This window comes from Pyrus communis, chromosome 10, assembly GCF_041283825.1.
Source record: "Pyrus communis isolate YQ-2024b chromosome 10, ASM4128382v1, whole genome shotgun sequence".
Lineage (NCBI taxonomy): Eukaryota > Viridiplantae > Streptophyta > Magnoliopsida > Rosales > Rosaceae > Pyrus > Pyrus communis.
Window position 1 is genome coordinate 12,536,875 of NC_142574.1, and position 144,179 is coordinate 12,681,053.

At 38.4% G+C, this 144,179-nt stretch overlaps 4 protein-coding genes and 2 non-coding genes across 12 annotated transcripts; 4 read left to right on the forward strand and 2 right to left on the reverse strand.

Moving 5' to 3' along the window:
- The first annotated feature begins 21,436 nt into the window (after window positions 1-21,436).
- LOC148693534 (uncharacterized) lies at window positions 21,437-89,694 on the forward strand. Its single transcript, XM_088678042.1, has 3 exons — window positions 21,437-21,481; window positions 38,849-41,237; window positions 89,639-89,694. Exons 1-3 carry the CDS (start codon window positions 21,437-21,439, stop codon window positions 89,692-89,694), a joined length of 2,490 nt encoding a protein of 829 aa, XP_088534168.1.
- Window positions 89,695-91,449: 1,755 nt separating this feature from the next.
- LOC137729108 (wax ester synthase/diacylglycerol acyltransferase 5) lies at window positions 91,450-99,327 on the forward strand. 6 transcript variants are annotated; one of them, XM_068467938.2, is made up of 6 exons: window positions 91,450-92,383; window positions 96,270-96,342; window positions 96,462-96,529; window positions 98,286-98,498; window positions 98,660-98,797; window positions 98,953-99,327. In XM_068467938.2, exons 1-6 carry the CDS (start codon window positions 91,625-91,627, stop codon window positions 99,100-99,102), a joined length of 1,401 nt encoding a protein of 466 aa, XP_068324039.1. In that variant the 5' UTR covers window positions 91,450-91,624; the 3' UTR covers window positions 99,103-99,327. The 6 variants fall into 6 exon arrangements, with proteins under 6 accessions (XP_068324039.1, XP_088534541.1, XP_088534540.1 ...); XM_088678414.1 differs by having other exon boundaries at window positions 91,469-92,383; window positions 96,270-96,316; window positions 96,406-96,529; XM_068467937.2 differs by having other exon boundaries at window positions 91,471-92,383; window positions 96,444-96,529.
- A 12,523-nt stretch (window positions 99,328-111,850) lies between these two features.
- On the reverse strand, window positions 111,851-111,934 carry TRNAI-UAU (transfer RNA isoleucine (anticodon UAU)). The gene is given in 2 exon segments: window positions 111,851-111,885; window positions 111,897-111,934. It is a non-coding gene; the product is annotated as a tRNA-Ile (tRNA).
- Window positions 111,935-112,762: 828 nt separating this feature from the next.
- On the forward strand, window positions 112,763-118,172 carry LOC137729194 (putative E3 ubiquitin ligase SUD1). 2 transcript variants are annotated; one of them, XM_088677829.1, is made up of 10 exons: window positions 112,859-113,039; window positions 113,073-113,288; window positions 114,046-114,735; window positions 115,015-115,782; window positions 115,872-116,083; window positions 116,177-116,539; window positions 116,830-116,990; window positions 117,067-117,230; window positions 117,322-117,468; window positions 117,586-118,172. In XM_088677829.1, the coding sequence occupies exons 1-10, from the start codon at window positions 113,010-113,012 to the stop codon at window positions 118,090-118,092; spliced, it is 3,258 nt and encodes a 1,085-aa protein (XP_088533955.1). In that variant the 5' UTR covers window positions 112,859-113,009; the 3' UTR covers window positions 118,093-118,172. The 2 variants fall into 2 exon arrangements, with proteins under 2 accessions (XP_068324151.1, XP_088533955.1); XM_068468050.2 differs by having other exon boundaries at window positions 112,763-113,288.
- A 439-nt stretch (window positions 118,173-118,611) lies between these two features.
- On the reverse strand, window positions 118,612-125,266 carry LOC137729195 (polyadenylate-binding protein 8). Its single transcript, XM_068468051.2, has 10 exons — window positions 125,139-125,266; window positions 124,197-125,064; window positions 121,538-121,656; window positions 120,764-121,420; window positions 120,563-120,640; window positions 120,183-120,272; window positions 119,842-119,970; window positions 119,543-119,716; window positions 119,249-119,464; window positions 118,612-119,139 (listed from the first exon to the last, which is right to left on the reverse strand). The coding sequence occupies exons 2-10, from the start codon at window positions 124,453-124,455 to the stop codon at window positions 118,894-118,896; spliced, it is 1,968 nt and encodes a 655-aa protein (XP_068324152.2). The 5' UTR covers window positions 124,456-125,064; window positions 125,139-125,266; the 3' UTR covers window positions 118,612-118,893.
- A 16,671-nt stretch (window positions 125,267-141,937) lies between these two features.
- LOC137730379 (small nucleolar RNA R71) lies at window positions 141,938-142,048 on the forward strand. The gene has a single exon (XR_011068139.1). It is a non-coding gene; the product is annotated as a small nucleolar RNA R71 (small nucleolar RNA).
- Window positions 142,049-144,179: the final 2,131 nt, after the last annotated feature.

Sequence of the window (144,179 nt, forward strand, 5' to 3'; positions counted from 1 at the left end):
AATGGGTTTGTTGCTTGGTGTTTGTAACTGAAAATGTGTATGGAAGAGTGAATGAATTGTGGAAGAATGGATGCTTATTTATAGGTGAAATGGGGGAACATGGCAGCTAGGAGGGAATGTGGCTGCATGTTTGAATGATTAAAGGATGCATGTGGGTTGAAATGAAAGGGAAATGCATGTGCAAAGCTGGAAATGCATGTGAAGATGTTGGAAATGGAATGAAACTCACGACAATAGTGTAATGGTGCTGAAAATGCATGTTTGTGCGTGTGATTTGAAGTGATTATTGTTTGGAAATGAATGTGAAGGCATGTGAAAGCTGGAAATGCATGTTAAGATGTTGGAAATGGAATGAAACTCACGGCAATAGTGTAATGGTGCATGTGTTGGCTGTTTTGTTTGTTGGTTAAAGCTTGTGTTTGCATGTGAATGTTGTTTGTGTGAAGTGTGTGTGAATGCATGTGGATTAAAGAGTGAATGCATGTGTTGAATGATTTCTTGGTGAGGGAATGCATGTGCAAATGCTTGTGGAATGTGGCTGAAAATGAAAGGAGGAGTGCAATGGAATGTGCACGGCAATAATGTGTGTTTGTGCATGTGGATGAATGTGCATGTGTTTTAGGTTGTAATGTGTAGATAATTATGAGTATGATAAATGATAAGTGTATGATATGTTGAGTGATATGTTGAGTGGTAAGTGAATGATATGTTGAGTGATAAATGAATGATATGTTGAGTGATAAGATAAGTGGTTATTGATATGTAGATGAATGAATGATATGATAAGTAATAAATGAATGATAAGTGGTTATTGATATGTAGATGAATGAATGATATGATAAGTAATAAATGAATGATATGTGGTGATGATAAGATAAGTGTATGATATGATAAGTGGTGAATGAAGGAGTGGAATGTTGGAATGTTATGCACGACTAAGGATATAGGAAAGGTTTAAATATCCTAAAACTAAAGGGAACAAGGTTCCAACACTTTGGTCTTCAATTAGGTTTTCAATTTCGTCCAACACTTTGGCTCCAAGCATAAGCTATCCATCCTTAGCCCAAAAGTGCTCCAAAAGTCTCCAAAATGCATCTTTTTGCTCCTTTAGCCCTTTCGGCCTACAAACACACGAAAATAGCTTAAAGTACTAAAATAACTAAAGAAACATAACGTAAATGCACGAGAACAAGCCATTTAAGTCGCATGAATATGCTCCTATCAGTCTTTGGGGAAAACAAACTTACAAAGCCAACAAGCTAAGAAAGTGGCTAGGTAAGATTCTTCCAAGTGCTCAAGCACTACGCCAAGATCCTTAAATGCTCTCAACTCAGTAGGAATATGGCGCCCAGCTGGACCAATAACACCTAATGGATCCAAGTCTTCCTTTAGCTTGGTTGTCTTATTGCAACCACTTTTCTTTGAAGGCCTCTTGTACTTTATGGCATCCCAGTACCAAAATCGGATCCATGAAGAAATCTTTATGCTTGATATGCCCAAAACAAAATGCGATAACTTGTAAGCAATCATTGGCTGTTGCGATGAGAAAACTCCTCCTATCTTGTGAAGATCCTAAAGTGAAATCGACATCTCCCCTTCAGCTATGTGAAGTGTGTTAGTTGCTAAACACCAATGCTTGAAGAACTCACAAAGGATAAAAGGATGGCGATCGTAGCTAAACAAAGATTTGTACACAGCGTGATAAAGGGCCACGTTGGTAAGCACATCTTTGGATCGGCTTAAGACATCTTCAAGCCACTCCCAGTAAAACTAAACATAGGCAGCTTCTCCAGTAGTCGACAAGGCATTACTTCAAGTCATAGCTTTGCTACAGATAAGATCACCAAGAAGCTCAAACAAAGCTGGTGAGTTATCACGAACATAATGCAAGGGTTCAAAACAAGAACCTTCGACGTACATGCCTTCTTCTTCGTAGTTGATTGACTAAAGTCCGTCACCTCCCAAAACACTTCAGAAGACCATGACTTAATGTGCATTGAGGTGTCTTTTATAGGAAGAACAAGCGTCGTAAGTCCAATCAATGACGCACAAAGCTTCAACGTCGTCCCCCCTATCTCGCGAATCACCTTCCTTTACAAGAATAGTGATGGTATTGTTCTTGAAACACTTGAAAAATACCATAGCTGTAACAAATAAAACAAAGCAACATAAGCAAGAGTAGGACACGGTAAGAAAAGAAAAGACATACAAGACTAACCTCGTGGGAATCAAATGATGATGTTGATGAAGTCGTAGCAATGAAAGAAATCAGCCACAAAGCTTGATCGAGCACAACAAAGTGAGTAGCTCCAAGCAGCAGCAAGGAGCAGGCCAACATCACCACCAAGGAAAGTTGACCAAAAGGCATTACACAGTGTAAAAACGATGTAGTCTTTTGCACAACTCCACACGGTAAAAGTGACGCATTACAACAAGCTCCAAGTAGTAACTACAGGGCACATCAATGGCAAGAGGCAGGACTACGTCACTGATGCGTGATTTATACGCACACAAATTAAACCCTCTTTTTATCAATTGTAGTATATGTATAAGTAGGGATCGTTCTGGACCGGGGATTAGGAGGGATTGTTAATCACTTGGATTTGACTAAAAAACGTAAAATAAAGTTTAAAACACTATACTAGACTCAAAGAATGCAAAACTAAACTTTAAATCACTAAGACAAACCAAAGACTCAAAATGCTTTAAAACATAAACTAAATTGAACAATAAGGAAAAAGGGGGGAAGAGTTTTGATTTGACGAAAATTGAAATAACAAAACAAGTTAATAAACTAAGCAGAATGTAAATGTGAATATGGATGATGGAATAAATGGAATGAAGGCTAGCTAAGGGGTTCTTCTCCACACATGTTATACTTGCATACAAGATTGATTCTCAGTTGGTCTTTCGATAAATTATGAAACTCAATGCTCCAAGTTAATTAGGTCCGCTTAAATTAACTTTCAGATTTCCCTAAATTCATTGGATTGAATGGAATACGCATTACAACCAAATTATTCTTAATCAAAGTCCCTAACTATGGAATACGCATGATAGAGACATTCAACAAAGATCATTAAGTTCAATGAAAATTAGAAGTGTTGACGAGGCATTCGTTACTATGGAATACGCATGAAACTTATGCCAAGAATTCGTTTAACGCGATTGTTTATAAGCAACCTCCACTACTTGTGAATATAAGTTCATAACGATTAGATGAAACTCACTTATATTCTAGCGTCATATTCATGCATGAAAATTAAGCTTGCAATCTCAATGAACATACATAAATAAGTTATCAATCAAACAGTTAAATGAATTGAATCCACAACTTATGAAATTCCAACCAAAAGTAATCAATTCATATTGCAAATATAAACATAGTTTCGAATCACCCCCTAGCTAAAGGGGGATTAGTTCCTCATTACTTTGAAATCAAAGAAACACCTAAACATTCCAACAACTCAAACTTGAATTGTATGAACGTTTAGGCACTCTTCTCTTCCATTCCTCATACGTACAAAACAAAGAGAATTGAATTTAAACTTTGAAATCAAAGAAACACCTAAACATTCCAACAACTCAAACTTGAATTGTATGAACGTTTAGGCCCTCTTATCTTCCTCGTTGTTGTAGCACAAGGTCTAAGGTGAGGTTTGGGGAATTATGGAAATGGATGAGGAATGGTGGAAATGGAAAGATGGTTTTTGGATTATAAGGGGAGAGATGGGAAGCTCACGGCTAGGGAAGGGAGAATGTGTTTGTAATGTGTTGTGTATGAAATGAGATGTCAATTGAATGAATGAATGCAAGGGTATTTATAGGAGTAGTGGAGGGAACATATGGCTATGTCATTTGTAGGTGAAGTAGGTGGATGTTGTAGGTGAAGTAGGTGGATGTTGTAGGTGAAGTGGATGTTGTAGGTGAAGTAGGTGGATGTTGTAGGTGAAGTAGGTGGATGTTGTAGGTGAAGTGGGTGGATGTTGTAGGTGAAGTAGGTGGATGTTGTAGGTGAAGTGGATGTTGTAGGTGAAGTAGGTGGATGTTATGTTAAGTGATAAGTGATAAGTGATATGATATGTGGTTATGATATGATAAGTGGTTAAGTGGTGATGATAAGTGATAAGTGATTAAGTGATATGATATGTGGTGATGATAAGTGATAAGTGCATGTGGGTTAACTAATGAAGGAAATGCATGTGCAATGACAATGTGTTAGAATGGATGTGTGTTATGCATGGCATGATTGGGATTAGGAAAGGTTTAAATGTCCTAAAACTAAAGAGAACAAGGTTCCAACACTTTGGCTCCAATTAGGTCTTCAATTTCGTCCAACACTTTGGCTTCAAGCATAAGCTATCCGTCCTTAGCCCAAAAGTGCTCCAAAAGTCTCCAAAATGCATCTTTTTGCTCCTTTAGCCCTTTGGACCTACAAACACACGAAAATAGCTTAAAGTACTAAAATAACTAAAGAAACATAACGTAAATGTACGAGAACAAGCCATTTAAGTCGCATAAATATGCTCCTATCAAATACCCCCACACTTAGCTTTTGCTAGTCCTCGAGCAAAACAGAAAAACAAAACAAAAAGAACAAAACACAACCTACACCTTCCAACAATCGTATCAGGGACTTCCAATGCATATGACAAGTTAAAAATCATTATTCTCACAGATTTGAGCCATCTTTACACTTAAGTACATTCTTAATCATAGTCACCACATACTAGTTCACAATTAAGCAATTAAAACACATTTCAAATGTAGTAACATGCCTTTAGAGAATTCCCTCAATTTCTTACTAGATGTACTCTCGTTTTTCACACAGATTTTCTGACTACACACCCTACACTAGGTATATGTGAGAAGATTGATGTAAACATGTAGATGAACACTCACATATGTTATAATAAGGAAAGCATTTTCTGGAGTTAATAAGCATGTTTAGATATGATCTCATGAATGGAATGCTACTACTTAGACGCGAGAACCAGTGACACCATAAGTTTATACCAAGTTCAAACTCCACAATTGAAATACATAACACTCAATATAGAAGTCAAAGGGTAGTAACGGGGCTAGGGTATTGGCTAACAATGAAAGGTGAAGGATAAACAAACATTCTTAAAGCAATAGTGAGCAAAGTATTGAATTAGACACTTAGAATTCCCTTAAGAACGCAGAAGTCAACTTTGAACACCCAAGGGAAAATCACACAAAACTTAGGGCCATATTCAACTTTTTGGACCCTTTCTTCAACCATCAACGCTCGTGAGTTCATTCTTACTTATTTTCACTCCTCTTTTTTTTTTTTTTTCTTTTTTTTTTCTTCTTTTTCTTTTGAATCTCAAAACATACATATAAACGTAAGAACAAACTTTTACTCCCCCACACTCATTTTCTTGCATAATGTAACTCAAAAGGAATTCATTTAAGTCATGCTCACTAAACTTTAAGAACAAGGGTATAGGAAAGTCCTACTCTAAGCTAGGTAAGGGGTGATATGGGTAAACAAGGAATAAAGGCAAAACGAGGCTCAACGGGGTTAAAACTTACAACATATACGAAGTATGGGAAGTAAGGCTATTTGGCTATGATGGTGGTCACTACACAACTTCTTCTTGAATATGTGTTATGCAAATCAATAACATGCTTTGAATGAAATGGGCATGAGTTCTAGCATTTGGAACTATATGATGAAACGCCTTCTAAGTAGTAACCAAGCAAAGAATAATGAGATCATGCAACGACTTTAGAAAACAAGAAATCACAGATTATACTCTCCAAAGAACGTTATAGGCTCAAGTCTCTCAGGGTTGTAGCGTTTGTTTGAGTTCCTTCCTTCAAGCATGTTACAAAAACGAATTTTTCTTTTATGATTGCATGTGAAGTCATACATTATAACCATAACCAAGCATATACCAAGAGTAAATCAAACTTTTCTCTATGTTTATAACTCTTTCTAACCGTCATGCAATTATAAACCAAATCCTTATCATTGTGTTGGAAGGTACCCTAAGACACAAACACACAAAAACGACTCAAAACACTCTTTTTAGGGTTTTTAAAACAAGTTTTTCAAATTTTTATGTGATTTTCGGAGTTATAAAACAAAACACACTAAAACACTCTAAAACAACTTAAAAACACCTTAAAACAGCAAGGAACAACATTTGAAGTTATGGGTGATAAAATCCCACAAATTTGCATTAAATAAACTTAGTTACCCCCCCACACTTAAATCAAACATTGTCCTCAATGTTTTAAGCATATGGTTCACACAAAACATAAGTAAACACACAAAAAACATTTAAACATATTAAACATGGCATAATGTAATTAACAAAGAGAAGAGTTTAGGGACGCAAATCTGGTTATGGAGTGTAAATTCCCTCTTCTCCTTGGTGATTGCATTGAGGCTTTGATCTTTGTGATTCCACAGGCTTACTCTTGAACTGGTTTCTGCCCATCGTTGATTTTCCTTTGTGCTACTTCTTGAACTGGGCAGCAGGATGGTTCTTTTGGTTTCCCCCGAAGGTCTGCGCTTCCTCCTGTTATCTGTTTCTTTGTTCAATCTTTGCAGGAGTGGTCCCTTCTCTGGAAGTGTAACAACCGTTGAAGATGACTACTCGAGAGCAACGCTAGGTAAGCAATCAGGAATAGATTCCAGGCAGTTGGCTCCAGATCGGTAGACTGACTCCAAGTGCCGGGTGATTGCTTCTTTTACTTTGCCATGCAAGTAAGAACAAGGACAAAGAAAAAGACAGGGAAAGAGCATGATATGAGATATTTTTGCTTTTGACCTTGATGATATGAGATACCTTTGCTTTGAAGAAGCGGTGAATGAATCAGCACATGCTTCAATCCGCCGTTTCCTCCTGGGTCATATGTACTCCAGGCATCTGGTATCATCTTTGGGGAAGAAGAAAGAATTGAGTATTTCGAAAGGCTTTGCTGGGAGTGCGCCCTCAGAGGTGAGAGAGAGTTGGGCATTTTCTTTAGGTTTGCCCTGCCATAAAAGACGAAGGTTGACATATATAGAGATAATATCAAGTGGTGGTACTTTTTACCCTTGTCGACAAACGTTTTGATCTCGCAAATCCGGCTTTTTGAAATAGTGGCGCCTCTTCGATCTTTGAATACGCCTCTTCGATTTCTGAGCAGGCGCCCCTTCGATTTCTGAACGACGCCCCTTCGCTTTCTGAACGACACGTGGTAGTGCAGATGCGGCTCCTTTTGACAAAGCTGCACACGTCTTCTGAAAAGCAGAGAAAGCGTCGCCGAACTTTGCGCTTTGTCGGCTAAAGATGTGTAGTTGCGATGATGGCCTCCACGTGTTTTCAGCTTTGTCAGAAATCTTTTGACAAAGTTGAACGCGTCTTCTGAAAAGCAGAGAACGCGTCGCCTAAATTACGCCGGAAATTCCGGCTTTTCGAATTGGTGGACGCGTCGCCTTGGCTTCTTATAGAGCTATCGATCACCACAACAAACACACTCTGAAGAATTCCCATTCTTGAAAATCGACTCCGGCCCTTTGAGAATTAACTCCATCCACCCCATCTCTTTGAACACTTTTGAAAAATGGCAAACCCATCGAACCTTAGCTTAGAATTGAGTCTCAGCAGTGATACGGCCGCGCCGCGTCAAGGTAACGTATGGCGCCCTTCTTTCTTATCTTCTAACGGTCCTCTTTCAGGTGAAGACTCTGTGATGCAGGACGCCACAACAGCTACAATAGTAGCTAGGAACCTCCTTACTCCAAAAGATAGTAGGCTGCTGTCAGGACGGTCTGATGAGTTGGCCGTTCAAGAATCCCTCGCACTTAGTGTTCAGTGTGCGAGTTCTGTGTCCAACATGGGCCAACGCCTGCTTGCCCGCTCCCGTCAGGTGGAATCTTTGATGGCAGAGGTGGAAAGTCTCAAGCAGGAGATCAAACTGCTTAAGTACGAGAATAGAAGTTTGCACGTGCTTGCCAACAACTATTCGACGGGTATGAAGAGGAAGCTTGATGAGCTACAAGAATCCAATGGTCGGATGCAAAGTGACCGTCAAACTGACCGTCAAAGGCTTGCGGCTTACTTCCAGAGGCACATTTTTCCGGGCTCATCCAGCGTTTGGCCAAGTATTGAGGCCTCTTCTTTGATGCCTCCCGCTCCGATACCTTCCGCCCCGATGCCTTCCGCTCCGATGCCTTCCGCATCTATGCCTCCTGCTTCTAGAGTTTTGCCCAGTAGTGGGGCTTCAAGTAAACGCCCTTTGTGAAGCTCCATCATTCTGCCATTTTTTTTTTTTTTTTTTTTTTTTTTTTTTTTTTTTTTACATAAATAAAATAAAACGGCATGGAATTGGTCCTTGAATGGAAGGTGATACTTGAAGTGAACCGGCATTGGTTCAAATTCTAAAGTGGGTGCCTGGATCATTAACCACATGTTAGTATAAAAGAAAATTGAAATTCGGGGAGGCGGCTTACCTGTGTGCTCCAAAATGAACTCCAGAATAAACACCCCTTCGAAAGTTATGACTTGTCCCGTGTCATAAAATCCAACTTCCTTGGGAATTGTGGTTTCAAATATGTCCTCTTTGATGCCTTCTACATCTTCTCCAGCCACTACCTTCTCTTGAATCATTCTTCTTGGTGTACAAAGTCCTTTGAAGAATTCAACACCATCTAAAACTTGCTGTGTTGCACCAAGAATTTGAATAGCATTTTGCACCTTTGGGAAGGCTTCCACGATGTCCTTTTTACTCTCTTCTTGGTTGGGAATCAAAAACCTGCTAGGAAAAGGGACATTGGGTGGAATAACATCAGAATAACATGGAATTGGGACGTCCTTACTGGTGGTGGGTGGTTTAGAGGGCTTAGGGGGCTGCGGCAAGGGTTGTTCTACCCTTGCCGTGTGCATGTCTTCTTCCTCCTCCTCAATTAGCAGCTCTTCATCCACTTCTAGGCTATGTTTGGACATTTTTAGGTCAGCTCCAACCTCCATAGTACTTCCCAAAGTGATAGCATTATGGATTTCAAAATCTTCCTTCGAGTTTTCAATAGTTGAGTTGGAGAGTTCACTTTGCTCTTGAATTTGTTTCATGAACTCCATAATCTGCCCAAATTGCTCGTCCAATTTACCCAACTCCTTGGCTTGATTTTGTGACCCCTGCGCCAAAGAGGTTAGTAATTGAAAATTTTTATCATTATCCATGGACATACTTGAACTTGATTGGAATTGTTGTGGGGGAGGTTGTGGTGGCTGCATAGGTGTTGTATTGAACTCCTCATATGGTTGCCAATATGCTTCTTGTTGAGCCTCCTTGGCTTGATTTTGTGACCCCTGCGCCAAAGAATTTATTTCATTAAGAATTTGATTATAATCTATTGGCGAACTTGAATTTAATTGAGCATATTGCATATGAAGTTGTGGTGGCTGCATAGGTCTTGAATAGAACTCCTCATATGGTTGCCAATATGCTTCACGCTGAACTTGTTGATCTTCCCACCATATAGAGTTTGAATGATCCCTCCAATCTCTTTGTGGACATTGATTGGCTTGAAATCCTTGCCTATATGAAGCACCAAATGTAGGGACACTCTGCATTGTGGTCCTTTCGGCATACGGCGACAATTTAGAAGTAAGATTTGCCAATTGAGCTTGAATGCTAGCAAAATCCATATCTTACTTCTCTAGTACCTAAAATCAAAGAAAGAGAACTAAATCAAATATCAAAAGTAACAACAAACAAAGAAAACAACATTAAGTTAGAAACTAAAACGAAAACAACTAAACCAAAAAAAAAGAAAAGAACCAAGGGATTAGCAAAGTTGCTAATCCCCGGTAACGGCGCCAAAATTTTATGCGTGATTTATACGCACACAAATTAAACCCTCTTTTTATCAATTGTAGTATATGTATAAGTAGGGATCGTTCTGGACCGGGGATTAGGAGGGATTGTTAATCACTTGGATTTGACTAAAAAACGTAAAATAAAGTTTAAAACACTATACTAGACTCAAAGAATGCAAAACTAAACTTTAAATCACTAAGACAAACCAAAGACTCAAAATGCTTTAAAACATAAACTAAATTGAACAATAAGGAAAAAGGGGGGAAGAGTTTTGATTTGACGAAAATTGAAATAACAAAACAAGTTAATAAACTAAGCAGAATGTAAATGTGAATATGGATGATGGAATAAATGGAATGAAGGCTAGCTAAGGGGTTCTTCTCCACACATGTTATACTTGCATACAAGATTGATTCTCAGTTGGTCTTTCGATAAATTATGAAACTCAATGCTCCAAGTTAATTAGGTCCGCTTAAATTAACTTTCAGATTTCCCTAAATTCATTGGATTGAATGGAATACGCATTACAACCAAATTATTCTTAATCAAAGTCCCTAACTATGGAATACGCATGATAGAGACATTCAACAAAGATCATTAAGTTCAATGAAAATTAGAAGTGTTGACGAGGCATTCGTTACTATGGAATACGCATGAAACTTATGCCAAGAATTCGTTTAACGCGATTGTTTATAAGCAACCTCCACTACTTGTGAATATAAGTTCATAACGATTAGATGAAACTCACTTATATTCTAGCGTCATATTCATGCATGAAAATTAAGCTTGCAATCTCAATGAACATACATAAATAAGTTATCAATCAAACAGTTAAATGAATTGAATCCACAACTTATGAAATTCCAACCAAAAGTAATCAATTCATATTGCAAATATAAACATAGTTTCGAATCACCCCCTAGCTAAAGGGGGATTAGTTCCTCATTACTTTGAAATCAAAGAAACACCTAAACATTCCAACAACTCAAACTTGAATTGTATGAACGTTTAGGCACTCTTCTCTTCCATTCCTCATACGTACAATCCAAATGCTAGAACTCATGCCCATTTCATTCAAAGCATGTTATTGATTTGCATAACACATATTCAAGAAGAAGTTGTGTAGTGACCACCACCATAGCCAAATAGCCTTACTTCCCATACTTCGTATATGTTGTAAGTTTTAACCCCGTTGAGCCTTGTTTAGCTTTTATTCTTTGTTTACCCACATTTTCCTCACCTAGCCTAGTTTAGGACAATCCCCACCCTTGTTCTTAAAAGATAGTGAGCATGACTTAATTGAATTCCTTTTGAGTTACATTTTGAAAGAAAATAAGTGTGGGGGAGAGAATGTTTAAGTGTTTATGTTTTGAGATTCAAAAGAAAAGAAAAAGAAAAGAAAAAAAAAAAAAAAAAAAAAAAAAAAAAAAGAGAAAAGAAAAAAATGAAAGAATAAGTGATTGAAGAAAGGTTCCAAAACACCAATTCTGGGTGTAAATTGTCTAAATTCTCCCTTTTTGTTCAAAAGTTGAGTTTTCATTCAAAAGTGAATTCTAAGTTGATTCAAATGCTTTGCTCACTATTTCTTTAAAAACCTTTGTTTTCCATATCCCTTCTTTGTTATCCACATACCCCAAGCCCCGTTACAACCCTTGACTTCTATCTTGAGTGTTGTGTATTTCAATTTGTGGAGTTTGAACTTGGTATGAGCTTATGGTATCACTGGTTCTCGCGTCTAAATAGTAGCATTCCATTCATGAGATCATATCTAAACATGCTTATTAACTCCAGAAATTGCTTCCTTTGAAATACATATATGTGAGTGTTTGTTTTTATGATTACATCAATCTTCTCACATATAACTAGTTTAGGGTGTGTAGTCAGAAAATCTGTGTGAAAAACGAGAGCATATCTTGTAAGGATTTGAGCAAATTCTCTAAGGCATGTTACTACATTCAAAACATGGTTTTAAATGCTTAATTGTGAAATAGTATGTGGTGACTATGATTAAGAATGTATTCAAGTGTGAAGATGACTAAAATCTATGGGAATAATGATTTTTAACTTGTCTTGTGCATTGGAAATCCGTGAGACGATTGTTGGAAGGTGTAGGTTGTGTTTTGTTCGTTTTGTCTAGTTTCGTGTTCTTTTGTTTTGTTTTGCTCGAGGACTAGCAAAAGATAAGTGTGGGGGTATTTGATAGGAGCATATTCATGCGACTTAAATAGCTTGTTCTCGTGCATTTACGTTATGTTTCTTTAGTTATTTTAGTACTTTAAGCTATTTTCGTGTGTTTGTAGGTCCAAAGGGCTAAAGGAGCAAAAAGATGCATTTTGGAGACTTTTGGAGCACTTTTGGGCTAAGGACGGATAGCTTATGCTTGAAGCCAAAGTGTTGGACGAAATTGAAGACCTAATTAAAGACCAAAGTGTTGGAACCTTGTTCCCTTTAGTTTTAGGACATTTAAACCTTTCCTTTATCCTTAGCCGTGCATAACATTCCAACATTCCACACTATCACTTATCACACACCACATATCACTTATCACATATCACTTACCACTTATCATTCACCACATATCATTCACCACTTATCATATCATACATTCATTTATCACTTATCATAATCATTCACTTATCACTTAACATATCATACACTTATCACTTATCACTCATAATCATCTACACATTTAAACACATGTACTTCACCTACAACATCCACCCACTTCACCTACAACATCCACCTACTTCACCTACAACATCCACCCACTTCACCTACAACATCCACCTACTTCACCTACAACATCCACCTACTTCACCTACAACCTCCACTTACTTCACCAACCTCACACACTTACCTCCCCTACAAATCCAAACACCATCCTTCCATCTCCACAACTCCTCTTCCATTCCTCCACCACTCCCCAAACCATTCACACCATCAAACTATCCCTAGACCTTGTGCTACAACGAAGAGGAAGATAAGAGGGCCTAAACGTTCATACAATTCAAGTTTGAGTTGTTGGAATGTTTAGGTGTTTCTTTGATTTCAATGTTTAATTTCAATACTCTTTGTTTTGTACGAATGAGGAATAGAAGAGAAGAGTGCCTAAACGTTCATACAATTCAAGTTTGAGTTGTTGGAATGTTTAGGTGTTTCTTTGATTCTCTTTATTTTGTACGTATGAGGTACTAAACCCCCCTTGGCTAGGGGGGGATTTGAAATAAATGTTTATGCTTGCATTTTGATTTGATTACTTCTAATTGCGTTTCATAAGTTGTGGATTCAATTTGTTTAACCGTTTGATTGATAACTTATTTATGTATGTTTATTGAGAGTGCACGCTTAATTTTCATGCATGAATATGACGCTAGAATATAAGTAAGTTTCACCTAATCGTTATGAACTTATATTCACAAGTAGTGGAGGTTGCTTATAAACAATCGCGTTAAACGAATTCTTGGCATAAGTTTCATGCGTATTCCATAGTAACGAATGCCTCGTCAACACTTATAGTTTTCATAATGCTTAATGATCTTTGATTGTATCTTTATTGTGCTGTTCACGTAAAGGACTTTTGGAGAATGTTGTGAATTGCGTTGCGCTAACCCATCCAATTCATTAACTTAAGGAAAACTTGACGGTTAATTTAAGCGGACCTAATTAACCCGGGGTGATGAGTTTCATAATTTATTGAAATGCAATTGGAAATCTTTTTATTATGTAAGTGTAACATGTGTGGAGAAGAACCCCTTAGCTATTCTATCATCCATTCATTCCATTTCATCAATTTCGTTTTTATAATCTGTTTTAATTAGAATCTGTCCATTTAGTTTATTTTCGTCCAAACCTCAATCCCCATTTATTTTAAAGTGTTAGATTAGTTAGAAATATTTTTAGTTTGTGTTTATAAGTGTTTTGATTCAATTTGTTAAACAAATTCGTCCAAATTTGTGTTTGTGCTCAGATCTGCCCAGAAAGTGGTTTTTAGGCAGATTTGAGTGTGTTTGTGTTGTTTTGAATCTTTTGGTTTGTTTGAGTGTTTTAAGCATTTAATTTTGCATTCTTTGAGTCTAGTATAGTATTTTATATTGTGTTTTTACGTTTTTGAGTCAAATCCAAGTGATTAACAATCCCTCCTAATCCCCGGTCCAGAACGATCCCTACTTGCACCTATACTACAATTTGACGAAAAGAGGGTTTAATTTGTGTGCGTATAAATCTCGCATCAGAAGCTCACGGCTAGGGAAGGGAGAATGTGTTTGTAATGTGTTGTGTATGAAATGAGATGTCAATTGAATGAATGAATGCAAGGGTATTTATAGGAGTAGTGGAGGGAACATATGGCTATGTCATTTGTAGGTGAAGTAGGTGGATGTTGTAGGTGAAGTAGGTGGATGTTGTAGGTGAAGTGGATGTTGTAGGTGAAGTAGGTGGATGTTGTAGGTGAAGTAGGTGGATGTTGTAGGTGAAGTGGGTGGATGTTGTAGGTGAAGTAGGTGGATGTTGTAGGTGAAGTGGATGTTGTAGGTGAAGTAGGTGGATGTTATGTTAAGTGATAAGTGATAAGTGATATGATATGTGGTTATGATATGATAAGTGGTTAAGTGGTGATGATAAGTGATAAGTGATTAAGTGATATGATATGTGGTGATGATAAGTGATAAGTGCATGTGGGTTAACTAATGAAGGAAATGCATGTGCAATGACAATGTGTTAGAATGGATGTGTGTTATGCATGGCATGATTGGGATTAGGAAAGGTTTAAATGTCCTAAAACTAAAGAGAACAAGGTTCCAACACTTTGGCTCCAATTAGGTCTTCAATTTCGTCCAACACTTTGGCTTCAAGCATAAGCTATCCGTCCTTAGCCCAAAAGTGCTCCAAAAGTCTCCAAAATGCATCTTTTTGCTCCTTTAGCCCTTTGGACCTACAAACACACGAAAATAGCTTAAAGTACTAAAATAACTAAAGAAACATAACGTAAATGTACGAGAACAAGCCATTTAAGTCGCATAAATATGCTCCTATCAGTCACCCATCGAAGAAGGTCGTGACCAAAAGGCACTACCTCACACGGTAAAAGCAACGCATGGCAACATGCTCCAAGCAGTGGCAAGAGGCACGACTACGTCACCCCCTGAGGAAAGTCATGACCAAAACGCACTACCCCACACGGTAAAAGTGACGCACGGTAACAAGCTCTAAGAAGTAGCTATTGGGCATGGCAGCAGCAGCAAACCCACGGCAAAAGCTTCAAGGTAGTCCATGGCAAGCAATTGTGTGTACGAAAAAAACACACACTGAATGGTCCTATATATAGGGGTTAATTGCTTCCTAAGGCATACCCAAATAACAAAAGGAAAATAGGAAAAAACAAGGAGGTACATTCCCACCAAAAGAAGGAAGCAAATTCCAAGAAAAATGGCAAGTTTCAGCCAATCTATGCAGGCAGGACGTTTTTGGTAATAATTTAAATTTCCGAAAGCATTTTGATGCAATGCCAATTGCAGAAGGAAGCTAAGTGGCTGAGGATCATTGTATCCAAATTCCATAATTTTCACTAAAGCCAAACATTCTTATTTTCAAAATCATTCTCATAGAAGTCGCTTACTCGTTAGGATTGCGCAACTGTAGGAAAATGCAAAGTTGAAGGTTTTTCCCATTTTTCCTAGTGGCATGCGATATATGCTTGAAAAGATAAGAAACAAAGCTACGTTTCCCATATTTTTTCAGAATTTTGCAGAAGAGAGATCAACCTCAAAATGGACGTGCAAATCAGATGACATGTTTCCCAAAACAAAAAAGAAAAACAGGATACCACCTTGCCATGGGGAATCAAAAGGGGAATAAAAGTACTTCCCCCTTGCCGTAGAAAATCAAAACAAGGAAGAAAGACTCCTTCGTGGAAATCAAAACAAGAGAAAAAAAAACTCCTTCCCTGCCGTGGAATCAAAAGAAGAAAGGAAAAAATCCCTCCTTCATGCCATAGGAAATCAAAAAAAGAAACAAACAAAAAAAAAAAAAAAAAAAAAAAAAAGAAAGAAAGAAAAAATTCCCCCTTACCGTGGGAAAAGATAAAAAAAAAAGGAAAGTAAAAATGCACATCCTACTCATCCAAGGATAAGCATTAAATCTTCCCAAAACCTTGAAGGAAATCACCAAAGCTTTCCAACATTTTGAAGTAAGCCACCTTTGTTACCAAAATTGAAGAGGATTCCTATCGAAGGAAGGGAAAATGTTCATTTTTCTACAACCACAAGGAAAAATGTTTGTTGTCCTACAACCACAAGGATAGAAGTTTGTTTTCCTACAACCATAAGGAAAAGTTCAGAATGTGCCAAATGCATCTTGTAAAAAAATTATGGAAAATCACTATGCACAATAAGTACGTGCCGATTTATCCATTTTCACGTTTTCCTTCAAGATCAAGCCTCTACGGCCCTTAAAGAAAGAAGTTCATTTCATCAAGATCAAGCCTTTGTGGCCCTTGAAGAAAAGTTTTCATTTCTTTCAAGACCAAGCCTCGGCGGCCCTTGAAGAAATGTTCCGTTCAAGAAATATGCCTCACTGGCCCTTGGCGAAATTCACCACTTCAATTCAAGACCAAGCCTCTACATCCCTTGAAGAAATGCTTTGATCAAGAAACACGCCTCGATGGCCCTTGACGAAGTTCATCATCGCAATTCAAGAAATACACTTCCACGGCCCTTAAAGAAACAAACTAATTCAAGGTCAAGTCTCAACGACCCTTGAGTTAGAACATTCACATTGCAGGACTTCAAAACACGTTTCCTACATGTGACAAGCACATGACTACAACGCGCCTTGAAGTGCGGGCATTTGTAGACATGTAAATTTCGTTGCATATAAAACAATGTATCACAAAGCTCCACATGGCATATGACTCATCATAAATGGACAAGTCATCAATGACATGTGGCACAAATGAAGCAAGGGAAGTATAAAACATTCCCTAAATTTGGCTAAGAGAAGAAACATCCTTTAAATTTGGCAAAGAAGGTCCAAAATCGTTCAAAATCGGAAAGAAAAAAAAAAAGTTAAAGCATCTTCATAAAACAAGTAAGAATTGAAGATTGCTAACAAAATATGCAACAAGGTTCTTAAATTCGGCTAAAACAAGGAAAGTGGTTAAAATTAATATACAAAACATGCCTAAATTCTCTCATGGACAAATTAGGACACAAATCAAAGCCAAATTCTCCTAAAGGCAAGCCTTGAAAAGCCTATAAATACAAGGTGCTCCCACAAGCATTTAGGTGGAAAAAATGTCTATGCAAAAAAACCTCTACCAAACCTTTGAAGACTAATACGCTACCAAAGCTCTCTTCGAAGAACATTCAACCAAAGCCGAAGCTTTCTCTCGACCAAAGCTGAAGCACTTCCTTGAAGAATCAACAAGTGCTCGTGTCGATTCCTTCAAGACTTTGTTGCAAGCTTATAAACTTGTAGCAATGTTCGTCTCATGATCAAGTTGCCAAGACCCTTGAAGCAACGAAATCCCGCATCCACACTATCTTTGCCACACATTGAGGTGAAGACCATCCCCACGTTTGTTTCAAGCTCAAAACTTGAAGCAATCATTCATCGCAACCCTTAGATCAACAATCAACCATCTACGTTAAGTTTGAAGACTGAATCAGAGGAAAAGTTGTTAACAGAGATTGTAACCTACAAATTTAAATCAATACGAATCTACTTTGTACACGTGTTATCGTCTCATTCGATATAGAATTTTAGTGTTTATACCCGCAGACTCGCTTACTTCTGTAAGAAAGGCACTTGATTGTTGGTTCTATGGTTAATAGCTTTGCAAAGGCCCTAAGCCTAGATCGGCAGTCATATAGGTCATGCAAGGCCATCTACTTATTAAGATCTAGTGGACCACTGCTATGAAACATGCAACTACGAAGGTTATTCGACCATGCAAGTTAGAAGTTTCAAAAGATGCCTCAAGCAAGCAAAGAATCACACCTGACAACCCGAAGTTGGCACCTAAAGCAATGAAGTTGTGCTTGACTGCTTTGTTCAAAGCAGTTTACTCAATTGTTCATTCTCCGACTAAAGCTTGAAGCAAGGCAAAGAGACAAAGATGAAATAAAGCAAAGAAAAATAGTCTATTAAATTCTAGCTAATTGGTAAACTGGCACAATGGCCAACAAAGTTCAAGCAAAGGAAAAAGCAAACAGGAAAGGAAAATAAAGTAAATCCTAAAGTCTATCTAAAAAGACTACTCTTCATCAGCTTGGCCATCTTCAACAGCCACATCGCACCCAACAACATCAACCTCCTCCGCTTCATCTACAGCTTCCCCATTTTGAGCAGCATTGTCACTAACCACCCCTGCTTGGGCAGCATAACCTTCGGCCGCACCTACCTAGGCAGCCTGATCTTTAACAGCTCCACCTATGGTGCTCTTGAAGTAAAACTTAAGAAGATCTTCGAAAGAAATAACAAAAAGCTCGATGTCCTTATCAGAAAAGGTGTAGTCAGAATTTATGCCAAAGAAATTATTTATGTAGCCAAGCTTGTAGAAGTTAACTTGACCTTGGGCAAAGACAACCTCAAGACTGGACTTCTCACTTTTCAGTTGCTTATTCTCCTCAATTAGGTCAGTACGAGCATTATGCAACTCATCTAGTTCCTTCTTCAGGTTCTCGCTGGTGGTCAACACTTTTTTTAGCTCCATTTCCTTGGACTCAAGTCTACTGACGGCCTTCTTGAGTCAAACAATGTCATTATGCATGGCGAGTAACTTTACGTCTTTGGCATCATAGGCAAACTAAAATTCCAAAGTTGTACGCTCAAGATCCTGCACTAGCAACACTGAAGGATTATTTTGGAAGATGACATGTTCATTTAAGCAACATCATTAGCATGCAATTAATAAATTAAAGGCGGAATCATGCTAGCATGCACTTAAAAACAAAACATTACCCATGAATGTTCAAAGCCTAGTAAAATGGTGAACCAATAATCAACTCAAAACAAAGTGAGTTGAAATATATACCTTTGTAGATTCCTCTTTGTATTTAAACAAAGGCTAATCACCCAAAGAGAGGGCCTTCATTCCTTGCATCTTAGATCTATGGATTTGGATGGATGAAAAAGGTTTCTCCAAAGTTCCCAAAATTGAGAACCTCTAATGATTCATCACCAAGGCATAATGAAGAAGAAATGAGTGACCTTGGAGGAGTTTGATTGCTAGATGATCCCTCCAAGGTGGCCGAAATTTTAGAGAGAAAGGAGAGCTTGTGTTCTCATCCTTTCCCCAAAAACAACCCTTAATGAATTTTAGGCTATAAAGTCCTTTATATAGTCCCTTCAAATAAGTGACCTAATGGACCAAAAGCCCTATTCTTCTAACATGGCCGGCCTATAGGGTTTATTGGGCTTTCAAGCCCTTTGTTTATTCAAGTTGTCATACAACTTGAGTTAATGGGCTTGACATTCAAATCCCATTGGGCCTTGCGGCCCAAAACTAACCCGAGGTCTTTAACGAACTTATTCGTTTGATTAATTAACATATTAATTAATCCTAGCCTTAGATAAATAATTAAACCATTTAATTATTCTTACTCATCTCCGTTGTTTCTTCAAACTCTACCTTACTCGGTGAACGATCCATTAGGTTCCTTTTAGCGAGGCAGTGGGCGATTAAAACTCTTTCTAATCGATTGTGAATTGAAACTTACTTTCAATTCTCCCGTTAGTGATAATACACTTTTAGGGCTTCCACAAACCATGGTTGACGCCTAGCAGCATGTCATGGTTACCCAAGCTAATCAGAAGAGGTGGAGAACCTATTTAGTTTTAGGATTACAAATGCAATACGGTCTTTCTCTAATACAATACTCTTGACCACATTGTTTGGTTTGATAGTTTATTCATGTCTACTATCCAATGTGAGTCTTGTGCTTATATGATTACCTTGAATGTGATTTGGAACACATTCCTAAATCTCATTCATACTTTGGCCAAAGATTCTTAATCATATCATAGAGTATTCTCCCTCAAACAGTTTGAAGGTTAGAGATCCCTTGTTGCGCATTCACTTGCCTCCATGGCTAAGTGGCTTAACCCCAACGATGCCGTGGACACCCTCCTGATGGAGTGACTTTGACATAATCAAAGATTAAGGACCTAACCACAAGACAACTGTGATGCCTCAGGTCAAAAGACTAATTTGCATTATCCCAACCATGAGTTCTCATGTGACATAAATATGAGAACTCTTCGTTGATTGTGTTCAGTGAACTCATTCTCTATTGAGCACCTACGTACTTGTCTTGATGTCACACACACCAATGACTCGAGACTAGTCACTCTCCCTGAGAGAAGACATAGCACGTACTGATCTTAACGGACTGTCAATGCCCAATTGACAATCCTATGATCAGGAACGTTTAGGATGTGTTAACGAAAGAATGGTCTCATGAATCGAACTTCTTTAGATCGCATTCTTCCAATCACATATTCCTTGGACTTATCGTTTAAGCATATAACATTTATATGAGACGGCTCAAACAATAATCTTTGCCCTTTACATTTAAACTACATTAGTTTAACTTTGTGAAATGTCCGTAAAGTATCATCATATGATTGGTTTTAGGGCATATTTCCAACAAACACTTGGACTTCAATCTCATTCTTTGCAATGTCATACTTCCCCTGGATCGTGTCAACCTGAGCTTTCAAGTTAATGATCTCTTGGTGAACAATCTCAAGCTGCAGAGCAGTAGAGGCACAGACATCAAATCCCTTCAAAAAGGTAAGTTAAGACTCTAACTTCTTAATTTTATTAGCAGTCGAGCAAGCTTATGCTACCATGGCTACCGCTATCTCCCTAGCAGCCTTGGCGTCATCCTACTTCATACGCATATACTCAACTGCCAGGATCATAGATTTCTATATCACAGCAAACAGGGAACCCCTTCACGACTAAGCCTCATGCCTCGTGAAGAAACTGAAGTCGACAACCTTGTTCATGCCATCAACAAACTTGGCATATGTTTCCATGCCCTTAAGAAGATCAAGCTTCAGTAGTACATAGATCTCAGAAAACTCCCCCAAGGCTAGTTTGGTAGATTGATCGCAGTTGCTTATGTGGGAAGGTGCTTCATTCTCAACAGGAGGGGCAGGCCTTGACACCGTCTTGGCAGTGGAATCACCATCCTCGCTTTTTGCCACTACACGCTCGTCTGGAATCGGATCGAACTTGGGCATGGAAGGTTGTCTGGGAATAAACCCAGGCACAAGGTGCGTAATCTTGTTAGCAACTGTTCTAGTAACCCTTGAAGCAGCAAGCTTCACAAGCTCAGATCCAGTAGGCTCTTTCTTATTCCTGGAAGAACTTAAGTCAACCACAAGCCTCCCAACAGTGGACGAACGAGTAGCAGAAGAAGTCTTCAGCTTTTTCTCCACCGACGGCTCTCGAGCAGGCGATGAAGATTTCTTTCTCCCACCTTCACTTGCAACAAGCTCCACAGTGGAGATCAGACAAGCAAACACGTTACCTTTAATCCTCATAATCTTCTCCTATGGGGGCATCCCACATTTCTCCCTACAAAGAAGAATGAGCAGCCAACACCACTTGCGATATTCAGCAAAGATCCCCAAGGCAATGTGCACCTTCTTCATGTCTAGATAAGTCTTTAAAGTTGAACCGAACTCCAAATCTATATAAGCATAGGAGGACAATTAAAAGGCAACTGATAGGAGCATATTCATGCGACTTAAATGGCTTGTTCTCGTGCATTTACGTTATGTTTCTTTAGTTATTTTAGTACTTTAAGCTATTTTCGTGTGTTTATAGGTCCAAAGGGCTAAAGGAGCAAAAAGATGCATTTTGGAGACTTTTGGAGCACTTTTGGGCTAAGGATGGATAGCTTATGCTTGGAGCCAAAGTGTTGGACGAAATTGAAGACCTAATTGAAGACCAAAGTGTTGGAACCTTGTTCTCTTTAGTTTTAGGACATTTAAAACCTTTCCTAATCCCAATCATGCCATGCATAACACACATCCATTCTAACACATTGTCATTGCACATGCATTTCCTTCATTAGTTAATTCACATGCTCCATACTTATCATCACCACTCATTACTTATCACATATCATCACCATTTATCACTTATCATTCACCACTTATCATATCATACATTCATTTATCACTTATCATAATCATTCACTTATCACTTAACATATCATACACTTATCACTTATCACTCATAATCATCTACAACATCCACCTACTTCACCTACAACATCCACCTACTTCACCTACAACATCCACCTAATTCACCTACAACATCCACCTACTTCACCTACAACATCCACCTACTTCACCTACAAATGACATAGCCATATGTTCCCTCCACTACTCCTATAAATACCCTTGCATTCATTCATTCATGGACATCTCATTTTCATACACAACACATTACAAACACATTCTCCCTTCCCTAGCCGTGAGCTTCCCATCTCTCCCCTTATAATCCAAACACCATTTTTCCATTCCCCTTCCACTTCTACACCACTCCTCATCCATTTCCATAATCCCCCAAACCTCACCTTAGACCTTGTGCTACAACAAAGAGGAAGAGAAGAGGGCCTAAACGTTCATACAATTCAAGTTTGAGTTGTTGGAATGTTTAGGTGATTCTTTGATTTCAATGTTTCATTTTAATTCTCTTTGTTTTGTGCGTATGAGGAATGGAAGAGAAGAGTGCCTAAACGTTCATACAATTCAAGTTTGAGTTGTTGGAATGTTTAGGCGTTTCTTTGATTTCAAAGATATGAGGAAATAAAACCCACTTTAGCTAGGGGTGATTCGAAACTATGTTTATATTTGCAATATGAATTGATTAACTTTCGTTGGAATTTCATAAGTTGTTGATTCAATTTGTTTAACCATTTGATTGATAACTTATTTATGTATGTTTATTAAGAATGCGCGCTTAATTTTCATGCATGAATATGACGCTAGAATATAAGTGAATTTCACCTAATCATTATGAACTTATATTCACAAGTAGTGGAGGTTGCTTATAAACAATCGCGTTAAACGAATTCTTGGCATAAGTTTCATGCGTATTCCATAGTAACGAATGCCTCGTCAACACTTATAGTTTTCATGTTGCTTAATGATCTTTGATTGTATCTTTATTGTGTTGTTCACGTAAAGGACTTTTGGAGAATGTTGTGAATTGCGTTGCGCTAACCCATCCAATTCATTAACTTAAGGAAAACTTGACGGTTAATTTAAGCGGACCTAATTAACCCGGAGTGTTGAGTTTCATAATTTATCGAAAGACCAACTGAGAATCAATCTTGTATGCAAGTGTAACATGTGTGGAGAAGAACCCCTTGGCTATTCCATCATCCATATTTTCATCACATTTATATTTACGTTTTGCCTTTAATTACAATTTGTGCAATTTAGCTAATTTCGTCAAATCAAACCCCCCCCCCTTTACTTTCCTGTTCTTTAGTGCTTAGAATCTGTTTAGTTTATGTTTTAAAGTATTTTTTTTGTTTTTTTGGTTTGTCTTAGTGTTTTAAACTTTAATTTTGCATTCTTTGAGTCTAGTTTAGTGTTTTAAACTTTATTTTACGTTTTTGAGTCAGTTTCCAAGAGATTTGCAATCCCTCCTAATCCCCGGTCCAGAACGATCCCTACTTATACTTATACTACAAATCGACAAAAAGAGGGTTTAATTTGTGTGCGTATAAATCTCGCATCAAATTTTGGCGCCGTTGCCGGGGATTAGAAAATTTGCTAATCCCTTGGATTGTTTGTTTCTGTATTGTCTTTTAGATTTAGTTTTTTTTTATTTGTGTTTTGTTTGTTAAGAACAAGATGGCACTTAATAATGCTTCTCTTTTGTCACAACTCATGGAAAGGTCCCAAATGCAAAGAGTTGATATATTTAATCTTCAATCAAGGAATAACGTGTTTTCCAATACTTACAATTCGGATTGGAGTGATCATTCAAACTCTATGTGGTGGGAACCTCAAAATGCTCAACAAGGAGGATATTGGCAGCCACCACAACCTCATATTCAATATGCCCAACCAAATTTAAGTTCGTCAATAAATTATAACCAAAAGCTTGATGAATTAATTTGTTTGGTGCAGGGCTTACAAAATCAAGACAATGAGGCTCAACAAGAAGGATATTGGCAGCCGTATGAGGAGTTCTATTCAACGCCTATGCAGCCACCACAACCTGCCCAAAGTAATGTAGGTAATTCAAATGATAATGATACGAATTTTCAATTACTTACTACTCTGGAAAAGCAAATTGGGCAGATAGCGGAGTTCGAAGGACAATTTTGCGACCAAGGCGAACTCCCTAGTTCAACCATTGCAAATCAGAAGGGAGAATTTGAAACTGCCAAGGAAATCATGTTGAGAAGTGACAAGGAGGTTGGAACGGACCCTCAACCATCAAAATCAAATCACAAGGAAGAGGAATACACCCAACCCACGGAAAGGGTGGAAACACCTTTACCGGAGGCTCCTATTGCTTTTATGCCATCTAATACAGGTATGGTTGTTCCAAATTTCATTATTTTTAACCCTATTCCTTGCAGATTCATGACGTCCAAGGAAGAAGAAGGTGAAAAAAACATCTTGGAAGCCCTTCCAAAGGTGACAAGTAGGGAATGTCATGAATCCATCAAAGAGGACGTTCTTGAAACCACAAAATCCAAAGAAGTTAAATTTGATGACATTGGACAAGTAATAACCATCACTTGCAAACTGGCCAAGTCCAATATCCCTGAAACTTTCAAAGGAGTGGTATTTGTCATTGAGTTCTTGTCGGACAAAACAAGTAAGTATTTTTTTCCAAATTCCATTAGATTTTATACTAACTTGCTATTTTTTTTGAATCAGGCACCTACACTAGAATTCAAACCAATGCCGGTTCACTTCAAGTATCACCTTCCATTCAAGGACCAATTCCATGCCGTTTGATTTTATTTATGTTAATAAAAAAAAAATAAAAAAAAATAAAAAAAAATAAAAAAAAAGAAAAAGAAAAAAAAGAAAGATACTAAACATGGAGAAAGGTGGAGCTTCACAAAGGTTGTTTGCGTGAAGTCCCACTACGAGGCGCAGAAGCGGAAGGCGCAGAAGCGGGAGGCATCGAAGCGGAAGGCATCGGAGCGGGAGGCATCGGAGGTAGAGCATTCCAGGCCTCAATACTTGGCCAAGCGCTGGATGACCCAGGAAAAAGGTGCCTCTGGAGATAAGACGCAAGCCTTTGACGGTCACTGTGAATTCGACCCTCAGATTCTTGCAGCTCATCAAGCTTCCTCTTCATCCCCGACGAATAGTTATTTGCAAGCACATGCAAACTTCTATTCTCGTACTTAAGCTGCTGGATCTCTTGCTTAAGTCTTTCCACCTCTGCCATCAACGATTCCACCTGACGGGAGCGGGCAAGCAGGCGTAGGCCCATGTTGGACACAGAGCTCGCACACTGAACACTAAGTGCGAGGGACTCTTGAACGGCCAACTCATCGGACCGTCCTGACAGCAGCCTACTATCTTTTGGAGTGAGGAGGTTTTTAGCTACTATTGTAGCTGTTGTGGCGTCCTGCATCACAGAGTCTTCACCTGAAAGATGACCGTTAGAAGATAAAAAAGAAGGGCGCCATACATTACCTTGACGGGGCGCAACCGGATCGCTGCTGAGACTCAAATCTAAGCTAAGGTTCGATGAGTTTGCCATTTTTTTCAAAAGTGTTCAAAGAGAAGGGGTGGATGGAGTTAAAAATTTCACAAAGGGCCGGAGTCGAGTTTCAGGAATGGGAAATCTTCAGAGTGTGTATGTTGGCGGTGATCGATAGCTCTATAAAATGCCAAGGCGACGCGTCCACCGATTCAAAGAGCTGGATTTTCCGGCGTAAGTTAGGCGACGCTCCCTCGGCTTTTCAGAAAACGCGTTCAACTTTGTCAAAAGATTTCTGACAAAGCTGAAAACACGTGGAGGCCATCATCGCAACTACACGTCTTTAGCCGACAAGCGCAAAGTTCGGCGACGCTTTCTCTGCTTTTCAGAAAACGCGTGCAGCTTTGTCAAAAGGAGCCGCATCTGCACTACCACGTGTCGTTCAGAAAGAGAAGGGGCGTCGTTCAGAAATCGAAGGGGCGCCTGCTCAGAAATCGAAGAGGCGTATTCAAAGATCGAAGAGGCGCCACTATTTCAAAAAGCCGGAATTGCGGGATCAAAACGTTTGTCGACAAGGGTAAAAAGTACCACCACTTGATATTATCTCTATATATGTCGACCTTCGTCTTTTATGGCAGGGCAAACCTGAAGAAAATGCCCAACTCTCCCTCACCTCTGAGGGCGCACTCCCAGCAAAGCCTTTCAAAATACTCAATTCTTTCTTCTTCCCCAAAGATGATACCAGATGCCTGGAGTACATATGACCCAGGAGGAAACGGCGGATTGAACCATGTGCTGATTCATTCACCGCTTCTTCAAAGCAAAGGTATCTCATATCATCAAGGTCAAAAGCAAAAGTATCTCATATCATGCTCTTTCCCTGTCTTTTTCTTTGTCCTTGTTCTTACTCGCATGGCAAAGTAAAAGAAGCAATCAGCCGGCACTTGGAGTCAATCTTCCGATCTGGAGCCAACTGCCTGGAATCTATTCCTGATTGCTTACCTAGCGTTGCTCTCGAGTAGTCATCTTCAACGGTTGATACACTTCCGGAGAAGGGACCACTTCTACAAAGGGGAGCGAGTAAGGCAAGTGAAAATGATACATTGAAGCATGTGGAGACAAACATAGGCTGAGTTATCCTCCAACCCTTTTCAATACGAATTGGAAAGATTGAACAAAGAAACAGACCAAAAGGGTAAGCTCAGACCTTCGGGGGAGACCAAAAGAACCATCCTGCTGCCCAGTTCAAGAAGTAGCACAAAGGAAAATCAATGATGGGCGGAAACCAGTTCGAGAGTAAGCCTGTGGAATCATCAAGATCAAGCCTCAATGCAATCAACAAAGAGAAAAGGGAATTTACACTCCATAACCAGATTTGCGTCCCTAAACTCTTCTCTTTGTTAATTACATTCTGCCATGTTTAGTATGTTTAGTTGTTGTTTGTGTGTTTACTTATGTTTTGTGTGAATCTATGCTTAAAACATTGAGGACAATGTTTGATTTAAGTGTGGGGGGGGTAACTAAGTATGTTGATGCAAATTCGTTGAATTTTATCACCCATAACTTCAAGTGTTGTTCCTTGCTGTTTTAAATGTTTTTAAGGTGTTTTTAAACTGTTTTAGCGTATTTTGTTTTATAACTCCGAAAATCACATAAAAATTTGAAAAACATTTTTTTTGAAAAGCCTAAAAAGAGTGTTTTGAGTTGTTTTTGTGTCTTAGGGAACCTTCCAACGTTATGATGATGATTTGGTTTGTAATTGCATGACTGTTAAAAAGAGTTATGTACATAGAGAAAAGTTTGATTTACTCTTGGTTTATGCTTAGTTATGGTTATAATGTATGACTTCACATGCAATCATAAAAGAAAAATTCGTTTTTGTAACATGCTTGAAGGAAGGAACTCAAACAAACGCTACAACCCTGTGAGACTCGAGCCATTACCTTCTTTGGAGAGTTATTTTCTGTGATTCTTTGTTTTCTAAAGTTGTTGAATGATCTCATTATTCCTTGCTTGGTTGCTACTTAGAATGCAATTGTATCATGATAGAACTAAATGCTAGAACTTATATCCGTTTCATTCAAAGCATGATATTGAGTTGCATAACATATATCAAGATGAAGTTGTGTAGTTGCCACCATAGCCAAATAGCCTTACTTCCCATATTTCGTATATATTGTAAGTCTTAACACCGTTGAGCCTCGTTTAACCTATTTTCTTTGCTAACCATATCACCCCTTACCTAGCCTAGATTAGGACCATCCGTACCCTTGTTCTTAAAAGATAGTGAGCATGACTTAAATGAATTCCTTTTGAGTACATTTTGCAAGAAAATGAGTGTGGGGGAGTAAAAGTTTGTTCTTAAGTTTGTATGTTTTGAGAGTCAAAAGAAAAAAAAAAAAAAAAAAAATTGTGAAAAACATATGAAAAAGAAAAACAGAAAAGAAGAGAAAAGAAAGAAAGAAAAAAAAAAAAAAAAAAAAAAAGAGCTTGTTCCCCCTTGTTGTTCAAAAGTTGAGTTTTCATTCAAAAGTGAATTCTACGTTAATTCAAATGCTTTGCTCGCTATTTCTTTAAGAACCTTTGTTTTCCATATACCTTCTTTGTTAGCCAAACACCTTTAGCCCCGTTACACCCCTTTGACTTCTATCTTGATCGTTATGTGTTCAATAATGTGGAGTTTGAAATTGATATGAGCTTATGGAATCACTGGTTCTCATTCTAAGTAGTAGCATTCCATTCATGAGATCATATTCATGTCATTATCGTAAATCCAGAAAATGCTTTCCTTGTTATAACATATGTGAGTGTTCGTCTACATGTTTACATCAATCTTCTCACATATAACTAGTGTAGGGTGTGTAGTCAGAAAATCTGTGTGAAAAACGAGTGCATATCTTGTAAGGATTTGAGCAATTTCTCTAAGGCATGTTACTACATTCGAAATGTGTTTTAAATGCTTAATTGTGAACTAGTATGTGGTGACTATGATTAAGAATGTACTTAAGTGTAATGATGGCAAAAATCTGTGGGAATGATGATTTTTAACTTGTCATGTGCTTTGGAAATCCCTAAGACGGTTGTTGGAAGGTTTAGGTTGTGTTTTACTTGTTTTGTTTCGTTTGGTTTTGTTTTGTTTTTCTTTCTGTTTTGCTCGAGGACTAGCAAAAGATAAGTGTGGGGGTATTTGATAGGAGCATATTCATGCGACTTAAATGGCTTGTTCTCGTGCATTTACGTTATGTTTCTTTAGTTATTTTAGTACTTTAAGCTATTTTCGTGTGTTTATAGGTCCAAAGGGCTAAAGGAGCAAAAAGATGCATTTTGGAGACTTTTGGAGCACTTTTGGGCTAAGGATGGATAGCTTATGCTTGGAGCCAAAGTGTTGGACGAAATTGAAGACCTAATTGAAGACCAAAGTGTTGGAACCTTGTTCTCTTTAGTTTTAGGACATTTAAAACCTTTCCTAATCCCAATCATGCCATGCATAACACACATCCATTCTAACACATTGTCATTGCACATGCATTTCCTTCATTAGTTAATTCACATGCTCCATACTTATCATCACCACTCATTACTTATCACATATCATCACCACTTATCACTTATCATTCACCACTTATCATATCATACATTCATTTATCACTTATCATAATCATTCACTTATCACTTAACATATCATACACTTATCACTTATCACTCATAATCATCTACAACATCCACCTACTTCACCTACAACATCCACCTACTTCACCTACAACATCCACCTAATTCACCTACAACATCCACCTACTTCACCTACAACATCCACCTACTTCACCTACAAATGACATAGCCATATGTTCCCTCCACTACTCCTATAAATACCCTTGCATTCATTCATTCATGGACATCTCATTTTCATACACAACACATTACAAACACATTCTCCCTTCCCTAGCCGTGAGCTTCCCATCTCTCCCCTTATAATCCAAACACCATTTTTCCATTCCCCTTCCACTTCTACACCACTCCTCATCCATTTCCATAATCCCCCAAACCTCACCTTAGACCTTGTGCTACAACAAAGAGGAAGAGAAGAGGGCCTAAACGTTCATACAATTCAAGTTTGAGTTGTTGGAATGTTTAGGTGATTCTTTGATTTCAATGTTTCATTTTAATTCTCTTTGTTTTGTGCGTATGAGGAATGGAAGAGAAGAGTGCCTAAACGTTCATACAATTCAAGTTTGAGTTGTTGGAATGTTTAGGCGTTTCTTTGATTTCAAAGATATGAGGAAATAAAACCCCCTTTAGCTAGGGGGTGATTCGAAACTATGTTTATATTTGCAATATGAATTGATTAACTTTCGTTGGAATTTCATAAGTTGTTGATTCAATTTGTTTAACCATTTGATTGATAACTTATTTATGTATGTTTATTAAGAATGCGCGCTTAATTTTCATGCATGAATATGACGCTAGAATATAAGTGAATTTCACCTAATCATTATGAACTTATATTCACAAGTAGTGGAGGTTGCTTATAAACAATCGCGTTAAACGAATTCTTGGCATAAGTTTCATGCGTATTCCATAGTAACGAATGCCTCGTCAACACTTATAGTTTTCATGTTGCTTAATGATCTTTGATTGTATCTTTATTGTGCTGTTCACGTAAAGGACTTTTGGAGAATGTTGTGAATTGCGTTGCGTGATGCGAGATTTACTTGACACTCAAATTAAACCCTCGTTTGACAATTGTAGTAGAATGGATAAGTGAGGGATCGTTCTAGACCGGGGATTAGGAGGGAATGCAAATCTCTTGGAAACTGACTCAAAAACGTAAAATAAAGTTTAAAACACTAAACTAGACTCAAAGAATGCAAAATTAAAGTTTAAAACACTAAGACAAACCAAAAACTCAAAATGCTTTAAAAAACACAAACTAAAATGATTTCTAACTAAATTGACATTAAAGTAAAGGGGGATTTAAGTTTATACGAAATTAAATTAAATGAACAAATTAAAACAGAATGTAAATATGGAATTGATGAAATGGAATGAATGGATGATAGAATAGCTAAGGGGTTCATCTCCATACATGTTACACTTGCATAATAAAAAGATTTCCAATTGCATTTCAACAAATCATTAATTCTCAACGCCCCGGGTCAATTAGGTCCGCTTAAATTAACCGTCAAGTTTTCCTTAAGTTAATGAATTGGATGGGTTAGCGCAACGCAATTCACAACATTCTCCAAAAGTCCTTTACGTGAAAAGCACAATAAAGATACAATCAAAAATCATTAAGCATCATGAAAACTTTAAGTGTTGACGAGGCATTCGTTACTATGGAATACGCATGAAACTTATGCCAAGAATTCATTTAACGCGATTGTTTATAAGCAACCTCCACTACTTGTGAATATAAGTTCGTAACTATTAGGTGAAACTCACTTATATTCTAGCGTCATATTCATGCATGAAAATTAAGTGTACACTCTCAATAAACATACATAAATAAGTTATCAATCAAACGGTTAAACAAATTGAACCACAACTTATGAAACGCAATTAGAAGTAATCAAATCAAAATGCAAGCATAAACATTTATTTCGAATCACCCCCTAGCTAAAGGGGGTTTTAGTTCCTCATTACGTTGAAATCAAAGAAACACCTAAACATTCCAACAACTCAAACTTGAATTGTATGAACGTTTAGGCACTCTTCTCTTCCATTCCTTATACGTACAAAACAAAGAGAATTAAAATGAAACATTGAAATCAAAGAATCACCTAAACATTCCAACAACTCAAACTTGAATTGTATGAACGTTTAGGTCCTCTTCTCTTCCTCGTTGTTGTAGCACAAGGTCTAAGGTGAGGTTTGGGGGATTATGGAAATGTGGAATGGAGTGAGGAGTGATGGAAATGGAAAGATGGTTTTGGATTCTAAGGGGACTCACGGCAAAGAGAAGGAATGGAAGTGTTTGTGGTGTGTTGTGTATGAAATGAGATGATTTGAATGATGGGAATGCAAGGGTATTTATAGGAGGAGTGGAGATGTATATGGCTATTTGTTTAAGGTGTTTGTGTGGAGGAATGATGGAGAATTGCATGTGGAATGGCTGCAATGATGAAGAATGAAAGCTGGAAAATAAAAGGGAAAGCTGGAAATCTGAAAATGCAAATGGGAATCCTGAAATGCAAAGGTGGCCACGGTTTTGAGTGTGTTTTGTGTTGGAAATGCATGTGAATGCATGTGAATGTTGTTTGTGTGAAGTGTGTGTGGGTTAAAGAGTGAATGGTGGTGTAATGATGAAGTGTGATGGCTGAAAATGTCAAGGGAAATGCATGTGATTGCATGGCAAAGAATTTCAGGATGCATGTGTGTTGGTGTGTTATGTGATTGTTTTGTGGTTTAAGTGGCTTAATTAAAGAATGGGAGTGCATGTGGCTTAGGTGGTGTAATGATGAAGTGGGAATTGAAAGAATGTGGTTGGAAAGTGGAAGGGAAGGCACGGCACAAAGGGGGAAGTGTTGGAAATGCATGTGATGCATGCCAATGTTGTCTTTTGGTGCATGTGTGTGTTGAATGGTGTCCTTTAATTATGCACGGTTTAGGGTTGTTAAGGGGAGAGAAATGGGAGTGAATGTGGCTTAATGATGAAGGGGGAAAGCTTGGAAAGCATGTGGCAAGGTTGGTTGCATGATGATGATGCATGTGAGTTGAAATGCATATGTTTAAATGGTTGAAATGTGTAGATGATTATGAGTATGATAAGTGATAAGTGAATGATGTATTAAGTGATAAATGAATGATATGTGGTGAGTGATAAGTGAATGGAAGTGATAAGTGATAAGTGAATGGAAGTGATAAGTGATAAGTGAATGGAAGTGATAAGTGAATGGTTTGATAAGTGAATGATATGATAAGTGAATGCTTATAATAAGTGAATGATATGATAAGTGAATGATTTAAGTGTTTAAAATAGGGAACAAAGCCCTTCCTTGCCATGCAAGGAAGGGAGACACAAGGAAACACACGACAATGTCCTAAGGCTGCAAGGAATGTTGTTTTTGTGTTCTAAAATGCGTAGGAGTCTTCAATGATGCTTAAACATGAGGTCTTTTAGGATTTAACTTTCCTACTTCAAGTCTTTAATTTCGTCCATCCTCTTGGCTCCAAGCATATGATATCCATTCCAATCTCTAATTTGCTCCAAAAGGCTCCAAAAGGCATCCTTTTGCATACCTTGCCCTTAGAACCTGAAAACACACAAAAGAAGCATAAAGGACTAAAATAACTAGAGAAACATAACGTAAATGCACGAGAACAAGCCATTTAAGTCGCATGAATATGCTCCTATCAAATACCCCCACACTTATCTTTTGCTAGTCCTCGAGCAAAACAGAAAGAAAAACAAAACAAAACCAAACGAAACAAAACAAGTAAAACACAACCTAAACCTTTCAACAACCGTCTTAGGGATTTCCAAAGCACATGACAAGTTAAAAATCATCATTCCCACAGATTTTTGCCATCATTACACTTAAGTACATTCTTAATCATAGTCACCACATACTAGTTCACAATTAAGCATTTAAAACACATTTCGAATGTAGTAACATGCCTTAGAGAAATTGCTCAAATCCTTACAAGATATGCACTCGTTTTTCACAAGATTTTCTGACTACACACCCTACACTAGTTATATGTGAGAAGATTGATGTAAACATGTAGACGAACACTCACATATGTTATAACAAGGAAAGCATTTTCTGGATTTACGATAATGACATGAATATGATCTCATGAATGGAATGCTACTACTTAGAATGAGAACCAGTGATTCCATAAGCTCATATCAATTTCAAACTCCACATTATTGAACACATAACGATCAAGATAGAAGTCAAAGGGGTGTAACGGGGCTAAAGGTGTTTGGCTAACAAAGAAGGTATATGGAAAACAAAGGTTCTTAAAGAAATAGCGAGCAAAGCATTTGAATTAATGTAGAATTTACTTTTGAATGAAAACTCAACTTTTGAACAACAAGGGGGAACAAGCTCTTTTTTCTTTCTTTCTTTCTTTTCTTTTCTGTTTTTCTTTTTCATATGTTTTTCACAATTTTTTTCTTTTCTTTTGACTCTCAAAACATACATAAACGCTTAAGAACAAAACATTCTCCCCCACACTCATTTTCTTTCATAATGTACTCAAAAGGAATTCATTTAAGTCATGCTCACTATCATTTAAGAACAAGGGTGTGGACTGTCCTACACTAGGCTAGGTAAGGGGTGATGTGGTTAGCAAAGAAAATAGGCTAAACGAGGCTCAACGGGGTTAAAACTAATATATACGAAATATGGGAAGTAAGGCTATTTGGCTATGGTGGCAACTACACAACTTCATCTTGATATATGTTATGCAATTTCAATGTCATGCTTTGAATGAAACGGATATAAGTTCTAGCATTTAGTTCTATCATGATACAATTGCATTCTAAGTAGCAACCAAGCAAGGAATAATGAGATCATTCAACAACTTTAGAAAACAAAGAATCACAGAAAATAACTCTCCAAAGAAGGTAATGTCTCGAGTCTCACAGGGTTGTAGCGTTTGTTTGAGTTCCTTCCTTCAAGCATGTTACAAAAACGAATTTTTCTTTTATGATTGCATGTGAAGTCATACATTATAACCATAACCAAGCATATACCAAGAGTAAATCAAACTTTTCTCTATGTTTATAACTCTTTTTAACAATCATGCAATTACAAACCAAATCCTCATCATAACGTTGGAAGGTTCCCTAAGACACAAAAACAACTCAAAACACTCTTTTTAGGCTTTTCAAAAAAAATGTTTTTCAAATTTTTATGTGATTTTCGGAGTTATAAAACAAAACACGCTAAAACAGTTTAAAAACACCTTAAAAACATTTAAAACAGCAAGGAACAACACTTGAAGTTATGGGTGATAAAATTCAACGAATTTGCATCAACATACTTAGTTACCCCCCCCACACTTAAATCAAACATTGTCCTCAATGTTTTAAGCATAGATTCACACAAAGCATAAGTAAATACACAAAAATCACTTAAACATACTAAACATGGCAGAATTTAATTAACAAAGAGAAGAGTTTAGGGACGCAAATCTGGTTGTGGAATGTAAATTCCATCTTCTCCTTGGTGATTGCATTGATGCTTGATTTTGTTGATTCCACAGGCTTACTCTCGAACTGGTTTCCGCCCATCATTGATTTTCCTTTGTGCTACTGGGCTGGAGGATTCTTTTGGTCTTCCCCGAAGGTCTGAGCTTACCCCTTTGGTCTGTTTCTTTGTTCAATCTTTCCAATTCGTAATGAAAAGGGTTGGAGGATAACTCAGCCTATGTTTGTCTCCACATGCTTCAATGTATCATTTTCACTTGCCTTACTCGCTCCCCTTTGCAGAAGTGGTCCCTTCTCCGGAAGTGTATCAACCGTTGAAGATGACTACTCGAGAGCAACGCCAGGTAAGCAATCAGGAATAGATTCCAGGCAGTTGGCTCCAGAACGGAAGACTGACTCCAAGTGCCGGCTGATTGCTTCTTTTACTTTGCCATGCGAGTAAGAACAAGGACAAAGAAAAAGACAGGGAAAGAGCATGATATGAGATACTTTTGCTTTTGACCTTGATGATATGAGATACCTTTGCTTTTGAAGAAGTGGTGAATGAATCAGCACATGTATTTGTTGTGCTGTTTCCTCCTGGGTCATCTGTACTCCAGACATCTGGTATCATCTTTGGGGAAGAAGAAAGAATTGAGTATTTCGAAAGGCTTTGCTGGGAGTGCGCCCTCAAAGGTGAGGGAGAGTTGGGCATTTTCTTCAGGTTTGCCCTGCCATAAAATACGAAGGTCGACATATATAGAGATAATAGCAAGTGGTGGTACTTTTTACCTTTGTCGACAAACGTTTTGATCCCGCAACTCTGGCTTTTTGAAATAGTGGCGCCTCTTCGATCTTTGAATACGCCTCTTCGATTTCTGAGCAGGCGCCCCTTCGATTTCTGAACGACGCCCCTTCGCTTTCTGAACGACACGTGGTAGTGCAGATGCGGCTCCTTTTGACAAAGCTGTACGCGTTTTCTGAAAAGCTGATAGGAGCATATTTACGCACCTTAGTTTAGCTTGTTTTTGTGCATTTATAGTGTTTTTCCTTAGTAAAGTAGTCTTTTAAGCTAGTTCTATGTGTTTTCAGGTTTTAAGGGCAAAGTATGCAAAAGGATGCATTTTGGAGCCTTTTGGAGCAAATTAGAGCTTGGAATGGACATCATATGCTTGGAGCCAAGAGGATGGACGAAATTGAAGACTTGAAGATGATGATTCCTACTTGAGCAAGGGTTCCTAGTTGAAGTAGGAAAGTCCCTAATGGAAGATGGTTTCCTAGTTGAATTAGGATTCCTAGTTAAAATGGGTTTCCTAGTTGAATTAGGATTCCTAGAAGAACAAAGTTGCCTACTCAAACAAGGTTTCCTACTTGAAGTAGGAAAGGCAAAGTCCAAATGGTCTCAAGTGAAGCAACAAAGAAGTTTTCCAAGTCCAAGAAGGAAAAGGAGTCCAAGATGAAGAAGGAATGACAAAGACAAGGTTTCCTAATCCTAATAGGCAAAGTTTCCATGTGCAATGAGGAGTCCTTATCCATTTAGGGCATCTTATCCTTGTTCTAGAAACCTTATCCTTGTTCTAGAACCCTTATCCATCCTTGCCATGAGTTTTCCTACCATTGGAGGGTTTCTAGAAGCCCTAAATCTGCCCTATCCTTTAAGTGCCGCCCCAAATCCTTCTAGAAAGCTGATTTCCCTTGCCTTGCAAGGCATTCTAGAAGCCTTATCACCTTATCTCCTTACCTGCCGCACCTAGGAAGCATTATCCCTTTCTATTTCTGATTTCTAAGCCTATTTCCTTGTGGATTTGGGTTATTCAAGTCCATATCTGATTACCCTAGGGTTTTAAGTGCCTATATATACTCATATTAACCCCTAGATCAGATCACCACCCCTCATACACATTCATTAATTCCAGAAATTCGTCCAACCCTCTCCACACCCTTGCCACAGCCACCAAACACCTTTCTCCTTAGTTTTAAGCTTTGCCGCACCATCCCCTTCCCCTAAACACTACTACATCCCTCCATAACCATTCATCCATACACCTAAGGCCCTAAACCTGTCCCTAGACCCTTGCCGCACCAAGGAGGAGGAGAAGGAAGCTCGGAAGTTCATGCAATTCGAGTTCGCGTCACTGGAATTTCTAGGTGTTTCTTTTCCTTTGAATTCAATGTTTAATTTCAATTCTCTTTGTTTTGTGCGTATGAGGAACTAAACCCCCCCTTGGCTAGGGGGGGATTCGAAACCATGAACATACTTGCTATATGATTTGATTACTTCTAATTGCGTTTCATAAGTTGTGAATTCAATTTACTTATCTATGTAAATTACATTGATTTGTGTGTGTTGGTTGAGAGTGCACGCTTAATTATCATGCATAAATTGGATGCTAGGATATAAGGAAATTTCACCTAATCGTTATGGAATTATATTCACAAGTAGTAAAGGTTGATGATCTCAATCGCGTTAAGTAAATTCTTGGCACAAGTTTCATGCAATCATAGTAACAAGTGCTTCGTCAATGCTTATGGTTTTCATAGAACTTAATGATTCTTGCTTGTACCTCTATTATGCAATCATGTAGGGGACTTGTGGGGAATGTTTTGGGTTGTCGTATGCAATCATCCAATTCAATAACATTAGGAAAATCTGAAGGTTAATTTAAGCGAACCTAATTAACTTGGGGCGTTGAGAATTCATGGGTAATTGAAAAGCAATTGGAAATCGTTTTATATGCAAGTATAACATGTGTGGAGATGAACCCCTTAGCTAGCTTCCCATCCATTCAATTCCATCAAATTCGTTTTACAATCTGTTCTAATTTAAAAAGTTTGTTTTGTTTTTAAATTCGTCCAAAATCAATCCCCCTTTACTTTGTTGAGTCATAGTAGTTAGAAATCACTTTAGTTTGTGTTTTTAAGTGTCTTAGGTCAAAGTAAAACCAATTTTCGTCCAAAGTTGTGTCTAGTGTTCAAAACTGCCCAGATTGTGTTTTTAAGGCTGTTTTGAGTGTTTTGGTGCTGTTTTGAGTCTTTTGGTTTGTTTTGGTGTTTTAAAGTTTAGTTTTGCATTCTTTGAGTCTAGTATAGTGTTTTAAACTTGTTTTTACATATTTGAGTCAGTTTCCAAGTGATTAACAATCCCTCCTAATCCCCGGTCCAGAACGATCCCTACTTACATTCTTCACTACAATTGATAAAAGAGGGTTTAATTTGTGTGCGTATAAATCTCGCATCAAATTTTGGCGCCGTTGCCGGGGATTAGCAACTTTGCTAATCCCTTGGATTGTTATTTTCGTTTTTCTTATTAGATCAGATTCTTATGTTATTTTGTTTCTTGTTTTAGGTACTTGTTTATGACTCGGAGTTCTAATCCGGTTCACGAACATATTTTAGACTTTGACGACGATTTTGAGCGTGAGTTGAGACGTAAGAGGAAGAACCCGGAACCTAGTGAATCAAGTGCAAGTTCCGAGTCCGTTTCTGAATTTGAAGAAGAAGTGGAAGACATGGCAGTGGACAACCGAACAATCAAGGAGCTTTCCGCTTCGGGATTGGCCAATGCCGCACCCTTGTGCATCCAATACCCAAGGGCGGCTCAAGACAAGACTGCCGAGTTCGAATTGAAGTCAAGCCTATTACATCACATTCCGAAGTACCATGGGCTATCCATGGAAGATCCGAACAAGCATTTGAAGGAGTTTGAAGTCGTTTGCTCAAGCATGACTCCGGTGAACGTAGATGAGAGCATCTTGAAGATGAAGGCCTTTCCCTTTTCTCTCCAAGAGAAAGCGAAAGATTGGTTGTACGAATTGGCTCCCGGAACTGTCACATCATGGGAGAGCATGAAACGGGCTTTCTTGGAGAAGTTTTTCCCAACTTCTCGAGTCATCCTCCTACGAAAAAGGATAAGTGGAATTCAACAAGATGAAGGTGAGTCCTTTCCTACTTATTATGAACGTTTTAAATCTCTGGTTGCTTCATGTCCACAGCATCAAATGAAGGAGGAACTACTTCTACAATACTTTTACGAGGGACTTCTACCTATTGAACGTCAAATGCTAGATGCCTCAGCGGGTGGAGCCTTGGTGGACAAGACCCCCACGGCTGCAAAGACCTTGATTGCTAATCGAGCATTGAATGCTCAACAATACGAAGGCGTTGGACAGAGGAGTACCCCACGGCAACACCAAGTCAATGAGGTAAGTACCATAACCGAACTTCAAAATCAAATGGCTAACCTTACTACGTTGCTTTCTCAGGTGGTGGAAGGTCCAAAAGTCAAAACCGTAGCTTCTTGTGGCGTATGCTCCATGCAAGGACACCCTACGGACAAATGCCCACAATTGATCGAGAATGGAGGGTGGGAGACACTCAATGCCGTGGGATATGGCAACCAATACCAAACACGTGGTGATCCGTTTTCTAATACTTACAATCCCGGTTGGCGTGATCATCCGAATTTCAAATGGCGAGACCCCCAACAAGGTCAACAACAAAGCGGATTTAGGCAACAACCCCCGGGTTTCTATCAAAAGCCGTTGGCACCACCACAAGCCCAAGCACAACCTGCCCAAAGCAATGTAGGTAATTCAAGTGATAATGATAAGATTTTTCAATTACTCACTACTTTGACGCAGGAAGTCCAAACTCAAAACAAAGAGAGACAAATCCAAGACAAGAGGGTGGACAACTTGGAGAAGCAAGTGGGACAGATTGCCGAGTTCATGGGGCAATTTCGTGAGCAAGGAAGGTTGCCTAGCTCAACGGTGGTCAATCCGAAAGGTGGATTCGAATCTGCAAAAGCTATGCATTTGCGAAGTGGAAAGCAAGTCGGATCTGACCTCAACCCATCCAAATCACGTTCCAACGAGGAGGATGAGTTGAGAATTGAAGAGGAGGAGCAAAGGCCACTCACGGCCAAGGTGGAACCAAATGTGCCGCAAGTTCCAAGTGATCCCAAGTCGTCCAATTCATCCAATAAAGGTAAGAACGTGTCAAGTTCGGTTCCTACTAATGATTTTCCTGCGAATGTTCCTTTTCCTAGTAGGTTTAAGCAAACAAAGAAAGAAGAAGCGGAAAAGGACATTTTGGAGACGTTTCGGAAAGTTCAAGTTAATATCCCCCTATTGGATGCAATCAAGCAAGTCCCGAGGTACGCCAAGTTCTTGAAGGAACTTTGCACCAATAGGAGGAGGATTTCGACCAAGGAGGTGGTCAAAGTAGGTGAAAACGTCTCAGCCATCTTACAACGCAAGCTGCCCCCAAAATGCAAAGATCCGGGTAGTTTTACAATTCCGTGTGTTATTGGTAATTCTAGGTTTGAATCTGCCATGTTAGACCTAGGTGCATCTATAAATGTCATGCCATATTCAATTTATGCATCTATGAACCTAGGAGCGTTAAAAAACGATGGTGTGATCATACAATTAGCCGATAGATCTAATGCCTATCCAAAGGGAGTTTTGGAAGATGTGTTAGTGCAGGTTAATCATTTGATCTTCCCGGCGGACTTCTACGTACTTGAGATGGATGAATCGGACCATGCCCCTTCGTTGCCCATCCTCCTCGGAAGGCCATTCATGAAAACTGCTCGTACGAAGATTGACGTATATAATGGCACTTTGACCATGGAATTTGATGGGGAAGTTATTAATTTCAATCTTTCTGATTCTATGAAGTACCCTAGTGAGAATCATTCATGTTTTGCTATTGATATAATTAACTCTTTGGCGCAGGACTATTTAGACAATTTGAAGGATGATGCACTTGAATTGGTCATTGCACAAGGAAGGAACATGCAAAACATGGAAACAACCACCAAGGAACCCCACGGCATGCATGAGGAATCCTTGGCCGTGCCCCCTAATGAGGATATTATTGAGATGGTGGCTGCCCTTGAGTCATTGCCATTACAATCGGGTAAGTATTCGGACCCTATTTTAAGTTCAGTTTCGGCTAATAAAATGCTTCCCTCAGTTGTGCAGCCACCTACACTTGAACTTAAGCCGTTGCCTAGTCATTTGAAGTACGTTTTCTTGGGCGAGGATGACACGTTGCCCGTCATTATTTCATCCTCACTCACGGCACAAGAAGAGAGCAAATTGGTACGAGTGCTTAAGGAGTACAAAACAGCAATTGGATGGACCTTGGCCGACATCAAGGGAATTAGCCCTACTACATGCATGCATCGCATACTTCTAGAGGAGGGGTCCAAAACATCCAGAGAGGCTCAACGCCGTCTCAACCCTCCGATGATGGAAGTTGTGAAGAAGGAGGTAATCAAGCTTTTGGATTGTGGAGTAATCTATCCAATCTCGGATAGTAAGTGGGTCTCACCCGTGCAATGTGTTCCGAAGAAATCTGGAGTGACTGTGGTTGCAAATGCCGAGAATGAACTTGTTCCTCAACGCATTCAAACCGGTTGGAGGGTGTGCATCGATTATAGGAAGCTAAACGCCGCAACAAGGAAGGATCACTTCCCACTGCCGTTCATCGACCAAATGCTTGAGAGGTTAGCCGGTTATGCTTTCTATTGTTTTCTTGATGGTTATTCTGGTTATAATCAAATTATCATAACACCCGAAGATCAAGAAAAAACCACTTTTACATGCCCCTTCGGTACTTTTGCATATCGTCGCATGCCTTTTGGTTTATGTAATGCACCTGCTACATTTCAACGATGCATGATGAGCATATTTTCTGATTATGTTGAGAAAATCATTGAAGTATTTATGGATGATTTTAGCGTGTTTGGTGATTCTTTTGATGGTTGCTTGCATAATCTTAGTTTAATCTTAAAACGTTGCGTTGAAACTAACCTTGTTCTTAATTGGGAGAAATGCCATTTCATGGTTAAACAAGGCATAGTTTTAGGTCATATAGTCTCTGAAAACGGTATTGAGGTTGATAAGTCGAAAATAGATCTTGTACGTCACTTACCCTCTCCAACTTCGGTTAGAGAGGTTCGTTCTTTTCTTGGCCATGCAGGATTTTATCGTAGGTTTATCAAGGATTTCTCGAAGGTTGCACAACCTCTTTGCCGTCTCCTACAAAAAGACGTGACGTTTGAATTCACCAAGGAGTGCACGGCATCATTCAACCAACTTAAGGAGTTGTTGACCACGGCACCCATCATTGTTCCACCGGATTGGAGTCTACCTTTCGAGCTCATGTGTGATGCGTCCGACTATGCTTTAGGAGCAGTTTTAGGACAAAGAAAGGACAAGAGGCCGCATGTTATCTACTACGCCTCACGGACGTTGAACGATGCCCAGTTGAACTACTCCACTACGGAAAAAGAACTTCTTGCCGTTGTCTTTGCTTTAGATAAATTTCGATCATATCTAATTGGTACTAAAGTAATTGTTTTCACTGATCATGCAGCTCTGAAGTACTTGCTCACTAAAAAGGAGGCCAAGCCACGGCTAATTCGATGGATGTTGCTACTTCAAGAGTTCGACATAGAGATTCGGGACAAGAAGGGAAGTGAAAACGTGGTGGCTGACCACCTAAGCCGAATGGTGCACAATGAAGAGGCCTTACCCATTGCCGAGACATTCCCCGATGAACAATTGCTGTCCATTAAGGTTAGTGCACCTTGGTATGCCGATATTGTTAATTTTTTGGTGTCAAAACGTATTCCAAGTGAGTTCACTAGGCACCAACGTGATAAACTTAGGCATGATGCACGATTTTATGTGTGGGATGATCCATACTTATGGAAATTTTGTCCCGATCAGATTATACGTCGTTGTGTGCATGATTCTGAATGTCATTCAATTTTGAGTTTTTGTCATACATATGCATGTGGAGGGCACTTTGGCACACAACGCACAGCCCTCAAAGTGTTACAATGTGGATTTTATTGGCCTAGTATTTTTAAGGATGCTAGAACGTTTTGCTTAACATGTGATAAATGCCAAAGAATGGGTGGTATTAGTGCAAGGGACCAAATGCCGCAGGTTTCTATCCTAAATGTTGAAATTTTTGATGTTTGGGGTATTGATTTTATGGGTCCCTTCCCTTCATCGTATGGTTTCATGTATATTTTGCTTGCGGTTGATTATGTGTCAAAATGGGTGGAAGCCAAGGCCACCCGGACTAATGATTCTAAAGTGGTTGCAGATTTTATTAGAACTAACATTTTTGCAAGGTTTGGAATGCCACGAGTGATCATTAGTGATGGAGGGTCACACTTTTGCAATCGGACCATTGAAGCGTTATTGAGGAAATACCATGTCACCCATAAGGTTTCTACACCTTACCATCCTCAAACGAATGGCCAAGCCGAGGTTTCCAACCGAGAGATCAAGCAAATACTTGAGAAGACCGTTGGGCCAACAAGGAAGGATTGGAGCTTACGGTTAGATGATGCACTTTGGGCGTATCGTACGGCGTACAAAACCCCCATTGGGATGTCCCCTTTTAGACTTGTCTATGGCAAGGCGTGCCATCTTCCCGTGGAGTTGGAGCATAAAGCTCTTTGGGCTGTTGCTGCGTGAATTATACGCACACAAATTAAACCCTCTTTTCGTCAAATTGTAGTAAGTATATAAGTAGGGATCGTTCTGGACCGGGGATTAGGAGGGATTGTTAATCACTTGGATTTGACTCAAAAACGTAAAAACGTAATAATAAACACTAAACTAGACTCAAAGAATGTAAAACTAAACTTTAAAACACTAAGACAAACCAAAGACTCAAAATGCTTTTAAAAACACAAACTAAAATGATTTCTAACTAAATTGACATTAAAGTAAAGGGAGATTTAAGTTTATACGAAATTAAATTAAATGAACAAATTAAAACAGAATGTAAATATGAAATTGATGAAATAGAATGGATGAATGCTAGCTAAGGGGGTCATCTCCACATACGTTACACTTGCATAATAAAAAGATTTCCAATTACATTTCAATAAATTATGAATTCTCATCACCCCAAGTTAATTAGGTCCGCTTAAATTAACCGTCAAGTTTTCCTTAAGTTAATGAATTGGATGGGTTAGCGCAACGCAATTCACTACATTCTCCAAAAGTCCTTTACGTCAACAGCACAATAAAGATACAATCAAAGATCATTAAGCATTATGAAACTTATAAGTGTTGACGAGGCATTCGTTACTATGATGAGCATGAAACTCGTGCCAAGAATTCATTTAACGCGATTGTTTATAAGCAACCTCCACTACTTGTGAATATAAGTTTATAACGATTAGGTGAAACTCACTTATATTCTAGCATCATATTCATGCATGAAAATTAAGCGTGCACTCTCAATAAACATACATAAATAAGTTATCAATCAAACGGTTAAACAAATTGAACCCACAACTTATGAAACGCAATTAGAAGTAATCAAATCAAAATGCAAGCATAAACATTTATTTCGAATCCCCCCCTAGCCAAGGGGGGTTTAGTTCCTCATGGTACAAAACAAAGAGAATCAAAGAAACACCTAAACATTCCAACAACTCAAACTTGAATTGTATGAACGTTTAGGCCCTCTTCTCTTCCATTCCTCATTCGTACAAAACAAAGAGTATTGAAATTAAACATTGAAATCAAAGAAACACCTAAACATTCCAACAACTCAAACTTGAATTGTATGAACGTTTAGGCCCTCTTCTCTTCCTCTTCGTTGTAGCATAAGGTCTAGGGATAGTTGGTTGGGGGGATGGAAGTGTGGAATGGAGTGGGGAGTGATGGAAATGGAAGATGGTTTTTGGATTCTAAGGGAGACTCACGGCTAAGAGAGAAAGGGATGTGTTTGTGGTGTGTTGTGTATGAAATGAGATGTCCATGAATGAATGAATGCAAGGGTATTTATAGGAGTAGTGGAGGGAACATATGGCTATGTCATTTGTAGGTGAAGTAGGTGGATGTTGTAGGTGAAGTGGATGTTGTAGGTGAAGTAGGTGGATGTTGTGTTAAGTGATAAGTGATAAGTGATATGATATGTGGTTATGATATGATAAGTGGTTAAGTGGTGATGATAAGTGATAAGTGATTAAGTGATATGATATGTGGTGATGATAAGTGATAAGTGCATGTGGGTTAACTAATGAAGGAAATGCATGTGCAATGACAATGTGTTAGAATGGATGTGTGTTATGCATGGCATGATTGGGATTAGGAAAGGTTTAAATGTCCTAAAACTAAAGAGAACAAGGTTCCAACACTTTGGCTCCAATTAGGTCTTCAATTTCGTCCAACACTTTGGCTTCAAGCATAAGCTATCCGTCCTTAGCCCAAAAGTGCTCCAAAAGTCTCCAAAATGCATCTTTTTGCTCCTTTAGCCCTTTGGACCTACAAACACACGAAAATAGCTTAAAGTACTAAAATAACTAAAGAAACATAACGTAAATGTACGAGAACAAGCCATTTAAGTCGCATAAATATGCTCCTATCAAATACCCCCACACTTAGCTTTTGCTAGTCCTTGAGCAAAACAGAAAAACAAAACAAAAAGAACAAAACACAACCTACACCTTCCAACAATCGTATCAGGGACTTCCAATGCACATGACAAGTTAAAAATCATTATTCTCACAGATTTGAGCCATCTTTACACTTAAGTACATTCTTAATCATAGTCACCACATACTAGTTCACAATTAAGCAATTAAAACACATTTCAAATGTAGTAACATGCCTTTAGAGAATTCCCTCAATTTCTTACTAGATGTACTCTCGTTTTTCACACAGATTTTCTGACTACACACCCTACACTAGGTATATGTGAGAAGATTGATGTAAACATGTAGACGAACACTCACATATGTTATAATAAGGAAAGCATTTTCTGGAGTTAATAAGCATGTTTAGATATGATCTCATGAATGGAATGCTACTACTTAGACGCGAGAACCAGTGACACCATAAGCTCATACCAAGTTCAAACTCCACAATTGAAATACATAACACTCAATATAGAAGTCAAAGGGTAGTAACGGGGCTAGGGTTTTGGCTAACAATGAAAGGTGAAGGATAAACAAACATTCTTAAAGCAATAGTGAGCAAAGTATTGAATTAGGCACTTAGAATTCCCTTAAGAACGCAGAAGTCAACTTTGAACACCCAAGGGAAAATCACACAAAACTTAGGGCCATATTCAACTTTTTGGACCCTTTCTTCAACCATCAACGCTCGTGAGTTCATTCTTACTTATTTTCACTCCTTTTTTTTTTTTTTTTTTTCTTTTCTTCTTTTTCTTTTGAATCTCAAAACATACATATAAACGTAAGAACAAACTTTTACTCCCCCACACTCATTTTCTTGCATAATGTAACTCAAAAGGAATTCATTTAAGTCATGCTCACTAAACTTTAAGAACAAGGGTATAGGAAAGTCCTACTCTAAGCTAGGTAAGGGGTGATGTGGGTAAACAAGGAATAAAGGCAAAACGAGGCTCAACGGGGTTAAAACTTACAACATATACGAAGTATGGGAAGTAAGGCTATTTGGCTATGGTGGTGGTCACTACACAACTTCTTCTTGAATATGTGTTATGCAAATCAATAACATGCTTTGAATGAAATGGGCATGAGTTCTAGCATTTGGAACTATATGATGAAACGCCTTCTAAGTAGTAACCAAGCAAAGAATAATGAGATCATGCAACGACTTTAGAAAACAAGAAATCACAGATTATACTCTCCAAAGAACGTTATAGGCTCAAGTCTCTCAGGGTTGTAGCGTTTGTTTGAGTTCCTTCCTTCAAGCATGTTACAAAAACGAATTTTTTTCTTTTATGATTGCATGTGAAGTCATACATTATAACCATAACCAAGCATATACCAAGAGTAAATCAAACTTTTCTCTATGTTTATAACTCTTTCTAACCGTCATGCAATTATAAACCAAATCCTTATCATTGTGTTGGAAGGTACCCTAAGACACAAACACACAAAAACGACTCTTAAAACAACTCTTTTTGGGTTTTTCAAAACAATTTTTCAAATTTTTATGGGATTTTCGAATTATAAAACAAAACACACTAAAACACTCTAAAACAACTTAAAAACACCTTAAAACAGCAAGGAACAACATTTGAAGTTATGGGTGATAAAATCCCACGAATTTAAATTAACAACATTAGTTACCCCCCCCCCCCCCCCCCACACTTAAATCAAACATTGTCCTCAATGTTTTAAGCATAGATTCACACAAAACATAAGTAAACACACAAAAAGCAATTTAAACATACTAAACATGGCAGAATGTAATTAACAAAGAGAAGAGTTTAGGGACGCAAATCTGGTTATGGAGTGTAAATTCCATCTTCTCCTTGGTAATTGCATTGAGGCTTTGATCATAGTGACTCCACAGCCTTACTCTTGAACTGGTTTCCGCCCATCATTGATTTTCCTTTGTGCTACTCTTGATCTGGGCAGCAGGATGGTTCTTTTGGTTTCCCCCGAAGGTCTGAGCTTCCTCCTGTTATCTGTTTCTTTGTTCAATCTTTGCAGGAGTGGTCCCTTCTCTGGAAGTGTAACAACTGTTGAAGATGACTACTCGAGAGCAACGCTAGGTAAGCAATCAGGAATAGATTCCAGGCAGTTGGCTCCAGATCGGAAGACTGACTCCAAGTGCCGGTTGATTGCTTCTTTTACTTTGCCATGCAAGTAAGAACAAGGACAAAGAAAAAGACAGGGAAAGAGCATGATATGAGATACATTTGCTTTTGACCTTGATGATATGAGATACCTTTGCTTTGAAGAAGCGGTGAATGAATCAGCACATGCTTCAATCCGCCGTTTCCTCCTGGGTCATATGTACTCCAGGCATCTGGTATCATCTTTGGGGAAGAAGAAAGAATTGAGTATTTTGAAAGGCTTTGCTGGGAGTGCGCCCTCAGAGGTGAGGGAGAGTTGGGCATTTTCTTCAGGTTTGCCCTGGCATAAAAGACGAAGGTCGACATATATAGAGATAATATCAAGTGGTGGTACTTTTTACCCTTGTCGACAAACGTTTTGATCCCGCAAATCCGACTCTTTAAAATAGTGGCTCCTCTTCGATCTTTGAATACGCCTCTTCGATTTCTGAGCAGGCGCCCCTTCGATTTTTGAACGACGCCCCTTCGCTTTCTGAACGACACGTGGTAGTGCAGATGCGGCTCCTTTTGACAAAGCTGCACGCGTCTTCTGAAAAGCAGAGAAAGCGTCGCCGAACTTTGCGCTTGTCGGCTAAAGATGTGTAGATGCGATGATGGCCTCCACGTGTTTTCAGCTTTGTCAGAAATCTTTTGACAAAGTTGAACGCGTTTTCTGAAAAGCCGAGGAAGCGTCGCCTAAATTACGCCGGAAAATCCGGCTCTTTGAATCGGTGGACGCGTCGTCTTGGCTTTTTATAGAGCTATCAATCACCCCAACACACACATTCTGAAGATTTCCCATTCCTGAAACTCGACTCCGGCCCTTTGTGAAATTTTAACTCCATCCACCCCTTCTCTTTGAACACTTTTGAAAAAAATGGCAAACTCATCGAACCTTAGCTTAGATTTGAGTCTCAGCAGCGATCCGGTTGCGCCTCGTCAAGGTAATGTATGGCGCCCTTCTTTTTTATCTTCTAACGGTCCTCTTTCAGGTGAAGACTCTGTGATGCAGGACGCCACAACAGCTACAATAGTAGCTAAAAACCTCCTCACTCCAAAAGATAGTAGGCTGCTGTCAGGACGGTCCGATGAGTTGGCCGTTCAAGAGTCCCTCGCACTTAGTGTTCAGTGTGCGAGTTCTGTGTCCAACATGGGCCAACGCCTGCTTGCTCGGTCCCGCCAAGTGGAATCGTTGATGACAGAGGTGGAAAGACTTAAGCAAGAGATCCAGCAGCTTAAGTACGAGAATAGAAGTTTGCATGTGCTTGCAAATAACTATTCGTCGGGGATGAAGAGGAAGCTTGATGAGCTGCAAGAATCTGAGGGTCGAATTCACAGTGACCGTCAAAGGCTTGCGTCTTATCTCCAGAGGCACCTTTTTCCTGGGTCATCCAGCGCTTGGCCAAGTATTGAGGCCTGGAATGCTCTAGCTCCGATGCCTCCCGCTCCGATGGCTTCCGCTCCGATGCCTCCCGCTTCTATGCCTCCCGCTTCTATGCCTTCCGCTTCTGCGCCTCATAGTGGGGCTTCACGCAAACAACCTTTGTGAAGCTCCACCTTTCTCCATGTTTAGTATCTTTCTTTCTCTTTTTTTTTTATTTTTTTATTATTTTTTTTTTTATTTTTTATTTTTATTAACATAAATAAAATCAAACGGCATGGAATTGGTCCTTGAATGGAAGGTGATACTTGAAGTGAACCGGCAATGGTTTGAATTCTAGTGTAGGTGCCTGATTCATAAAAAACAGCAAGTTAGTATAAAATGTAAAGGAATTTGAAAAAAACTTACTTGTTTTGTCCGACAAGAACTCAATGACAAACACCACTCCTTTGAAAGTTTCAGGGATATTGGACTTGGCCAGATTGCAAGTGATGGTTATGACTTGTCCAATGTCATCAAATTTAACTTCGTTGGATTTTGTGGTTTCAAGAACGTCCTCTTTGATGAATTCATGACATTCCCTACTTGTCACCTTTGAAAGGGCTTCCAAGATGTCTTTTTCACCTTCTTCTTCCTTGGAAGTCATGAATCTGCAAGGAATAGGGATACTTGTTGGAACGGGGTTAAAAATAATGAAATTTGGAACAACCATACCTGTATTAGATGGCATAGGAGCAATAGGTGCCTCCGGTAAAGGTGTTTCCACCCTTTCCGTGGGTTGGGTGTATTCCTCTTCCTTGTGATTTGATTTTGATGGTTGAGGGTCCGTTCCAACCTCCTTGTCACTTCTCAACATGATAGCATTGGTGTTTTCAAATTCTCCCTTCTGATTTGCAATGGTTGAACTAGGGAGTTCGCCTTGGTCTCGAAACTGTCCTACGAACTCCGCGATCTGCCCAATTTGCTTATCCAAGTGGTCCAACCTTTGTGGTGGCTGCATAGGCGTTGAATAGAACTCCTCATATGGCTGCCAATATCCTTCTTGTTGAGCCTCATTGTCTTGATTTTGTGAGCCCTGCACCAAACAAATTAATTCATTAAGCTTTTGATTATAATCTATTGACGAACTTGAGTTTGGTTGGGCATATTGAATATGAGGTTGTGGTGGCTGCCAATATCCTCCTTGTTGAGCATTTTGAGGTTCCCACCACATAGAGTTTGAATGATCACTCCAATCCGAATTGTAAGTATTGGAAAACACGTTATTCCTTGATTGAAGATTAGATATATCAACTCTTTGCATTTGGGACCTTTCCATGAGCTGTGACAAAAGAGAAGCGTTATCAAGTGCCATGTTGTTCTTAACAAACAAAACACAAATAAAAACTAAATCTAAAAGACAATACAGAAACAAACAATCCAAGGGATTAGCAAATTTTCTAATCCCCGGCAACGGCGCCAAAATTTGCTGCGTGAATTATACGCACACAAATTAAACCCTCTTTTCGTCAAATTGTAGTAAGTATATAAGTAGGGATCGTTCTGGACCGGGGATTAGGAGGGATTGTTAATCACTTGGATTTGACTCAAAAACGTAAAAACGTAATAATAAACACTAAACTAGACTCAAAGAATGTAAAACTAAACTTTAAAACACTAAGACAAACCAAAGACTCAAAATGCTTTTAAAAACACAAACTAAAATGATTTCTAACTAAATTGACATTAAAGTAAAGGGAGATTTAAGTTTATACGAAATTAAATTAAATGAACAAATTAAAACAGAATGTAAATATGAAATTGATGAAATAGAATGGATGAATGCTAGCTAAGGGGGTCATCTCCACATACGTTACACTTGCATAATAAAAAGATTTCCAATTACATTTCAATAAATTATGAATTCTCATCACCCCAAGTTAATTAGGTCCGCTTAAATTAACCGTCAAGTTTTCCTTAAGTTAATGAATTGGATGGGTTAGCGCAACGCAATTCACTACATTCTCCAAAAGTCCTTTACGTCAACAGCACAATAAAGATACAATCAAAGATCATTAAGCATTATGAAACTTATAAGTGTTGACGAGGCATTCGTTACTATGATGAGCATGAAACTCGTGCCAAGAATTCATTTAACGCGATTGTTTATAAGCAACCTCCACTACTTGTGAATATAAGTTTATAACGATTAGGTGAAACTCACTTATATTCTAGCATCATATTCATGCATGAAAATTAAGCGTGCACTCTCAATAAACATACATAAATAAGTTATCAATCAAACGGTTAAACAAATTGAACCCACAACTTATGAAACGCAATTAGAAGTAATCAAATCAAAATGCAAGCATAAACATTTATTTCGAATCCCCCCCTAGCCAAGGGGGGTTTAGTTCCTCATGGTACAAAACAAAGAGAATCAAAGAAACACCTAAACATTCCAACAACTCAAACTTGAATTGTATGAACGTTTAGGCCCTCTTCTCTTCCATTCCTCATTCGTACAAAACAAAGAGTATTGAAATTAAACATTGAAATCAAAGAAACACCTAAACATTCCAACAACTCAAACTTGAATTGTATGAACGTTTAGGCCCTCTTCTCTTCCTCTTCGTTGTAGCATAAGGTCTAGGGATAGTTGGTTGGGGGGATGGAAGTGTGGAATGGAGTGGGGAGTGATGGAAATGGAAGATGGTTTTTGGATTCTAAGGGAGACTCACGGCTAAGAGAGAAAGGGATGTGTTTGTGGTGTGTTGTGTATGAAATGAGATGTCCATGAATGAATGAATGCAAGGGTATTTATAGGAGTAGTGGAGGGAACATATGGCTATGTCATTTGTAGGTGAAGTAGGTGGATGTTGTAGGTGAAGTGGATGTTGTAGGTGAAGTAGGTGGATGTTGTGTTAAGTGATAAGTGATAAGTGATATGATATGTGGTTATGATATGATAAGTGGTTAAGTGGTGATGATAAGTGATAAGTGATTAAGTGATATGATATGTGGTGATGATAAGTGATAAGTGCATGTGGGTTAACTAATGAAGGAAATGCATGTGCAATGACAATGTGTTAGAATGGATGTGTGTTATGCATGGCATGATTGGGATTAGGAAAGGTTTAAATGTCCTAAAACTAAAGAGAACAAGGTTCCAACACTTTGGCTCCAATTAGGTCTTCAATTTCGTCCAACACTTTGGCTTCAAGCATAAGCTATCCGTCCTTAGCCCAAAAGTGCTCCAAAAGTCTCCAAAATGCATCTTTTTGCTCCTTTAGCCCTTTGGACCTACAAACACACGAAAATAGCTTAAAGTACTAAAATAACTAAAGAAACATAACGTAAATGTACGAGAACAAGCCATTTAAGTCGCATAAATATGCTCCTATCAGCTGTCAAGAAGTTCAACATGCACTTAGATGAAGCGGGAAGTCTTAGGAAATTCCAATTGAATGAGCTTGATGAAATACGGCACGAGGCGTACGATAATGCAAGCATTTACAAGCAAAAGACCAAAGCTTTCCATGACAACATGATCCGTGGGAAATCATTCTCAATTGGGCAGAAAGTGCTATTATTCAATTCCCGTTTACGTTTATTTCCCGGTAAGTTACGTTCTAAGTGGATTGGACCATTTGTTATTACTAATGTTTTTGTTCATGGTGCAGTCCAAATCCAAAGCTTGAAAACGGGACAAGAATTCAAGGTGAACGGGCATCGTTTGAAGCCCTATTATGACACCTTTGTGGAGCATGCCGTGGATGACATACCCTTGGAAGCCGTGGGCCCTAGTAAGGAGTGAATGAGGTCTTCGTCCGGCTGTACGACGTTAAAGCAAGCGCTACTTGGGAGGCAACCCATGCATTCAACAAAGGAAGACCGAGAAAGCACTCCAATTCCAGATTTGCGTTCCTAAACTCTTCTCTTTGTTGTTAATTTTGTTTCTGCCATGTTAGGTTGTTAGATGTTGTTTTGTTTGTTTGTTTGTTATTTGTGTGAGTCTATGCTTGAAACATTGAGGACAATGTTTGATTTAAGTGTGGGGGGGGGGGGGGGGGGGTAACCAAAGTGTTTTGATGCAAATTCGTAGGGTTTTGTCACCCATAATTTCAAATGTTGTTTCTTGCTGTTTTTAAGTGTTTTTAAGCCGTTTTAGAGTGTTCTAGAGTTTGTTGTTCTAAAAATCCGAAAATCCCAGAAAAAATTGAAAAAAATTGTTTTGAAAACCCAAAAAGAGTTGTTTTTAAGTTGTTTTTGTGTGTTTGTTTGTGTCTTAGGGTACCTTCCAACACAATGATGAGGATTCGGTTTGTAATTGCATGACTGTTAAAGAGAATAATTAACATGGATGAAAGTTTGATTTACTCTTTGTTATGCTTGGTTGTGGTTATAACTTATGACTTCACATGTAATCAAAAAGAAAAAAAGAAAAATCAGTTTTTGTAACATGCTTGAAGGAAGGAACTCAAACTAATGCTACAACCTTGTGAGACTTGAGCCTAAACGTTTATTTCGAGAGTTAAAATCTGTGCATTCTTGTTTTCTAAAGTCGTTGCATGATCTCATTATTCTTTGCTTGGTTACTACTTAGAAGGCGTTTCATCATTTAGTTCCAAATACTAGAACTCATGCCAATTTCATTCAAAACATGTTATTGAATTGCATAACACATATTCAAGATGAAGTTAGTAGTGACCACCATAGCCAAATTGCCATAGTTCCCTATTTCATTTGTTTGTAGGATTTAACCCCGTTGAGCCTTGTGTAGCCTACTTTCTTTGTTAACCCACAATTATCCTCACCTAGCCTAGAGTAGGACCACCCATACCTTTGTTCTTGAAGCATAGTAAAAGCATAACTCAAAGATGAATTCCTTTTGATCATTGCATTATAGAAAACAAGTGTGGGGGAAGGATTCTTGATATATGGGTGTGCCAAAGTCTTGAATGAGGCACGGCAAAGAAAAGAAAAAAAAAGAGAGAGAAAAAAAAAAAAAAAAAAAAAAAAAAAAAAAAAATTTCGTGGAAAATAAGAAGAAAAAAAGAAAAAGTTGTGAAAAGTATGAAAAGGAGTTGAAAGAGCATAAAATGAGCTCTAAGTTGTTGGTTATTGAAGAAAGGGTCCAAAACGTTGCATTTGACCCTAAGTATGCACGTGTATTCCCCTTTGTGTTTAAAGTTATTTTCTGCACTCTAAACTGAATTCTAAGTATCAAGTTCATTGCTTTGCTTACTATTGTTTAAAGAACGTTTGTTTTATCCTTTACCTTTCTTTGTTAGCCAATACCCCTAGCCCCGTTACAACCCTTGACTTTAATCTTGAGTGTTCTGTGTTTCAATTTGTGGAGTTTAAAATTGGTACGAGCATATGGTGTCACTGGTTCTCGCATCTAAGTAGTAGCGTTCCATTCATGAGATCATATCTAAACATGTTATTAACTCCGGAAAGTGTTTCTTTGTCATACATATATGTGAGCATTCGTTTTCATATTTACATCTATCTTCTCACATATAACTAGTATAGGGTGTGTAGTCAGAAAATCTGTGTGAAAATTGAGTGCATATCTAGTAAGGAATTGAGGAAATTCTCTAAGGCATGTTACTACATTCAAAATCATGTTGTAATTGGTTATTTGTGAACTAATGAGTAGTGACCATGATTAAGTAAATGCTTAAGCGTAAAGATGGCTAAAATCTGTGGGAATGATGAATTTTAACATGTCATGTGCATTGGAAATCCCTGAGGCGATTGTTGGAAGGTGTAGGTTGTGTTTTACTCGTTTTACTTCGTTATTTACTTTGTTTCATTTTGTTTTGCTCGAGGACTAGCAAAATCTAAGTGTGGGGGAATTTGATAGGAGCATATTTACGCACCTTAGTTTAGCTTGTTTTTGTGCATTTATAGTGTTTTTCCTTAGTAAAGTAGTCTTTTAAGCTAGTTCTATGTGTTTTCAGGTTTTAAGGGCAAAGTATGCAAAAGGATGCATTTTGGAGCCTTTTGGAGCAAATTAGAGCTTGGAATGGACATCATATGCTTGGAGCCAAGAGGATGGACGAAATTGAAGACTTGAAGATGATGATTCCTACTTGAGCAAGGGTTCCTAGTTGAAGTAGGAAAGTCCCTAATGGAAGATGGTTTCCTAGTTGAATTAGGATTCCTAGTTAAAATGGGTTTCCTAGTTGAATTAGGATTCCTAGAAGAACAAAGTTGCCTACTCAAACAAGGTTTCCTACTTGAAGTAGGAAAGGCAAAGTCCAAATGGTCTCAAGTGAAGCAACAAAGAAGTTTTCCAAGTCCAAGAAGGAAAAGGAGTCCAAGATGAAGAAGGAATGACAAAGACAAGGTTTCCTAATCCTAATAGGCAAAGTTTCCATGTGCAATGAGGAGTCCTTATCCATTTAGGGCACCTTATCCTTGTTCTAGAAACCTTATCCTTGTTCTAGAACCCTTATCCATCCTTGCCATGAGTTTTCCTACCATTGGAGGGTTTCTAGAAGCCCTAAATCTGCCCTATCCTTTAAGTGCCGCCCCAAATCCTTCTAGAAAGCTGATTTCCCTTGCCTTGCAAGGCATTCTAGAAGCCTTATCACCTTATCTCCTTACCTGCCGCACCTAGGAAGCATTATCCCTTTCTATTTCTGATTTCTAAGCCTATTTCCTTGTGGATTTGGGTTATTCAAGTCCATATCTGATTACCCTAGGGTTTTAAGTGCCTATATATACTCATATTAACCCCTAGATCAGATCACCACCCCTCATACACATTCATTAATTCCAGAAATTCGTCCAACCCTCTCCACACCCTTGCCACAGCCACCAAACACCTTTCTCCTTAGTTTTAAGCTTTGCCGCACCATCCCCTTCCCCTAAACACTACTACATCCCTCCATAACCATTCATCCATACACCTAAGGCCCTAAACCTGTCCCTAGACCCTTGCCGCACCAAGGAGGAGGAGAAGGAAGCTCGGAAGTTCATGCAATTCGAGTTCGCGTCACTGGAATTTCTAGGTGTTTCTTTTCCTTTGAATTCAATGTTTAATTTCAATTCTCTTTGTTTTGTGCGTATGAGGAACTAAACCCCCCCTTGGCTAGGGGGGGATTCGAAACCATGAACATACTTGCTATATGATTTGATTACTTCTAATTGCGTTTCATAAGTTGTGAATTCAATTTACTTATCTATGTAAATTACATTGATTTGTGTGTGTTGGTTGAGAGTGCACGCTTAATTATCATGCATAAATTGGATGCTAGGATATAAGGAAATTTCACCTAATCGTTATGGAATTATATTCACAAGTAGTAAAGGTTGATGATCTCAATCGCGTTAAGTAAATTCTTGGCACAAGTTTCATGCAATCATAGTAACAAGTGCTTCGTCAATGCTTATGGTTTTCATAGAACTTAATGATTCTTGCTTGTACCTCTATTATGCAATCATGTAGGGGACTTGTGGGGAATGTTTTGGGTTGTCGTATGCAATCATCCAATTCAATAACATTAGGAAAATCTGAAGGTTAATTTAAGCGAACCTAATTAACTTGGGGCGTTGAGAATTCATGGGTAATTGAAAAGCAATTGGAAATCGTTTTATATGCAAGTATAACATGTGTGGAGATGAACCCCTTAGCTAGCTTCCCATCCATTCAATTCCATCAAATTCGTTTTACAATCTGTTCTAATTTAAAAAGTTTGTTTTGTTTTTAAATTCGTCCAAAATCAATCCCCCTTTACTTTGTTGAGTCATAGTAGTTAGAAATCACTTTAGTTTGTGTTTTTAAGTGTCTTAGGTCAAAGTAAAACCAATTTTCGTCCAAAGTTGTGTCTAGTGTTCAAAACTGCCCAGATTGTGTTTTTAAGGCTGTTTTGAGTGTTTTGGTGCTGTTTTGAGTCTTTTGGTTTGTTTTGGTGTTTTAAAGTTTAGTTTTGCATTCTTTGAGTCTAGTATAGTGTTTTAAACTTGTTTTTACATATTTGAGTCAGTTTCCAAGTGATTAACAATCCCTCCTAATCCCCGGTCCAGAACGATCCCTACTTACATTCTTCACTACAATTGATAAAAGAGGGTTTAATTTGTGTGCGTATAAATCTCGCATCAAAAGCAGAGAAAGCGTCGCCGGACTTTGCGCTTGTCGGCTAAAGATGTGTAGTTGCGATGATGGCCTCCACGTGCTTTCAGCTTTGTCAGAAATCTTTTGACAAAGTTGAACGCGTCTTTTGAAAAGTCGAGAACGCGTCGCCTTGATTACGCCGGAAATTCCGGCTTTTTGAATTGGTGGACGCGTCGCCTTGGCTTCTTATAGAGCTATCGATCACCACAACAAACACACTCTGAAGAACTCCCATTCTTGAAAATCGACTCCGACCCTTTGAAAATTTACTCCATCAACCCCTATCTTTGAACACTTTTGAAAAAATGGCAAACTCATCGAACCTTAGCTTGGAATTGAGCCTTAGCAGTGATACGGGCGCGCCGCGTCAAGGTAACGTATGGCGCCCTTCTTTTTTATCTTCTAACGGTCCTCTTTCAGGTGAAGACTCTGTGATGCAGGACGCCACAACAGCTACAATAGTAGCTAGGAACCTCCTCACTCCAAAAGATAGTAGGCTGCTGTCAGGACAGTCTGATGAGTTGGCCGTTCAAGAGTCCCTCGCACTTAGTGTTCAGTGTGCGAGCTCTGTGTCCAACATGGGCCTACGCCTGCTTGCCCGCTCTCGTCAGGTGGAATCGTTGATGGCAGAGGTGGAAAGACTTAAGCAAGAGATCCAGCAGCTTAAGTACGAGAATAGAAGTTTGCATGTGCTTGCAAATAACTATTCGTCGGGGATGAAAAGGAAGCTTGATGAGCTGCAAGAATCTGAGGGTCGAATTCACAGTGACCGTCAAAGGCTTGCGTCTTATCTCCAGAGGCACCTTTTTCCTGGGTCATCCAGCGCTTGGCCAAGTATTGAGGCCTGGAATGCTCTAGCTCCGATGCCTCCCGCTCCGATGGCTTCCGCTCCGATGCCTCCCGCTTCTATGCCTCCCGCTTCCGCGCCTTCCGCTTCTGCGCCTCGTAGTGGGGCTTCACGTAAACAACCTTTGTGAAGCTCCACCTTTCTCCATGTTTAGTATCTTTCTTTCTTTTTTCTTTTTTTTTTTTTTTTTTTCTTTTTATTTATTTATTTTTTTTATTAACATAAATAAAATCAAACGGCATGGAATTTATCTTTGAATGGGCGGTGATACTTGAAATGATCCGGTAATAGTTTAAATTCCAGATTGGGTGCCTGAATCATTAACCACATGTTAGTATAAAAGAAAATTGAAATTCGGGGAGGCGGCTTACCTGTGTGCTCCAAAATGAACTCCAGAATAAACACCCCTTCGAAAGTTATGACTTGTCCCGTGTCATAAAATCCAACTTCCTTGGGAATTGTGGTTTCAAATATGTCCTCTTTGATGCCTTCTACATCTTCTTCAGCCACTACCTTCTCTTGAATCATTCTTCTTGGTGTACAAAGTCCTTTGAAGAATTCAACACCATCTAAAACTTGCTGTGTTGCACCAAGAATTGGAATAGCATTTTGCACCTTTGGGAAGGCTTCCACGATGTCCTTTTTACTCTCTTCTTGGTTGGGAATCAAAAACCTACTAGGAAAAGGGACATTGGTTGGAATAACATCAGAATAACATGGAATTGGGACGTCCTTACTGGTGGTGGGTGGTTTAGAGGGCTTAGGGGGCTGCGGCAAGGGTTGTTCTACCCTTGCCGTGTGCATGTCTTCTTCCTCCTCCTCAATTAGCAGCTCTTCATCCACTTCTAGGCTATGTTTGGACATTTTTAGGTCAGCTCCAACCTCCATAGCACTTCCCAAAGTGATAGCATTATGGATTTCAAAATCTTCCTTCGAGTTTTCAATAGTTGAGTTGGAAAGTTCACTTTGCTCTTGAATTTGTTTCATGAACTCCATAATCTGCCCAAATTGCTCGTCCAATTTACCCAACTTCTTGTCTTGATTTTGTTCGTCCTGCGTCAAAGAGGTTAGTAATTGAAAATTTTTATCATTATCCATGGACATACTTGAACTTGATTGGAATTGTTGTGGGGGAAGTTGTGGTGGCTGCATAGGTGTTGTATTGAACTCCTCATATGGTTGCCAATATGCTTCTTGTTGAGCCTCCTTGGCTTGATTTTGTGACCCCTGTGCCAAAGAATTTATTTCATTAAGAATTTGAATATAATCTACTGGCGAACTTGAATTTAATTGAGCATATTGCATATGAAGTTGTGGTGGCTGCATAGGTCTTGAATAGAACTCCTCATATGGTTGCCAATATGCTTCACGTTGAACTTGTTGATCTTCCCACCATATAGAGTTTGAATGATCCCTCCAATCTCTTTGTGGACATTGATTGGCTTGAAATCCTTGCCTATATGAAGCACCAAATGTAGGGACACTCTGCATTGTGGTCCTTTCGGCATACGGCGACAATTTAGAAGTAAGATTTGCCAATTGAGCTTGAATGCTAGCAAAATCCATATCTTACTTCTCTAGTACCTAAAATCAAAGAAAGAGAACTAAATCAAATATCAAAAGTAACAACAAACAAAGAAAACAACACTAAGTTAGAAACTAAAACGAAAACAACTAAACCAAAAAAAGAAAAGAACCAAGGGATTAGCAAAGTTGCTAATCCCCGGCAACGGCGCCAAAATTTGATGCGAGATTTACTTGACACTCAAATTAAACCCTCGTTTGACAATTGTAGTAGAATGGATAAGTGAGGGATCGTTCTAGACCGGGGATTAGGAGGGAATGCAAATCTCTTGGAAACTGACTCAAAAACGTAAAATAAAGTTTAAAACACTAAACTAGACTCAAAGAATGCAAAATTAAAGTTTAAAACACTAAGACAAACCAAAAACTCAAAATGCTTTAAAAAACACATACTAAAATGATTTCTAACTAAATTGACATTAAAGTAAAGGGGGATTTAAGTTTATACGAAATTAAATTAAATGAACAAATTAAAACAGAATGTAAATATGGAATTGATGAAATGGAATGAATGGATGATAGAATAGCTAAGGGGTTCATCTCCATACATGTTACACTTGCATAATAAAAAGATTTCCAATTGCATTTCAACAAATCATTAATTCTCAACGCCCCGGGTCAATTAGGTCCGCTTAAATTAACCGTCAAGTTTTCCTTAAGTTAATGAATTGGATGGGTTAGCGCAACGCAATTCACAACATTCTCCAAAAGTCCTTTACGTGAAAAGCACAATAAAGATACAATCAAAAATCATTAAGCATCATGAAAACTTTAAGTGTTGACGAGGCATTCGTTACTATGGAATACGCATGAAACTTATGCCAAGAATTCATTTAACGCGATTGTTTATAAGCAACCTCCACTACTTGTGAATATAAGTTCGTAACTATTAGGTGAAACTCACTTATATTCTAGCGTCATATTCATGCATGAAAATTAAGTGTACACTCTCAATAAACATACATAAATAAGTTATCAATCAAACGGTTAAACAAATTGAACCACAACTTATGAAACGCAATTAGAAGTAATCAAATCAAAATGCAAGCATAAACATTTATTTCGAATCACCCCCTAGCTAAAGGGGGTTTTAGTTCCTCATTACGTTGAAATCAAAGAAACACCTAAACATTCCAACAACTCAAACTTGAATTGTATGAACGTTTAGGCACTCTTCTCTTCCATTCCTTATACGTACAAAACAAAGAGAATTAAAATGAAACATTGAAATCAAAGAATCACCTAAACATTCCAACAACTCAAACTTGAATTGTATGAACGTTTAGGTCCTCTTCTCTTCCTCGTTGTTGTAGCACAAGGTCTAAGGTGAGGTTTGGGGGATTATGGAAATGTGGAATGGAGTGAGGAGTGATGGAAATGGAAAGATGGTTTTGGATTCTAAGGGGACTCACGGCAAAGAGAAGGAATGGAAGTGTTTGTGGTGTGTTGTGTATGAAATGAGATGATTTGAATGATGGGAATGCAAGGGTATTTATAGGAGGAGTGGAGATGTATATGGCTATTTGTTTAAGGTGTTTGTGTGGAGGAATGATGGAGAATTGCATGTGGAATGGCTGCAATGATGAAGAATGAAAGCTGGAAAATAAAAGGGAAAGCTGGAAATCTGAAAATGCAAATGGGAATCCTGAAATGCAAAGGTGGCCACGGTTTTGAGTGTGTTTTGTGTTGGAAATGCATGTGAATGCATGTGAATGTTGTTTGTGTGAAGTGTGTGTGGGTTAAAGAGTGAATGGTGGTGTAATGATGAAGTGTGATGGCTGAAAATGTCAAGGGAAATGCATGTGATTGCATGGCAAAGAATTTCAGGATGCATGTGTGTTGGTGTGTTGTGTGATTGTTTTGTGGTTTAAGTGGCTTAATTAAAGAATGGGAGTGCATGTGGCTTAGGTGGTGTAATGATGAAGTGGGAATTGAAAGAATGTGGTTGGAAAGTGGAAGGGAAGGCACGGCACAAAGGGGGAAGTGTTGGAAATGCATGTGATGCATGCCAATGTTGTCTTTTGGTGCATGTGTGTGTTGAATGGTGTCCTTTAATTATGCACGGTTTAGGGCTGTTAAGGGGAGAGGAATGGGAGTGAATGTGGCTTAATGATGAAGGGGGAAAGCTTGGAAAGCATGTGGCAAGGTTGGTTGCATGATGATGATGCATGTGAGTTGAAATGCATATGTTTAAATGGTTGAAATGTGTAGATGATTATGAGTATGATAAGTGATAAGTGAATGATGTATTAAGTGATAAATGAATGATATGTGGTGAGTGATAAGTGAATGGAAGTGATAAGTGATAAGTGAATGGAAGTGATAAGTGATAAGTGAATGGAAGTGATAAGTGAATGGTTTGATAAGTGAATGATATGATAAGTGAATGCTTATAATAAGTGAATGATATGATAAGTGAATGATTTAAGTGTTTAAAATAGGGAACAAAGCCCTTCCTTGCATGGCAAGGAAGGGAGACACAAGGAAACACACGACAATGTCCTAAGGCTGCAAGGAATGTTGTTTTTGTGTTCTAAAATGCGTAGGAGTCTTCAATGATGCTTAAACATGAGGTCTTTTAGGATTTAACTTTCCTACTTCAAGTCTTTAATTTCGTCTATCCTCTTGGCTCCAAGCATATGATATCCATTCCAATCTCTAATTTGCTCCAAAAGGCTCCAAAAGGCATCCTTTTGCATACCTTGCCCTTAGAACCTGAAAACACACAAAAGAAGCATAAAGGACTAAAATAACTAGAGAAACATAACGTAAATGCACGAGAACAAGCCATTTAAGTCGCATGAATATGCTCCTATCATTGCGCTAACCCATCCAATTCATTAACTTAAGGAAAACTTGACGGTTAATTTAAGCGGACCTAATTAACCCGGAGTGTTGAGTTTCATAATTTATCGAAAGACCAACTGAGAATCAATCTTGTATGCAAGTGTAACATGTGTGGAGAAGAACCCCTTGGCTATTCCATCATCCATATTTTCATCACATTTATATTTACGTTTTGCCTTTAATTACAATTTGTGCAATTTAGCTAATTTCGTCAAATCAAACCCCCCCCCCTTTACTTTCCTGTTCTTTAGTGCTTAGAATCTGTTTAGTTTATGTTTTAAAGTATTTTTTTTGATTTTTTGGTTTGTCTTAGTGTTTTAAACTTTAATTTTGCATTCTTTGAGTCTAGTTTAGTGTTTTAAACTTTATTTTACGTTTTTGAGTCAGTTTCCAAGAGATTTGCAATCCCTCCTAATCCCCGGTCCAGAACGATCCCTACTTATACTTATACTACAAATCGACAAAAAGAGGGTTTAATTTGTGTGCGTATAAATCTCGCATCAGCAACTCGATAAAAGTAAAAAGCAACTTAAGGAATAAGTAGCCTACTTACCCAAGCTAGGAGTCAGATTCCCATTCTCCACTAATCTCTAGGGTCTCCCTATCCCAATCATGATCCCTTTTGCTCGAGTGATTGAAGAGCCTATAATGGGTCCTCAGCTGCCCAACACTGTTAATGTGGCCTATGTTAAAAAGTAGCAAAACTCATTAGCAGTTAGGTTCAAGTCAAAAAACTTGCTCAAGTTAAAGAACCCCACCATCGCACGGGCTTGAGCCCAGCGCCATCACCTAGAAGGCCCAGCCCTTTGTCCTTTGTGCAGCAACCCAGCTTGCCAAGCCAACTCAACTTCTACGGCAGTAGCATCACAGTAACCCACGGTTACACCTTTACACCACTTCCTTACCCTCGTCGAGCCAAAAATTCAAGCCCCGAGGCTCCAAAAAATCAAGAAGGAGAAAATAAAAAATTTTCTTACCTTAGAGAAGAAAAAAAACAACAAAACACAATTCTATGCACGGGCAAGCGAAGAAGATTGCTAGGGGAGGGGAATAAATATCCTCTGGCTTTCTCTCTTTCTTCCGGGGGTTTTAATTGCACTCCAAATTTATTTAACCCCCTTGCTTGATGCAAACCTAAATAGATTTTGGTGGCAATTACATTCCCTTTCCTAGAAGAATTTAAATTCCAAATCAAAGAAAAAATCTACATCAAATTGGGACACAAAGTCCATTGCAGCTTTAGATTCCTACACCTCATATGCTTTCCTGTGAACATCCCAGCAGATATGGGAGCATTTGTGGAGCCAAAAATAATCCCAAAAATCATGGAGCTAACACATGCATTATTTTCCAAGAAAGACAAGACTACCCCTATTACATGAGCAGGGAGCAGCTCATTCACCACGTGCAGCTCAGATAAAGCAGGCAAAGATCAACGACTACTTGGCACCCTTGCCTATAAGAAAAGTCAAAGGTATTTAAGACAGGATAATTTATTATTCTTATCATAAATACATTCCTAATCAGAGAATACCTCTTTTAAGTAAGTAATCCTAGTCCCACTAATTTAGGAAATTTGGCTAATTACTCCAAGATATTTATTTACACAAATATCTTAGAATATTACATCCAAAATACCACATAGGGCCGACCACCCCTAAACCCTAGAGGGCCGGCCCATGCTTATCTCCGCTCCTATAAATACTCCCTTTATCTTCAAAATTGAGGAGGCTTTTTGTTACCCACAAACACTCAAACACATTATTTTTAGAATTTTAACTTTGGCATCTGAGATTCTTCAGCCAAAGTTCCCCTTCCCCCCTCCCCCCCCCCCCAATTCATCGTGGGCGCATGAGACTTTTGGCCTTAATCTTAGGTGTTATTATTTTAATCGTCAATCAAAGGAAGAAGAAAATTTGCATCCACAGGTGTGACCGCTCAATTTGGTGTGGATTAAAGCTCTACTTGATCGGAGTTGACAATTGTAGTTCATCTAGAACCTCTAAAGAAACCTAGGTTGGAAAGGTCGGTTTTAAGCTGTCAATTGATCCATTTACATTCAACTTTGGTTTTGAAAACCAAGTTCAGGTACGTTTGCATGATATTTAAAATTCTGGAATTTGAATCCATAATGCTGGGTGGTTACCACTGTATTTGGATGAAATTGTGAAATTGGAATTTAGATAATACATGTAAAACTTGTGATGGGTTGTGATAAGTTGAGTGGATTTGTAACAGGTATATATTGAAGTGTAATTTGATGGGGATGAGATAGAAATAAAAGAAATTATGGGGGAAACAAAGGATGTAAATGCAAGAGATCAACTTGATGCGGGCAGGGTTGAAGTTGGGGTACCAACGGTAAACGATGAGATGAAACCCTAATTGAAAATGGAGTTTTCGTTGGATAAAGGGTATTCTTTTTACAACAATTATTCATTTGCAGGTGGGTTTAGGATTTGAGAGCATAATAGTAAAAATTCTATTAATGGTGATTGTTTGGTAAGGAAAGAATTTGTTTGTTGTAAAAAAAGGCAAAAAGAAGGTGGATGCTAATCCTAAACCAAATCGAAAAGGTAGGAAGGGAGATGCTAGGACTAAGTGCAAGGTGAAACTTGCACTGTATAGGGAATTGGTTGAGAAAAGTTTTTTGTAACAATTTTCAATGAAGGACCCAACCACCATATGTTAAGTTCCTCACACTTATTTAGATCTCATCATCGAGTTTCGGAGACAAAGAAGGCAATGATTGAACAATGTGCACAAACAAATATTTTCATAAGTAAACAAGCGGTTTACTGGAGGTGCAATGTGGAGGAATTGGGAATCTTGGTTGCACCCGCAAGGATATGTATAATGCCGAACATCAATTGTGAGCTCATCTAATCAAGCAGGATGTGAAAATGCCTAAAGGTGGAACACTTGACCAACTTCTTTTTTGTTGATGCTAAGTACGACGTGGTTATGTTAATTTTGGCGATATGTTTGTGTTTAACACCACGTTCAACACCAATACGTATGGGATGATGTTTGCTCCTTTGTTAGGAGATAATAACCACGGTCAAACCACGGTATCGGATTGTGCATTCTTGAAAAATGAAAAGACCGAGAGTTTTGAAAGGTTGTTTGAAGAAATGCTTAAAGCTCTGCTGGGTGAGCCGCCTAAAGTCACAATTACGGATCAAGATAGGGCCATAGCAAAGATGATTGGCAGCAAACTATTGACCACCTTTCATCGGTACTGCATATTGATAGGAGCATATTTATGCGACTTAAATGGCTTGTTCTCGTACATTTACGTTATGTTTCTTTAGTTATTTTAGTACTTTAAGCTATTTTCGTGTGTTTGTAGGTCCAAAGGGCTAAAGGAGCAAAAAGATGCATTTTGGAGACTTTTGGAGCACTTTTGGGCTAAGGACGGATAGCTTATGCTTGAAGCCAAAGTGTTGGACGAAATTGAAGACCTAATTGGAGCCAAAGTGTTGGAACCTTGTTCTCTTTAGTTTTAGGACATTTAAACCTTTCCTAATCCCAATCATGCCATGCATAACACACATCCATTCTAACACATTGTCATTGCACATGCATTTCCTTCATTAGTTAACCCACATGCACTTATCACTTATCATCACCACATATCATATCACTTAATCACTTATCACTTATCATCACCACTTAACCACTTATCATATCATAACCACATATCTTATCACTTAACATATCATCCACCTACTTCACCTACAACATCCACCTACTTCACCTACAACATCCACTTCACCTACAACATCCACCTACTTCACCTACAACATCCACCTACTTCACCTACAACCTCCACTTACTTCACCAACCTCACACACTTACTTCACCTACAAATCACATAGCCATATGTTCCCTCCACTACTCCTATAAATACCCTTGCATTCATTCATTCATGGACATCTCATTTTCATACACAACACACCACAAACACATCCCTTTCTCTCTTAGCCGTGAGTTTCCCTTAGAATCCAAAAACCATCTTTCCATTTCCATCACTCCTCACTCCATTCCACACTTTCATTCCCCCAAACCAACTATCCTTAGACCTTATGCTACAATAAAGAGGAAGAGAAGAGGGCCTAAACGTTCATACAATTCAAGTTTGAGTTGTTGGAATGTTTAGGTGTTTCTTTGATTTCAATGTTTAATTTTAATTCTCTTTGTTTTGTATGAGGAACTAAACCCCCCTTAGCTAGGGGGTGATTCGAAATATATGTTTATGCTTGCATTTTGATTTGTTTACTTCTAATTGCATTTCATAAGTTGTTGATTCAATTTGTTTAACCGTTTGATTGATAACTTATTTATGTATGTTTATTAAGAATGCGCGCTTAATTTTCATGCATGAATATGACGCTAGAATATAAGTGATTTTCACCTAATCGTTATGAACTTATATTCACAAGTAGTGGAGGTTGCTTATAAACAATCGCGTTAAATGAATTCTTGGCACGAGTTTCATGCTCATCATAGTAAGGAATGCCTCGTCAACACTTATAGTTTTCATAATGCTTAATGATCTTTGATTGTATCTTTATTGTGCTGTTCACGTAAAGGACTTTTGGAGAATGTTGTGAATTGCGTTGCGCTAACCCATCCAATTCATTAACTTAAGGAAAACTTGACGGTTAATTTAAGCGGACCTAATTAACCCGGGGTGATGAGTTTCATAATTTATTGAAATGCAACTGGAAATCTTTTTATTATGCAAGTGTAACATATGTGGAGATGACCCCCTTAGCTAGCATTCATCCATTCTATTTCATCAATTTCATATTTACATTCTGTTTTAATTTGTTCATTTAATTTAATTTCGTATAAACTTAAATCCCCCTTTACTTTAATGTCAATTTAGTTAGAAATCATTTTAGTTTGTGTTTTTAAAAGCATTTTGAGTCTTTGGTTTGTCTTAGTGTTTTAAAGTTTAGTTTTACATTCTTTGAGTCTAGTTTAGTGTTTATTATTACGTTTTTACGTTTTTGAGTCAAATCCAAGTGATTAACAATCCCTCCTAATCCCCGGTCCAGAATGATCCCTACTTATATACTTACTACAATTTGACGAAAAGAGGGTTTAATTTGTGTGCGTATAAATCACGCATCACATATGGCATATTATTAACAGATTCATGACAAGGGTTGGGGTTGCGGCCATTTTTAAGGATATGTATGAGTACATATGGACATCGAAAGTAAAGAAGAATTTGAGGCAAGGTGGAAGGGGTTGGTAGAAGAACGTGAGTTGGTTGATAAAGCGTGGCTTGAGAACATTTATGACTTGCATTAAAATTGGGATTTAGTATTTTGTAAGCATGCTTTTTTTTTTCCACACGAATGTTAAGCAGTCAACGTAAGGAGGAAACACTCTTTGATTGAATTCATCATTCAGTTTAATCAAGCCCTTGGATGACAACATCAGAAAAATGTGATTGGTGACCATAATGATGAAAACAATGCCCCTCCATTGCAACTTCGACCTTACTAGAAGATTAAATAGCCTAGTTATGCATCTGGTTTATGTTTGAAAAGTTTCAAGTGGAGGAGTTGAAGAGTGTGACTATTTTCTTGAGGGAGAATGCAGGAGATGGGAATTGTTGGAACCAAATTCGCACACCGCCGTGTATGGAAGAGATGCACAAACTCAACTGCGTAGAAAACAAAGAACAACCGTGAGTAAGCTGAAGACCGGAAAGGGGTTCACTGGCCAAAGGCTCTCCAACAGTCAAGTTAGTAAATTGTATTTAAACTCAAGCAGTGGCAAGAGAATTCAAGTATTACGATTGTGTTACCATAGATGAACCCTATATGGATGTATTTATACCGTTGGTAGAGAGACATTTTTAGGATAGAATCCTCGTTTTAAGCCGGGAGAATCCTAGAAGATATCTAGAAGTAGATATTATACCCTCTCAAGAGTTGTGATTACTTGCGGTGCACACCAATTCCTAATTTGTAGGAACTCCAAGGTATAAAAAAAACACACCGCTTTCCTCATTTTTTGGAGTCACTTGCTGATAGGAGCATATTTATGCGACTTAAATGGCTTGTTCTCGTACATTTACGTTATGTTTCTTTAGTTATTTTAGTTCTTTATGCTTCTTTTGTGTGTTTTCAGGTTCTAAGGGCAAAGTATGCAAAAGGATGCCTTTTGGAGCCTTTTGGAGCAAATTAGAGATTGGAATGGATATCATATGCTTGGAGCCAAAAGGATGGACGAAATTGAAGACTTGAAGTAGGAAAGTTAAATCCTAAAAAGACCTCATGTTTGAGCATCATTGAAAACTCCTACGCATTTTAGAACACAAAAACAACATTCCTAGCAACCTTAGGACATTGTCGTGTGTTTCCTTGTGTCTCCCTTCCTTGCCATGCAAGGAAGGGCTTTGTTCCCTATTTTAAATACTTAAACACTACCACTTATCATTCACCACATATCATTCACCACTTATCATATCATACATTCATTTATCACTTATCATAATCATTCACTTATCATTTAACATATCATACACTTATCACTTATCACTCATAATCATCTACACACTTCACCTACAACATCCACCTACTTCACCTACAACATCCACCTACTTCACCTACAAATGACATAGCCATATGTTCCCTCCACTACTCCTATAAATACCCTTGCATTCATTCATTCATGGACATCTCATTCACAACACAACACCCCTCAAACACTTCCATTATTCCCTAGCCGTGAGCTTCCCATCTTCCCCTTAGAATCCAAACCGTGAGTCCCCCTTCCACCATTCCTCATCCATTTCCATAATTCCCCAAACCTCACCTTAGACCTTGTGCTACAACAACGAGGAAGATAAGAGGGCCTAAACGTTCATACAATTCAAGTTTGAGTTGTTGGAATGTTTAGGTGTTTCTTTGATTTCAAAGTTTAAATTCAATTCTCTTTGTTTTGTACGTATGAGGAATGGAAGAGAAGAGTGCCTAAACGTTCATACAATTCAAGTTTGAGTTGTTGGAATGTTTAGGTGTTTCTTTGATTTCAAAGTTATGAGGAACTAAACCCCCTTTAGCTAGGGGGTGATTCGAAACTATGTTTATATTTGCAATATGAATTGATTAACTTTCGTTGGAATTTCATAAGTTGTGGATTCAATTTGTTTAACCGTTTGATTGATAACTTATTTATGAATGTTTATTAAGAATGCGCGCTTAATTTTCATGCATAAATATGACGCTAGAATATAAGTGAATTTCACCTAATCGTTATGAACTTATATTCACAAGTAGTGGAGGTTGCTTATAAACAATCGCGTTAAATGAATTCTTGGCACGAGTTTCATGCTCATCATAGTAACGAATGCCTCGTCAACACTTATAGTTTTCATAATGCTTAATGATCTTTGATTGTATCTTTATTGTGCTGTTCACGTAAAGGACTTTTGGAGAATGTGGTGAATTGTGTTGCGCTAACCCATCCAATTCATTAACTTAAGGAAAACTTGACGGTTAATTTAAGCGGACCTAATTAACCCGGGGCGTTGAGTTTCATAATTTATCGAAAGACCAACTGAGAATCAATCTTGTATGCAAGTGTAACATGTGTGGAGAAGAACCCCTTGGCTATTCCATCATCCATATTTTATTCACATTCATATTTACATTCTGTTTTAATTGCAATTTGTTCATTTAGTTTAATTTTGTCAAAACCTAAATCCCCCTTTACTTTAATGTCAAATTAGTTAGAAATCAATTTAGTTTGTGTTTTTAAGAGTTTTGAGTCTTTTGAACTTGTTAGAATCTGTTTAGTTTATGTTTTAAAGTATTTTTGAATTCTTTGAGTCTAGTTTAGTGTTTTATATTGTTTTTACGTTTTTAAGTCAGTTTCCAAGAGATTAACAATCCCTCCTAATCCCCGGTCCAGAACGATCCCTACTTGCACCTATACTACAATTTGACAAAAAGAGGGTTTAATTTGTGCGCGTATAAAAATTGCATCAAATTTTGGCGCCGTTGCCGGGGATTAGCAACTTTGCTAATCCCTTGGTTCTTTTCTTTTTTTTGGTTTAGTTGTTTTCGTTTTAGTTTCTAACTTAGTGTTGTTTTCTTTGTTTGTTGTTACTTTTGATATTTGATTTAGTTCTCTTTCTTTGATTTTAGGTACTAGAGAAGTAAGATATGGATTTTGCTAGCATTCAAGCTCAATTGGCAAATCTTACTTCTAAATTGTCGCCGTATGCCGAAAGGACCACAATGCAGAGTGTCCCTACATTTGGTGCTTCATATAGGCAAGGATTTCAAGCCAATCAATGTCCACAAAGAGATTGGAGGGATCATTCAAACTCTATATGGTGGGAAGATCAACAAGTTCAACGTGAAGCATATTGGCAACCATATGAGGAGTTCTATTCAAGACCTATGCAGCCACCACAACTTCATATGCAATATGCTCAATTAAATTCAAGTTCGCCAATAGATTATAATCAAATTCTTAATGAAATAAATTCTTTGGCGCAGGGGTCACAAAATCAAGCCAAGGAGGCTCAACAAGAAGCATATTGGCAACCATATGAGGAGTTCAATACAACACCTATGCAGCCACCACAACCTCCCCCACAACAATTCCAATCAAGTTCAAGTATGTCCATGGATAATGATAAAAATTTTCAATTACTAACCTCTTTGACGCAGGACGAACAAAATCAAGACAAGAAGTTGGGTAAATTGGACGAGCAATTTGGGCAGATTATGGAGTTCATGAAACAAATTCAAGAGCAAAGTGAACTCTCCAACTCAACTATTGAAAACTCGAAGGAAGATTTTGAAATCCATAATGCTATCACTTTGGGAAGTGCTATGGAGGTTGGAGCTGACCTAAAAATGTCCAAACATAGCCTAGAAGTGGATGAAGAGCTGCTAATTGAGGAGGAGGAAGAAGACATGCACACGGCAAGGGTAGAACAACCCTTGCCGCAGCCCCCTAAGCCCTCTAAACCACCCACCACCAGTAAGGACGTCCCAATTCCATGTTATTCTGATGTTATTCCACCCAATGTCCCTTTTCCTAGCAGGTTTTTTATTCCCAACCAAGAAGAGAGTAAAAAGGACATCATGGAAGCCTTCCCAAAGGTGCAAAATGCTATTCAAATTCTTGGTGCAACACAGCAAGTTTTAGATGGTGTTGAATTCTTCAAAGGACTTTGTACACCAAGAAGAATGATTCAAGAGAAGGTAGTGGCTGGAGAAGATGTAGAAGGCATCAAAGAGGACATATTTGAAACCACAATTCCCAAGGAAGTTGGATTTTATGACACGGGACAAGTCATAACTTTCGAAGGGGTGTTTATTCTGGAGTTCATTTTGGAGCACACAGGTAAGCCGCCTCCCCGAATTTCAATTTTCTTTTATACTAACATGTGGTTAATGATTCAGGCACCCAATCTGGAATTTAAACTATTACCGGATCATTTCAAGTATCATCGCCCATTCAAAGATAAATTCCATGCCGTTTGATTTTATTTATGTAAAAAAAAAAAAAAAAAAAAAAAAAAAAAAAGATACTAAACATGGAGAAAGATGGAGCCTTCACAGAGGATGTTTACGTGAAGCCCCGCTACGAGGCGTCGAAGAAGAAGGAATAGAAGCGGAAGGCATACGAGCGGAAGGCGCAGAAGCGGGAGGCATCGGAGCGGAAGCCATCGGAGCTAGAGCATTCCAGGCCTCAATACTTGGCCAAGCGCTGGACGACCCAGGAAAAAGGTGCCTCTGGAGACAAGCCGCAAACCTTTGACGGTCACTGTGAATTCGACCCTCAGATTCTTGCAGCTCATCAAGCTTTCTCTTCATGCCCGACGAATAGTTATTTGCAAGCACATGCAAACTTCTATTCTCGTACTTAAGCTGTTGGATCTCTTGCTTAAGACTCTCCACCTCTGCCATCAATGATTCCACCTGACGGGAGCGGGCAAGCAGGCGTTGGCCCATGTTGGACACAGAACTCGCACACTGAACACTAAGTGCGAGGGACTCTTGAACGGCCAACTCATCGGACCGTCCTGACGGCAGCCTACTATATTTTGGAGTGAGGAGGTTCCTAGCTACTATTGTAGCTGTTGTGGCGTCCTGCATCACGGAGTCTTCACCTGTAAGAAAACCGTTAGAAGATAAGAAAGAAGGGCGCCATACGTTACCTTGATGCGGCGCGCCCGTATCACTGCTAAGGCTCAATTCCAAGCTAAGGTTCGATGAGTTTGCCATTTTTCAAAAGTGTTCAAAGAAAAGGAATGGAGTTAAATTTCAAAGGGCCGGAGTCGATCTTCAAGAATGGGAAATCTTCAGAGTGTGTTTGTTGTGGTGATCGATAGCTCAATAAAAAAAGCCAAAGCGACGCGTCCACCGATTCAAAAAGCCGGAATTTCCGGCGTAATTTTGGCGACGTTTTCTCGGCTTTTCAGAAGACGCGTTCAACTTTGTCAAAAGATTTCTTCTTTTCAGACAACACGTGGAGGCCATCACCGCAACTACATATCTTTAGCCGACAAGCGCAAAGTTCGGCGACGCTTTCTCTGCTTTTCAGAAGACGCGTGCAGCTTTGTCAAAAGGAGCCGCATCTGCACTACCACGTGTCGTTCAGAAAGCGAAGGGGCGTCGTTTAGAAAGCGAAGGGGCGTCGTTCAGAAATCGAAGGGGCGCCTGCTCAGAAATCGAAGAGGCGTATTCAGAGATCGAAGAGGCGCCACTATTTCAAAAAGCCGGAATTGCGGGATCAAAACGTTTGTCGACAAGGGTAAAAAGTACCACCACTTGATATTATCTCTATATATGTCGACCTTCGTCTTTTATGGCAGGGCAAACCTGAAGAAAATGCCCAACTCTCCCTCACCTCTGAGGGCGCACTCCCAGCAAAGCCTTTCGAAATACTCAATTTTTTCTTCTTCCCCAAAGATGATACCAGATGCCTGGAGTAAAGATGACCCAGGAGGAAATACATGTGCTGATTCATGCACCGCTTCTTCAAAAGCAAAGGTATCTCATATCATCAAGGTCAAAAGCAAAAGTATCTCATATCATGCTCTTTCCCTGTCTTTTTCTTTGTCCTTGTTCTTACTCGCATGGCAAAGTAAAAGAAGCAATCAGCCGGCACTTGGAGTCAATCTTCCGATCTGGAGCCAACTGCCTGGAACCTATTCCTGATTGCTTACCTAGCGTTGCTCTCGAGTAGTCATCTTCAACGGTTGATACACTTCCGGAGAAGGGACCACTTCTGCAAAGGGGAGCGAGTAAGGCAAGTGAAAATGATACATTGAAGCATGTGGAGACAAACATAGGCTGAGTTATCCTCCAACCCTTTTCAATACGAATTGGAAAGATTGAACAAAGAAACAGATAAAAGGGATAAGCTCAGACCTTCGGGGGAGACCAAATGAACCATCATGCTGCCCAGTTCAAGAAGTAGCACAAAGGAAAATCAACGATGGGCAGAAACCAGTTCAAGAGTAAGCCTATGGAATCACAAAGATCAAAAGCCTCAATGCAATTACCAAGGAGAAGATGGAATTTACACTCTATAACCAGATTTGCGTCTCTAAACTCTTCTCTTTGTTAATTACATTCTGCCATGTTTAGTATGTTTAAGTGCTTTTTGTGTATTTACTTATGCTTTGTGTGAATCTATGCTTAAAACATTGAGGACAATGTTTGATTTAAGTGTGGGGGGGGTAACTAAGTATGTTGATGCAAATTCGTTGAATTTTATCACCCATAACTTCAAGTGTTGTTCCTTGCTGTTTTAAATGTTTTTAAGGTGTTTTTAAACTGTTTTAGCGTATTTTGTTTTATAACTCCGAAAATCACATAAAAATTTGAAAAACATTTTTTTGAAAAGCCTAAAAAGAGTGTTTTGAGTTGTTTTTGTGTCTTAGGGAACCTTCCAACGTTATGATGAGGATTTGGTTTGTAATTGCATGACTGTTAAAAAGAGTTATAAACATGGATGAAAGTTTGATTTACTCTTGGTATATGTTTAGTTATGGTTATAATGTATGACTTCACATGCAATCATAAAAGAAAAATTCGTTTTTGTAACATGCTTGAAGGAAGGAACTCATAATAACGCTACATCCCTGTGAGACTCGAGCCATTACCTTCTTTGGAGAGTTATATTCTGTGATTCTTTGTTTTCTAAAGTTGTTGCATGATCTCATTATTCCTTGCTTGGTTGCTACTTAGAAGGCGTTTCATCATATAGTTCCAAATGCTAGAACTCATGCCCATTTCATTCAAAGCATGTTATTGATTTGCATAACACATATTCAAGAAGAAGTTATGTAGTGACCACCACCATAGCCAAATAGCCTTACTTCCCATACTTCGTATATGTTGTAAGTTTTAACCCCGTTGAGCCTTGTTTAGCCTTTATTCTTTGTTTACCCACATTTTCCTCACCTAGCCTAGTTTAGGACAATCCCCACCCTTGTTCTTAAAAGATAGTGAGCATGACTTAATTGAATTCCTTTTGAGTTACATTATGAAAGAAAATAAGTGTGGGGGAGAGAATGTTTAAGTGTTGATGTTTTGAGATTCAAAAGAAAAGAAAAAAAAAAAAAAAAAAAAAAAAAAAAAAAAGAGAGAGAGAGAAAAGAAAAAAAAATGAAAGAATAAGTGATTGAAGAAAGGTTCCAAAACACCAATTCTGGGTGTAAATTGTCTAAACTCTCCCTTTTTGTTCAAAAGTTGAGTTTTCATTCAAAAGTGAATTCTAAGTTGATTCAAATGCTTTGCTCACTATTTCTTTAAAAACCTTTGTTTTCCATATCCCTTCTTTGTTATCCACATACCCCAAGCCCCGTTACAACCCTTGACTTCTATCTTGAGTGTTGTGTATTTCAATTTGTGGAGTTTGAACTTGGTATGGGCTTATGGTGTCACTGGTTCTCGTGTCTAAGTAGTAGCATTCCATTCATGAGATCATATCTAAACATGCTTATTAACTCCAGAAAATGCTTTCCTTATTATAACATATGTGAGTGTTCGTCTACATGTTTACATCAATCTTCTCACATATACCTAGTGTAGGGTGTGTAGTCAGAAAATCTGTGTGAAAAACGAGAGTACATATAGTAAGAAATTGAGGGAATTCTCTAAGGCATGTTACTACATTCAAAACATGGTTTTAAATGCTTAATTGTGAACTAGTATGTGGTGACTATGAGTAAGAATGTACTTAAGTGTAAAGATGGCTCAAATCTGTGAGAATAATGATTTTTAATTTGTCATGTGCATTGGAAGTCCCTGATACGATTGTTGGAAGGTGTAGGTTGTGTTTTGTTCTTTTTGTTTTGTTTTTCTGTTTTGCTCGAGGACTAGCAAAAGCTAAGTGTGGGGGTATTTGATAGGAGCATATTTATGCGACTTAAATGGCTTGTTCTCGTACATTTACGTTATGTTTCTTTAGTTATTTTAGTTCTTTATGCTTCTTTTGTGTGTTTTCAGTTTCTAAGGGCAAAGTATGCAAAAGGATGCCTTTTGGAGCCTTTTGGAGCAAATTAGAGATTGGAATGGATATCATATGCTTGGAGCCAAAAGGATGGACGAAATTGAAGACTTGAAGTAGGAAAGTTAAATCCTAAAAAGACCTCATGTTTGAGCATCATTGAAAACTCCTACGCATTTTAGAACACAAAAACAACATTCCTAGCAACCTTAGGACATTGTCGTGTGTTTCCTTGTGTCTCCCTTCCTTGCCATGCAAGGAAGGGCTTTGTTCCCTATTTTAAATACTTAAACACTACCACTTATCATTCACCACATATCATTCACCACTTATCATATCATACATTCATTTATCACTTATCATAATCATTCACTTATCACTTAACATATCATACTCTTATCACTTATCACTCATAATCATCTACACACTTCACCTACAACATCCACCTACTTCACCTACAACATCCACCTACTTCACCTACAAATGACATAGCCATATGTTCCCTCCACTACTCCTATAAATACCCTTGCATTCATTCATTCATGGACATCTCATTCACAACACAACACCCCTCAAACACTTCCATTATTCCCTAGCCGTGAGCTTCCCATCTTCCCCTTAGAATCCAAACCGTGAGTCCCCCTTCCACCATTCCTCATCCATTTCCATAATTCCCCAAACCTCACCTTAGACCTTGTGCTACAACAACGAGGAAGATAAGAGGGCCTAAACGTTCATACAATTCAAGTTTGAGTTGTTGGAATGTTTAGGTGTTTCTTTGATTTCAAAGTTTAAATTCAATTCTCTTTGTTTTGTACGTATGAGGAATGGAAGAGAAGAGTGCCTAAACGTTCATACAATTCAAGTTTGAGTTGTTGGAATGTTTAGGTGTTTCTTTGATTTCAAAGTTATGAGGAACTAAACCCCCTTTAGCTAGGGGGTGATTCGAAACTATGTTTATATTTGCAATATGAATTGATTAACTTTCGTTGGAATTTCATAAGTTGTGGATTCAATTTGTTTAACCGTTTGATTGATAACTTATTTATGAATGTTTATTAAGAATGCGCGCTTAATTTTCATGCATAAATATGACGCTAGAATATAAGTGAATTTCACCTAATCGTTATGAACTTATATTCACAAGTAGTGGAGGTTGCTTATAAACAATCGCGTTAAATGAATTCTTGGCACGAGTTTCATGCTCATCATAGTAACGAATGCCTCGTCAACACTTATAGTTTTCATAATGCTTAATGATCTTTGATTGTATCTTTATTGTGCTGTTCACGTAAAGGACTTTTGGAGAATGTGGTGAATTGCGTTGCGCTAACCCATCCAATTCATTAACTTAAGGAAAACTTGACGGTTAATTTAAGCGGACCTAATTAACCCGGGGCGTTGAGTTTCATAATTTATCGAAAGACCAACTGAGAATCAATCTTGTATGAAAGTGTAACATGTGTGGAGAAGAACCCCTTGGCTATTCCATCATCCATATTTTATTCACATTCATATTTACATTCTGTTTTAATTGCAATTTGTTCATTTAGTTTAATTTTGTCAAAACCTAAATCCCCCTTTACTTTAATGTCAAATTAGTTAGAAATCAATTTAGTTTGTGTTTTTAAGAGTTTTGAGTCTTTTGAACTTGTTAGAATCTGTTTAGTTTATGTTTTAAAGTATTTTTTTTTGAATTCTTTGAGTCTAGTTTAGTGTTTTATATTGTTTTTACGTTTTTAAGTCAGTTTCCAAGAGATTAACAATCCCTCCTAATCCCCGGTCCAGAACGATCCCTACTTGCACCTATACTACAATTTGACAAAAAGAGGATTTAATTTGTGCACGTATAAAAAACGCATCACTTGCATGACATCAATCCCCTTCCAACCAATTGTCCCATCTGCCAATTATCCCATTTGTACCTTTATCCCATTTTCATTCTATCTTTGTTCAGCCATAGATGAGATTGCATGGAATCTTATCCAAATAACAAGACCACGTGCAGGCTTAAGCTTGATAAGTACTATTTTTTTATTCTCAAGATGTGAACAAACCAACTGTTGCACAATGTGTAACCTGTTTCATTTGTTTGACTCAGAAGCTGTAACCATAAGAAATTGCCATATTAAAATTACTAATAAAGTGATAATATCAAATACGGCTTTCTTGGTCCAACAGTTTAGAGTATATAGGCCAAGTACGTGCAGAAGCGGATCCAAACAATAACATACAAGCCGTTGTAAAATTGAGTCCAAATACCTACCCAAGCCAATTATTTCTATCAAACAAGGCCATGTTTTCTCATGAAATTGTTGAAAAGAATCTGATTAGGAACTATCTTATATAATGAAAGAAACAAAATTCGGCGTCGAATTGGGGTAACAAATTTGGTATCATTCTCCTAAATCGCTAACAAGTTGGAGGCAACCCAATAACTTAGCTAAGAGTGAATAATTCCAGCCTGCCCGAAATCGCTTAAATTTCTTCTAGGAATACTGAATTGTCGAGCATAGCAGATAAGCGATTATGCGTGTTACTAGAATTTGCTTTTGTTGGACCCATTGTCCCACATCGGCCAAAGGATCAAAGAGAAAGCAGTTTAAATAGAAATACCTCTCTCTAACTAACATTGAGGCCTTTTGTGATAAAACCCCACACTTGAGAATTGGACAGGTGGTAAAGTGGGGACAGTATTGATGTTGTTGGAGTGGGCCCTCAGCCCATCGACCTGAAAAATTCAACAGTTTGTAATGCACGCAATCACAAGGCACATGGTAAGCTATGCTGAAGAAGCAGATATGCAAATTGTGGTGGCCAAGTGCTTTGAGGAGGCCTTGATTGATCTGAAGGAAGCAGCTGCCTGCAGTGCTTTGAGAATGCAAGAAAGTTGTTGGGTTTAATATGAAATTTAGGGGGATAAAGTGACAGATTTCATTGAAATGTAGAATGATCACAAAATTGGGTACTGGAAAACGTACACGCGTAACGCCTACTAGTCTAGGTGGCATTTGGTAAAAAATAAAAACATAAAATATGTATTTGAATATATGAAATTTAGGGGGATAAAGTGACAGATTTCATTGAAATGTAGAATGATCACAAAATTGGGTACTGGAAAACGTACACGCGTAACGCCTACTAGTCTAGGTGGCATTTGGTAAAAAATAAAAACATAAAATATGTATTTGAATATAAGACGTGAAGAGGGTGGGGTGTATGTAGATTTATTGTAGAAGTGTGTGGGATGAGGGTATTATGAGAAAGTATGTAAGATGTATTGAGATAAATTTTGATTGAAAAAAAAATGTGGGGCGTATTTAACAATATATGGGGTTTTAATAAAACAATCCTTCAAAGAATTTAAAAAAAGTTGGGAAATTCAAGAGAATTTGAAAATTTTCATAGTGTGCAAGTGGCTCTTTACCAAAGTAGTTGAAAGGTGTTGAGCTCTTGCATGACGGCATGGGTTCGAAATCCGTCGGTGGCTAATCTAACATCTAATCTAACAAAATGTATTGTTTGACAAAAAAAAAATAATGAGAAATTTGATAGTGTATTTTAAGCATTCACTAATTTCACCTCTCCTCCTTAGATTCCGAGGGATTCAATTAAAATTTTTACATGAAATCCATATAAATCAATTAAATTGTATTTCTTTTCATCAACCTAAATGCCAGTAAAGCTTCGTGCTATTGAAGACTAGCCCCGAAACCAATTAGCTTTAGAACTTAAAAGTCTCTCACCTAAACATAGCATACAACTTTGAAATTTTCTCATATATACGTATCTTAACTTATATCCGTTCTATTTATGCATATTTTTCTATTGGGCCACAAGTCTGCTTTCTCCAATTTGTCTCTCCTTTGTGTCCCTTTTTTTAATTTTTTACACGTGTTTCGCAAATTAAGACCAAACCCAACTCTAGCTAAATGCCAATTTTTAGGTTTTATTCGCCCCCACCCCCCCCCCCCCCCCAAAAAAAAAAAAACCAATCCATGCTAAATGTGTGGGCTAAAAACTAAAACTCAAATACCACCAAGGATTTAGCTCATATGCACGTGGACTCGCGCAAACCTAGCCCAGTCTCGGCCCAAAGACATGCCCAATCTCCCCACGCAAGCTAAAGCCTTCAGCACCTGATGTTGCTTTATGCTTGGCATGAGTTTTTATTAGCAAAGATGGTGCAGTTGGCATGGGTTTCTATTAACGAAAATGGTGCAGTTGGCACAAATCAAAATAAAAAGGTTTTGTGGGATAAAATCGTTCATAAGTTCCATGAAAATTGCAACGCCTATGGGAGGGAAGGTGGTGGTGTTTACGATCAGTGGAAGGTTATCAACAAAGCATACCTTATGGAAGGGAAGCTTGGAGAGAGCCATGATTGGCATGGCTAGTAGAAGGAGCGTCGCAGAAATTGTGAGTTTTGTTGTTGAAATATTAGTTGTCATGTACATAATATTATTTTGCATCTAATTGTTTTTATGTATTTTTTGCATAGGGTGACAAAGTGATGAGTGGATTTTATATTATATATTTAACCCTATTCATAGTATATTTTGTAAGAATTTTGATACTTTGAATTGTATTTCTAATATAGGACTTTCGACTTCCTCTGGAGCAAAACATAATTAAATGGATGAATTTTGGAGTAATTCTAGTTGGAGGACGTTCGTGAGTCACTTGGCTTGATCGTGTCAAAATATCTAAATTTTCCACCAAGAGGTTATCAGTGCTGGAATAGTGACGTTTTGGGCTTGAATTGCGTTTTTGGAGTTCAAGATGACCTCGGATGGGTTTGTGACCTTCTGGAGATGTGTTCAGAACGTCCCGATCTTTAAAACAAGTGATAGGAGCATATTTATGCGACTTAATTGGCTTGTTCTCGTGCATTTATGTTGTGTTTCCTTAGTTATTTTAGTGTTTAAAGTCACTTTTGTGTGTTTTCAGATTATAAAGCCAAAGTGTGCAAGAAGATGCAAATTGGAGTCTTTTGGAGCAAAAGAAGAATGAATGAGTTGAAGACTTGAAGAAATATGAATTCCTAATTGAAGATGGATTCCTACTCACATGAGGATTCCTAGAAGAACAAGGATTCCTACTCCAACAAGGATTCCTACTTGAAGTAGGAAAGTTAAGCCAAGGTTTCCCATTTTGGTAACCTTTCCTAATCTTAAAAGTCCTTATTTTCCAGCCACTTTGAAGGCCTCGTATGCACTTTAGGACACAAAACAAAGGCTCTAGACCCCTTAGGGACCTTTGCCGCACCTTTCCCTTTCTCCCCATCCCTTGCCGTGCAAGGGACCCCTTTTCCCTTCAGTTTTAGGACACTTCACCTTTCCTAAAGCATTAAGCCGCACCTCTTAACCTTTCCTTTTCCCTTGCCGTGCAAAGGGGGGTCCTTATTTCCTATTTTTTGCACTTAAACACATTCCCCTTTCAAATAAAACCCTAGCCGCATATTTTAGCCAATTTCCTTTTAGTTTCTGATTTGATTTCCTAATTCTAGAAGCCTTTGACTTAATTTTAGTTAACCAAAATAAGTTAGGGTTTTAATTTCTGAAAACCCTTTTAATACTTGGACTTAAGCCGCACCCAAGGATCATTCTTTCATCATTCCATACATTGCCACAGCCACCATCATTCTTCCACCTTCAATCCGCAACCTTCCATCCATTCCAGCCACCATTCTACACCTCCATACACTTACACACCTTTGCAGCCACCTTCCACCTCTCTGCCGCAACCCTTTACCATCCTAAATCCCTTCCTAAACCAAAATCACATCCAAAATCACCCTAAGACCTCTGTGCCGCAGCAAGGAGAAGAAGAAAGAGGAGCGTGAACGTGCAGAAATTCAAAGTGGAATCATTGGGCGTTCTAGGTGTAATCAATCTTTTGTTCTCTATATTTAATTTCAATTTTGTTTCTCCTTCTGTGAACATGAGAGGCTAAACCCCTAGTTAGCTAGGGGGTGGTTCAAAACCATGTATATGCTTGCAATATAAATTGATTACCTTCGGTTGGAATTTCATGAGTTGTGGATTCAATTTGTTTAACTGCTTGATTGATAACTTATTCGTGTATGTTTATTGAGAGTGCACGCTTAGTTTTCATGCATGAATATGATGCTAGAATATAAGGGAGTTTCACCTAATAGTTACAAACTTATATTCACAAGTAGTGGAGGTCGCTTATAAACGATCGCGTTAAATGAATTCTTGGCACTAGTTTCATGCTCATCATAGTAACGAATGCCTCATCAACACTTATAGTTTTCATGTTGCTTAATGATCTTTGATTGTATCTTTATTGTGCTTTTCACATAAAGGACTTTTGGAGAATGTATTGAATTGTTGTATGCGCTTTCCCATCCAATTCATTAACTTAAGGAGAACTTGAAGGTTAATTTAAGCGAACCTAATTAACCCGGGGTGTTGAGTTTCATGATTCATCGAAAGACCAACTGAAAATCATCTTGTATGCAAGTGTGATATGTGTGGAGAAGAACCTTCTAGCTAGCATTCCATCCATATTTTCATGAAATTCGTTTTTACAATCTGTTCTCATTACAATCTGTTTTCTTTGTTTTAATTTCGTCAAAACTAAATCCCCCTTTACTTTAGTGTTTCAATTTAGTTAGAAAGTGTCTTAGTTTGTGTTTCTAAGTGTTTTGATTCAAGTTATAACCCAAATTCGTCCAAATTAGTGTTAGGTGTTCAAAACTGCCCAGATTGTGTTTTTAAGGTAGTTTTAAGTGTTTTGTTGCTGTTTTGAGTCTTTTGGTTTGTTTTAGTGTTTTAGTGTTTAGTTTTGCATTCTTTGAGTCTAGTTTAGTGTTTTAACCTTTGTTTTACATTTTTGAGTCAGTTTTCAAGTGATTTAGCAATCCCTCCTAATCCCCGGTTTAGAAAGATCCCTACTTATACATATACTACAATTGTCAAAAGAGGGTTTTAATTTGTGTGCTTATATATTTCGCATCAACAAGCTATTATGGGCTCAATTTGGAGGATTTCTGAGGCTAAAACGTGGCTAGACAGTTCCCTTGCAGTTTTTCCTATTTTAATTAGGACTTTATTTTCTAAGTATTTTATTTTGTTATTTACTTTCCTAGTTAGAATAAGGGACCTATGTTGTAGGGTTTGTGCGATGGCTCAGCAATTATATTGCTTGGCCGTTCTTAGTTTGAGGCTACGCTTCCTTCATTCAACTTTGGAGACAGGGAGAATTGCTATCGGAGGTGTTTTCATTCTTATTCATTTTAATGATATTTCCTTTGATTTTTATTATGAGTATGCGTAACTAATTCTTTTGCTAGGGTTAGGCCATGAACCTTAGCAAGAATATGTAGTTTTATTAATTTTCTTGTGAATGGATGCATGCTTGCTTTGAAATATTAATCACTGGGTGGCACATCCCGGCCCGGGGCGGATCACTTCCCGGGCCCGCTCCACCACCGTAGCACGATATTGTCCGCTTTGGGCTTACCATTCCCTCACGGTTTTGTTTTTGAAAACTCACGAGCAACTTCCCAGTGGGTCACCTATCATGGGATTGCTCTAGCCCCCTTCTCGCTTAACTTTGGAGTTTCTACGGAACCCGAAGCCAGTAAGTTCCCAAAAGGCCTCGTGCTAGGTAGGGATGGGAATATACATATAAGGATCACTCCCCTGGGCGATGTGGGATCTTACAATCCACCCCCCCCCTTTGTGGGGTGAAGCCAAATCAGAAATGAGGAAAACAAAAAAAAACCATTTTCCAAGGTCGACTCCGGCCAACTCCGATGGAGTTTTTCAACGCCACCACCACCATCTTGAAGCTCTCATTTCCCTCTACAAAACCCACCCAAGAACCACCTTGATTAACCACGGTATGTGGCAGTTTAAGGCCACGAAAGTGGACGAAAATCAACGGTGTCGGCCAACACAGCTCAATTTGGGGTCCTAGTGGACATTCCGAGTCGGGGTGTGTCAGTTTGGTATATTGTCACATCCCGGCCCGAGGCGGATCACTTCCCAAGCCACCACGGTAGCATGATATTGTCCGCTTTGGGCTTACCATTCCCTCACAGTTTTGTTTTTGGGAACTCACAAGCAACTTCCCAATGGGTCACCCATCATGGGATTGCTTTCGTGCGCTACTCGCTTAACTTTGGAGTTCCTATGGAACCCGAAGCCAGTGAGCTCCAAAAAGGCCTCGTGCTAGGTAGGGATGAGAATATACATATAAGGATCACTCCTCTGGGCGATGTGGGATCTTACAATCCATCCCCCTTAGGGGCCCGATGTCCTCGTCGGCACACCACGGCCAGGGTTAGGCTCTGATACCAAATTGTCACATCCCGGCCCGGGGCGGATCACTTCCCGGGCCCGCTCTACCACCGTAGCACGATATTGTCCTCTTTGGGCTTACTATTCCCTCACGATTTTGTTTTTGGGAACTCACGAGCAACTTCCCAGTGGATCACCCATCATGGGATTGCTCTCGCGCGCTACTCGCTTAACTTCGGAGTTCCCATGGAACCCGAAGCCAGTGAGCTCCCAAAAGGCCTCGTGCTAGGTAGGGATGGGAATATACATATAAGGATCACTCCCCTGGGTGATGTGGGATCTTACACTGGGATTAAAACTATCTATATATTTTAATGATTGATCACCATTAGGGCATTTAGACAATGATTTGATGCAATTTCTGTTGGACCATCACCATGAAATTAAGGAGGGTTTCTTGTGATTAGTAATTGTAAGTTCACTTAAGGTGAACATCACGCTCTTAAGGGTTGCATGGTTTTTCAAAGGGTTTTCAAGAAACTTAGTGAGTTTTGCATGTTTATATTTGATCTGAACATCACAGATGGATTGCAGGCTAGATATACGTTTTTGCTTGAACATCACAAGGAAAATATGCATTAGGAAAACCTAATCTTCAAAGCATGGATGTGGAAATTCATAAGTAATTGATAAAATTGCATAGGATTGTGAAGGTGATGGCTAAACCCTAGTCTTTCCCTAAATTGATTTTTAATTAAAAAATGCTTTTCTGTTTGCTGCTTTTATTTTCCAACTTCTATGTTTCTTTAAATTGTTAATTCAATATTTTCAAACTCAAAAATCTCAAATTTTTGATAAAAATCTGTTTTAATAGTTAATTAAGAGTTGATTTAATTACGAATTAGTCAAACAATCTTTGGGGACAATGACCTTGCATGAGAAATTATACTACAATTACCTTATATTCTTACAAGTATTTTCAGTGATTTTAACCCTACTTTTGCATGTGGTAAAAATTCTATCACAAAGCAATGGCAATTTACAAGACAAGAGTAACACCAAAAAATCAACCTTTTAAGTTGCATCATGCTTGGGACGTCCTCAAGGATTGTCCGAGGTGGGCAACCGATGCGGACCAACAATGGGAAGATTATTTCAACATGAAGCCGCACCGACAAATGATGTCAATGAAGGTGTCAATGAAGGGGTGTCGATGAATTGACCCCAACTTCTTCTTTTGCAAGGCCTCGGGAAGAGATAAGCAAAATGAAGTAAAGAGAAAAAGGAAGTCCCAAGATCCGATGAGTGCACAAATTGCTACTGGATTTGCAAGATTGACTGAAAGCCATAGCTCTCGGCAAGAAGAAATGGCTCGAATGCATTCGGCCATGAAGGAAGAAAGGGATAGGAAGCAAGAAAGGTTTGAATGTAATTTCATGATGGAGGACCTCAACAAATACACTCCAGAGAGGATGAAGTTCTTACATGATAAGCAAAAAGAAGGAGTATATTTCAAGATGATGAGCCATCTCAAGGCTATATCCCAAGTCTACCACCAAGTCAATATGGTGGATATCATTATTAAGTTTATGTAGTTTATGAATTATCAATTGTATTAAGTTGATGTGGTTTATGTGGTTTATGAATTATCGTTTGTATTAAGTTTATATAGTTTATTAATTGTCGTGTGTATAAATTTATGGCTTATTAATTATTGTTTCTATTAATCTAGATGCCTTCAATAATTATTGTAGTTATTATTGCACACTTTTGTGTACAATAGATGCCTTCAATAATTCAAATGGCATTCGATAATTTTGACAATGTACTAACACAAGAACACATTAATACACCAACATCATCAACATTCACCTTCTTGGTGCCATATATGTTCAACTAAATCCTTCCGGAATGTGTCATGACCTTGAGGAACTTGAATTCTATTTAAACGTCTCATATACTCACTCAATGTGACCTTATCTTGTTGGGTCTCATATGTGGTTGCAACAAGATATTCAACATATATTGCCATAGCTCTCGCATGTATTGATTTGTTGTCATTCACATCTTCGTCAGAATCTTCTTCAATTTTGATGTACTCATCCTCCACAATCATGTTGTACAAAATTATGCACGTCATCATGATTGAATGAAGGTCTTCGGTATGCCACAATCGTGCAACCCCTCTAACAATGGCCCATCGAACTTATAGGATCTCGAACACTTTCTCCATATCCTTCATGTAAGACTCTTGTCTTTGTGAAAATAATTTCTTCTTTGCACTATCAAGATGAGATTAACTTTTCACAAAGGTAAACCAACTAGGATACATACCATCAGTTAGGTAGTAACCTAGCTCATGCCTATTACCATTTACCTTGTACCTCCATTCTAGTGGCCATCCATTGACAACATCATCGAATAGAGGAAAAGACCAAAGAATGTTGATATCGTTGTTTGATCCAGGAGCGCGGAAGAATGCATGCCAAATCCATGTGTCGTAAGAAGTCACAGCCTCGAGCGATGGTTGGCTTGTTATGATGACCTTTGAATTGGCCAGCCCAAGGAATAGGACAATTCTTCCACTCCCAATGCATATAATCAAAACGTCCTGTCATGTCAGGGAAACCTCTTTTGTCTACCTTGTGTAGAAGCCTCTTCAAATCTTCACGATTTGGCTTGTGAAGGTTTGTGGCTCCATATATGGCTTCAATTACCTTACAAAAACGCTTCAGGTTCTCAATAGCAATAGTCTCGGCAAGTTGGCAATACTCGTCAATTGAGTCTGCAGAGCACCTATTAGCTAGCATCTGAAATGCAGATGTGAGCTTCTAATGAAGTGATAGACTTTGTCGGCCTACGACATCTATCTTCCTTGCAAAGTAGTGGTCATGATTGACAACTGCATTCAAGATGCTTTCAAAAAGCTCTCTCCTCATCCGAAACCGCCTTTGAAAATCATGAGCATGATATCGGACGTTCAATGAAATAATCTTTCATCATTCGGTCATGACACTCTTCTCTATCACGCTGCACAAATGAACGTCCTGTGATAGAACCACGATAGCTAGATTCGATTTAGTGCTCATATTGCATAAGCGAGTTTGCAAATTCAGCTTATGCACTATTCATTTCTGCATCTGCATTGTTAAGGCTTGCTTGGTATTGTGCCATCAGTATTGTCAAGCTAAGGCTTCTTCTTTCACCCACTGATGAGATATTGAGGATTTTTAGGAAACAAAAACACTTTGAAAGTTGAAAGATTGGTGAATATGATGTGTGATGGTTTGATATTCAACTTGTGTTTTTGTAGAGGATGATTGAAGGTTTGCGTTTCATGTGTGTAGGTTTGTGTTTCATGCATTTCATGTGTTTTGTATGTATTTGGTCTATGTTTCGTGTGTGCCATGTGTTTCACATGTTTGGTGTGTTATACATTTCAATCAAGTGTTTTGTATGTATTTTGGTATGTATTTTGTGTGTGTCATGTGTTTCACATGTTTGGTGTGTTATACATCTCCATCATGTCTTTTGTATGTGCTTCATGTGTGTGTAAACACGAATATTCCTGCGATGAATGAAATAAGAACACGTGTACAAAATAATATTTTGTATTGATTTTAGGGTTACAATCTCTTTTACAATTTAATCCTCCGATTCTATCTTCATAAGGTGTAGATTTGTTGATGGGCTGTTGATCCAAAGGGCAGTCGGGGCTTGGTCTAGGGATGTACAGTGGTGCATATTTGTTGATATTGTTGATCCAAAGGTCGTCGGGGCTTGATTATAGGATGAACGAGGATGAACGGATCTTTAAGGGCATTTGGGGCTTGATCTTGATGAACAATTGTGTGGATTTCTTCAAGGGCCGTTGGGCTTGAGCTTGATGAACGAGGATGAACGAATCTTCAAGGGCCTTCGGGGCTTGATCTTGATGAACAATGAATGGATCTTCAAGGGCCTTTGGGGGTTTGATCTTGATGAACAGTCGAGTGGATTTCTTAAAGGATTTGACGAAGAACGAAGAGAGCTCTCTTGATCCTTCGGGATTCTTGGGAATTTGGATGCTTGAAAGCTTTAGAGTTTCATAGCTTCAAGGATTTGGGGAATTCTCTTCCAATTTGGGGGTAGAGAAATATATATGTGAATTGGTCCCTTGAAATGGATGAATGGCCTTGTATTTATAGAATTTTTCAAGGACAAATTTTGAATAAAATATTCAGATGAAATAAATCATTTATGTCAGGTGTTGACATGTGTCCTATTTGATGACTTATACAATTTTTTTCGATTTTTCGTTGAGTCACACGCTACGTGCGCTACGTGTAAATGTGACACGTGAACTTTGAAATTTTAATACGGTCAACATTTATTTCATCAAAATTTTGATGTCTGCATTGTATTTCATTTATTTTGTGTTATCATGATTTTCATATTCTTTCCATTGAGTTTCATGTATTGATTTAGTGATTTTTCAAAATTTATCGGAATTTTAATATTTTTAGATTAAAATGTTCATAAAATTAATTTAGAGTAGTCTACATAATTTTTCTTTTAAAAAAAATTAGCCTAAATTCATTCTTTAATATTCTTGGCTAAAATTGTAGGCCAAGGGAGTTAGAACAAAAAACTGTTTCTAGGCTAAAATCTAAATTTTTTGTCTTAAAAATTTTAGGTTTTAGGCTAAGGGTTGGAGATGGTCTAAGTTAAATTTAACACTGTTAACTTTTTATAAAATTAGTTAAAAAAAAAAAAAAACTAAAAATTAAAGTAATACAAAAGCCAAGAATAAACTCTTAGGTTCCACCCACTCCAAGCCATTGCCGCCTGTCGGCACACTACAAAACTAGCAAACATTCTGTCAATTTATTAGGATTTGGGGATTGAAGGAAGATATCTAGCCAATTGAATATTGGTGAAATCTGTAAGGATTGAACCGACGACGAAGGTCGAGATTTAAATCGACGCAAACACAATTCTAAGATCCGATTCGACTTCACCGACAAGAGGGAGGTAGGGAGATAAATACATAAAAAGGAAACCCTGCCGATGATGAAATCTGTAAGGTTTGAACAAACACCAAGATTTGAACCGACGCAAAGACGACTCTAAGATCCGATTCGGCTTCACTGACGAGAGGGAGGGAGATAATAGAAAGAAAGGATGCTTGGACTATAAGATCCTACATCCCCAACAAAGGAAACCTTGCCGATGGTGAGAAAATGCAGCTGACAAGCATGGTGGCGAGATTCGGGGGTTGGTGGTGCTACATGGATCAAACATAACTCTAACAAAACTGCAAAAAAAAAGAAAATTAAAAAAATTAAAATAAACCCAACACCTCCATCTCAAATCAGATTGCCGAAAATTAAAATCAAAATCGATTTGCGAAAAACGAAATCCCAAAATGAAATCAAAACACGTATTAGGGATTCGTAGGAAAGAGAAGGAGAGTTTGTGAGTCATCTCCCTCACTCCAAGCCCAACCGAACCTCTCCCGTAACCTCACTGCTGGTCCCTCCTCACCCCATCCCCTTAACTCTGGTGCCTCGGAGAAGAACATGAAATTAAATTTGAAGAGAGTATGGAGATGGTAGTTGGAGATGAAGGAGGTGGCTGAGGTGGTAGCTGGGTCACTTTATTTTTCCTTTGTTTATTCATCTATTTTTTTAAAACCAAGAAAATGGAAGTCTCTTCTTGATTTGAAGAAGCTTTCTTTTCTGTCGGTGTTTTGAAGTAGCTGGGTTGGTCGTGTTCCATTTTCTGAGTTGTGTTCATGATTTTTAATCTTATCTTTTTTTTTTAAGTTTACTCCAGGTGGCAACACACCAGTGGTTGTATGGGTTTCCATGTTAGGCACGTCATCAAAGTAACAGTAATGTTATTCATACCATGTTTTTGTAGTATATTTTCATACAACTTAGATGCCATTTGATGTGGACAACCACATCATTTGAATTAATCCGATTTTTAAATTTAGTTCATTATTTAATAAACGAATAATTAAGAAAAATTAGTTAATTAAATGATGATTGTGGTATACAAGGAGGAGTCTTTCTCTTTCATTTCCTAAGGTTTTGCAAATTTTTCAAATGATGTGGCTGTCAACATCAGATGCCACCTAAAGTGGTATGAAAATGTGGTATAAAAACATAGTATGAATATCATTACTCGAAAAATAAAAGGAATGGGACAATAGGGACGACATTGATTTGTGGTACCAAATTTCAGGAACAACATTGAACGATTTTCAATTTCAGGGATTAAAGGGAGAAGTGAGGTCAATTTCAGAGACTATTTGTAATAAAACCCTATTATTTTTAATGAAACAATCAATATTTCTTTAACCCCAAATTTACCATCCAAACTATCCTCACAAACTCAATTCAATATATAAATTTATCTTTACAATCATTTAAAAAAAAAATTCACGTAACTTCGTTAAACTTTTAAACTTACGAGACTAACAATATGTAATTGCCGGCAAAGATTTATCCACCCAATTAATTAAAATAACAAAACCAGAAACTACATGCGAAATTCCATGTCAAGAATGAACAATTTCATTAAAATAAAAGCAAAACTTTTTCTTAAAAAAAAAGAAAAAAAGAAAAAAAGAGAGAGAGCTAATTAATAGCCTGGTGTTTGTATAAACTCATGATGATTCAGGACTTATAAGCCAGGTCTGCTTTGTATGGTACTGTCATGGTATCGAATATGTTGTAACTGCACAGATGCAAAGCCTGCTTTGGTTTGAGTTTGTTGAGTTCTATCTGTAGCTTGGCGAGGCGTGTTGGCAATGGCTTACACAACGTGAACCTTGCAAGTGCAGATGGAAAACCTGGTAATATGGTTTACTTGTTTAGGGTTTCACAAAGTATAAAGGCCTGAATCGTTATAGGCAGCTCTTCCCTGAATCTTTAGAAGCATAATATCATCGGGCATCCATTATTCATCAGATAGGTAGGTATATTGTAAATAATTACCATTCTAACGGAATAATTTTTTTTCGTTGAAGACTACTTTAGCATATGTCATTTTCTCTATTTAAGGTTTTGGTGAATATTAGAATGTTACTTGGCAATTATTGAATGTATCAAATTTACGAAAAAAAAAACTTGCATATGTAGATTCATACAATGAAGATTTAAAACTTCAAAATCATTATTCATTGGTCAAAAAGAGATTGTTTTTCTCTATGAGAGCGTCTTAGGTTTTAGTCAAAATGAACGTAGGATAAAAATTGCGTGATAATAGAGTTTGATTATTAAGTGTGGGTTTATTAATAAACTTTAGTTTTAGTGTTAATTTCATCTTGTGCATGATTCTAATTATGCAATAGGGTAAAAAGATAATTTCCATTTACAATTTAAGTTAGGTGGAGAGAGAGGTTATGTGGGTTCAAATAAAATTTTCAATTGTTATTAACACTCCAAAAATCTTATTTGACATTCCAAACTTAAAAAAAAAAAAAAAACAGTTAATTAAACAATGAAAATTTAACGGTGTTGGATATGAAGTTAAATTGAGGGACTAGTGTTAAAAATTAGAAAGGGGACACAAAAAAACACGAAATAGGGCCCGTGGCCTATCTATTGAATCCGGCTTCAAGTTTTTGTCTCTAAGTTCTAATGTTGTTCAATTACCCCAATTTCATGAGAGCCACAAGTGAGAGTAAACTTATCTTCACCATTTTTCAGATGAGGTGAGGATTGCGTGACTTTTGTGTCTTACAATTTTTTTAATTTTTATTTTTCATATACCAACGACACCACAACTACAAGGCTGTTTCATCTCTCTCTCATGGATACGTCGGCAGCCGATGACAACTCCGGCGAACCCTTGACCCCAGTAGGTCGGCTCCTTCTCCAACCCGAAATGAACCAAATAATCCACTGTGCCATGGGATTCAAAAACTCCATAGACATAGACGCCGTAAAGTCTCACCTCAAAACCTCCCTCCTCCTCTCCCACCCAAGATTCTCAAGCCTCATGCTCCGCGACTCCCGCGGCCTCCAGCACTGGCACAATGCCCCCAACGTTGACCTCGACCGCCACATCATTGTCATCCACAACCCCGTCACCACATCTCCCGTCGATCATGAGACCGCAGTTAACGAATACTTGGCCGACCTCTCCACAAGCTCTACTAGACTGAGCGCGAACAAACCCCTCTGGGAACTTCACCTCCTCATGGCCCACAACTGCGGCATTTTCCGAATCCACCACGCTTTGGGAGACGGGGTTTCGATCATGTCCCTATTCTTGGAGAGTTTCAGGACGAGAGGCTCAAATGGAAATGAAGAAAAGATTTTGGGTCGTGGAAGGAGGAAGAGAGTGAATGGTGAAAAGGGATGGTGGGGTTTGTTGATTCGGCGTGTGGAGATGTTGTGGTTTAGCTTGGTGTTTTTGGTGGAGAATGCGATGAGGAGCTTGTGGCTTTGTGACCAGAAAACAGCGATAAGTGGCGGCGATGGAGTTGAGCTCTGGCCTAGGAAGCTGGCCACGGCTAGGTTTCGGCTTGAGGACATGAAGCTCGTCAAGAAAGCTGTTCCGAATGCGGTAAGTGACTTGTTAATTCTTCTGTGTTTATTCGTTTTGATAGGGATTTTACCACCTGCCACAGTAGGGATAAAATCACACAAAATACTTGCAAGACAATAAGGTTGTTGTAATATAAACGGCTCAAGCAAGGTCGTTTTCTGCTGAGATTATTTAAAACAATGTATGGAAAACCCTAATCCTAATTAATTACCTGAAAGTCAAGATTGGAAAATGTCAATTTTGAATTAAAAAGTATTAAAAACGAATTTTAATAAAAGTAATTTAAAGAAAGCAACTAATGACCAATTAAAAAGGAAACAAATCAAAGAGAAAAGATTTTTAGAAACAACTTTGGAAAAACACTAGGGTTCCGCCATCACCCTAACAATCCTATGTAGTACTTCTAAATCCTTATGAATTACACATGCATATTTTGAAGGTTAGGTTTTCCTAAAGTATGCCCTACTTGGAACCCCCCAATATAGAACGTATATTTAACATGCAACCCGTCCGTGGCGTTCAGATCGAATGTGAACATACAAGAGTCATTAAGTTTTGTGAAGACCTTTTGAAAACCATATAACTCCTAAGACGTGTCGTTCATCCTAAGTAGTTACACATGTTAACCACAAGAAGCCTTAGTCAATTTTAGGGACAGTCCTCCGCCAAAATTGCATCAAATTATTTTTCTAAATATCCTAATGGTCGCGAAGCACTAAGACAAATAGATAGTTTAAAGCACAGTGATTAACAATCCAAAACTTGCATGCATAAATTCATAAGAAAATTAAAAAGAGACTACATATTCTTGCTAAGGATCATGGCCTCACCCTAGCGAAAAGGGAATTAGTTACGCATATTCATAAATAAAATCAACATAATTGTATTAAATTAGAAAAATGATGAAAACACCTGAAGTGTAAGTCTTGAAAACTCCAAAACTTTAGCCAAACTATTCTCTCAAAAGTTGCATACGCCCAAAAAAAATCCCCCCCCCCCCTAGGTTTTTGCCAAAAAGCTTATTTATTTTATACAACTCTCTTTAAAATCCTCCTAGTCAAAGGTCTTAGAATCCAACTAGGAAACCTAAAAACTTGAAATAAAATAGGAAACATAATCCTAAATTAACTTGGTAAATTCGCCTAGAAATCTGCACAGCCACGTATTGGACCCAAATCAACTCCAAAATTGGCCCAAAGTAGCTGGATTTAAAGCTTGAACTATTATGAACACTTCTCTAGAAGGTCACGAACCCATATGAGGTCATCTTGGGCTTCAAAAACGCAAGTCAAACCCAGAAACGTCACTTTCTAACAACGCGCACTGCTTCTTTATTTAATCGCCAGAAAATAACCGCTGTGTAGAAAAATCCCAAATTTTGATACGAACAAGACAAGAAACACACGAATGTCCTCCAATTTGAATCACTCCAAAATTCGTCCGTTTGATCATGTTTTGCTCCAGAGGAAGTCGAATGTCCTACATTAAAAATATAACGAAAAGTATCAAAATTCTACCAAAATAATTACCAAATTAATACTAAGAATAGGGTAAAATATATAATATACTATTGACTCATTAGGTTTGTTTTAGAAATAGAATAATGTATTATACTTGTTCATAGCTTAAACCTTCAAGATTCAATTTGACGCATGACATACAACATAAATACCAACAAATTATACGGGGTAAAAGTCTCCTAATCTGTATCAAATATTCTCAGAAATCTTTTTCCCTGTAAAAAAAACCCCTAATTGGATTAGTTTTAATTGAAGAGAAAATTTTCAACGTGTTGGGAACACAGTCTGGTATATCAAGTGTTATAATTAGTGGTGAAGCCAGAAATTCTGTTAAGGAGAATCAATCTTAAGTTTTAAGTTTCCAACATTGATATCGTGATTTAATTAATTACATTATAGCAGATGATGCTCTATAACAATGACAGAAAGCAATCATGCATATACACCTTGGTGCAAATTCAAATAAAAATAATTGGACTCAACTACAAGCAAATTGCATTTGTGAGGAGCGTCAACTATAAATATAAAAGCCTAGCTACATCATTATAGCACATATAAATACAACATTTCCAGATCGTGAGAAGGGTCATATGACCCTCCTAGGCTCTAACTGGCTCCACCAATGATCATAATACAAGCGACTAGAATTTTTTTTTTTTAAGCATCCAACCACTTGTATTTTAATACTTGATGTACCGGACCGTATTCTTGGTACACTGAAAAATCTCTCCTAATTAAATAGCAAACAGTCAACCTCGTTGAATTTTGGGTTTTGCTGAAATCATCATTACGTTTTCTTTTGATTTTTTTCTTTTCCGTTTGGGTTCTCTCAGTATCCAAACACAACATATATGATAAATAGAGAAAATATTTTGGACGTACTATCCACACACTCATTTTAACCTCTTACACACTCTTGTTAGTTTATGTTTAATTTTCTTCATTTCATTCGATCAAACAACAGAAAGTTGAGAACATTGTATCTGAGGTAAAAAGGAGCGTGTGAATAACACCACCCAAATATTTAAGAAAAGGGCAAAATTTTCTTTTGATTCATTCAATTGTTTTCTTTTCTCAAAAAATTTAATTAAATGCATAAGTAACTATGGTTTGTTAAATAGATATGTGACATGATTCTTGAGGGAGATGGAGGTAACGGTCACCTTGGGTTAGGGGGTTGAGGGGGGTGGGGTAATTGTCACCTTGAGTTAGGGGGTTAAGTGAAAATAGACTCGACGGAGTTTGAATTCAAGTTGAGAAGCACTTCAAATATAACACTAAAAGACAAGAGATGGCTTGAAAAGCACTTCACATGAGCTTTAGTTTTTTGAGACCTTAATGTCAACCAAGCAAACAGATTGAGTACAATTTAAAATATAGACAATCAAGTCGAAAGTTTTATACACGTCTAAAGTTGAACATTTTTCCCTTTTATTTTACAAAGGAAGAAACACAAGGTTTGGACTTTGTATATGGGCATATTTGGTTGTATCTCTTCCATGATTAAAAGGGAAGTAAAAAAAAATATATTAGATGGTAGTTTAACATTGTCATGTGACATAATTCGTTCATTTCATTGGTCAGAATAAAGTATATTTTTTTCTTAAAAGGGGTTCTAACTAATAAGGAATTCTCACAGGGTTTTGACTACAAACTTTATGGGCTATAAGTTATGATTTTAGTCCCCGTATTTGTGGCAAAATAACTTATGGCAAAATAATTACATTTTGGCTCCTATAGTTTCAATTTTTATGACCTGATCTTGTATTTTACTAATTGTTACATTTAAGACAATAACTTATGAGAAAAAAATGATTTACACCCTCAACTTTTGTCGTCCTGTACTCTTTTTGCTATGTTTATGTTCCTTGATTTATTGTTGATTTATTCAATCTTGTGGCTTGAAAGAAAAGCAAGAAAAGCAAGAATACATGATAAGTGGGAGTTTGCAAATTATTTCCGAACTTAATTCCATCATGTTTTCGTTGAAAATGTGTTATGTCACCCGCAAGGTAATTATGACGAAAAAGTTGAGATGAAATTAAATTGTCTTTGAATTACAACCATTAATAAATTGTAAATATTGAATAGAGACAACCACATCAAGTGACCCAGTGGTAAGGGCGCAGGCTTGGCACCTTAATAAACAAAAAAAATATAAGAGGTCTCGTGTTTGATACTCCGAGCTAGTGAGTCTATTTGACCTTGGCCACGAGCAAGGTGAAATTCTTTATAGCCTCTCCGGGTTTGGAAGGTGTGGATAACTGTGGTTTGCCATTAGTTATCATTCTTTTACAAAAGAAAGAAATAGAGACAATTGAAACTACAGTGACCGAAATGGAACTTCACTCAACCACTAAAAGCATGATTTGGCTATCATGCAGACCATCAACGATGTTCTTGTTGGCTTGGTTTCGTCAGGGCTGTCAAGGTACCTAGATCACCAAACACCAAATGGTAATTAATGTCATTCTTGAATTTGGGTTCTGTTCTAGTGCTTGTGCTTCCCATTTGAAACAGATCAATTATCAATGGCAATCACGATAACCAAGTTATAGCTAAACTTCATTGTCCAGCTCTGCATGACGGAATTCGAATTACAGGCCTAGCTATGGTCAATTTAAGAGAGCAACCTGGATTGCAGGTTCGTCGTGATTTATAAACTTTCATTTATATTATATATATTGGTTGTTTTAAGAACTTTTATAGGGTTCTTGCTATATTTTTTCTTTCTAATTTTGCAGGTGAATCCTAACTTACTGATGCATAACTGAGTTTTGGTATATATTTTCAGGAGGCCTACTCACAATTTTCCCAAAACTAACAAATTAATAAGCATACGAAACACAAGAAAATTAATTGCATAAACGGCACCTGGACCTTTTTTACTTTCATACAATTACCACGTAAACTAACCACTCCGATTCAAACAAGTTTCATCCACAATTCTGTCATATGTGATCGCGTGACTTGCACGATGATTCCTTTTTCTTAGTTTAGCAGTTCAACCACCAGCTTCGTCCAAACAAACCAGTTTTTAGAGACACATATCCCAGAGTTGAAACTTGAAAGCATAGGGAAATGTTAGGTTAGGCTTGTGAGATGCCGCAGTAAGATTTTGATAGTAGCAGTGAGATGCATGTTAGGTTAGGTTTGTGCTTGTTGATGAGTTTGCAGGAAGTGGTCCGGAATGGCTGAGGTTTATTTGGGGGGGGGGGGGGGAATAGCTTAATTCCCGCGCATATGTTCTAGCATGCATGTCTCTTGATCATATTTGACGGAATTGTACACGGAAAATTATTAGACGAAGGTTCAATATTATTATCAAATGATTCTAAGTATGTTAGTTGTATCTACAACAGCTACAAATCCGTAACTGAAGTTACGTTGTATCTATAATTAATTAAGACGAGAAGACTTAGCATAAAACAAACCACCACAACCAAATGAAATAAGGAACTCCCCCAGGAAAATAAATAAATAAATAAACAAAATTATGAAAGTGAAAACAACTTTAAACAGCTTTTAATTTTTGACTTTTAGTTTTCATTCTGTATATTTGTCACATATATCTTCAGCCATCCTTTGTCTCTTTTTTTTTTTATATCTCTCATAATCTCACATATACTTGCCCCTTATCTCTAGCACAAAATTGAAAACTAAAACTTTAAGCCAAAATCGTTATCAAATAAACCCTTAATTTGTCATGTTTTTCAACCCAACCCCAAAAACCTAGATAAGCACCCTAATTGTTGAGAATGAATCCCACATTGATGAGAGGAGGGGCTTTGCTTGTGCTTATAAGTTGTTGGGCTACTCCCATATTGCCAATTGGTTTTATGGTGAAACCTCGACCTTCTTCATCATATCAGAGCAGGTTGTCCCACGTGTGAAGCCCAACGGCCACACACGCTCCACGTCACCCTGTTGTGTTATCCACATGTTAGTCTTAAAAATTTGCCACACGTGAAAAGACGTGTTGAGAATGAGTCTCATGTTGATGGGATAAGGGACCTTGCATGGGCTTATAAGTAAGTTGGTTTACTTCCCATATTGCCAATTGGTTTTATGATGGAACCTCAACTTTCTTCATGGTATCAGAGCAGGTTGTCTCATATGTGAAGCTCAATGGCCACACACGCTCCACATCACCCCGTTGTGTTGTCCACGTGTTAGGCTTGAAAATTCGCCACACGTGGGGGGGCCGTGTTGAGAATGAATCCTACAATGATGAGAAGAAGGACCATGCATGTGCTCATAAGTAATTGGGCTACTCCCCAAATTACCAATTTGTTTTACGATGAAACGTCAACTTTCTTCACTTATCATCCCACGAATATGACCAGGTATCCAATTTGATGGTAGTTGGTTGGAGGTAATGATTGTACGAATATGATCAGGTATCCAATTTCTTGGAAAGCAACTCTGAATCAAGCTGGGGTAACAAGTTCGGCATGTTTCTCCTACCTATTTATTACCATAAAAGCAGTGATCTTGATCCTCTAGTGTACCTCAAGAGAGTTAAGCTGGTTCTTGACAGGAAGAAACAATCTCTAGAAGCTGATTTTTCGTACAAAGTTGGATGTTTTCTAATCACCTACTTTGGAGCAAAGGTAATCAACATGAATTTTTAAGAAAAATCTGTTGTGCTTCTAACATAAACGCTTCGACAAAAAATGGTATGAGTAACAGTGTTTCCTACAAAATCATTCCTAAATGTGCCTCAAATATTCAAAAATGTATATAAAATGAAAACAGTTTCATTCTACTGCAGGTTGCTAGTTGGCTTCTTTACAAGATGGTCTGCAATACTAGCTTTACCATTTCAAATATAATTGGCCCGCAAGAAGCAATTGCAATTGGGGGCAACCTTGTAACTTACCTTAGAGTGAATACGTGCAGCCTACCCCAGGTATATATATGACGCTAACCAATTAGAAATGAGTGGTTCAGATCATAGAATGACGTTGTGAAGGGGCGTTATGTTACATTCTAGAAAATGTCAGATGTAGCAAATCAGAAGTATCTGTAATGTAACTGGAATACTTTTGCTGGTTGGTAACGCAGGCACTTACAATGCACATGGTGAGCTATGCTGAAAGAGCTGACCTGCAAATTTTGGTGGCCAAAGATATCATTCCGGATCCAACATTTCTCGCAAAATGCTTTGAAGAGGCATTGCTTGATATGAAGGAAGCAGCATCCAGCCAGCCATGAGTAGAACCTAGGATATGACCTCTCTATATTTTATGGAATATGATGTAAGAATGTCATCGGTGGGAACCTACGAAGGAAAGCATGCATCTTTCGTGAACCGAAACAATTGAGGATTTTAATGTAATCGGTACACTATATGAGTAGCCAAATATCTGTTGGTGGCTAATCTAGCAAAATCTATCGTTTGACAAAAATAAAGAAAATCCATTTTAGCTTTTAGAACAATAGACCATCTCTTTAATACTGTTGGAAAATTTAATCAAAACGAGTCAAATCATTTAAATACATTGATGGGTTGTTATGATTCATGAATTAGGTTTTGATGTTGGATTATATGGCATGTGCATGTTATAGCTGATAGGATTGGTTAGAGATAAGGATGACATGTCAGCATTTGTTTTAGCTAAAGTCAGTTATATTAGCTATAGTAGCTTATTGTGTAAGCAAGAAAGTTACAGAGTGTGAGTGTAAGAATTGAGATCATTTATAAGATACGATTGAATTGAAGCAAATACAAAGAAACACTTTCTTCTTCCCTAAGCTTTCTCCCTCTCTCTAGATTTCATTGTTTGGGGAGAAATTGGGCAACATTTGGCTTAACATGAATAGAGATGCAATGGTTGACTCTTTAAGACACAACTATATATTATGAAGAGTCATTTCCACACCTAGATAAAGATCTTATCTCATTGAGTCATGAGTCAATTACATCCAGTCATATAAGTTCACGAGAGTTTTGTCATACATAAATTGAATTTTTGAGACAGTTTAGCATACTTGTGGTCAGTGGCGGAACCATAAATTTATCCTAATGGGGCACAACAAAAGAATAATACTTGGCTACTCAAATAATGAGTAGGAGTTCCTACTCAGAACAGTTCGTTGCCGATCCATAGAACTTAGTGTTTGATCATAACCGTTTATATTATAAAATTGTTATATAAAGATCATCTATGCAAAAATCAATTAAAACTAAGTTCGTTTAGTCATCGAACTATATAAAAACAGATGAATGAAATTAGTAAAACCATTACGAAATGTCTATATATTTGCTACAATAAATTGACTAATCGACTTTAGTTTTAATTCATTTTTTGCATAGATAATCTTTACAAAGTGATTTATAATACGAACGATTCTGATTATAAGCACAAACCTCTGTAATTCGAACATGAGGAGTTTTGAGTAAGAATTCTTACTCATTTTTAAGTAGCCCAGCATTATTCACAACAAAATAGCTCCGAAAATTGGTTACCTTCCATTTATAATTTTCTTTTCAAAAGTTTATATTCTGTAAGCCACATGATTCCATTGAAAGATATGCATTGTATCTAAAATTTAGTTTTCTCAAAATAAATTAAAGCAAACCAATCATATTAAATGTTTTAGGGCTCCCAAATATGTGTTTGACACATTAAAAAACACTGGAGATGTCACATCCCGACTTCACCGTAGCACGATATTATCCGCTTTGGCCACGCCTTCACGGATTTGTTCCTGGGCAAGAGAATCTCACTACCCAAAATGCGTCATGCTAGGAAGAGAGGGTGTTGAAGTTCCTTTCGAGTGCAAATGTAAGGATAGTATAGCGGCACAAGTAAGGGTGTCGAACCACAGGAACTAAGAAACAACTTAGTAAAACCTTTGACTCTTACAAATTAGCATTAGTTAAAGACTCCTATGACTTAAAATGGGGGGTTTGAGTAATTTTGGAAAAGAAATAAAGACAGAAAGAAATAGGAAAAATTGGAACTATCTAAAAATAAACCTAAGACATGGAATAGGTTAGAAACGTTTTTAGGACATAAATCTAACTTCAAATGAGCATAGACCTTCCCCTAAACATTCCTGAATCAGTGATATGATCTTTTAACTTATCCCTTTCAAATGCACAACTAAGATGTTCACATATCTAGCATGGCATATAACTAGATTGTATGAATCCTTTCTTACTTTGCATGTTAGATGCATGGCATATACATAAAACTTGTATTTGTAGGTGCAACTTAGCGTGGCATATACTCAGATTTAGCACCTAGAAACTCATTAAGAATGAAGAGGATTATGAACATCACATGAACCCTAGAACTTGGCATTTATCCTAGAACTTCATGGAATCAATTTAAATGATTAGTTCTGAACCTAACCACATGTTGCTAATGAATGAAAGTAGATATGGCAGTCATCCTTATCATTCTCAACAGAAAGCAAACATAAACAAGGTAGCTAAACTTGAAAATATGTGCTTGAAATGATTGAAACAGAAAACCGATTCTAACTTGCAAATGAAATTGATAAACTAAATCTGCATCATAACATTAATTCAATCATGTCTAGAGCTTCAAAGCAGCCCTAAGTATCCATAAACTAAATTAAAAACATAACAGAATACATAAAAAGTTAGGAAAACTAGAACCTAGAAACTGCTCAAGGTTGAAGACTCCTACTCTCTCTAGATTCTCCTTTTTTTTTTCCTCATGTAGTGTATTTGTCTCCTATTGAAAGGCTTAGGACTTATCTAACATCTGGCACATTTACATCCTTGAATTGACTCTCATTTATAACTCATAACAATCAGCTTTTAGTATTGGAATAACTGAAAACTAGCTGTTATCATAATTTGTAACTGAAGAGCTCCTCTTTATTCTGTTATAACTTCTTGTCGAAACCTCCAAATCACAAGCTGTAAAGACCATCAGAAATAAGACTTCCATGGCTTTCCAATCATATATTGCCCATTTTCTAATTCGTTCTGAGCACTTTAGGGCAAAGCTCGCAAGTTGGCTGTTCTGCAAGGGCCTTTTCTGGAGGATCTTGGGCCACTTGTTACAATATTCAAAATAAGATGATTTCTTCAAGTCCTTACTTTCATCCTGAAATAATACAAACAACAAAATACCTTATGATGTATAGAGATTTTAAGTCAAAAACCTAAGTAAAAGAGGGCATATAAATATAACTTTATGCACTCAACAAATACCCCCAAACTTAGATTTTGCTAGTCCTCGAGCAAACCAAAACTAAAAGAAACAAAAGCAACACAAAGACAAACATAAGTTAATCTAAGACCAATTTTGTTGGTGAGACGAATGCATTTAGCTTATGCATCAAGCCTTTAAACCTTTAGGCATCCATAGTTGGAGGAGTTGTGTCTTCCAAGGGTTTAATAGTGACGGTACCCATAAACGTCTGAAACAACCTACAAAACAATGATTAGAGAAATTTTGAAACAAGATAATAAGAATCAAAGCTCAACTATGCCTCACATTCCTAACTTTGACTTTACCTTTCCAGCAATCAAGTCTACATGTTAGTGAGGTGCTCTAGCTCAAATTCAACATGTTACTATGTTACAAGCTCAAGCAAAGAAGATAAGATTCGTCTCAACTCTAATCTCACAGATTCACTCTTTCACTTGATTCTTAGGGCTTGCTCTCAACAAGTATATGTGAGTGAGGTTATGTAATGGAAAGCAAAATATTCTCACACATAATTCAATTAGAAACAAAAGAACTTTCTAGACAGATCTCATGAAATGAATCAAATACTAAGAATAGGATAATACTTACTAACACCCATGAATACATCTTCAAAGATCAGCTAAGTCTTTCATAAGGTTGTAATGTAAGGTTTTTAGGGTAGGTGAAAGGATGGATAAGGATTACTAGAACTTGAGGTTTTTAGGGTAGGTGAAAGGATGGATAAGGATTACTAGAACTTGAGATATACCAAAGTGTCTTCCTTGCAAAACCACCTCTTGAATTGATCTTCTTTTCTTTACTTGTTCTCAGCGTCCAGGACCTATGGATTAAGACATTGCATCTTCTTCTTTTTCTTTCTTTTTTCTTCTTAAAATGTTTTCTTTTTCCCTTTTTTTTTCTTTTCTCTTATTTTGCAATTCCAGCCCATGTTACCTTAGTACACACCACTTTCTTAGTTTAAAGCTTGAGCATTATATTTGTCTTCATCACTTTGGTATTCCCCAAGCTATAGGGAATGACTATTATGGGGGAAAATGAGTAGAGTTTAGTGTGGATGATGAAAGATATGGCTGTGCTTGCAATTCCAGATGGGTAATGTCTCACATAACAAAGGTAGGGAATTAGGCCATTTACTAGTTAAAACATGCACAGCCTAACATCGTCTCAATGAGTTCATTCATGGGTGATAATAAGCACAAGTGTCCACAAAAGAGAATAACTCTTAGTATTCAATCAAAAATGAATAATGAGATCATTTGAAATGAATTTGAAAGAAAAAGATCAAAGTAGAAACAGTTTAATCCCTCTAAAAGAAGCAAATAGGCACAAAATTTCACAAAAGGCAGTCTCCACTATCCTTCTTCTAAGGCTTGAACTAGTAACTTTTCACATGTATTCTTAGAACTGAGAGCAGTGGTATTATGTAGCAGATAATACAACTTTCAAAGCATAGCCAAAGTTATGATTGCAAGACTAAGTTAAACATGTACATTCCCATTATTTAATTGCAAATAGCTCTAATCATGACTCAAAAAGACTAAAAATTCAATACCACACACCCCCAAACCTAAACAAAGCATTGTCCTCAATGATTACAAATGAATGCAATGCAAAGTATGGCAAAGAATGGCATAGTATAAATACTAACAGAAAACAAAAACAAAATAAAGGATAAAAAAAAAAAAAAAAAAACCTAGTTGGGTTGCCTCCCAACAAGCGCTTTATTTTATGTCTAGGCAAGACATAATGTGAAGGTTAAGTGGCTAATAGTGGTGGTTGATTGAGAGTCTCAGTGACCTCAGGAGTTGGTTTAGAAGCATCGTAGTATGGCTTAAGACGATGGTCATTCACTTTGAAAGTGTTCCCTATCTGGATGTTTTGAATGTCCACTGCACCATGAGGATAAACATTAGTGACAAGAAATGGATCATACCAACGAGAACAAAACTACCAGGGAAGAGCCTAAGGCGTGAATTGAATAAAAGAACTTTCTGCCCAATCTCAAACGATTTCCTATGAATTACTTTGTCATGATATGCTTTGGTCCTGTCTTTGTAAATTCGAGAGATTCCATATGCGTTATTCCTTAACTCACCAAGCTCACTGAGTTGAACACTCCTCAAATGGCCTGCCTCATTTAGATCAAAATTGAGCCACTTTATTGCCCAATATGCTCTATATTCCAGCTCCACGGGAAGATGGCAAGGCTTTCCATAGACAAGTCGGAAATGTGACATGCCTATGAGAGTTTTATATGCTATTCTATAAGCCCATAATGCATAATGTAAGCACAGTGACCAATCTTTTCAAGTAGGGCCTATAGTCTTCTCAAGGATTTTTTTGAATTCACGGTTAAAGATTTCAGCTTATTCGCTTGTTTGAGGGTGGTATAGTGTGGAAACCTTGTGCGTGACTCCATAGCGTTTTAGTAAAACCTCAAATGATCAGTTGCAAAAGTGTGTACCTCCATCATTGACTATAGCTCTAGGAGTTCCAAATCTAGCAAATATGTATTCTTTAAGGAAACTGAGAACAACTTTAGAGTCATTAGTCCTAATGGGGATTGCCTCAACCCACTTTGAAACATAATCAACAACAATCAATATGTATAAACAACCATGAGAATTAGGAAAAGGTCCCATGAAATCAATGCCCCAAACATCAAAAATTTCAACAACTAGGATTGGGTTTAAGGGCATTTGATCACGAGAACCTAAGTTACCTATACGTTGGCAGTGATCACATGTGACAACAAACTTTTTTAAACAAGCTAGGCCAATAGAAACCACTTTGAAGAACTTTAAAAGATGTTTTCTTTGCTCCAAAATCAACTCCACAAGGTGAATCATGACAGAATTTTAAAATTGAATGAAATTCAGATTTAGGTACACACATTCTTATGATCAGGTCTGGGCAATATTTCCAAAAAATGGATCATCCCAAATGTAAGACTTAGCTTGTTTTACAAGCTTGTCTTTTTGGAATCGATTGAATGTGCTCGGGACCTGCTTAGTGGCCAAGTAATTGATAATGTCTACGAACCAATGATCTGCAATGTTAAGGGGATGGAGCTGCTCATCTTGGAAGTTTTCTTGTAATGGCAAGTGGTATTCTTCTTCATTAGATGAATGCACTAAAAGGCTAAGATGATCTGCCACAACATTTTTTGAAGCTTTCTTATCTCGAATCTCCACATCAAACTCTTGGAGTAAAAGCATCCAACGAATCAACTTTGGCTTGGCATCTTTTTTGGTAAGGAGATATTTCAATGCTACATGATCAGAATAGATAATCACTTTAGTACCAATTAGATAAGATCTAAACTTTTCTAGACCAAAAATAACAGCAAATAACTCATTTTCAGTTGTTGAATAATTAAGTTGTGCATCATTTAAAGTACGGCTAGCATAGTAAATGACATGGGGAAGCTTGTTCACACGCTGCCCTAAAATAGCTCATACTGCATAATTTGAGGCATCACACATAAGCTCAAATGGAATGCTCCAATCTGGTGGCATGATGATAGGGGCAGTAGTAAGGAGTTTTTTGAGCTTCTCAAAAGCTTCATGGAACTTGCTAATGAACTCAAATGGAGCATCTTTAGCCAACAAGTTGCATAAAGGTCGTGAAATCTAAGAAAAGTCCTTGATAAACCGATGATAAAATCCAGCATGTCCAAGAAAGGATCGGAGTTCCTTCACTGATGTAGGGGCTGCAACCTGTTCACTATGTCCACCTTGGCTTTGTCTACTTCAATCCCATAAGCAGAGATCACATGGCCTAAAACAATGCCTTGTTGCACCATGAAATGACACTTCTCCCAGTTAAGCACCAAATTGCATTCCCTACACCTTTGCAACACTAAAGAAAGATTGTGAAGACATACATTTAAAGAGTAACCAAATATAGAAAAATCATCCATAAAAACCTCAATGATGTCCCCAACCACGTCCGAGAATATGCTCATCACGCATCGCTGAAATGTTGTAGACGTGTTGCATAATCCAAATGGCATCTATCTATAGGCAAATGTGCCAAATGGGCACATGAATGTGGTTTTTTCTTGGTCCTCAAGGGCTGTCGCAATTTGGTTATATCCAGAATAACCGTCCAAAAAGCAATAATGGCTATGACCTACAAGACGTTCAAGCATTTGATTAATAAAAGGTAAAGGAAAATGATCCTTACGAGTTATTGCATTGAGCTTGCGACCCTCTAACATGTTTGTACTCTTGTTAGCACCACGTCATCATGCTCATTCTTGACAACTGTGACACCAGATGTCTTAGGGACCACATGTATCGAACTTACCCATTTTGAGTCAGAAATTGGGTAAATAATTCCTGCATCTAGCAGCTTCAAAATCTCATTCTTCACCACCTCCTTCATAGGTGGATTTAGGCGTCTTTGAGCTTCTTTGGTTGGCTTTGCTCCATCCTCAAAAAGAATTCGGTGCATGCACTTTGTTGGGCTAATTCCTTTTATATCAGCTATTGGCCAACCAATAACTTTCTTATTCTCTCTTAAGAACTCTTACTAGCTTTTCTGTCTCAACATCACTTAAATTGGCATTTATAATAACAGGAAGAGTATTCTCATTACCAAGATAAGCATATTTAAGATGTTCAGGAATCGGTATGAGTTCTAACCTTGGAGCTTGAATCATAGAGGGAATTGACTTCTCTGTTGAGCTAGGAAGAGGCTCAAAACTTGGCCACCTTAAAGGCGTGTAAAATGGCATGGCTTCTAAGGCAGCAAGTATCTCAGTTCTTGCTTCATCATATGCATCTTCCTCACTTTCAGTTAAAGTGAGTGCTCTCTCTAGTGGATAATCCCAACCTTGTGTTTCAACTGGTGCCTGCAATGTTAGGCTTAAATCAATAGAATTACATTCATGAATGTGACTAGGGTACCTCATAGCTTCAAGAATTTGAAAAGTTCTTGTTTCTCCTAGAACAGTCATGGTAAGCTTTCCGAAATGACAATCAATGATTGCACAAGCTATGGCTAAAAATGGTCGACCAAAGATGAGAGGAAGATGATTTGGTAGAGGGCTCTCCTCCATGTCCAAAATGTAAAAATCTGCTGGTAGAACTAGGTCACCATTATGGACAATCACACCTTCCACAATTCCTCGAGGATGAGTAAGAGAACGATCCACTAGTTGAATCATCATACGAGTTGGCTTGAGATCACCTAATTGAAGTGCTTCATAAATAGAATAAGGCATTAAGTTAATCGATGCACTAATTTGCCATGGAATGGTAGCTTCCAGGATCCTTCTCCTTTGGTGGCAACTTTCTTTGCAAAACTGATGACACTTTCTCACCAAATGCCACCACAGCATTGAGTTCCACCATCCTTTTATTTGTGCACAATTCCTTTATGAACCTCGAATAACCTGGAATATGCTTGATTGCCTTGAAAAAGGGAATAGCAATTTCTAGATTCTTGATTATCTCTAGAAACTCTTTCTCGAGGTGCTCCTTCTTTGAATTGACAAACCTGCGGGGGTAAGGCATAGGTGGAGTATATCCTTCCACCTTAGGATTAGAATTGAACTCACCAGGTTTAGATTTTACCTTTGGAACATTCAACTTGGCTGGAATGGTGCTCTCGTCATGAAGAGTTGATTTAGACTCCTTGTGATGTTGCTGGTAGTCTTCTTCTTCCTCTTCTTGGACAACCACAAGTTCATCAATTTGTTGAGGCTCCTTGGTGCTTTTAGGCTCCTTGGTGCTTTTAAGCTCCTTTCCACTCCTCAAAGTGATCGCATTCACCTGTGCATTGTTCAAATCTTTTGGATTTACAACAACTTGACTAGGAGGCTTACTTGGTTCTCTTTGGTTTATGACTGCTACAATCTGTCCAACCTGAGTTTCTAAGTTTGCAATTGAATGATCAGTCTTGTTCATGAAAGCTTGGGTTGAAACCTTGAGGTCTTGAGTGCTTTGATCTAAAGAACTCACTTGTCCAGTCAATGTACTCATGATGTCTTCAAGAGGCTTGCTTGGTGTAGCTTGGGGAGGTGGTAGATTTTACACATTGTTGTTGTTTCCCCATTTGAAATTAGGATGATTCCTCCATCCTGGGTTGTAAGTTGGAGTAAATGGATCATTTCTAGGTCTCTGATTTTCTTGAAATCCTCCTACCATGTTTGTTTTTTCATGAAACCCTTGCACTTGAGGACATGCCTCAGATGAATGTCCTTACATGGAACACACTTGACAAACAGCCACAACTTGCTTTTGGGATACAAGTTGCTTAACAAGGTTAGTTAATTTAGAAATTTGAGAATTATCATTAGAAGTACTAACCTCATAAAACTTCTTGGTTTGTCAATTTTTGAAACTAAATTGCTTCATATTTGAAGCAATGTCCTCAAACATGGTCTTGGCTTGATCAGCCATCTTGTTCATTAAACTACTAGTAGTAGCATCCACCATCATACGATCAAAATCAAGCAATCCTTCATAGAAATATTGCATGAACAATTATTGTTCCAAGTTGTGATGAGGGCAAGAATGCAACAGAGTTTTGAAACAGTCCCAATACTCATGGAACAACTCTTTATCATTTTGCACAATTGACATGATTTTGCGCCAAAGCTTGTTAGTGCGTTGAGGTGGGAAAAATTGTTGCTGAAACTTTGAAGCTAGCACATCCCAAGTTTCAATGGATCCAGATGGAATAGTGTGAAGCCATGCCTTACCCTTCTCCCTTAATGAAAAGGGAAAGAGCCTAAGATGTATCTCTTGAAGGGTCATGCCTTGGATCTTAATGGTATTACACACCTTTACAAACTCCTTGATATGCAAATGGGGATCCTCACCTGCCAAACCATTAAATTTAGGTAAAAGATGAATCATACCTGATTTGAGTTCAGAGTTCTCCATGGTGGTATCAGGATAATGAATGCATGAAGATTCCTCACTGATCTTGGGAATCGCATACTCCTTCAAAGCACGATTAGCCTTGTTATCATTGTTGTAGTTGTTGTTTGCCATAGCCATCTCATCTTCTTCTAATTTAGCCTTAAGTGAGGATAAGGCTGACTTAGGTGTATGTGATTCTGAGTGGCAAGAAGAACTTGGCAAAGATTGAGTTTTGAGAATCCTCACAGGTTTGAGTGTACACCTTTTACCCGAACTTGGTTGAACCACCCTTTGTAGCTGCTCGAAATCAATGGGCTGCTTGAATGGATTGAAAAACATACAACTAAAAACAAAATAAATTAAGTTAGTATGCAAAACTAAAAGGAATTACAAAGTTGTTTAAACGCAGTCATGGCAACGGCTCCATTTTGTTGAAGTTCCTTTCGAGTGCAAATATAAGGATAGTATAGCGGCACAAGTAAGGATGTCGAACCACAGAGACTGAGAAACAACTTAGTAAAACCCTTGACTCTTACAAATTAGCATTAGTTAAAGACTCATATGACTTAAAATTGGGGGTTTGAGTAATTTTGGAAAAGAAATAAAGACAGAAAGAAAAAGGAAAAATTAGAACTATCTAAAAATAAACCTAAGACATGGAATAGGTTAGAAACGTTTTTAGGACATAAATCTGACTTGAAATGAGTACATGCCTTCCCCTAAACATTCCTGAATCAGTGATATGATCTTTTAACTTATCCCTTTCAAATGCACAACTAAGATGTTCACATATCTAGCATGGCATATAACTAGATTGTATGAATCCTCTCTTACTTTGCATGTTAGATGCATGGCATATACATAAAACTTGTATTTGTAGGTGCAACCTAGCATGGCATATACTCAGATTTAGCACCTAGAAACTCATTAAGAACGAAGAGGATTATGAACATCACATGAACCCTAGAACATGACATTTATCCTAGAACTTCATGGAATCAATTTACATGATTAGTTATGAACCTAACCACATGTTGCTAATGAATGAAAGAAGATATGGCAGTCGTCCTTGTCATTCTCAATAGAAAGCAAACATAAACAAGGTAGCTAAGCTTGAAAATATGTGCTTGAAATGATTGAAACAGAAAACTGATTCTAGCTTGCAAATGAAATTGATAAACTAAATCTGCATCACAACATTAATTCAATCATGTCTAGGGCTTCAAAGCAGCTCTAAGTATCTGTAAACTAAATTAAAAACATAACTAAATATATAAAAAATTAGGAAAGCAAGAACCTAGAAACTGCTTAAGGCTGAAGACTCTTGCTCTCTCCAGATTCTCCTCTTTTTTCTTTTTTTTTTCCTCATGTAGCGTATTTGTCTCCTATTAAATGGCTTAGGACTTATCTAACATCTGACACATTTACATCCTTAAATTGACTCTCATTTATAACTCATAACAACCAGCTTTTAGTATTGGAGTAACTGGAAACTAGCTGTTATTAGAATTTGTAACTGAACAGCTCATCTTTATTCCATTATAACTTCTTGTCGAAACCTCCAAATCACAAACTGTAAAGGCCATCAAAAAGAAGACTTCCACGAATTTCCAACCATGTATGGCCCATTTTCTAATTCGTTATGAGCACTTAAGGGAAAAGCTCGCAAGTTGGCTGTTCTGTAAGGGCCTTTTCTGGAGGATCTTGGGCCACTTGTTACAATATTCAAAATAAGATGATTTCTTTAAGTCCTTACTTTCATCCTGAAATACAGTGCAAACAACAAAAGACCTTGTGATGCATAGAGATTTTAAGTAAAAAACCTAAGTAAAAAAGGGCATATAAATATAACTTTATGCACTCAACAAAAGGGCATGTACATATAAGGCCAGGGACCAACCCTTACCTCGCTGATGTGGGATGCTATAATCCACCCCTCCTTAGGGAGATCGACGTCCTTGTCGGCGCATCCGAACGGACAGTGAGTCTGGCTTTGATACCAAATTGTCACATCCCGACTCGCCGTAGCATGATATTGTCCGCTTTAGGCCACGCCTTCACTAATTTGTTCTTGGGTAAGAGAATCTCACTACCCAAAACGTGTCATGCTAGGAAGAGAAAGGCATGTACATATAAGGCCAGGGACCAACACTCACCTAGCTGATGTGGGATACTACAGGAGACATATATTTGCTAGTCATGTTTGGAAGTGACTTTAGAATGTCTGAAATTTGCTGTGGTGAAAGTGTTTTGGGTTCCGAAAGCACTACAAGTGCATTTTGGAAGAAGCTCATTAATGCGCTTTTTGTAGGAGTAGTTCAAAATGTTTTTTTTAGGATTCACTTGCATTTTTGTTAATGTTTGGTTCCATAATTTCTTCGAAGTATTTTCAATCATTTAAAAACCACATCCGAACACATATTGGTACATATCAAATGCTCTATGTTAATTCACATCTATGTTGGTCCTAGTAATGCATCTAATGTAGAACCCTAAATTATTTGCAGAAGAGATATATTCTGCATAGGTGTTTGCCTTTCTTTGCATGAACATATTTTTGGGGTCAACACCAAAATTCGATGGGAAGAAAACCATCTCGTTGGGGTCACAGTCACCCATTGACCCCACCTTCCCTCCGCTAATTATTAAAACCATTGTTGCCTTTAAAAATTGCTGTTTGGAGACTATTGCTTTTAAAATAAAAATAAGCATGATATTATATTTTTTACCAAATTTTTTATACTTAACTTTAAACTGAAGCTGTTTTTGGTAATAAAAAAACATATATCAAATGGGGTCAATGGTACAACACTGGTAATATCTTTCCCAGCTTACCACACCCAATCGAAGGCAATCTGAGCAAAGAAGCTTTCTTGAGGAATAAACAAAATATGGTGTGAGAGAGGCTCGAACTCTCGACTCAGGATTAATCAGAAGCTATAAGACCTATGCGCTAGCCAACTGCGCCACCACCCCTAGGATGTTAGTTGTCCACCTCTTATTTTTATAACTTACTTAGAAAATTATATTAACTTTAAATTATGCTTTGTATGCTTTAAATTTAGGGAACTTTTACAAAAAACTCCCGGTACTATTTACTTTAACGAAAAACCACATTTTTATACTAAAAAGTCAATCTTGGTACTATTCACTTTACCCTTTATTTTATTTTTATCGTTAAAACTTAAAGTTTTCAAGCCATTTTCATTATTTTCCTTTAAATTTAATCACGTCAATCACCGTGTCATAGATTTTAACGAATGAGGATTCTCTTCGGATCCTCTTATCCTCAAGTCGTGCAGTCATAAATTATTTTAAATACTTTTATTTTAAATTAAATATGAATAGTAATTGACGAGAACTGGTCGCACAATATATGATGAAAGGACACGATTTGAGGATCCCCAATATCCTCTTGGATTTTAATGTGATTGGTGATGTGAGCTGTTTTGGGGGAGATTTTCAATGTGTTCGGAAGACTATGTGATACATCATGTGTCATTGTATAAGTGGTAAGATATTTGTATTATAAATTAATAATTTTGTTTTCCGTTTGAAATATATATATATATATATATATATTTTAGAACAAAACGATACTTTCTATACTAAGGAGTGGAGGAGTGGGGTAAGTTTCATAATGAGTTTGCAATAATGTGGCTTAAATTCGCTTTTGGTGAAAATCTAAAACCTCTCACTCACCAATGAAGATAAGTACCACTAAAACGTAGTACTAAGTGGCTAAAATTAACAACTTAAAAAATTAAAAGTTTATCCTATTTATATAATTACAGATGATGTTGTGTTCGGGGCACAATGCAATGTTTCTCAAAGGCCCGCTGAGCGGCACAGTATCCCTTGGTCACACGGAGCAGGGGCAATACAGAACATAAAATACACCCCCGGCTAAGCACACCCATCGCCACCTATCCCACCACGACCCAAAAACCCACCCATCTTTCGTCATCTTTTGAAACCGGCCTCACCGGGGAACTATCGGCAATACCCAACGCGGACTCCGACCCACCCCTGACCTGACCCAACCCAACCTATGGAGATCACCCCGTCCCCGCCGCCGTCCGCTGACCGGGACGTCCCAACCGACACCGTCAAGACGTCGTCGTCTCAGGAGAACGAAGCGAGCGCGGCGGCGGTGACGGTCAAGTGCGACGATGAGGAAGAGGAGGAGGACGTGTGCCGGATCTGTAGAAACACGGGCGACGCCGATAACCCGCTGCAGTACCCGTGCGCTTGTAGCGGAAGCATCAAGTTTGTGCACCAGGATTGCCTCATGCAGTGGCTTAATCACAGCAATGCTCGCCAATGCGAGGTTCAACTCTCTCTCTCTCTCTCTCTCGCTGTCTCTATGTAATTGGATTTGTTGAATTTTGTGCATTTCGGTCTCGATTGGTGATTGAATTGGTGTTTGCAATCCCTCAAATTTTCAGATAAGAGTTTGGAATTGATTTGATTAGGGTTCTAGGGTTTATTTTACCCGTTTTGTTTGTGATATTGGTAAGAGAGGCTCAAAACGAAGTCGAGCTTTTCATTCAACTCTGAAATCATTTTCCTGTTAGTTCGTAAATGTGTTAGGGAGACCTTAACTCTGCCATATGATATGAGAACCACAAAATTATTGTATACTAGTGTGCATGGGAGTGCTCGCGTTTACTGGGTAGAAAACGAAAACAAGAGAGCAAAGATATATTCGAATTTTATTTAGGATTGTGTATGGTCATCTTGGTGGGAAGCAATGGTTTAGAGAAGAAAAACATATCATTGTGTTAATAAAATCTAGAAGTTAAACCCCAGCATCACCACACCTAAGTTTGAAAGGCAGAAATTGTTACGTGTTAATATCCTAACAGAGGAATGTGAACTTTATTGAGCTTATACCATTTATCTTGGACCTTAAATACTTTTTTATGCACCTAATCAAGATATATGCTTGGTTGGATTTCATTGGGATATCCAGCATTGTTGGTTCTTAATTTTTTTATGTTTTTTACATTGTCATTCAATTTGTGTTTAAGCGTAGTGGTGACTTTATGTTCTCGGGGACACTAATTACTTTACTTGCATTGCAGGTTTGCAAGCATGCGTTTTCCTTCTCTCCTGTATATGCTGAGAATGCCCCTGCAAGGCTTCCTTTTCAAGAGTTTGTAGTTGGGATGGCAATGAAAACTTGCCATGTTCTGCAATTCCTTCTGCGCCTTAGTTTTGTGCTTTCTGTTTGGCTTCTCATTATACCTTTTATCACATTTTGGATATGGCGGTTGGCTTTTGTGAGGAGTTTTGGTGAAGCCCAGAGATTATTCCTTAGTCATTTATCCACTACAGTCATCCTTACTGATTGTCTGCATGGGTTCCTACTTTCTGCTAGCATTGTGTTTATTTTTCTTGGGGCCACTTCTCTGAGGGATTACTTCAGGCATTTACGTGAGCTTGGAGGACAGGATGCTGACAGAGAAGATGAAGGGGAAAGAAATGGTGCCCATGCTGCAAGGAGAGCTCCTGGACAAGCTAACAGGAACTTTGTTGGTGATGTGAATGGGGAAGATGCTGGAGCACAGGGGATCGCCGGAGCAGGTCAAATGATTAGGAGGAATGCAGAAAATGTTGCTGCTCGGTGGGAGATGCAGGCAGCTCGTCTTGAAGCTCATGTGGAGCAGATGTTTGATGGTCTGGATGATGCTGATGGGGCCGAGGATGTACCGTTTGATGAGCTTGTCGGCATGCAGGGACCTGTATTTCATTTAGTTGAAAATGCATTCACTGTAAGTTTTTATTTTGGTCTTTTTCTCCTTTAAATTATGTTTTCTGATAGATAATGCTCTAATATTTCTATTTTTAGGTTCTCTCTCTCTCTTTTTATTTTTTTCTTGTTTTGTTTCTGATTTTTCTGGCAACTATAGCTTGTTTATGCATCTGTATTGTGCGTGTTATTTGGTTGAGGTCAACTTTCAGTGGTAGTTTCTCATTAGGACTTTATGTTGTATAAGGATATTTTATGTAATTTGTATTAATACATTGAATGATTTTAATTCTTTCTTCAGGTTCTGGCCAGCAATATGATATTCCTTGGTGTAGTAATCTTTGTGCCTTTCTCAATAGGTCGGATTATACTCTATCATTTGTTTTGGATTTTCTCCGCAGCTACTGGTCCAGTATTGTCAACAGTCATGCCACTTACAGAATCAGCCCTTTCCTTAGCAAATGTAACATTGAAGAATGCAGTAACAGCGGTAACGAATGTATCATCTGAAAGCCAACAAAGTGGTATGGTTGGACAGGTTGAAGAGATCCTGAAAGCGAACATGAGTGGACTAAATGAGGTTTCAAACAATGTAAGCTTACCACTATCAGCAGACTTCTTGAAAGGGGCAACACTTGGGACATCAAGGCTGTCTGATGTTACAACTCTTGCCGTTGGATACATGTTTGTGTTTTCCCTAGTGTTCTTCTACCTGGGCATTGTTGCTTTGATTCGGTACACTAGGGGTGAATCATTGACTATGGGAAGGTTCTATGGTATTGCTTCTATGGCAGAGACAATTTCATCTCTCTTCAGGCAGTTCCTGGCAGCAATGAGGCATTTGATGACTATGATTAAGGTTGCTTTTCTTCTAGTCATTGAACTGGGGGTATTTCCCTTGATGTGTGGATGGTGGCTAGATGTTTGTACTATAAGGATGTTCGGGAAGTCCATGTCTCACAGGGTTCAATTCTTCTCAGCTTCTCCCTTAGCCAGTTCATTGGTCCATTGGGTGGTTGGAATTATATACATGCTACAAATCAGCATATTTGTCAGTCTTCTTCGAGGGGTACTGTTCTTTGCCATCTTATGTTTTGGCTAATTTGCTTTTCAAACACCAAATTTCCATGTATCTTTTGTCCTATGTTCTGCCTGCAGGTTCTGCGTAATGGAGTTCTTTATTTCCTTAGAGATCCAGCTGATCCTAACTACAATCCATTCCGTGATCTTATTGATGATCCGGTGCACAAACATGCTCGCAGGGTCCTCTTATCTGTTGTGGTGTATGGGAGTTTAATTGTGATGCTGGTGTTTTTACCGGTTAAACTAGCTATGCGGATGGCACCTTCCATTTTCCCTCTTGACATCTCGTAAATTGACCCTCTGTGTTCCATTTTCACTTATTATGTTCCTGGTATCTTTTAATGTTCGCTAAGATGCATATTATTTTTCCCTATTGGCAGGGTGTCCGACCCGTTTACTGAAATTCCTGCGGACATGCTTCTTTTTCAAATATGCATTCCATTCGCCACTGAGCATTTCAAATTACGGACAACGATTAAATCCCTCCTCTGTTATTGGTTTACGGCAGTTGGCTGGGCTCTTGGTTTAACTGATTTCTTACTGCCCAGATCTGAGGACAATGGTGCACAGGAAAATGGAAATGCAGAGCCAGGAAGACAGGATAGAGTACAGGTTCAACTGGGGGTACAGGATCAGGCTTTGGTGGCACTTCCAGGTGCTGATGATCCAAATGGAGTTATTCTTGCATCAGGAGACTCAAATGTTGCAGAAGAGTATGATACAGATGAACAATCTGATCCTGAGTAAGTTTAGAGAATCCGTACAAATTGATACACGAGTGGATCGTGTCTTTTGCTATCACAGGGTTTTTTTTTTTTTTTTTTTTTTTTTTTTTCAAATTTTCTTGGGCTGCATTCCTACTTTCAGATAGAACATTCATAATGCAGATGTTTTTACTTCACAATTTGAAGTCACGACATTCCTCTTTTTCTATTCCCCGTTGCATTTTTGAACAGTATGTTGTGTTAGTTTATCATCTTAACTGGTTTTACATTTTTTGGTTACTAGTATCTCTTTCTTTCTTTTTTTTCAGAAGGTACAGCTTTGTGCTTCGCATTGTACTTTTGTTGGCGGTGGCTTGGATGACGTTACTTGTCTTCAACTCTGCCTTGATAGTCGTACCAACCTCACTTGGAAGGGCAATTTTCAATGTCATTCCTTTTCTCCCTATAACACATGGAATCAAGTGCAATGGTAATTTCCCTTCTAATTGTTATGTTTCTTACTTCTAAAATCAGAATGCTGAACCTTTTCCCATTTCTTGTCTTAGATTTGTATGCTTTCATCATTGGAAGCTACATAATATGGACTGCTGTAGCTGGAATTAGATATTCCATCGAGCATATTAGAACCAAAAGGGTTGCAGTTCTGTTGGGCCAGATCTGGAAGTGGTGTGCCATTGTTGTCAAGAGTTCTGCGCTTTTGTCAATATGGGTACAAATCATTTGGTTTTTATAAGTGGTGTTCTATATGAGGTTTGTATATGTTTTATGCTCTAATACCACTGTCTCGTGTTATGTTCCAGATTTTTGTCATTCCAGTATTGATTGGGCTGCTCTTTGAGCTTTTGGTGATCGTTCCAATGCGTGTGCCTGTTGATGAGAGCCCGGTATTCCTGCTTTACCAGGACTGGGCTTTAGGCCTTATTTTTCTCAAGATATGGACCAGACTGGTGAGTGGTCTTATAAATAATCATTAGCATATGTGTTTGGACTTCATTATGTTGGGGATTTTCTGTTCACAAAATACCGAGGTTTTTATTGCTGCTGCTTGTTACGTACTTCTGCAGGTTATGTTGGATCACATGATGCCACTGATGGATGAAACCTGGCGAGCAAAGTTTGCAAGGGTGAGGGAAGACGGGTTCTCCAGGCTGCAAGGTCTTTGGGTGCTTCGTGAAATCGTATTCCCAATCATTATAAAGTTGTTGACTGCCCTGTGCGTGCCTTATGTACTTGCCAGAGGGCTATTTCCTGTTCTCGGTTACCCATTAGTGGTGAACTCAGCAGTTTATCGGTTTGCCTGGCTGGGATGCCTTTGCTTTAGCCTGTTGTGCTTTTGCGCCAGGAGATTCCATGTCTGGTTCACAAACCTTCACAACTCAATACGTGACGACCGGTACCTAATTGGTCGAAGGCTTCATAACTTTGGGGAAGCCGTCGAAGAGAAGCAAAACGAAGCAGGGACATCCTCGGAAGTGCAGGACTCTAACTACGAGACCAACAGGTTAATCCGATACGATCGAGAAGTTGATATAGGACTCCGACTAAGGCGTGTTAACCAAGTCGATGACTAATTTTTTGGTAGTGGTTTTTGTACATCACCTCCGTGGGATGTGGATGGTAAGAAAGGGTATCCAAGTATGCTGTTATTAGAGTTGTCTTTGAGTTTGTGCATATAATAGCTCGTCTAAAATGGTAATTAGCGTACATGAATGCAAAATTGTCGATAAATATGCATTGCCGCTTGTTCCTTGCTCGGAAACTATAACACAATATAGCGAAAACTGATCCGACAAAACGAAGATGGCTGAATTCATGATTCACGTGAATGTCATACAAGTGTATTATGCTAACCATACAGAGACTTGTGTTAGTTTGTTCTCACGTATGTTTGTGTCACTGGCATGAAAGTGCATCCGCGGTAGACAAGTAGCTCTCCCTTACATGTGGTTAGTCTATATTTACAGCAAAAATCAAGAAACCTCGGCTCGCAATTTAGATTTATTTAAAATAAAAATTATCGCGCCGATTCATCAACGCCAAACACAAGCGCGTGTTTTCTGAACAATTTTACGTTTCAAACCCCCAGCAAATTCTTCAATGTAAATGTACTCTTCACAGTTGAAAATGTGACAGCCGAAGCATGTTTTGCAAATGAAAAAAAATAAACACTCAGACCGTCTTAGTGCTGCGGAAAGCAACATGTGCACAGAAATATTTATGCATAAACATCACAAATTCACAATCTCAATAAACTCCGAAAGCTCACGGAAAACAGACCAAAACCAGTTTCTACCTACGCAAGAAACTTCTCAAACCAATCCAGACCACACCCTACAAGTGTCTCAATCCATCAAATCCAAAGATGAAAACTCTCATGAAACAAGGTTCCCATTGAGTGACAATGAGCCAAGTTGATCAGCTGCATTGCCAACTTGCTGTTGCTGAGCAACGTTCCTCAGAACATCCATAGCCTCAGCTACCTTTGCCTTCAAAGCTTCAGGCGACTCGAGCAAATGAAGAACCTCAGTCTGATCCATCTCCAGAAGCATGCCTGTAACCTTCGCTGCATTGTCAGGTTCCAGCTGTTCCACGAGCGGGTAAAGATTCTCACCCAGCATCTGCAAATTTTCACCCAAGGAGAACGTACGAAAAACATTAAGAACAAAATTTACAGAAATTAATTTCCATCTTAGAACGATGAAAGGACAATGAAACAAAAAAGCATACCGTTCTTTGCTGCTCTGGTGTAGCATTTGCAAGAGCAGTAGCCAAAGCCCCTATTGGAATTGTTGGCTGGGACAGTGCTGCATCACGGATAGGCATGCCGCCACCGCCGCCTATGTCATATGGTACAGAAAACATGCCTCCAGCAACACCAGGCATAGGACCATCAGGTATTCCGCGACCAGATGGGTAGCGGTAGACACGTCCCCTTGGTAGCATCTGTCAGTAAAAGGCCATCAGAATGTATGTCAACAAATAAAAATACTAAAGACTACTTCAGGACAACATGCATCCAACCTGCTGTTGCATTATCGGAACTGGTTGTTGGTTTTGCTGGACAGAGCCCACACGTCTGCCACCAGGACGCTGCCCTTGCTGCCCCTGCTGAACCATTGGCACAAAGAAATTTGGCATTGGTGCCCCACCAGGCCTCATACCAGGAACAAGCTGCTGCTGATACCCGAATCCAGGCTACAAAGGAAAAATAAAATATAAAGTCAGGTAATAGGGCAACATTACTGAACTCTTGATATAACAATTAAGTAAAAATAAAATATAACAATTTTAAATACCAAAAGAATGAAATTCCTGGTTACCTGTGAGGGAATGATAGCAGGTGGGCCTTGACCGTAGAATATTTGTTGTCCAAGACCTGGACCACCAGGAGGGTACATTGGCATACGAGAAGGTGCCATTGCAACAGGCCGCATTTGAGAAAACTGAGCCTGGGCAAGCAGTTAATGTCCATAACATAACAACAATACAAAAAGAGTGGCACCAAGTTCAACAGGATACGTATCTTTGAGATCCTTTTAGTCTACAACTCACTTTAAAGATCTTGCAGGAAAATAACTTGATGCACACAGAAAAACTATTTATCAATTGACGTTAGGCTACACTCAAAGTTAGTTTGTTGTAGGACAAATAAAAGACATACCAGTAGCCTTGCTCTTCTATCTTCTTTTCGTTGTGCAAGTGCAACATAGAGAGGTTTACTTACAATCATCTTTCCATTCATCTCCAATAGCTATACACAATAACAAAAAATAAATTATTTTCACTAGACACTATTATTTGAGGAATAAAACACGCATGCACACGCTCAGACATACATTACCCACAAGAGCCCCCATATTCTACAATATTCATAAATCCTAAACCTAATTTTTTTGGGTTATAGATGAGGCAGCCATGAATCTCACTACCCATGGTTGATCATGGTAGCAAGATTAAATTTTGTCCTACAAAACTGAAATGAGGGAAGTCGGAATGAGACCATAGAAGCACTATATTAATCCATATGGGAAATCAACTCACAGCTCTATTTGCCTCTTCAGGAGTTGAGAATGCAACAAAACCTGATCCCCTACTTATTCCACTAGGATCTCGCATGACCTGATCACATGTCAACAAAAAATGAGAAAACTACGTTAGGCCATACCAATACAAAATGAATGAAGATTATGACACAAATACATTGCACTTTGCAATTTAAAACAGGGGCTACACAATACACACCTTGCATGAGGTAATAGTCCCAAATGGAGAGAAAAGCTCGTGAAGTTTATCATCAGCAATGGTATCATCCAAATTTTTAACATACAAGTTCGCACCTTGATACTTGTCTGCTGCCTCTTTCATACTCTGTTCAAATCGTTGTTTCAACTCATTTTCCCTTTCAGATTTCTTCTGGGCCTTCCCAACATACCACTCCTTATCATCAAATTTCTTTCCATTCAAAGCCTCAACAGCTCTAGCAGCATCATCAGCCTTTTCAAAATTGACAAACCCAAAGCACTTTGATTTTCCATCTCCATCCCTCATCACCACTTCACTAGTGGTTATCCCAAATTCAGAAAAAACTTTTTTCAAATCTTCCTCGGTAGTTGACTCTGACAGATTCTTTACATAAACATTGTTGAATCTTGACTTGTCAGCAGTACTGTCTCTTTCCTGTTTCCGGAGGAAAGGACCAACATAAACTTGCTTATCATTTAAAAGCATACCATTCAACTTCTCTATAGCCTTTTGGGCAGCTTCTTCTTTGTCAAATTGTACAAAGCCATAGCCTTTTGACTGGCCAGCAGGATCAGTAGCCACCTTACAAGAAAGGATGTCTCCAAATGCAGAAAATGTATCATGCAAGGCTTTGTGATCAATAGCTTTGTCCAAATTCTGGAAAAATTAATACAAGTAGAGGTGTCAGGAAGGATATAAAACAAGTAAAAAATGAGGACAACCATGACATGAAAGTATAACGGTGCTGCATAAAAATTAAAAAAATGGAAATACCTTAATAAATATGTTTCCAGCCCCACTTTTGCGAATAGTAGGATCACGATGAGAGTACATAATCCTAATGGGCCTTCCATTCACAGGAGTAAAGTTCAACATATCCAAAGCCCTAGCAGCTGCCATCAATTCCAACTAAAGATGTAAGTAAGATTCAAAAGAAAAAAGAGTACTGACTAATCCAACACAGTGCAAAACAAAGGAAGGCGAAAAATACTAGGCATCTCTAAGCTCTATTTCAAGAACAAAACACAAGATTGCATGTATGTATCCAAATACTTATGAGGCACATGTTACCGTAAAAGAGTTCTGTCAAACCCTTCAACGCAATCATTGTCATGATAAAAATCATAAGACAAAACAAAAATAACTCAAGATCCAAAGAAAAATGACACATTGTTGAACCAATTAGAGCAAGGCATCCCAACTGACCCATATTTTCAAGCTGTAACTCAACTTTTTCTTCTTGAATAAGATACAATACAAACATCTTTCCAGCAAGTACTTCTTAAATTTAATGGTTCATTGGCACAATTGTTTACAGGAAAGCAAAGTATCCTCCTTTTTTCGGTTTCTAATCTCAACGACGGCCTTCAGATGACAAGAAAGTTTCAACTTAAGATTTTAACAGAGGCCTTAAAGTATCCATCTAAACTGATCTTTGTGTGGAACAGAACAAAAAACCATGAAATAAAGACAAAGAATTGAAAACTTCATTATTTCATAAACGATAGGTAAGGGGACATATTATCATCTAATAACAAAAGGTAACAAAACAGCTTCCAAATTTGTTTCCACGTAACACCAATCAGATTATTCAAATAGTATGAGATGGAAAATATAGACACACTTTTAACATATAAGCCTTTTTTCAGTCTGAGAATAAGCCTAAATATGAACAACCTTAATCCTGCCCTTTGCTAGAACGAATCCTAATACAACAGTAGCTTAATTCAATTAGGTGCACGTTTCTTTCTTGTTCAAACCAAAATTGGAGCCTTTACTGAAGAGACCAACTGAAAGTCGTAAAACATGACCAGAAAACTCGTACAAGAGTCCAACACCACAGCCACAATCTCAACATTACAAACCTCACCAATAGACAGCAATTCATAATCATATAATGCATCGGCAGGAAGTAAATCAAGAAAAAGTCGCACATTGCCCAAATTTGAAACATCCGTTCATAGCCCATAACAATTAACCAAAAAATTGCACATGCTTGTATTCACTCTCCCCACCTAACAACAATTCCTTTTTGCAAACACTAAAGCCTCGTTTGGCACACCGGTTAGTACCACCGGATAGTACTAAAATACGAAGCGGGTGTTTGGTGAGCTTCGTATGAAATAAGCACCATACTATTTAATCTGGGCCCACTTATCTTATACCCTTCACACCCGGCTATTTATCCCGTCTAAAACCACAGGACAATTTAGTCGGGCTCGCTAACTCCGTCCTCTCCGAACGCACTGTCGATCCTCCTAGGTTCTGCCCATCCTTCATTCATCTTCTTCTTCAACTGAATCCTAGTTCATCTTCTCATTCATCTTCCTCTTCTTCCCAAGTTCCACCCCTCCCTCTATTTCATGGAATTTTTCTGCAATTTCTGATTTCTGGGTTTTTTCATCCGCCGTTATCTAACACAACAGAGCTTTAACGTCCGCAACTTTCTGCCATTTTCTAGAGCTTCAAAGCTTGTGAGTAATTTACTGGGTGAAAATCACATTCAAGTTTTAAATTTTGGGTGCATTTAGTAGTTAGTTTTCTTGTTTTGCAGAAGGATTTTATTTTTATAGGATTTTTCAAGAACCAGAGCAAGCGAGTGAGCGAGCTCCAACGGCAAAACAGCTCTCTTCTCTCTCCCAGTGAAAAACACACAAAACTCACTTCTTTCTTCGTGAATCCGAGATTGTTCACCAGTTTCACCTCAAAAGCCGTCTTTGAATCCGACGGCCACCATGAGCCCAACCTCTATCCTCGAAACGAAGCCGTTTTTGGGCCTACGAACCCCTTTTTGTCCGAATCAAACACCCCTAGAACCCCAAAAATCTGGGGAGAGTGATGGAGGAGGAGGGAGTGAGGGGAGGAGACGATCGGAAATCTGGGGAGAAGATCGGCAATTTGGGGAGGGGAGAGAGAAAAGTTCATCAAACAAAAAAAGATTTGTCAAATTTTTTTTTTCTTCCCTTTTCTTATCCAGTACCAAATACAATATAAATAATACAATCATTAATCCGATACTACACCAAACGGTTGACTAATTTAGTCAGTACTATCCGGTGGCTATTTATCCTATCCGACAGAAATAGTCAGTACAATCCGAGCTGCCAAACGAGGCCTCTCATAACAAGCAACACTTGCGCTTAACGAATGACCGATCACTTAGTTCATGTTTTTTCTACGGTTTCTTTCTACAATTATTTGCGCAAACACAGTTAAACAGAATTGGATTCACCGACCGCACCTAAAAATTGTAACTTTCGCACAACAAAATACAGTATTCTGGTGAGTTCAATTGGCATCCACAGTGCCTACCTCGCATGCACAAATATTTCTTAATTAAGCATCCTAAATCAGCTAAAAATAAGATAACCCATGATCTAAATTACATAATTGAGCTTAAAAATCCATAAGAAAGTGAATTAAAACCACTAACCATCTTGCGGGTTGGCAAAATTGACATAGCCATAGCCAAGCGACCTCCGAGTGGACAAGTCCCTGCAAACCCTAACTGAAACTACCTGACCCAGCTGGTTGAACAGGTCGTAGAGCTGCGAATCGGTGACGTTCGGGTCAAGATCGCCAACGTAAAGCGACGTCGTCACGAACTGGTTAGCTCCTCCGGCACCGTTCGCCACAGCTGCCGCTGCTGCCGCGTTCGCATTCTGAGCCGAAACCTGCTGAACTTGCGCCATCTTCAACAGACAAAAAAAACCCTAAATTTTTTTTGTTCTTTTTTCAAATATTTGAATTTTTTTTACTTTCGTTTTTTCGATAATCCTCCCTCTCCTCTTTCTACTCAACGCTCGCCAACTGCTCGATAAAATTCCGCTGAGAAAAATAAAATAAAATAAAAGACTCGACTCTTTTTTGGTTTTTGGGTAGGGAGAAGAGGAAAGGGAGTGGAGGGATAAATAGTCGGAGATCCGACGGAGGGGGCTGAGCAGCCGGTGGGTGGCGATGCGTGAGATAGGAGTGTGGGGGAGGAGAGAGAGACGTAGAGCGAGAAAGAGGAGTGGGACACGCGGCTGTGAGAGTTGATATAGCGGGAGGGCTTGCGTGAGCCCTTGGCTGATCCGGAGGATCCCATCTGGAACGTTGGTTTGGGGGGTGGGCCCGCGATGACCGGTCGTTTGTGCGAGATCAACGGCTGGGACGCGTGGAAGGGGAGTTGTGAGGTACAGCTACTGGTAATGGCAGATTTTTAGATAAGGTAGGTTTTGTCGGAAAATGATCATCTCTAGATTCTTTTCTCCTAATTCATTAAATCAGTAGATCTGTGTCATTAAAATTTGATCCAACGGCTACAAATAGGAGCCCACTTTAAAAGTTATAATAACTTCAACCGTTGGATCAAATTTCAATGACATAGATCTACTAATTTGGTGAATTAGAAGGAAAGGGATCTGGATAGGATCCTTTCCGATTGTGTCTTTGTGGGGTTGGTGTGGGGGCCGTCGAGCTGTCTTGGATTGTTACCACGTGGCATGTGAGCGCATCAAATACATGTTTACTGTGGAGTCAAAATGCAACACGTTGGTAAACATGAAGTTTTAACTTTCATTGCCACTTAGTACTCGATCTAGTGGCATTTTACTTCACTTATAATTGAAAGGTCTTAGATTCGATTATTACCAAAGACGGATTTAAATCACATTATTATGGCTAACCCAATATGGGTCTTAGCTGACACACCCCGACCGAGATCAGGGCGTGCTGGCCGTCACACGGAGGTGACGTAACCATGTGCACATGCGGAAGCTAATAAAATAGTAATATAAAAAGTACGAATAATTAAAAACTAGCATACAAAGTACTAAAAACAAGTGCTAGCGTGAGTTAGATGCTAAGTTCAGAGCATTAAGTCTACAGCAGTCCAAAGAAAAATGATTCGACAATAGTACACCCGAAGGTGACCCTACGCTGATGAGCGTCTGTCAGAAATGCCGGGAAAGCCCTCTGGGAAACCACCGAATTTGCTAAGCAACTAGAACCTGGAGGGGCGCAAAACAAAAGCTTGAGTGGGCAAAAACAAAGCTTTTCGAAAACCATTGAGAAAAATACATTCTAACCCCTCGCCGTAAAACCTGTATACTTCCCAGAAAATAACATATATACGTATGTATATAGATATGCCAAACATGCTCAAGAGTATACCATGTCGAAACCTCAGAATGAAATGCAAGTGCTCAGGTATAAATCATATCAATAACATATAATCTGGCAGCCGGAGTCACCTAACGTGACCTGTACGGCTACATGTAGAGCTCAAATCTCAAACTCAATAACTGAACCTGCCCACGAGTCGGAACCACCTAAAGTGGTCTGTACGACAGGCTTGGGTTTAATACATATATACGCTCTAGTGCTACGATCACGTGAAGGCTGTGCGAATAATCGCGGGTCACCTATGATGCGGGATTTATACGCATACAAATTAAACCCTCTTTTTGTCAATTTGTAGTATAAGTGCAAGTAGGGATCGTTCTGGACCGGGGATTAGGAGGGATTGTTAATCACTTGGATTTGACTAAAAAAAAAAACACAAAATAAAATACTATACTAGACTCAAATATTGCAAAACTAAACTTTAAAACACTAAAACAAACCAAAAGATTCAAACAAGTTCAAAAGACTCAAAACTCTTAAAAACACAAACTAAATTGATTTTTAACTAATTTGACATTAAAGTAAAGGGGGATTTAGATTTTAACGAAATTAAACTAAATGAACAAATTGCAAATTAAAGCAGAATGTAAATATGAAAATGATAAAATGGAATGAATGGATGATAGAATAGCTAAGGGGTTCATCTCCACACAGGTTACACTTGCATAATAAAATGATTTCCAATTGCATTTCAATAAATCATTAATTCTCAACACTCCAAGTTAATTAGGTCCGCTTAAATTAACCGTCAAGTTTTCCTTAAGTTAATGAATTGGATGATTGCATACGACAACCCAAAGCATTCCTCACAAGTTCCCTACATGAATTGCATAATAGAGATACAAGCAAGAATCATTAAGTTCTTTGAAAACTATAAGTGTTGACGAGGCATTTGTTACTATGATTGCATGAAACTTATGCCAAGAATTCGTTTAACGCGATTGTTTATAAGCAACCTCCACTACTTGTGAATATAAGTTCATAACGATTAGGTGAAATTCACTTATATTCTAGCGTCAAATTCATGCATGAAAATTAAGTGTGCACTCTCAATAAACATACATAAATAGGTTATCAATAAAACAGTTAAACAAATTGAATTCACAACTTATGAAACGTAATTAGAAGTAATCAAATCAAAATGCAAGCATAAACATATATTTCGAATCACCCCCTAGCTAAAGGGGGGGGGGTTTAGTTCCTCATACAAAACAAAGAGAATTGAAATTAAACATTGAAATCAAAGAAACGCCTAAACATTCCAACAACTCAAACTTGAATTGTATGAACGTTTAGGCTCTCTTCTCTTCCTCTTTATTGTAGCATAAGGTCTAGGGATAATTGGTTTGGGGGATGGAAGTGTGGAATGGAAGAGGAGTGGTGGAGAAGTGGAAGGGGAATGGAAAAATGGTGTTTGGATTATAAGGGGAGAGATGGGAAGCTCAAGGCTAGGGAAGGGAGAATGTGTTTGTAATGTGTTGTGTATGAAATGAGATGTTTATGAATGAATGAATGCAAGGGTATTTATAGGAGTAGTGGAGGGAACATATGGCTATGTCATTTGTAGGTGAAGTAGGTGGATGTTGTAGGTGAAGTAGGTGGATGTTGTAGGTGAAGTGGATGTTGTAGGTGAAGTAGGTGGATGTTGTAGGTGAAGTGGATGTTGTAGGTGAAGTAAGTGGATGTTGTAGGTGAAGTAGGTGGATGTTGTAGGTGAAGTAGGTGGATGATATTTTAAGTGATAAGTGATAAGTGATATGATATGTGGTTATGATATGATAAGTGGTTAAGTGGTGATGATAAGTGATAAGTGATTAAGTGATATGATATGTGGTGATGATAAGTGATAAGTGCATGTGGGTTAACTAATGAAGGAAATGCATGTGCAATGACAATGTGTTAGAATGGATGTGTGTTATGCATGGCATGATTGGGATTAGGAAAGGTTTAAATGTCCTAAAACTAAAGAGAACAAGGTTCCAACACTTTGGCTCCAATTAGGTCTTCAATTTCGTCCAACACTTTGGCTTCAAGCATAAGCTATCCGTCCTTAGCCCAAAAGTGCTCCAAAAGTCTCCAAAATGCATCTTTTTGCTCCTTTAGCCCTTTGGACCTACAAACACACGAAAATAGCTTAAAGTACTAAAATAACTAAAGAAACATAACGTAAATGTACGAGAACAAGCCATTTAAGTCGCATAAATATGCTCCTATCAACCTACGAGTCGGAACCACCTAATGTGGTCTGTACGACAGGACTGTGCACCTAACTTGGATCCAAGCTGAGCGTGTGGTGCGGAAGGTGAACATCACGTGAAGGATTGTGCCCTACTCTGGGTGGGAGCACTAACACCGGGGGTGCAGGTTATAAGCTCTCTAAGCATCTCAAACAACTACTGAATGTAAATATGAATAACACTTACCTGGCACTTACCTGTGCGCCCACAACACCCAAATATGCATATGTATATATATATGCAACTACTAATGCAACCAACGATGCATGACTAACGATAATGTAATGCATGGCATATAACTGATAACCATTTAATCAATTTCTGGGAAAAAAATATAGTATATAGGTATATACGGAAAACCAAAAGCCCACTCACTGGTATGTGGAAGGGTCGTAGCCCCCCTGCCTCGAGTGACCACGCTCGTCCTCGGGATACGTATCACCTATATGCGAAACAACTATAAAAACGTTAATTTTAAAGCATATAACCAACTTCTCGTAATAACTTCTCATACATTGCTCAAATTGGACAAATGAATATACCAACGTGCTCTACACAACCTCAGGATCACACCCAAATTTTTAGAAAAATTTTCCACCGCCGCACGCGCCGGCCAAGGTACGGCCACACGCGCCGGCCACGCGTAGGCACGTGCCTGGCACGCTGACGGCGTCAACTGACGCCGTAAGGAATATTCCGTTAGTTCTAACGGATTCCGTTAACGGCGTCAGGAATATTCCGTCAGACTTGACGGAATATTCCGTCTCCTTCCCCGGCGAACCTCCGGCGCCGGAAAACTGGAAAAACTTCAAACGTTGATATCTCGTCCGTTTTTCACCCAAATTTCACGAAATTACTACCAAATTAAAGCTTAAACCTAGGAGAACACCAATACACCACTTTTAAGGGTTAAAAATTACGAGATCTTACCTGTCACCACACTCCAATTCCGGCCAACTTCAAAAACGGCTATCCCGACGTCCAATTTCTTCAAATGAACCACTCCGAGACTCCTTGGGACCCCACCAAGCTACCTACAAGCTTCATTTTCCCTAAAACGTGAGAATTCACGTTTGCATGAATAGTACCCCAAAACGGACTTCGTGAAATCGACGTGAAAACGGTGGTTTTCTTACCTGAAAATGGTACAGCTGCACTCCTCCCAGTCTCACGAGCTCGAATGTGACCTTGGTTGCCTCGATCTGTGGGTGTTTGATGGGTTTTGGGTGGTGTCCGTACGTATATGGTGAAAGGGAAGGGAAACAGGGCTCGGGACAAATCCCAGGGAAAGGGACAGAGGGTTAGGGAGAGTGACAGTGTGAGTGTGTGGCCCAACACATGCCAACACCACACAAAACAACCAATAACGTAAAGGGAACGAACTAGGGGTAAAAGTGTCTTTTCACACGTACGTTTTTGATATTTTCGGGACGGGCTGTCACATTAGCCCACTCATTCACTTCCTTAATGTAGATAATATCGTTTGTTGAAAAAAAAAAAAAAAAAAATCTTCCAAAAGGTCTTACGTTTGATTCTCGCGCAAAAGCGAATTTGAACCATATTATTGCTTACTCATTATGATGACTTAGCCCATTCTTCTGTTCCATTCTTTTAATGCAGATAATATCGTTTATTCAATATTTTCATACACATATACTTGACCATAAGTAAAGACACATATTTTGACAAAAAAGAGACACTTATTTGTGTTTTTTCTTAAGTAAATTTTTTTTTTTTATGTAATTAATTACGATTAAAAATTTCTTGTAATTAATTGCAATTGTTTATTAGTATAGAAAGTATTCATTACACAAGAAGACGAAGTCAGTGTGTCACATCCCGACTTGGGCCCCCACTACATTCCGGGCTCGACTCCACCGTAGCACGATATTGTTCGCTTTGGGCCCTTACCACACCCTTAAGGTTTTGTTTCTGGGAACTCACACGAGAACTTCCCAGTGGGTCACTCATCATGAGATTGCTCTCACACGCTACTCGCTTAAACTTCAGAGTTCCTATGAAACCCGAAGCCAGTGAGCTCCCAAAAGGCCTCATGCTAAGTAGAGATGAGAATATACATATAAGGCTTACAGGATCCACACCCTGGGCGATGTGGGATGTTACAATCCACCCCCCCTTAGGGGTCCGACGTCCTCGTCGGCACACTTCTGGCCAGGAATTGGCTCTGATACCAAATTGTCACATCCCGCCTTGGGCCCCCACCACATTCCGAGCTCGACTCCACTGTAGCACGATATTGTCCTCTTTGGGCCCTTACCACACCCTCACGGTTTTGTTTCTGGGAACTCATACGAGAATTTCCCAATGGATCACCTATCATGGGATTGCTCTCGCACGCTACTCACTTAACTTCATAGTTCTTATGGAAACCGAAGCCAGTGAGCTCCCAAAAGGCCTTGTGCTAGTTAGAGATAGGAATATACGTATAAGGCTTACAAGATCCACACCCTGGGCGATGTGGGATGTTACAGTGTACATATAAGGTAACAAGATATTTTTGGCTTTCGGATTAAAGGCGCACTAAAAGAGAGTAGGCTTCTCTCCTCTCTTTTTTCTCCTTCCCTTCCTTCCCCTTGTCTATAAACGGTTATGGTTAAACCACGTCAATATCTTATATTAATTTTATATAGAAAGAGAAAGACAAAAGAGAGAATGTGAGAGGAGGGAAGGGAAGGGGATGGAAAAAGGAGGGGAGAGATGAGTTTGCATTGAAGTCTAGCTTGTTGCATCACATTCCTAAATACCATGGGTTGTCCATGGAAGATCCAAACAAGCATTTGAAGGAATTTGAAGTGGTATGTTCGAGTATGACACCCATTAATGTGGATGGGAATATTTTGAAGATGAAAGCTTTTCCATTCTCTCTTGTGGAAAATGCTAAGGATTGGATCTATGAACCAGCACTTGGAACCGTCACTTCTTGGGAAAGCATGAAGAGAGCTTTCTTAGAGAAATTTTTCCCAACTTCGAGAGTCATTCTTTTGAGGAAGAAGATTAGTGGAATTCAACAAAGTCAAGGAGAATCTTTTCCAGCATATTAGGAGTGTTTCAAGACTTTAGTTGCATCATGCCTACAACATCAAATGGAGGAAGAGCTTCTAATTCAATATTTCTACGAGGGACTTCTTCCCATTGAGAGACAAATGCTAGATGCCTCGCAGGTGGTGCTTGATTGATGTTTTCCTTCTTCATGCTAGAATATGTTTAGTATAATGGCACAAGTAAGGGTGTCGAATCCATAGGGACTAATTGGACCTATATAATCACTTGTTTTGCAAGAACTCTTTACTAGAGAAATAAAACTAATCAATGTAGGCAGATTTGTTGTTGTACCTTGAAAGCATAAAGAAATGAAGTAAACACAAAATGAATGAATCAACAGCTAATAAAATGAGATAGTACCAATGGAGATGAAGCTAGGGATTCAATTTTACCATTGCTAACCCAAGGCCATGCTTGTTGAATCAGATTATACTCATCCATCTACCTATTTCTTGAGTTTGTTTCACTTAGATATGATCAACCATATGATGTGTGGATTTGATCAAATGTCTCTAATCATGAGCCTAATTGTGATGTGCAACTTTGGTTCCTAATCAAGAATATGTAGTGCACAAGAAACTTTCACAAAACCAAAGGGAACACTTGGCAGGATGTTTGCAAAACATTCCCTTCATTCATTCACATATCCACCAAGATTATGCATGATGTGTGCTTTAATCTTGGCTAAACAACCTGTGGTTAATTCAAATGATGATCAAGCATTAAAATCAACACGCTAAGTCACAATTAAATCGGAGAATGAAACAAGAAATAGATAGATTAAATGAGAATTCTGAATTAACTACATGGCAATCTTGCAAGGCTACATCGAATCCCTAGAGAGAGATTAGTTACACTTCATGTTTACAAAAGGTTTGACATAAACATATATAACATGAGTGAACATAGGATTAAGAAGAAAGAACCCTTGAAGCAAAACTGATGTCGAAATCCCTTAAGAGTTGCCTTCGGTGTTGGTGCTCCAAGTGTGTTGTAAATGAAGGTGGAGCGGCTAAGGTTGAATGGTTTCTGCGAATGGGAGAGTGTATGGAATGGAATGAAGCCGAGAAGAGATTGTGTAGAAATGGAAGGGGATTTGCGGCAAAAGGGAAAGATTGGATGTGTTTGTGGTGTCTTGTGTATGAAAATGAGATGTGTTTTTTGTGTATGAATGCATGGGTTTTTATAGGGGGAATGGGAGAATAAGTGGGTGATTGTTTAAGAGTGAATGTGGTTGTTATGATTGAGAGTGCATGTGGATGAAATAATGATGGAAAAAGAGCTAGGTTGTTGGTGTGTGAATGCATGTGTTGAATGATTAGAGTGCATGTGGGTGAATATGTGGTTGAAATGATGAAGTAGGAAGGTGGAAATGCATGTGTTGAATTGGTGGTGCAATGATGAAAGAGTAAGTGCATATGTGTGTGAATGGTGGTGCAATGATGAAAGAGTAAGTGCATGTGTGTGTGAATGCATGTGGCTAAGGGTTGTTGATTGGGCTAGAGGTTTTGCATGGCTCAAAGGATTGTTTGATTGGGCTAGGCCCTTTGTTTTATGTCCAAAGTGCATACAAGGCTTTCAAATTCGTCCAACACTTTGGCTCCAAGCATATGCTATCCATTCCAAGCCCAATTTTGCTCCAAAATGCTCCAAAATGCATCTTTTTGCTTCCTTAGCCATATGAACCTAAAAACACACGAAAATGGCTTAAACTACTAAAACAACTATGAATTAACAACATAGATGCACGAAAACAAGCTAAGTAAGTCGCCTAAATATGCTCCTATCAAATTCCCCCACACTTAGCTTTTGCTAGTCCTCGAGCAAAACAAAATAATAACAAATAAACAAAACGACACTAAACAAGTAAAACACAACCTAAACCTTCCAACAACCGTCTTAGGGATTTCCAATGCACATGACAAGTTAAAAATCATTATTCTCACAGATTTTAGCCATCTTTACACTTAAGTACATTCTTAATCATAGTCACCACATACTAGTTCACAATTAAGCAATTAAAACACATTTCAAATGTAGTAACATGCTTTAGAGAATTTACTCAATTCCTTACTAGAATGCACTCTATTTTCACACAGATTTTCTGACTACACACCCTACACTAGTTATATGTGAGAGATTGATGTAAACATGAAAGACTAGTATCTCACATATGTTATAACAAAGAAAGCATTTTCTGGATTTACGATAATGACATGAATATGATCTCATGAATGGAATGCTACTACTTAGAATGAGAACCAGTGATTCCATAAGCTCATATCAAATCCAAACTCCACATTATTGAACACATAACGATCAAGATAGAAGTCAAAGGGGTGTAACGGGGCTAGGGTATTGGTTAACAATGAAAGGTGAAGGATAAACAAACATTCTTAAAGCAATAGTGAGCAAAGTATTGAATTAGGCACTTAGAATTCCCTTTAGAGCGCGGAAAACAAATTTTAGACTAATAGGGGAAATTCAAACAACTCTTATTTTTCTTCTTTTTTTTTTTTTTTTTTTTTTTTAGCCGTGCCTATGGCACAACAACTCTCATCAATAATCCTTCCCCCACACTTATTTTCTGCAACATATTAATCAAAAAGGAATTCATTTTCCGTCATGCTTACTATGCTTTAAGAACAAAGGCATGGATGGTCCTATTCTAGGCTAGGTAAGGATAACATGGGTTAACAAAGAACATAGGCTAAACAAGGCTCAAAAGGGGTTAAAACTTACAACAAATACGAAATATGGGAAGTAAGGCTATTTGGCTATGGTGGCAACTACACAACTTTATCTTGATATATGTTATGCAATTCAATGTCATGCTTTGAATGAAATGGATATAAGTTCTAGCATTTAGTTCTATCATGATACAATTGCATTCTAAGTAGCAACCAAGCAAGGAATAATGAGATCATGCAACAACTTTAGAAAACAAAGAATCACAGAAAATAACTCTCCAAAGAAGGTAATGGCTCGAGTCTCACAGGGTTGTAGCGTTTGTTTGAGTTCCTTCCTTCAAGCATGTTACAAAAACGAATTTTTCTTTTATGATTGCATGTGAAGTCATACATTATAACCATAACCAAGCATATACCAAGAGTAAATCAAACTTTCATCCATGTTTATAACTCTTTTTAACCGTCATGCAATTACAAACCAAATCCTTATCATTGTGTTGGAAGGTACCCTAAGACACAAACACACAAAAAGCACTTAAAACACTCTTTTTAGGCTTTTCAAAACATTTTTTTCAAATTTTTATGTGATTTTCGGAGTTATAAAACAAAACACACTAAAACACTCTAAAACAATTTAAAAACACCTTAAAACAGCAAGGAACAACATTTGAAGTTATGGGTGATAAAATCCCAAGAATTTGCATTAACAACATTAGTTACCCCCCCCCCCCCCCACACTTAAATCAAACATTGTCCTCAATGTTTTAAGCATAGATTCACACAAAACATAAGTAAACACACAAAAAGCACTTAAACATACTAAACATGGCAAAATGTAATTAACAAAGAGAAGAGTTTAGGGACGCAAATCTGGTTATGGAGTGTAAATTCCCTCTTCTCCTTGGTGATTGCATTGAGGCTTTTATCTTTGTGATTCCACAAGCTTACTCTTGAACTGGTTTCCGCCCATCGTTGATTTTCCTTTGTGCTACATAATCTTGAACTGGGCAGCAGGATTCTTTTGGTCTTCCCCGAAGGTCTGAGCTTACCCCTTTTATCTGTTTCTTTGTTCAATCTTTGCAGGAGTGGTCCCTTCTCTGGAAGTGTATCAACCGTTGAAGATGACTACTCGAGAGCAATGCTAGGTAAGCAATCAGGAATAGATTCCAGGCAGTTGGCTCCAGAACAGAAGACTGACTCCAAATGCTGGCTGATTGCTTCTTTCACTTTGCCATGTGAGTAAGAACAAGGACAAAGAAAAAGACAGGGAAAGAGCATGATATGAGATACTTTTGCTTTTGACCTTGATGATATGAGATACCTTTGCTTTTGAAGAAGCGGTGAATGAATCAGCACACTTCAATCCGTCGTTTCCTCCTAGGTCATCTGTACTCTAGGCATCTGGTATCATCTTTGGGGAAGAAGAAAGAATTGAGTATTTCGAAAGGCTTTGCTGGGAGTGCGCCCTCAGAGGTGAGGGAGAGTTGGGCATTTTCTTCAGGTTTTCCTTGCCATAAAAGATGAAGGTCGACATATATAGAGATAATAACAAGTGGTGGTACCATTCTTTTACCCTTGTCGACAGACGTTTTGATCCCGCAAATCCGGCTTTTTGAAATATTGGCGCCTCTTCGATCTTTGAAGACGCCTCTTCGATTTCTGAGCAGGCGCCCCTTCGATTTCTGAACGACGCCCCTTCGCTTTCTGAATGACACGTGGTAGTGCAGATGCGGCTCCTTTTGACAAAGCTGCACGCGTCTTCTGAAAAGCAGAGAAAGCGTCGCCGAACTTTGCGCTTGTCGGCTAAAGATGTGTAGTTGCGATGATGGCCTCCACGTGTTTTCAGCTTTGTCAGAAATCTTTTGACAAAGTTGAACGCGTTTTCTGAAAAGCTGAGGGAGCGTCGCCTAACTTACGCCGGAAAATCCGGCTCTTTGAATCGGTGGACGCGTCGCTTTGGCTTTTTATAGAGCTATCGATCACTGCCAACATACACACTCTGAAGATTTCCCATTCTTGAAAATCGTCTCCGGCCCTTCGAAATTTAACTTCATCCACCCCTTCTCATTGAACACTTTTGAAAAATAACTAACTCATCGAACCTTAGCTTAGATTTGAGTCTCAGCAGCGATCCGGTTGCGCCCCGTCAAGGTAATGTATGGCGCCCTTCTTTTTTATCTTCTAATGGTCCTCTTTCAGGTGAAGACTCCATGATGACCGATGCAACAACAGCTACGATAGTAGCTAGGAACCTCCTTACTCCTAAGGACAGTAGGCTGCTTTCAGGACGGTCCGATGAGTTGGCCGTTCAAGAGTCTCTCGCTCTCAGCGTTCAATGTGCAGGCTCTGTGTCCAACATGGGCCAACGCCTGCTTGCTCGGTCCCGCTAAGTGGAATCGTTGATGGCAGAGGTGGAAAGTCTTAAGCAGGAGATCAAACAGCTTAAGTACGAGAATAGAAGTTTGCATGTGCTTGCAAATAACTATTCGTCGGGCATGAAGAGGAAGCTTGATGAACTGCAAGAATCTGAGGGTCGAATTCACAGTGACCGTCAAAGGCTTGCGGCTTATCTCCAGAGGCACCTTTTTCCTGGGTCATCCAGCGTTTGGCCAAGTATTGAGGCCTGGAATGCTCCCGCTCCGATGCCTCCCGCTTCGACGCCTTCTGCTCCGACGCCTCGTAGTGGGGCTTCACGTAAACATCCTTTGTGAAGGCTCATCTTTCTACCATGTTTATTTTTTTTTATTTTTTATTTTTTATTTTTTTATTTTTTATTTTTAATCAAATCAACCGGCATGGAATTGATCTTTGAATGGAGGGTGATACTTGAAATGATCCGGTAATGGTTTAAATTCTAGAGTGGATGCCTGAATCATTAACAACATATTAGTATAAAAGAAAATTGAAATTCGGGAAGGCGGCTTACCTTTGAGCTCCGACATGAACTTAAAAATAAACACCCCTTCGAAAGTTATGACATGTCCCGTGTCATAAAACCCTTTTTCATAGCAACCCAATAGTTTGTCTACAAATATAGCCCTCATATACATTCGTATTAGTAAGCAAAAACACACTTAACCAAAACTAACACAACTAACACAAAAAAACACAAACCTTCAATCCCACACCCAAACCTAACCAAAGCATTGTCCTCGATGCTTAAAATTGTATGTAATGCAAGTAGGCAAAGAATATGGAATGGTGACAACATAAACACAAAATGAGGAAAGAACACAAACCACACTAGGTTGCCTCCTAGTAAGCGCTTTATTTAATGTCTAGGCAAGACATGGTAGCTTGTTCACGGTGTTGTAAACTCAAGAAAATCTACAACTTGATAAACTTGCTCTTCCTCCACTTTCTCCAAATATGGTTTCAATCGCTGCCCATTGACTTTAAAAGAGGTGCCATTCTTCATGTTCTCTATCTCCACAACTCCGTGGGGAAATGTTTGCAGCACCTTAAATGGTCCCACCCACCTAGACTTCAATTTACCTGAAAAAAGTCTCAAACGTGAGTCATACAACAATACTTTCATACCTTGGTGAAACACCTTCCGTAGGATGGCCTTGTCATGATAGAGCTTAGTCTGTTCCTTGTAGATTTTGGCATTCTCATATGCTTCATTTCTGAGTTCTTCCAACTCATTAAGTTGGAGCTTCCTTGCTATTCCAGCATCCTTGTAATCAAAGTTGAACTTCTTGATGGCCCAATATGCACGGTGTTCAAGCTCCATTGGCAAATGACAAGCTTTCCCAAACACAAGGCGATAAGGGCTCATGCTAATGGGGGTCTTATCTGCTGTTCTATATGCCCATAGTGCATCATTCAACCTCAGTGACCAATCCTTCCTTGTAGGGCTTACGGTCTTCATCAAAATGTTCTTGATCTCCCTATTGCTAATCTCCACTTGTCCTGAGGTTTGAGGATGGTACGGGGTTGCCACTTTGTGGTTGATGTTGTACTTCTTCATCAAGGATTCAAAGGGTTTGTTGCAGAAATGGCTGCCACCATCACTAATAATAGCTCTTGGGGTTCCAAACCTACAAAAAATCACATCTTTAAGAAAATTCAAAACAACCTTATGATCATTAGTTATTGTAGCAATGGCTTCAACCCATTTGGATACATAATCTACTGCCACTAATATGTATAAGTAACCAAAAGAGGATGGAAATGGTCCCATGAAATCGATTCCCCAAACATCAAAGAGCTCCACCACCAAAATGTTGTTCAATGGCATCTCATTTCTTCGGCTAATGTTCCCCATTTTCTGGCACCTATCACACTTAGAACAAAAATCAAAAGCATCTTTGAATAACGTAGGCCAAAAGAAACCAGATTGTAAAACCTTTAGAGATGTCTTTTTGGCACCAAAATGTCCTCCACATGCCAATGTATGGCTGAACGTTAGAATGCTTTGTTGCTCACTCTCTGGGACACACCTCCTAATGATTTGGTCAGGGCAATATTTAAACAAATATGGTTCGTCCCAAACGTAGTGCTTTACCATGGCAAGGAACTTCTTTCTTTCCTGAAAAGAAAGGTCATTTCTAATTATACCACAAACAAGATAATTAACAAAATCAGCATACCATGGTTCTTTTTCTTGAATAACAAGGAGTTGTTCATCAGGAAATGATTCATTTAGAAGCAAAGGTTGTCCAACTCCATGGTTTTCATTGAGCCGTGACAAATGGTCAGCCACAACATTATCACTTCCCTTCTTATCTCGAATTTCCAAGTCAAACTCTTGTAGTAAGAGTATCCATCTAATTAAGCGTGGCTTAGCATCCTTTTTTGTCATCAAGTACCTAAGGGCTGCATGATCAGAAAACACAATAACTTTTGATCCAACAAGATATGACCGAAACTTCTCTAAGGCAAAAACAATAGCAAGCAACTCCTTTTCAGTTGTGGAATAGTTAAGTTGAGCATCATTTAGAGTCCGGCTTGCATAGTAGATCACGTGTGGGAGCTTGTTCACCCTTTGCCCTAAAACTGCACCAATAGCATAGTCAGAGGCATCACACATTAATTCAAAAGGTAAAGACCAATCTGGTGCCATAATAATAGGGGTTGAGGTTAATTCATGTTTCAAAGTATTGAATGCATCCATACAAGCTTTATCAAAATGAAATACAACATCTTTAGCTAACAGATTGCATAATGGACGAGTGATCATTGAAAAGTTCTTAATGAAACGACGATAAAAACCCGCATGTCCCAAAAAACTTCTTACTCCCTTCACGGTTGTGGGAGCTGCCATATTGGTGATGATGTCAATTTTGGCTTTGTCCACCTCCATTCCTTGGCTAGAGATTACATGCCCCAACACAATTCCTTGTTTCACCATAAATTGGCACTTTTCCCAATTGAGAACCAAATTTGTTTCCTGACATCTTTGAAGTACTAAAGAGAGATGGTTAAGACATTCATCAAAAGAGGAACCAAACACTGAAAAGTCATCCATAAATACCTCAATGAATCTTTCTACCATGTCAGAAAAGATTGCCAATATGCATCTTTGGAATGTTGCTGGAGCATTGCAAAGTCCAAAAGGCATTCTCCTATATGCAAATGTGCCAAACGGGTAAGTAAAGGTAGTTTTCTCTTGATCCTCCGGAGCAATTGCAATTTGATTGTAACCTGAGTAACCATCAAGAAAACAATAGTGTGAGTAACCTGCCAATCTCTCAAGCATTTGATCTATGAAAGGCATAGGAAAGTAATCTTTTCTAGTGCTAGAATTCAACTTCCTGTAATCGGTGCAAACACGCCAACTAGCCGTGTGCTTTGTGGGCACAAGCTCTTTGTTTTCATTCTTCATCACCGTGATTCCCACCTTCTTAGGTACCACCTGAATAGCACTCACCCATTTGTTATCAGAAATGGGATATATGATCCCCACATCTAACAACTTCAACACTTCATTCCTCACAACTTCCTTCATGTGTGGATTGAGCCTCCTTTGTGGTTCACGGGTTGACTTTGCTCCCTCTTCCAAAAGAATCCTATGCATGCACATGGTAGGGCTTATTCCCTTGATATCTGCAATAGACCAACCAATAACTGATTTGAACTCTTTTAACACCCTAATTAGTTTATCTTCTTCATTTGGGGTGAGGTCAGAAGTTATGATAACTGGAAGAGTTTCAAATTCAGCTAGATATGCATACTTTAGATGTGGTGGAAGTGGTTTAAGTTCAAGTTTTGGTGCCTTAATAGTGGAAGGGGTTAAATGTGACCTCGATGGTTCTAAAGGCTCTAAAAGAGGTAAAATATTCAAAGGATACGGTGCCAATGCTTCCAAGGCAGCTACCTCTTCCATGAGTGCATCTTCTTCATCAAACTCATCTTGAGATTGACTCAAAACAGTTTGTAATGGTTCATTAGATTGTGCCTGCAAGAACTTAGCGAAAACAAGCGAATCAAGCACATCAATGGCATAACAATCAAGAGATGAAGAAGGATGTGAAAGAGACTCAAACACTTTGAATTGAACGGTCTCTCCTAGCACTGTCATAGTGAGGAGTCCATTTTGCACATCAATGATGGTCTTGGCCGTGGCCATAAACGGTCTCCCAAGCAAAATAGGCAACTCTCGGTTATGTATAGGAGCTTCTTCCATGTCCAACACTACAAAATCTGCAGGCAAGATTAGTTTATCAATTTGAACTAGAATATCCTCTACTATACCTCTTGGATATTTCACGGATCTGTCCGCAAGTTGTAATGAGATGGTGGTGGCTTTCAATTCCCCCAAACCTAGTTGAAGGTACACGGAATAAGGCATTAAGTTGATGCTAGCACCTAAGTCAAGCATCGCCTTCTCTACCTTCTTGTCCCCTATGGTGATGTTGATAGAAAAACTTCCTAGATCCTTGAGCTTTCGTGGAAGTTTTCTTTGCAACACGGCACTTACATTCTCGGACACCACTACCTTCTCATGTGGTCCATACTTCCTTTTGTAGTTGTTTAACTCTTTGAAGAACTTCCCATAAGCTGGCATGTTCCTAATGACATCAAGCAAAGGTAAGTTAACATTTACCTTACTTAGAATATCAAAAATTTCCTTAAATGACTTATCCTGCTTACTCTTGGCAAGTCTTCCAGGGAATGGTATTGGTGGAGTGTAAGGTTTCTCGGCCTTGTGAAGATTTGGTGCTTCAAACGAGGGAGTAGCATGGCTTGGTTCCTCATTTGGTTTCTCATTTTCTCCTTGAGTAACCCCTGCATTCACATGATCAGATTCATTAGTAACTTCATTGCCAACTCTATTATTGATAACCTTACCACTTTTAAGTGTAGTGATTGCTTTGGCTTGCTCTTGGTTCCTTTGGAGTATCACGGGTTGGCTTGGAAACTTTCCAACCTCTCTTTGGCTCAAGGCATCTGCAATCTGCCCCAATTGTGTCTCCATTTTGGTTAGAGCCGCCGAATGTTGTTGGAGAGTGCTATTGGTGGTTTGTTGGAATTGCAAGGTATTTTGGGCTAACAATTTAACCGTATCCTCAAGAATAGGTTTTGGTTGGAAGTTTTGGAATTGATTGTTGTTCTTCCACGAAAGATTGGGATGATCTCTCCAACTTGGGTTATATGTATTGGAATACACATCATTCCTTGGCCTTTGATTGTAAGAATTCATGAGGTTCACTTGCTCTTGGACATACTCGGGGTAAGCCTCCCTAGATGGACATTGATGAGTAAGGTGGCTTGGTATGTTGCAAATGGCACACACTTCACTTGCTTTTGGCACCATGTTGAGCACGGATTCAAGCTTCTTTTCTAGGTTAGCTACCTGCAAAGAAAGATCATGATTAGAGCTTGTTTCATATACTCCAACTCTCTTACCCCTTACATCTTTGTGTTGAGCATTAGATCCCAACATCTCATAAATGTTATATGACTCTTGAGCATTCTTTTTCTTCAAAGCTCCACCTACTGCATTATCAACAGTTGATTGACATGTTTGGGTTAGTCCATCATAGAAAATTTGCATTTGTAAGTGAAGAGGTAACCCATGGTGTGGACATTGCAACAAAAGGCCTTTAAAGCGCTCCCAACACTTATTGAAAGGTTCTCCATCATCTTGTTTGAAGTTGAAGATTTGTCCCCTTAATGTGGCTGTCTTTTGAGTGGAAAAGAACTTTTCCAAAAACTTCTTAGCCACGGCATCCCATGTGGTGAGTGAACCAGGTACTAGAGTCATTAACCAACCCTTGGCCTTATCTTTCAAGGTGTAAGGGAACACTCTCATCCTCAGATTTGCTTCACTTACTCCCTGTAAAGGTAACCCACTCACAACATTGTAAAATTCTTTAATATGAGCTAAAGGATCTTCATTAGGTAAGCCATAAAAAGAAGGAAACATATGGAAATGTGAAGATTTAAGATCATAGTTTCTAGCTTCTGTGGGCAGCAAGATGCATGAAGGTGAATTTGGTATGATTGGTTGAGCAAAATCCTCCAAAGCTCGAAGATCATCTTGGTTGCCCGCCATCTCTTCTTCTCTTTCCCAATTAAAGTGCTCAGATCCTTCACTTATTGGACTAGACGGTTTCCCTTCCTCTTCTTCACAGACAATGGAGGAACTTGTTGGCACAAAGCTTTCCAAAGTGTTGCCCTTTAACCGTTCAATTCTTTGGCCTAATTCAGCAAGTCTATTTGACATATACTACCTGAAACAAGATAAAACAAGTTTGAATAAAAATCAGAAATCTACTTAAAATGAAAAGAACAAGGTTTAATATCAAAACAAGCAATTATAAGGGACTGAAATCAGTCCCCGGCAACGGCGCCATTTTGATTGATGTTTTCCTTCTTCATGCTAGAATATGTTTAGTATAATGGCACAAGTAAGGGTGTCGAATCCACAGGGACTAATTGGACCTATATAATCACTTGTTTTGCAAGAACTCTTTACTAGAGAAATAAAACTAATCAATGTAGGCAGATTTGTTGTTGTACCTTGAAAGCATAAAGAAATGAAGTAAACACAAAATGAATGAATCAACAGCTAATAAAATGAGATAGTACCAATGGAGATGAAGCTAGGGATTCGATTTTACCATTGCTAACCCAAGGCCATGCTTGTTGAATCAGATTATACTCATCCATCTACCTATTTCTTGAGTTTGTTTCACTTAGATATGATCAACCATATGATGTGTGGATTTGATCAAATGTCTCTAATCATGAGCCTAATTGTGATGTGCAACTTTGGCTCCTAATCAAGAATATGTAGTGCACAAGAAACTTTCACAAAACCAAAGGGAACACTTGGCAGGATGTTTGCAAAACATTCCCTTCATTCATTCACATATCCACCAAGATTATGCATGATGTGTGCTTTAATCTTGGCTAAACAACCTGTGGTTAATTCAAATGATGATCAAGCATTAAAATCAACACCCTAAGTCACAATTAAATCGGAGAATGAAACAAGAAATAGATAGATTAAATGAGAATTCTGAATTAACTACATAGCAATCTTGCAAGGCTACATCGAATCCCTAGAGAGAGATTAGTTACACTTCATGTTTACAAAAGGTTTGACATAAAAATATATAACATGAGTGAACATAGGATTAAGAAGAAAGAACCCTTGAAGCAAAACTGATGTCGAAATCCCTTAAGAGTTGCCTTCGGTGTTGGTGCTCCAAGTGTGTTGTAAATGAAGGTGGAGCGGCTAAGGTTGAATGGTTTCTGCGAATGGGAGAGTGTATGGAATGGAATGAAGCCGAGAAGAGATTGTGTAGAAATGGAAGGGGATTTGCGGCAAAAGGGAAAGATTGGATGTGTTTGTGGTGTCTTGTGTATGAAAATGAGATGTGTTTTTTGTGTATGAATGCATGGGTTTTTATAGGGGGAATGGGAGAATAAGTGGGTGATTGTTTAAGAGTGAATGTGGTTGTTATGATTGAGAGTGCATGTGGATGAAATAATGATGGAAAAAGAGCTAGGTTGTTGGTGTGTGAATGCATGTGTTGAATGATTAGAGTGCATGTGGGTGAATATGTGGTTGAAATGATGAAGTAGGAAGGTGGAAATGCATGTGTTGAATTGGTGGTGCAATGATGAAAGAGTAAGTGCATGTGTGTGTGAATGGTGGTGCAATGATGAAAGAGTAAGTGCATGTGTGTGTGAATGCATGTGGCTAAGGGTTGTTGATTGGGCTAGAGGTTTTGCATGGCTCAAAGGATTGTTTGATTGGGCTAGGCCCTTTGTTTTATGTCCAAAGTGCATACAAGGCTTTCA

Bases quoted from the DNA above. Each gene is read 5' to 3' on its own strand.
- LOC137729195 (XM_068468051.2), bottom strand. From the start codon at position 124,455: ATGGCGCAAGTTCAGCAGGTTTCGGCTCAGAATGCGAACGCGGCAGCA. The intron at 121,657-124,196 runs GTTAGTGGTTTT...AATTGATGGCAG, and splicing joins TTTTGCCAACCCGCAAGATG to CTGCTAGGGCTTTGGATATG. The intron at 119,140-119,248 runs GTATGCTTTTTT...GAAAATTTGCAG, and splicing joins CACCAGAGCAGCAAAGAACG to ATGCTGGGTGAGAATCTTTA.
- LOC148693534 (XM_088678042.1), top strand. From the start codon at position 21,437: ATGAGCAGCCAACACCACTTGCGATATTCAGCAAAGATCCCCAAG. The intron at 21,482-38,848 runs GCAATGTGCACC...GGCGTTGGACAG, and splicing joins ATTCAGCAAAGATCCCCAAG to AGGAGTACCCCACGGCAACA. The intron at 41,238-89,638 runs GTTATAATCAAA...AGTTTACTCCAG, and splicing joins TTTTCTTGATGGTTATTCTG to GTGGCAACACACCAGTGGTT.
- LOC137729194 (XM_068468050.2), top strand. From the start codon at position 113,010: ATGGAGATCACCCCGTCCCCGCCGCCGTCCGCTGACCGGGACGTCCCA. The intron at 113,289-114,045 runs GTTCAACTCTCT...CTTGCATTGCAG, and splicing joins GCAATGCTCGCCAATGCGAG to GTTTGCAAGCATGCGTTTTC. The intron at 115,783-115,871 runs GTACTGTTCTTT...TTCTGCCTGCAG, and splicing joins TTGTCAGTCTTCTTCGAGGG to GTTCTGCGTAATGGAGTTCT.
- LOC137729108 (XM_088678414.1), top strand. From the start codon at position 91,625: ATGGATACGTCGGCAGCCGATGACAACTCCGGCGAACCCTTGACCCCA. The intron at 98,499-98,659 runs GTAATCAACATG...ATTCTACTGCAG, and splicing joins TCACCTACTTTGGAGCAAAG to GTTGCTAGTTGGCTTCTTTA. The intron at 98,798-98,952 runs GTATATATATGA...TTGGTAACGCAG, and splicing joins ATACGTGCAGCCTACCCCAG to GCACTTACAATGCACATGGT.